The 137,044-nt window shown below is 40.5% G+C and overlaps 1 protein-coding gene across 3 annotated transcripts; it reads right to left on the reverse strand.

The window, feature by feature from the left end:
• Positions 1 to 13,495: 13,495 nt before the first annotated feature.
• On the reverse strand, positions 13,496 to 113,999 carry slc2a15a (solute carrier family 2 member 15a). 3 transcript variants are annotated; one of them, XM_061911024.1, is made up of 12 exons: positions 113,930 to 113,999; positions 74,941 to 75,039; positions 69,434 to 69,594; positions 59,150 to 59,274; positions 52,950 to 53,095; positions 52,629 to 52,761; positions 46,678 to 46,865; positions 43,321 to 43,431; positions 43,138 to 43,239; positions 33,449 to 33,524; positions 28,901 to 29,028; positions 13,496 to 13,992 (listed from the first exon to the last, which is right to left on the reverse strand). In XM_061911024.1, the coding sequence occupies exons 2-12, from the start codon at positions 74,983 to 74,985 to the stop codon at positions 13,750 to 13,752; spliced, it is 1,458 nt and encodes a 485-aa protein (XP_061767008.1). In that variant the 5' UTR covers positions 74,986 to 75,039; positions 113,930 to 113,999; the 3' UTR covers positions 13,496 to 13,749. The 3 variants fall into 3 exon arrangements, with proteins under 3 accessions (XP_061767008.1, XP_061767007.1, XP_061767009.1); XM_061911023.1 differs by lacking the exon at positions 113,930 to 113,999 and adding an exon at positions 88,594 to 88,812; XM_061911025.1 differs by lacking the exons at positions 74,941 to 75,039; positions 113,930 to 113,999 and adding an exon at positions 88,594 to 88,812.
• Positions 114,000 to 137,044: the final 23,045 nt, after the last annotated feature.

The raw sequence follows: 137,044 nt of genomic DNA on the forward strand, positions 1-137,044 counted from the left end.
TAAATCATTTGAAGGCCCTTTGGAAGGCCCTTTCCCTGAGCAAGTTGGAGCAAGACAGCAGCAGCATTAGGACTACTTTCACTGCCTCCACCCGCCGCATGTGTTCTTCCCAGCCGCTACTCTGGATGATGACAAGCTGCAGCGGGACGAACTCATTCTATTTTCTCTAAAGTCAGAGCCCACCTTCATCTCTTCTGGATTTTGAAATTGGAACAAAACTATCAAAAAATTTAAAGCACATGAAAATAGTCATACATGCTGTCTGTGACTGGAAATGCACACTTGTTAAAGTTAAAGTACCAATGATTGTCACACACACACACACAAGGTGTGGCAAAATTATTCTCTGCATTTGACCCATCTCTCTTGATCACCCCCTGGGAGGTGAGGGGAGCAGTGAGCAGCAGCAGGGTCCCTGTGCTTTGGCAAAACAACCAGCAAAATATGTAAATGTGTATGTGTGTGTGTGTGTGTGTGTGTGTGTATGTGTGTGTGAATGTCCCCCCCAATGTTGAACACGTTCCTACACCGCTGGGTATAAACAAAACTAGGATGTCAAAATAGGCCCTCCTGTGGGAATGTGAGTGTGAATGTTGTCTGTCTATCAGTGTTGGCCCCGCGATGAGATGGCGACTTGTCCAGGGTGTACCCGGCCTTCCGTCCGAATGCAGCTGGGATAGGCTCCAGCACCCCTGTGCCCCCGAATGGGACACGCGGCAGGAAATGGATGGATGGATGGTCCTCTGCCATTTTTACCATGCAAACCATTGTGACACAATATCAATGCAGACAAGACAAGCACTACAACCCGGTGAAAAATGGTTTCCCTTTATATACAGTGGGGCAAAAAAGTATTTAGTCAGCCACCGATTGTGCAAGTCCTCCCACTTAAAATGATGACAGAGGTCTGTAATTTTCATCACAGGTACACTTCAACTGTGAGAGACAGAATAAGAAAAAAAAATCCAGGAGTTCACATTGTAGGAATTTTAAAGAATTTATTTGTATATTATGGTGGAAAACAAGTATTTGGTCAACCATTCAAAGCTCTCACTGATGGAAGGAGGTTTTGGCTCAAAATCTCACGATACATGGCCCCATTCATTCTTTCCTTAACACGGATCAGTCGTCCTGTCCCCTTAGCAGAAAAAGAGCCCCAAATCATGATGTTTCCACCCCCATGCTTCACAGTAGGTTTGGTGTTCTTGGGATGCAACTCAGTATTCTTCTTCCTCCAAACACGAAGAGTTGAGTTTATACCAAAATGGATACATGGATGATACAGCAGAGGATTGGGAGAATGTCATGTGGTCAGATGAAACCAAAATAGAACTTTTTTTTCACATTTTCTCCCTCACAGTTTACCTATGCTGAAATTAAAGCCCTCTGTCATCCTTTTAAGTGGGAGAACTTGCACAATCGGTGGCTGACTAAATACTTTTTTGCCCCACTGTAGCTGTATATAAAGGCAGGAATAAACAGCATCCGGCTGATTGACACCAGGTGTGGCCATGCTGCCAATCAGCAGCAGGTGAGAAGAAACAGCGCTCAGGGGGACAAGCACGAATGTGACCTAATGTGACCTAAAATAAGAGCAATGACAGGAAAAATAACACCAACCCAGCAAACAACCCGACGTGAATGTGACTGATTGTCACAATCGGAGGTGGGTAGAGTAGCCAGAAATTGTACTCAAGTAAGAGTACTGTTACTTTAGAGATTTATTACTCAAGTAAAAGTAAGGAGTAGTCACCAAAATATTTATTTGAGTAAAAGTAAAAAGTATGTTGTGAAAAAACTACTAAATGGTAACACCCCAATAAGTTTTTCAACGTTTATCAATTACTTAATAAATGACCAACTCGAGGTGATCTACCTCATATATACATATAGATACACACACATCTCATTTATACACACATATCATATATATATATATATATATATACATACATTTTTATATACAGTATATAATTTATATTTATTTATTTTGCCGTTTTTGTTCACATGTTGAAGGTGTTTTAAAGAATATACATGCATGTTTAACATATAGATTCCTATCTTTCATGAAGACAAGAATATAAGTTGGTGTATTACCTGATTCTGATGACTTGCATTGATTGGAATCAGACGTCCACGTTTTCAAATGGAGGAGAAAAAAAGTTCCACTTTTCCGTCTAATACCACATGAAAGTCGTTGGTTTTAGGCATCTTATATGTCCAGCTTCCATATTCGTTTTTATACACTTTACAAGAAATACATTGGCGGCAAACTCCGTAGTTTGCTAGCTTGTTTGCGCTGGCTTTCGGAGACTCTTATTTTGTTAGCGCAGGCGCGATGGAGCGGCACTTTTATTGTGAAGACAGGAACTGTGCGATCAGTCTTTAGGCTTTTGACGGGAAGTACGGTTGAAATAAAAAGTGTCTTTTTTCCTTTACACTTTTGATTGATTGATTGAAAGTTTTATTATTAGATTGCACAGTATAGTACATATTCCGTACAATTGACCACTAAATGGTAAAACCCCAATACGTTTTTCAACTTGTTTAAGTCGGGTCATGTGACCGCCTGGCTCTGTTTGATTGGTCCAACGTCACCAGTGACTGCATGTGATTGGTGAAACGCAGGCATGCATGGATTCTACTTTGAAGCTCTGTCAATAACCAAAACAAACATTAATAGATCGATAAAAAAAAGTAGCGAGTAGCGAGTTGAATGTAGATAAATGGAGCGGAGTAAAAGGAGCGTTTCTTCTCTATAAATATACTCAAGTAAAAGTAAAAGTATGTTGCATAAAAACTACTCGTGGAACTACGATTTATCCCAAAAGTTACTCAAGTAAATGTAACGGAGAAAATCTAGCGCGTTACTACCCACCTCTGGTCATCATTGTCACCGACGTCCCACTGGTTGTGAGTTTTCCTTGCACTTATGTGGGCTCTACCGAGGATGTCGTTGTGGTTTGTGTTGTGGTTTGTGCAGCCCTTTGAGACCCTAGTGATTTAGGGCTATATAAATAATCCTTGATTGATTGATTGATTAATACATCAATTCATATTATTATCCATTATTATATCCATATGAGTTTGTCAATATATATATTATAATCCATTATAATATCTATATATACATATTATCCATCCATATACACAGATATGTTATTATTATGCATTATTAATATATACAAACCTGTTTCCATATGAGTTGGGAAATTGTGTTGGATGTAAATATAAACGGAATACAATGATTTGCAAATCCTTTTCAACCCATATTCAATTGAATGCACAACAAAGACAAGATATTTAATGTTCAAACTCCTAAACTTTTTTTTTTTTGCAAATAATAATTAACTTCGAATTTCATGGCTGGAATAATTGCCAAAGTAATTGGTGAATGGGCATTCTCACCACTGTGTTACATCACCTTTTCTTTTAACAACACTCAATAAATGTTTGGGAACTGAGGAAACTAATTGTTGAAGCTTTGAAAGTGGAATTCTTTCCCATTCTTGTTTTATGTTGAGCTTCAGTCATTCAACAGTCCGGGGTCTCCGCTGTCACATTTTACACTTCATAATGCGCCACACATTTTCGATGGGAGACAGGTCTGGACTGCAGGTGGGCCAGGAAAGTACCCGCACTCTTTTACTACGAAGCCACGCTGTTGTAACTCGTGGCTTGGCATTGTCTTGATGAAATAAGCAGGGACGTCCATGATAACGTTGCTTGGATGACAACATATGTTGCTCCAAAACCTGTATGGACCATTCAGCATTAATGGTGCCTTCACAGATGTGTAAGTTACCCATACCTTGGGCACTAACACACCCCCATACCATCACAGATGCTGGCTTTTGAACTTTGAGCCTATAACAATCCGGATGGTTATTTTCCTCTTTGTTCCGGACGACACCACGTCCACAGTTTCCAAATATTATTTGAAATGTGGACTCGTCAGACCAAAGAACACTTTACCAATTTGCATCAGTCCATCTTAGATGAGCTCGGGCCCAGCAAAGCTGGTTGTTGTTGATAAATGGCTTTCGCTTTGCATAGTAGAGTTTTAACTTGCACTTACTGATGTAGCGACCAACTGTAGTTACTCACACTGGTTTTATGAAGTGTTCCTGAACCCAGGTGGTGATATCCTTTAGACACTGATGTCGGTTTTTGATGCAAACACTTGACTTTAATATTTTTTCCTATTCAGCCACACAAACATTATCTTTAAACCACTCAAAATTGTACTATAAATAAGAGTACACTATAATATATAATAAGAGTATATATGTACACCATATGTACACCACATATATGTGTATATATGTACACCATAGTAATTTATTGATATGCCGCACAATGTCCTCCTTTTTGGTGTCATGGAAATGGTCACCCTACCTGTGGGATGTTCCAAATAAGTGTTTGATGAGCATTCCTCAACTTTATCAGTATTTATTGCCACCTTTCCCAACTTATTTGTCACGTGTTGCTGACATCAAATTCTAAAGTTAATGATTATTTGAAAAAAAAAAAAAATGTTTATCAGTTTTAACTTCAAATATGTTGTCTTTGCAGCATATTCAACTGAATATGGGTTGAAAATGATTTGCAAACCATTGTATTCCGTTTGTATTTACATCTAACACAATTTCCCAACTCATATGGAAACGGGGTTTGCATTATTATTAGTTATTGTAATATCAATATACAATTATTATCCATTATTACATAGAATGATACTGGACTGACATTCAGCGAGGGCTGGTGGGCAGCCTGGGACGAAGTCAACTTTCTGGGTTGCTTTGTTTGGTCTGACCCTGTCTCTGGCCATGCTGTCCTGCACACCTGCAGACTGCAGACAGAAGCCACCATGGTGTACTGTATAAGGGTGTTGAAATGTGTTTTTGTTTGTTTTGTTCTGTTTGTCGATGCATTGTGCAATTGTATGGGCGCAATATGTATTTTTATTGCTAATTTTTTGGATTTATAGTTTTTTTACTTTGCAGTTTTATGTAGAAAGATGGTTGCCTCAGTTTTGCGCTGTTTTCATGTATTCTTATGTCTTATATGTTTCTTAATGTTTTCCTCTCGTTTTTCTAACCAAGATGGCACCATCGCGGTACTGCAAAGGTGTTGCGTTATTTTTACTTCTTACATTGAATGGAGGAATCACACTTTTCTGTCTGGCTCTCAAAGAAGGCAGACACTTCACTTTCATCCCCGTTGTTTCTCCTGCTTTTGTATCTTTGTCTTGTCTTGTGTTCTCTTGGTGCCTCTTTTTGCACTGCTCTCCAAAATTTAAACAGTGGAATTGGTTAAATGGCCTCTCAACAAAATGGACAAGATCTTCTCAACGAGAAGTTCGGGTTTGAGGGACCCTGCCTGTCTTGACGAAATGTTTTTTTTGCTGGACACACAAACAAAATCTTGGGGGATGTGGAGTGTCATGTGCCTGGTAATTTTTCTAGTTGATGTCGTCAAAGACATCAACCTATTTGAAATCATGATCGCAAGTATTGACATGAAGCCACAGACAACTGCACTCTTGAGTGTCCCCAACACAGTGCAGGAATATAAAAAAGCAGACAAAAGGCTAATCAATTATCTTCCTTTCAATCACTTTTAAATCAGGGTTAAATTTGAGATCAGTCTCTTTTACATATTTTAAGAAACCAGTCCATGCTTCCTGAAACTTCACAAAACAACCATTCAATGTCAACCTAATTGTTAAGAATTCTCCATGTTATTTACGTTTCAAATATTTTATTTTGAAGCATTTCTTGACAGTGTCACTTCCACTTCCTTCCTGTAGGTGTCACTTCCGCTTCCCGTTTGACGTGTGTTAATGTGTGCTGACTTGTTTCTCTGTTATGTTTAATCGGTGCTCTAGTCCTTGACGGTGTGAGTATGTTAATTATTATATAAGAATCATTTAGTTTATTAATAGACATCACTGTGTTTGTGTTACATTTACTGGTGTTTTATTAATATTATTAGTGCTGTGTTGTCAGAATGCTACGAGCTAACATCTCCCTGTTTAGGATAGCATTGATGCTACTAATGTGGCTAGTTCATGTGCCATTGTGAAAATGCAATATATTATGTCTCTACTACTTTACTTAGAGCATATCTATAGGCATAATATATATAAATATTGTTGTTTAGTTAAATTATATAAATGTTGATGGGTGTTTGTTTGTGGTTTACAGATACTAACTGCACCTAATATAACTCAATATACACCATTAAAGTTGGAAGAGTCCAAATGATGACGGTGTGTTCTCTGACCGGAACCCCAACGTGGTCAATATCCCAAAAACCCAGTCGCAGAGTTTAATACTCAACACTAATTTTCTCCAATTTTACACTAGCTAAAAATCAGGTCCGTATTATTTTTGGCTATAAAAAAAAATAAAAAATCTGATTTAGTTTGCAGTGTAAAAGGGAACTGAGAGTTTTTGTCTTCACTGTAATATTAGTTGCAAATAGCTCTGCTCTAATTAGAAACATAGTCTACATTGACATGGCTTTGTGCAAACTGCCACTGACTTTTTAGTTTTAAGTTTTCATTTTATAGTGTTAATTTTGAATATGATTTTATTTTATTCATTTTCAGGCATGTGAGCACCCTTTTTAAAAAAAAAAAGAGGAAAACTTCTATCTGCACAAAGTGCTGCCACGGAATAACATTTTGAAAATCAACACTAAATGTCTAGCAGTCAATAGTTTGTAAATTTTCATTTAAATTGTAATGGAAAATTATACAACATGCATGCAAAGAACTCGTTTGCTAACTCTGTCCTGTAAACATGCGTCCTCGGTTTGTATCTGTCTCGTCAAAAATATACCTTCTCCCTGGCTACAAATAAATACAAACAGTGTTTGGACTGTAATCATTCAAATAAGTTTGACAGCAAAGTGGACAGCTGCCAACGTTGTGTCTCGGAGCGCAAACGAAGGCAACAACAAGTAAGCTAGCTAGATGATGCTAACAATGCTAACTAGCAGCTTGTTTTCGGTGCTTCTGATCGTCTCTCTGTCCTGCAATTCAGTGGTGCATTTAGGCAAGAGGAACAGCAAGTAAAGCTGAGGCAAACACTCAACAAATTTTGTTTGGATCGTCAATTTTTAATATTTCATTAAAAAAACGCGGACATGATATTTAGACGTAAAAAATATTTTGTGTGTGCATTCGTCTTCCGTAGAAACCACACAACACACTCTGTTTAGGTGAAAAATGAGATGGCAGCAGAGACAAAGTTAAGGATAAATATATAATACACACACTCTGTGGGGAGCAATTACCTCATTTACAGAACACCAGGTGACATGCTGGGCTGGACTTATCCAACCATTTGGCTCGCTCTTAAGGAAATGAAGAATATCTCCAATCCAACCTTCCAATTTAGCACAATGAGTCTTCATCGGTTCCCCCTTCAAAGGTGGGACAAAGGTTGTGCTGAGGGAAGGATGAGTAACAAAAAATGTATCTCAGACTGGGCTCCCATGGGGTAAAGGGCACTGACTAGGGCCGAGAAAAAAACTTGATAGCAGAAAATCATACAAACATTTTACACAGAAAACCAAATACTTGCAACAGGGGAGGAGGGGGCAGGCATTCGTTCCGAAGCTGCCAGTCACTAGGGCGCTGCTTTGTTGTCCATCATACCACGTGGGGTGAAGCAGTAGGAAACGGCTTGGAGTGGGGGTGGGATATTATATATATATATATATATATACATATATATCCATCCATCATCTTCCGCTTATCCGAGGTCGGGTCGCGGGGGCAGCAGCCTAAGCAGGGAAGCCCAGACTTCCCTCTCTCCAGCTAGTTCGTCTAGCTCTTCCCGGGGGATCCCGAGGCGTTCCCAGGCCAGCCGGGAGACATAGTCTTCCCAACGTGTCCTGGGTCTTCCCCGTGGCCTCCTACCAGCTGGACGGGCCCTAAACACCTCCCTAGGGAGGCGTTCGGGTGGCATCCTGACCAGATGCCCGAACCACCTCATCTGGCTCCTCTCGATGTGAAGGAGCAGCGGCTTTACGTTGAGCTCCTCCCAGATGGCAGAGCTTCTCACCCTATCTCTAAGGGAGAGCCCCGCCACCCGGCGGAGGAAACTCATTTCGGCCACTTGTACCCGTGATCTTATCCTTTCGGTCATGACCCAAAGCTCATGACCATAGGTGAGGATGGGAACGTAGATCGACCGGTAAATTGAGAGCTTTGCCTTCCGCTCAGCTCTTTCTTCACCACAACGGTTCGATTCAAAGGCCGCATTACTGAAGACGCCGCACCGATCCGCCTGTCGATCTCACGTTCCACTCTTCCCCCACTCGTGAACAAGAATCCTAGGTACTTGAACTCCTCCACTTGGGGCAGGGTCTCCTCCCCAATCCGGAGATGGCACTCCACCCTTTTCCGGGCGAGAACCATGGACTCGGACCTGGAGGTGCTGATTCTCATTCCGGTTGCTTCACACTCGGCTGCGAACCGATCCAGTGAGAGCTGAAGATCCCGGCCAGATGAAGCCATCAGGACTACATCATCTGCAAAAAGCAAAGACCTAATCCCGTGGCCACCAAACCGGATCCCCTCAAGGCCTTGGCTGTGCCTAGAAATTCTGTCCATAAAAGTTATGAACAGAATCGGTGACAAAGGACAGCCTTGGCGGAGTCCAACCCTCACTGGAAACGTGTCCGACTTACTGCTAGCAATGCGGACCAAGCTCTGACACTGGTCATACAGGGAGCGGACTGCCACAATAAGACAGTCCGGTACCCCATACTCTCTGAGCACTCCCCACAGGACTTCCCGAGGGACACGGTCGAATGCCTTCTCCAAGTCCACAAAGCACATGTAGACTGGTTGGGCAAACTCCCATGCACCCTCAAGAACCCTGCCGAGAGTATAGAGCTGGTCCACAGTTCCACGACCAGGACGAAAACCACACTGTTCCTCCTGAATCCGAGGTTCGACTATCCGGCGAAGCCTCCTCTCCAGTACACCTGAATAAACCTTACCGGGAAGGCTGAGGAGTGTGATCCCACGATAGTTGGAACACACCCTCCGGTCCCCCTTCTTAAAGAGAGGGACCACCACCCCGGTCTGCCAATCCAAAGGTACCGCCGCCGATGTCCACGCGATGCTGCAGAGTCTTGTCAACCAAGACAGCCCCACAGCATCCAGAGCCTTAAGGAACTCCGGGCGGATCTCATCCACCCCCGGGGCCTTGCCGCTGAGGAGCTTTTTAACTACCTTAGCAACCTCAGCCCCAGAAATAGGAGAGCCCACCACAGAATCCCCAGGCACCGCTTCCTCAAAGGAAGACGTGTTGGTGGGATTGAGGAGGTCTTCGAAGTCTTCCCTCCACCGATCCACAACATCCGCAGTCGAAGTCAGCAGAACACCATCTGCACCTTACACGGTGTTTATAGTGCACTGCTTCCCCTTCCTGAGGCGGCGTATGGTGGTCCAGAATCGCTTCGAAGCCGCCCGGAAGTCGCTTCCCCGAACTCTTCCCATGTCCGAGTTTTTGTCCCCGCGACCGCTAAAGCTGCACACCGCTTGGCCCGTCGCTACCCGTCCACTGCCTCCGGAGTCCTATGAGCCAAAAGAACCCGATAGGACTCCTTCAGCTTGACAGCATCCCTCACTGCTGGTGTCCACCAACGGGTTCTGGGATTACCGCCACGACAGGCACCAACAACCTTGCGGCCACAGCTCCAATCAGCCGCCTCGACAATAGAGGTTCAAAACATGGTCCACTCGGACTCAATGTCCCGCACCTCCCCCGTGACATGTTCAAAGTTCTCCCGGAGGTGTGAATTGAAACTCTCTCTGACAGGAGACTCTGCCAGACGTTCCCAGCAGACCCTCACAATGTGCTTGGGCCTGCCAGGTCTGTCCGGCATCCTCCCCCACCATCGCAGCCAACTCACCACCAGGTGGTGATCGGTAGAAAGCTCCGCCCCTCTCTTCACCCGAGTGTCCAGAACATGAGGCCGCAAATCCGATGACACAACTACAAAGTCGATCATGGAACTGCGGCCTAGGGTGTCCTGATGCCAAGTGCACATATGGACACCCTTATGCTTGAACATGGTGTTTGTTATGGACAATCCGTGACGAGCGCAAAAGTCCAATAACAAAACACCACTCGGGTTTAGATCCGGGCGACCATTCTTCCCGATCACGCCTCTCCAGGTTTCACTGTCATTGCCAACATGAGCGTTGAAGTCCCCCAGTAGGACAAGGGAATCACCCGGGGGAGCACTTTCCATTACTCCCTCGAGTGTACCCAAAAAGGGTGGGTATTCTGAACTGCTGTTTGGTGCGTAAGCACAAACAACAGTCAGAACCCGTCCCCCCACCCGAAGGCGAAGGGAAGCTACCCTCTCGTCCACTGGGTTGAACTCAAACGTGCAGGCTTTGAACCGGGGGACAACGAGAATTGCCACCCCAGCCCGTCGCCTCTCACTACCGGCGACGCCAGCATATATATATATATATATATATATATATATATATATATATATATACCGTATTTCCTTGAATTGCTAGCAGGGCATATAGTATTCGCCTTCCTTGACTTAATGCCGGGTCAAACTCGCTTCCCAAACTAATTAGCGCATGCTTAGTATTACCGCCTGGTCAAACTCGTAACGTCACGAGTGACACTTCCCCTGTCATCATTTTCAAAATGGAGGAGGCTGATTTCAATACCGGTAATTTCAAATCGCATAAAGGGAAGAAGATTAAGTGCTATTCAGTAGGATTTAAGGTCCAAGCTTACATCACACTCACATTTTTACTGCATACCTTCGATAATTGCCAGAGTGAAAAGAGGTTTTAAAATAATTAGCGCATGCTTGCTTTTACTGCATGCCTTTGGTAAGCGCAGGAGTGAGAAGAGGTTTTAAATTAATTAGCGCCCCGGCGGCAATTCAAGGAAATATCGTATATATATATATATATATATATATATATATATATATATATATATATATATATATATATATATATATATATATATATATACATATATATATATATGTATATATATATATGTATATATATATATATATATATATATATATATATATATATATATATATATATATATATATATATATATATATATATATATTGGGCTTCACGGTGGAAGAAGGGTTAGTGCGTCTGCCTCACAATACGAATGTCCTGCAGTCTTGGGTTCAATCCCAGCCTCGGGATCTTTCTGTGTGGAGTTTGCATGTTCTCCCCGTGAATGCATGGGTTCCCTCCGGGTACTCCGGCTTCCTCCCACTTCCAAAGACATGCACCTGGGGATAGGCTGATTGGCAACACTAAATTGGACTTAGTGTGTGAATGTGAGTGTTAATGTTGTCTGTCTATCTGTGTTGGCCCAGCGATGAGGTGGAGACTTGTCAAGGGTGTACCCTGCCATCCGCCCGATTGTAGCTGAGATAGGCGCCAGCGCCCCCCGTGACCCCAAAAGGGAATAAGCAGAAGAAAATGGATGGATGGATGGATGGATATATATATTGCCAAAAGTATTTTGCCACCTACCTCACATATGAACTTGAATAGCCATCCCATTCCTAACCCATAGGGTTCAATATGATGTCGGTCTACCTTTTGCCGCTGTTACAGCTTCAACTCTTCTGGGAAGGTGTCCACAAGGTTGCAGAGTGTATTTATAGGAATTTTCGACCATTCTTCCAAAAGCACATTGGTGAGGTCACACGCTGATGTTGTTCGAATAGGCCTGGCTTTCAGTCTCTATTGTAAATCATCCCAAAGGTGTTCTATCGGGTTCAGGTCAGGACTCTGTTTAGGCCAGTCAAGTTCATCCACACCAGACTCTGTCATACATGTCTTTATGGACCTTGCTTTGTGCACTTCTGCACAGTTATGTTGGAAGAGGAAGGGCCCCGCTCCAAACTGTTCCCACAAGGTTGGGAGCATGGAATTGTCCAAAATGTTTTGGTATCCTGGAGCATTCACTGGAACTAAGGGGCCAAGCCCAAATCCTGAAAAACAACCCCACACCATAATTCCTCCTTCACCAAATTTCACACTCTGCAGTCCGAAACATACCATTCTTCTGGCAACCTCCAAACTCAGACTCGCCCTTCAGATTGCCAGATTGAAAAGTGTGATTTATAACTCCAGAGAACGCGTCCCCACTGCGCTTGAGTCCTGTGTCATGTGCTTTACACCACTGCATACCACACTTTGCAATGGACTTGGTGATGTATGGCTTAGATGCAGCTGCTTGGCCATGGACACCCATTCCATGAAGCCCTCTGCGTACTGTACGGGGGCTAATTGGAAGGTCACATGAAGTTTGTAACCAGACCCATGTCCAAAATCTTGGGGAGAACTTAAGGTAGCCGGGATCGAGATAAAGATCTCCGATATATACAGATGGAGGTCATTTGAAAAGAGAGACTTTCATCTGCACATTGTGTCTAGATGTGCCCATGATAAGAGGATTGGTGCAAAGCGCTATTGGCAGAGGTTCATTGGCAAGAGCAAAAATCAATGGGCTCAGGGGAAAACCCTGCCCCGTTGAACGGTAAAGATGAAAACATTCAAATGGAATATATTTTGTCCTAATCAAGGCCTCAGGAGATTAATATAGGAGCTTAATCCATGAAATAAAACTATTACCAAAGCCAAAACTCTCTCGGACATAAAATAGATAATGCCATTCCACTTGGTCGAATGCCCTTTCCTCATCCATAGATATCGCTGCCTCTTCAGTGGTAAGAGCAGGCACATCATCAAATATATTGAAACAATGTTGACTATTAGAAAAGGAGTGCCTACTCTGAATGAACCCAGTTTAAGCTAATTGGACAATGCGAAGTTCACAATAAAGGGTCCTTGCCTTTTTTCAAGAGGAGAGAAATTGAAGCTTGGTTGAGCTTTTGCGGTAGACAGCCAGATTGAAACGAGTCATTGTACATGTCCAGTAATAAGGGGGCTAGTTTATCAGAACATTTTTGAAGAGAGGATGGTCCCAGGCATTTTCATTTTTGTAGTGATAAAGCTGCAACATTTAATCCCGCAGCAGTAATAGGTCTCTCTATTTCTACCGATCAACGGAGGAAATGTCCAGATTGCCCCCAAAAAATATTAAACTCAGGAGTATTATAATGAGCAGATGAGTAGAGGTATATATAGAAATGCTTGAATACATTATTGACCTTAAGATAATCCATAACTATACCTGAATCAAATTGAATCTACAAAATATAATGGGATGCTGATATCTTGCATAGTTGATAAGCTAATAGTTTACCAGCTTTACTACCGTGTTAATAGAACTGAGATCTTGAACGCAGCATTTGTTCAGTAGCACGGTCTCTCACAAAGACATCAAATTCTACGGAGAGCTGAAGTATTACATTTTAAACATGAATCATAATTAGCCTCGAGCAAATTATATGCGTACAAATATTAGTGTAAGAAAGACAAGATAAGGAATCACATTTGTATCTGTATTGGCAGCCATACAATACAAGAGTGCAGTATTCTGAAAAACATTAAAAAGTGGTTTCAAAAAAACTCATGTATTATCCTAAATTGGATGAAAAGGTCGCACATTTATATAGCAGAACTACATATCACAGAGTATTGTGAGCAGTGTTTTGAACCTGAGTGGATACAAATGAACCCTCCAGCTTGACACAAATACAGTATGCAGATATAGTAGTTTGGTAGCTTTGTTACGGTACTGATTAGGAGCTGTCAAACGTCAATGATGCCGGTTTTAGCACTCCGTAGCCGTTCATCTTATTCAGTTTCATCTGGTCCACAAGGAGAAGGCACTCCGTCTCCAGAACGGGTTCTTTCTTGGCGAACAATTGGCTGATCTCCATGAAAGTCTTGTTTTTGGTTTCAGGTATGACAGCGTAGACGTAGACGGCCACAGATAGACAAATGCTGGCAAACACCAAGTAGCAGTAGGACCCCGCTGACATCTGGTAGGATGAAAGAGAAAAGCATGATTACGTCAGTTTTTTTTATTTTTTAGCATGTCTTGTCGAGCTACTTAGACAAACAATACTCTTGATGTATAATCCCATATCTGCTGTACAGATTTACTCTACAAAAGAGAAGTGTTGGATACTTTTCTTGTTGCCTTATTTGTATTTGACTTTATTAAATAGATTTATTTAATGTTTGTCGCAGCTGGACCGAAACAGGAAGGGATAGAAAAGAGAGAAAGATAACCGAGGGGGACATTGCGGACACATGAGGGGAATAAAACATACAGAAAACAAAAAAAAACTAAATCAACAACAACAACAACAGAACAACCGTAGCAAATACGATATGTACAAATTTGATTAAAACAATGATAGCAAAGAACCACTTACTGAAGCAGATAACACAGAAAGACAATTAACAATGCACTACAAAAGGAACAATAAAATACCAACATAAATAACACAATTGATATTGTATAATAATGATGATTACCTTTATTATCAGAAATACAATTGCTTCAAATGCAACAATACATAAATGTAAAAAAAAACGTGAATTACAAAAGAAAGCAGATACATGGAGGAGAAAAAGAAAAGAGTGCTACATTATCCTTGTGAATTATTATAGTATAATAGGTTCAGCTTTATCAGAGTGCCTTTTTTACCCAGTTTCCCCGGGGCATGTTGATGAAACATAATTATATGCATGAATGTATGTATGCATAGATGCTTGTGTGTGTATAGTATGTGTAAATGTATGTTTGTACAAGGAATATGCGTGTGGATGTATATACCAAGTGTGTATGTATGTACTGTATTTGTATATGTATGTGGGAGCGTATGACCTATGGACCTATGGGCACAAAGGACGGCGCGACAGAGTGAGAGGGCATGCCTGGGCCGACACCTGAGAAGCCAAACAACATTACAACTAATGAAAACTAAGCCTTGACAACCATCATGTGCCATCACAAACCCCAATATCAGCCACCCCCTCAAACTAGACTAAGCAACCACAGGTGCCAGCACCACAAACAAACCACCAATCGCAGCAAAACCCCCGACCGCCAGCATCACTTGATGAAATTAAACGACCGAAAAATAGCGACTGAACAACACGCCAACAAAATCATGGACACTAACCAGCGCCAGACCGTTAGTCAGCGCAAATGCCACTATATAAACAAGAGACATCAACGCCACTCCCTAATCCAAACTTGCACAAACACACCGCCCAAACAACCAAGCCACAAAACCAACACCAAACAAAAAGGATGCGCTGGCCTCACACTAAGTCATTGATATAAACCCCATAGCGCGAAGCCGACAGACAGACACAGACTTGTGCGATGCCACAAACAACCTACAACCTAATCCACATCTATATAAAAAGAAAAGTCAAAAAGTTGACAACAACGTCCAAACACACAAATAAAAACACCATGAAGCTAGACCCCTCCACCACACTAAGTCATTGATATAAACCCCATAGCGCGAAGCCGACAGACAGACACAGACTTGTGCGATGCCACAAACAACCTACAACCTAATCCACATCTATATAAAAAGAAAAGTCAAAAAGTTGACAACAACGTCCAAACACACAAATAAAAACACCATGAAGCTAGACCCCTCCACCAAGAAAGCCTACGCGCAGGCACTCAATCCAGTAGTGATGGGTCAGCAGTTCCCTTGACTGTACTGAATCACTAGAATCAGTTCCTTAAATTGATTCGTCCAAAAAATTTGTTCACCGAATCACTTCTGCAGCAGCAGTTCTGTGTGCAGATCGGCGAATCATGAGTCAGTCAGTAACAGCTTCCCAGCGGCAGATCTCGGTGTGTGTCAGTTCGCGAACGACACAAGCCCTCAGCACCCAACGACGCGCACAGTTACTGAACGAGATCCTCAATATGACGTCCTCTGTGTCAGTAGGTTCGCGAGTCCTGTTTTTGAATGAGTGAGTGAGTACAGCGCCAACGTGATTCAAGTCCTCAGCGACAACCATTCAGTTCTTGTAGGTTCGTGAAGCGAGCCTGACTCACTCAGCTGCAGTTCTGTGGGCCAGAGTGCGACAGACGTGAATCGCTCTCTGCAAAAACAAATATTAAATTAAGAAACCCTTAACAAATGCTACAGAACTAAATGTTCTGTAGCAAAGAAAATGTAACCTTAAATATGCAAACAAAAAGAAAATAAATACCTTCAAAATAAAACATATTAAGAGCCAGAAATGCCAACATAAAAACTAAATGTTCTGTAGTCTACGTTTAAAAATATAACAAAGAAAATATCAACTTAAATGTGCAAATAAAAAGAAATTAAATAGGCTACCTGAAATAAAACAAAACAAATATTAAACCAAGTGCCAGAAATGCCAACATAAGAACTAAAATTTCTGTAGATTACATTTAAAAATATACAAATGGAAATATCAACTTACATATGCAATAAAAATATTATGCGTTGAGATAATGGGGACGGGGCGCGCGTGTGTGTGTTTGTTTTCATGTGGCTTGAGTAAACATTAGCCGTTAGCTTGGAGAATGAATGGAGAACGGATGCCAATGGCATGAAACATATATATATATCCCTGCATATATATATATCCCTGCAAAGGGATAAATAAAAGTGGGAAATAAAAAAAATAGTAATAGCCTACTAAAATGCTTGCAATCAACGGTTAAATAAATAGGCCTCGTTTGTTTAGTGCAAAAACAAATATTAAATTAAGAAACCCTTAACAAATGCCAACATAAAAACGTAATGTTCCGTAGCAAAGAAAAATTAAATTTAAAATAAATACCTTCAAAATAAAACAAATAAAGTAAGAGCCAGACATGCCAACAGAAAAACTAAATATTCTGTAGCCTACGTTTAAAAATATAACAAAGAAAATATCAAAATATCACGAGAGCATTGTCGTTCACTGAGTGATTCATGTTGTTAATCCACGGTGAACGAATCGTTCGCTCAGTCCCTCCCCCTGCCCCAATAATGACGCCGACGTCGAGGGTTCAGTGAGTCACAGAATGCGCCAGTTTCACTCATGGTCACGGCGGAGCTCAACTGAACTGAAAAAGGAACGAATAAATTCATGAAGTGATTCGGTTCAGTACGTTCATTCAAAAGATTCGTTCGTTTGAACGAATCGTTTGCGAACGACACAACACTACAATCCAGTCAGAAAAAAAAACAAAAAAACACACAGCCCGGTAAAAATACACCAACCTGTGCATAACCAGCCCCCGAATACACCAAACATCACCACAACCACAATCGCGGAAAATAAAACGACACGAAACAACTCTATCAGCCACTCCACTCATTGCCCCGGTCGCCCATACCTGAGGGTCCCCCACTCTCTCCCCAACAGAGATAGAACCCAGCCCACTGGCCTTGGATGTGATCTCAACCAAGCGCAAAACTCCGCCACGGACAGAAAACGTCTCACTCTCACACCATCAGCGAGGTCCCTGCACAAGATTGGTAGACCAGCAGACCGCAGTCCCCAGAGCCTGTGCCAGTTGTGAAGGCAGTGAGGGGCCCGGCGCACCCTTAGCCCCATTCCACTTGTGCATGTGATGTGGGAGTGTATAAGGCCCCCCAGAGTGTCTACTGTGGAGTTAAAATTAGCAGGTCAGCCATCACAGCTGACATCCAGTCCCTGAGGGAGATATGTATGCAGGTGGAGACTAATGAAACTACTAAAATTGGGTGACATCAGGGTCATGGTGGGTCTCTCTCATGTCGAGCCCCTCTAAATGTGCAGTCAAAATTGAGGAATGGATGAGCAGAAGACAAGTCAGGAGGACTGGAGCCCCAGAGAGGTATCCTCCTACCCCCACCTTCCTCCCCGCATTCTATTCTCTCAAAGTCTAAGTAGTAAGTTTTAAGCAAAGTCCAGGAAATGTTTGGAATGTGTTCGTCTTGTTGCTATTCTGACTCTGTCTTTTGTCTGCGGTTGCCCTTGTTTGTACTTACTGGGCATAGTTGCTGCAGCACACCTGTGGCCACTTCCAATTAGGCCAGCTCTTAAGCTTCATACTGCGGCATGCTCAACGCTGGCACCAAAGATCCGTTTACACTGGACACCAAATCTGATGTTTTTTGCCCTCAAGTGACACAGATCAGATATATTTTCTACCAGTTTAAACACTACAAAGTTCTTCAAAGCTGATATTTTCGCATCAGATTTGGGCCACTTCAGGAATTAGTACGAATCTGTTTATAATCTGATCTTTTCAAATGTGATTGCAGTTACAGAGCAAACAGCAATGTGACCAATGCAACTTTTTTTGTCATCTTTGGTCGATCTAAGTCATTTGTGTGTGCAGCACTATCACTTTCCTTTTTGCAATTCTTTACTTCCTCCTCCTGCAGCTGTTTTTCCATCATCTGCCTATTTCCTCTACACAACAGCCATGGCACAAACTCCTCCCATGTCCGAGGCAAAAATTCGGACATGAGAGGAGTTCGGGGAAGCCATGAAAAACGACTTTCAGGCGGCTTCAAAGAGATTCTGGACCACCATCCGCCGACTCATGAAAGGGAAACAGTGCAATGTCAACACCATGTATGGTGGGGATGGTGTTCTGCTGACCTCAATTGTGGATGTTGTGAATCTTCGAAGAACTCCTCAATCCTACCAACTCGTCTTTGTATGAGGAAGCAGTGCCTGGGGAATCTGTTGTGGGCTTTCTTATTTCTGGGGATGAGGTTGCCGAGGTAGTTAAAAAGCTCCTCGGTGCAAGTCTTCGGGGGTGGATGAGATCCGCCCGGAGTTCCTTAAGGCTCTGGATGCTGTGGGGCTGTCTTGGTTGACAAGACTCTGCACCATCGCGTGGACATCAGGGGCGGTACCGCTGGATTGGCAGACTGGGGTGGTGGTTCCTCTCTTTAAGAAGGGGAACCGCAGGATGTGCTTCAACTATCGTGGGATCACACTCCTCAGCCTTCCCTGTAAGGTCTATTCAGGTGTACTGGAGAGAAGACTACGTCGGATAGTCGAACCTCGGATTAAGGAGGAAGAGTGTGATTTTCGTCCTGGTCGTGGAACTGTGGACCAGCTCTATAGTCTCGGCAGGGTCCTTGAGGGTGCATGGGAGTTTGCTCAACCAGTCTAAATATGCTTTGTGGACTTGGAGAAGCCATTTGACCGTGTACCCCGGGAAGTCGTGTGGCGAGTGCTCAGAGAGTATGGGGTAACAAACTGTCGGATTGTGGCAGTACGCTCCCTGTACGATCAGTGTCAGAGCTTGGTCCGCATTGCCAGCAGTAAGTCGGACCCGTTTCCAGGGAGGGTTGGACTCCGCCAAGGCTGTCCTTTGTGACTGATTCTGTTCATCACTTTTATGGACAGAATTTCTAGGCGCAGTTAGAGCGTTGAGGGTATGTGGTCTGGTCCTGCAGGAATACGTTCCTGCTTTTTGAAGGTGATGTGGGCCTGATGGTTTCATCTGGCCAGGATCTTCAGCTCTCACTGTATCGGTTCGCAGCCGAGTGTGAAGCGACTGGGATGGGAATCAGCACCTCCAAGTCCGAGTCCATGGTTCTCGCCCAGAAAAGGGTGGAGTGCCATCTCCGGGTTGGGGAAGAGATTTTGCCCCAATTGGAGGAGTTCAAGTACCTCGGAGTCTTGTTTACGAGTGAGGGAAGCGTGGATCGTGAAGTCGACAGGCGGATTGGTGCGGGGTCTTCAGTAATGTGGACGCTGTATCGATTCGTTGTGGTGAAGAAGGAGCGGAAACAGAAGGCAAAGCTCTCAATTTACTGGTCGATCTACGTTCCAATCTTTACCTATTGTCATGAGCTTTGGGTTATGACCGAAAGGACAAGACCATGGGTGCAAGCAGTAGAAATGAGCTTCCTCCGCGGGGCTGCTCCTCCACACCGAGAGGAGCCAGATGTGGTGGTTCGGGCATCTGGTTAGGATGCCACCCAAACGCCTCCCTGGGGAAGTGTTTCGGGCACGTCCCACCGTTAGGAGGCCATGGGGAATACCCAGGACGCGTTGAGAAAACTATGTCTCGTGGCTGGCCTGGGACCAAGTGGCAAAGGAGAGGGAAGCCTGGGCTTCCCTGCTTTTGGCTGCTGCCCCTGCGACCTGACCTTGGATAAGCGGAAGAAGATGGATGGATGAATGTACGACGTGGGGAAGTTGGTAGAGTGGCCGTGCCATCAATCTGAGGGTTGCTGGTTCAATCCCCACCCTCTACCATCCTTGTCACGTCCGTTGTGTCCTTGGGCAAGGCACTTCACCCTTGCTCCTGATGGGTCCTGGTGAGCGCTTTGCATGGCAGCTCCTGCCATCAGTGTGTGAATGTGTCTGTGAATGGGCGAATGTGGAAATACTGTCAAAGCGCTTTGGGCTCCTTAAAAAGGGGTAGAAAAGCTCTATACAAGTACAACCCATTTACCATTTACCATGTATAGATATATAATATACTGTTGCTTCTGTGTGTGAACAGTGCTGTACATTCCTGTGAAACTTGAAATAATAATTTGCACTATTATCATTTTTGCCTATTCTTTAGTAAAGGGTGTCTGGTGTTAATTTAATTCGGGTCTTTATGTCTGGTAGATTTTAGACTATTGTGTCAAAGTTTAAAATATTTAGCCCTGTGATCCACATTAATAAAATAGCTTTAGATTGAAACTATTTAGTACATGAGTACACACTTGAAAGAACCCAAAGCCCACTCAAATAATTTAAGAGTAAACAAGGGCTACATATACACTATTATTCACGCACTATTGACTAGTGATGCAAGGAAAATTTGAGAACCAAAAAAAGACCACTAGAAAAGCGCTGCCAAAAAAGGGTGTTGTGATGACACAAGCGATATGCACCGGATTGTCTGCAGCGTAGTCAACATGTCTGCGATGTGGACTCACTTTTATACAACCCCAATATACCCGCGGGCAGCAATCCACGGAATGTGGAAATATTAAGACATTATACAAACTCCGTTTCCATATGAGTTGGGAAATTGTGTTAGATGTAAATATAAACGGAATACAATGATTTGCTAATCATTTTCAATCCATATTCAGTTGAATATGCTACAAAGACAACATATTCACAGTTCAAACAGATAAAAAAAAAATGTTTTTTTGCAAATTATCATTAACTTTAGAATTTGATGCCAGCAACACGTGACAAAGAAGTTGAGAAAGGTGGCAAAAAATACTGATAAAGTTGAGGAATGCTCATCAAAAATGTATTTGGAACATCCCACAGGTGTGCAGGCTAATTGGGAACAGGTGGGTGCCATGATTGGGTATAAAAGCAGCTTCCATTAAATGGTAAGTAATTCACAAACAAGGATGGGGCGAAGGTCACCAATTTGTAAGCAAATTGTCAAAAAGTTTTAGAACAAAATTTCTCAACGAGTTATTGCAAGAAATTCAGCGATTTTACCATCTACGGTCCGTAAACTCATCAAAAGAATCTGGAGAAATCACTGCACACAAGCGACGGTATTACGGACCTTTGGTCCCTCAGGCGGTACTGCATCAAAAACCGACATCAGTGTGTAAAGGATATCACCTCATGGGCTCAGGAACACTTCATAAAACCACTATCAGTAACTAAAAATGGTCGCTACATCTGTAAGTGCAAGTTAAAAGTCTACTATGCAAAGCAAAACCCATTTATCAACAACACCCAGAAACGCCGCTGGCTTCACTGGGCCCGAGGTCATCAAAGATGGACTGATGCAAAGTGGAAAAGTGTTCTGTGGTCTTACGAGTCCATATTTCAAATTATATCTGGAAACCGTGAACGTGGTGTCTGTCCTCCGTAACAGAGAGGAAAATAACCATCCGGATTGTTATAGGCGCAAAGTTCACAAGCCAGCATCTGTGATGGTATGGGGGTGTGTTAGTGCCCAAGGCATGGGTAACTTACACATCTGTGAAGACACCATTAAAGCTGAATTGTCCATACAGGTTTTGGAGCAACATATGTTGTCATCCAAGCAACGTTATCATGGACGCCCCTGCTTATTTCAGCAAGATAATGCTAAGCCACATGTTACAACAGCGTTGCTTCGTAGTAAAAGAGTGCGGGTACTTTCCTGGCCCACTTGCAGTTCATACCTGTTTCCCATCGAAAATGTGTAACGCATTATGAAGCGTCAAATACGACAGCGGAAACCGCGGACTGATGAACGACTGAAGCTCTACATAAATCAAAAATAGGAAAGGATTCCGCTTTCAAAGCTTCAACAATTAGTTTCCTCAGTTCCCAAATGTTTATCAGGTTCGTTGGACCAACAGTACCACACAGTTCCAGGATGCAGGTTTGACACAGTTTTTAGTTTCTTTACAAATCTTTTCGTTCAGTCTCTTTCCGCTTTTCAGCCGTCGTTTCCCTCGCTCGTTTGCTTAGCCTACTCTCATGGTCTCCGGCACTGCTAATAAAGGAACAAGTGATTAGATAACTCGTTCCAGCTGAGGTATCCACTCACCTGTTGGCTGCTTAACGGCCGGCCCCAGCACACACCCACGCGTTCCCTGTGGGAACGCGTGGAACACAGCCCTCTCCACAATATGTTTATGTTTAAGTATTTGGCAGATTATTTTATCCAAAGGGACATACATAAAAAATACATACAAAACAATCACTGTAAACGTTATCATTTATGGGAAGAATGTTATACAAAATATCAATACAAAGTGTCAAAACAGAATAAACTCTCTGCTGCTGCAGCAACAGAGATACAGTTTATAGGTCCCTAAGATATATAGATATGTAATGTATTCATACATATTTTATGTAGAATATACGCATGTTTATATAACCTAATCATATTGATTCTTCAACTTAAATATAGCTGACCGTTTTTTCCCCTCTTCTCTGGGAGTATATTCCCAGTTTTGATCTCGAACATTTGGTCACTTATAGCATATAACAATATTCTATTACTGTTATGCAAACTATGAATAATAAAACATGTTCTTTATCATAGCAACAATTATGACAAAAAAACTGCGTGAAAATCAGTGGTTGTCAAGTTATGTTTGTTTGTTTTTGTTCTCCCCTAACTTGAAAAGGGTTTTGACATTTTGAACAGCGGTTTCACTGGGACTTCACTCTTTGTTTTAATCCAATGATGAGACAAATCTTTGTTTCTCCTTTTATTTTGGACTTCATTGTCTCTTTTTTTTTCATAAAATAGCTGTAAGGTGAAAAACCTTTGGAAAAAGGTAGACAAATACAAAAGCAATTAGGGACCAATACAAACAAATGACAATAAACCCTTTTTAAAGTAAAAGTGTTTCCAAAAGTACATATAGTGACCTTTAACAGCTTGGATTTGGCATTTAAACATTTAACAACCAACCACTTGGCAATTAAAATAAATTCAACATATCAAATCCAAACATCAAAAAAATATAAAGTCATCTCACCTTTAGCCACCCTGGTCTCTGTAAACAGTTGTCACTTCTGCATTTGGTAAATCCTCCTCAAGCAGTGTTTGTTGGCCTGAAGTTTGAACTGGAGCTGTAATTCCAGTTGTGTCCTTTGGGGGAAATGGGAGCCAAACTCACATTTGGACATGAGGCCTTCTGTGTGGGTGAAGGCTTTGACCTTGTGTAAAGTTTGCCAAAACACCTCCCACTTGATCTTTCCATGGATACATCGGGAAGATCGCCGACTGTAGGCAAACTAAGTGCGCGTGGTTGGTTTAGGTGGTTGTGCCAAGATTTTCTATTCCTGTTCCTCAGCAGGTAGTTCATCCTTATCCTTATCAGTGTGCCATCCACTCCATCATGGCTCTCTTAGTGTGCCTCTCGGGCCAACAGTGTAGACACCCAGGCATCATAGGGTAGGAGTGGGACCAGAGTCCTGGTCTTTGAAGACCACCAGCCTGTCAGTAGTTGAGTTTGGGAAGATTGCGCCCTCTTGTGCTGCAACAAAAATGTCTCTCAGGGCATATTTTCTTTCTTCCACAGATATGGCTCCTCTGGAGGAGACTGCCTCCCACTTTGGACCATACAAGGCATGGACTCGTGAATGGAACATTTTTGCTGCCCTCCAGACTGACTATTGCAACGGTTTTGACTAGTCTGGTCAGGACACTGAACCGTTTGACATCCACAAGGCTTTGAACAAATGATCCTCCTGGTGGCCACCTCTGTTCTGTTTGGTTTTGGTTTAGATTATGTTCGGGCTCTTTTTCTAGGAACTGTTTCCGAGCTTGGACCCTTGTCAACACAGCAGCAAATGCTTTTCTCTAAAACTTGTTGATGCTCTCTCTGGCGGTGGTTGCTAGTTCCTTAGCAGATTTGGTTGGCCACTCACTTTCTGGCAGACTTAAGAACTCGGGTCCATTTTGCCACTCTGAATGTTCATCCAGATCTTGAGGGCCTTGTCCTCTGGTGATGACATCTGCAATGTTTTGTGACCCAGGGATCCACAACTAATCCTGTACTGCTGTGCTGCTTTGAATCTCTACGAACCGGTTGGCAAAGAATGTTTGAAAGCCATAGCTTTCTCGCTGTATTGCACCGAGGACTGTTTGACTGTCAACAAAGTGTAACCACTTTCTGACTTGGATTCGGCCGTGCAGCTTGAAGAACTTCATGAGTCGTGAGGCGAACACTGCTTCACACATTTCTGCTTTGACAGCATCACCTTTGTGGTCCAAGGGAATTAGTTTTGCTTTTGATTCAACCAGTCTGATGATGTGACCCAGGTCTCTGATCCATCTCAGGTACATCACCGCTCCATAATAATGCTCACTTCCATCAGAGAATGTGATCACTGAGGGTTGTTCAATAGTGAAGCATTTGGGGGTTAGACCCCTGATGAACATGATCTTGCTAAGTTGCTGGTACTCCTCGAACAGATCGATTGCATCACCTCTGAGTTCATCTGAGAGTGCAATGTCCCACGTGTCTTTGACTGGACGGCTTTCAGCCTTTGCCTCTTGAAACGCCCTCCGTACCAGAATAGCTCCTTTCTGCTTGGCAGGAGTTACAGGGCCAACTGGGTCGTACAGTCCTGACACTTGACTGAGAAGTTCTCTTCTTGTCAAAGGGTTGAGTGTCAAGGCTCTGATTTACTCTTGCGGAAGGTCTTCACTCAGCCGCATCTTTTGCTTCCTCTTTGAAAAGTTGATTCCGATTCTGACATGGAGCTCATCTTTTTCATTGTCCTTTCCTCTTCGGAGCGCACCTTCCTCCCACTTTGCCCAGTGAAGACCCATGGCTTCAACTCCAACCCCCTGGCCTTCAGGATCCTCTCCACGTTGGCTGTGATGATGTTTGGCTGGTCAAGGTTGTTGTGGGAAGTGAGGATGTCATCAACGTAGCTGTCGTTGTGAAGCACTCGACGCTCCTCTTCAAGATGGGCAAAGAGAGGGAGGTTTGCAGTTTCATGCATTGCCAGCTGCGCTATGCAACCTGCTGGTTTGTCTTCTATGTTCACTCTTGTGATTGCGTATTCTTCCAGGTCCTCATTTCAGCATCTCGCCAGAGGAACCTGTGAAGGTGCACTTCTTGGTCTTCCAGCCAGACTGAATTATACATCTTTTTTATGTCACCCAGCGCAGCATGTGGTCCACTTCTGAATCGGAGAAGCACAGCTCAAATCTGGTTGAGGACGTCAGGGCCTTTCATCAGCAGGTCATTCATGCTGACGCCTCTGCACTTCTGACTGCTGTTCCAGACAATTCTCACTGGAGTTGTGACTGAGTGTGAGTAAGGGGCAATGAGGTGACTGAGATACCAAACTGGTCCATCCCACTTGGTGATGGTGTCTTTGGGTGGTTTGATGGCTGCTTGTCGATCAATCATGTCATGCACTTGTGCAGCATATGCCACCTTCCACTCAGGTGTTTTGGCAAGTTGCTTTTCCCTTCTCAGGAATGTGGCCTCAACTGTTTTTCTATTATTTGGTAGTGACATGGGGTCCTCCACCCAAGGATACCTGGCATGCCAATGTGGCTCTTTGCTGTGGTTGTCCTCCGTGACATAGGTGAGGCCACCCTTTACCACTTCAAGCTATTGCTCCTCTGAAAGAGTCATTTCTTTTCCGCCTGGTTGACATTTTCCACAGCGGCATCCTCCAAACTTTGGGTCACATGCTGCACCAGTACTGTCCCATTTCCACCACTCTAGGAAGTCCTGGTTGGTGGTTGAAGTGTTTGATCTCTTGATTTTGGCGTGAACCTGAGTGTTGGGTTTTTTTTTACAAGCTGGGCCAGTGAGTTCTTCATACCTCAAAGCAGCAGTCCTCATTGATCTCGCGAAGTGTGTTTTGGACATGTGGGCGGAAACAGTGAGGTCTTCAAAGAGTTCAGGATGAGACCCTCCAACTGTCATTCCCAGTGGCCCGTCCCACAGTACAAGGTCTATGATACCTCTGATCTGTTGACGTGCTAGCTGGCCTTCTCTGTGACTTATGAGCAATCTGACTTCATCGGGTCTTGTCAGAGCTCCAAGTGGGACACCCGAAAATAATTTCTGCAGCTGTTTGGAATCCACACTTTTATGGATGTCTACAATGCTGTCCAGACCATAACAGACCAATTGATGCGATTTCATAGTGCCTCTTGTAGTCTTCACTCTTAACTTCAAGAGGTACCGCTTTGTTTCCACAATGGTCTTCTTTCCTCTGACACCATGTACAATGAGTGTGATGTCTTGGCTCCTGAGGTTCAGTTCATCTGCAGCCTTGTGGGTGATGTAATTGATGTCAGACGCCACGTCAATCAGTGTTCCAATCTTTTCTCCAGTGTTTAAACGGAGACCTCCAATAGCATCATCATTACTGGCAGTTCCTGCAATCCACTTTTTGCTAAAAGTCATGAATTGACTTTGGTGGTGTTGAATGTCTTGGATGCAGCATTGGAGAACACATCATGAAACTGCCTTGCCAGCTCTGGGGAAAGCTTCTTCACAAAGTCCTATTGTTCTTCTGTGCACGTTCTTCTGCTTTTGCCATTAATTGAGTTAGGTTTGCTCTTTTTTTGTGCTGAGCTGATTTTTTTGTTTGGACAGAGGTAGAAATGATGCTCAGGCACATGTTCATCCTTGCATGCATGGTTGGTGCAAGGGAAATCATCTGTGCAGTCTTAACTGTCATTATGGACTTCAAGACATCTCTTACATGCTCCCAACTTCTTAGCAGCAGCCTTCTTCTCTGCAAGCGGAAGTGCCTGGAACTGCATGCAATAGTACAGCTTCTTCCTGTGCTTCCCATCTCCACAGACAACACATCCAGTGCGGTCTTTACTTGCTTTGGTGGATTTTGTCCTAACATGTCTTTCACTGGGACTTCACTCTTTGTTTTAATACAATGATGAGACAAATCTTTGTTTCTCCTTTTATTTTGGACTTGTCTCTTTTTTTCATTAAATATCTGTAAGGTGAAAAACCTTTGAAAAAGGTAGACAAATACAAAAGCAATTAGGGACCAATAAAAACAAATTACAATAAACAATTTTTTTTTAAAGTAAAAGTGTTTCCAAAAGTACATATAGTGACCCTTAATAGCTTGGATTTGGCATTTAAACATTTAACAACCAACCACTTGGCAATTAAAATAAATTCAACATATCAAATTCAAACATCAAAATAATATATAGTCATCTCACCGTTAGCCACCCTGATCTCTGTAAACAGTTGTCACTTCTGCATTTGGTAAATTCTCCTCAAGCAGTGTTTGTTGGTCTGAAGTTTGAGCTGGAGCTGCAGACTTAAAAGGAGTGGATTTGATTGCTTCAGGTGAGAGCCTTCCTGATTACTGATGGTCTTCAGCTGTTGGGAAATTGTGTCAGTAATTCCAGTTGTGTCCTCTGGGGGAAATGGGAGCCAAACTCACATTTGGACATGAGGCCTTCAGTGTGGGTGAAGGCTTTGGCCTTGTGTAGAGTTTGCCAAAACAGTGGTATTCTGTGAGGTAAGATGAATTAAATGCACTGACAGTTCATTGCTCCTGCCAAATGAATTGCACTGAGTGGAGCGGATCACCACTCCAAGATGGCGCCCCCGCGTCTCGTCTGTGGCAGTAGGCAGTAGGGCTCGATGCTGCGTCTACTTATAAGATGTCTATGGTTATACCGTTAGCAGTGAGTTTACAGCCTCACTGATTTGACTACACAGCAAATAAAAGTTATGTTACTTAGCCAATTAACATTAGCTTACATTCAAAACTTACCGTTCTTTGTGCAACTTCAAATGTCTAATGAAGTTGGTAGTTGTTGCGTCTCCGTCTGCAATTTTCGAACTGCATGTTTTGCATACTCTAATTTGTTTTTTGTTGACCAACTTGTTGTTTTAATACTCGAACGATACTATATTTGGCATGATAATTTTTCCTCACAAGCTCTTCTTCGTTGGTTGTGCTGCAATTTGATTGGTTGAATGCTTTGGTGATGAAAACAATGTGGATCTAATTTGATTCAATGTTGAACTGACAGGCAGCACACACGCTGACAGACACACACGTAAACAATGAAAGATACGGAGCACTCCTGAATAACTTTTTAACATTTGGGTTTTGGGGAAAGTAGCAAGTCTTGTTAAGTCAAAAGGCTCAAGTCCAACTGAAGTCACAAGTCATTAATGGTAAAGTCTAAGTCGAGTTGCATGTCTCTACATTTTGTCAAGTCGAGTCTAAAGTCATCAAATTCATGATTCGAGTATGACTCGAGTCAAAGTCATGTGACTCGAGTCCACACCTCTGACAGATAATTTAGTACACAATACGTCATAACACATATCAAACTGTAAATGCAATAACAAAGATCTGAAATAGATTGGTATGTGTTCTTTGTTGGAACAATGTTGTATGTCATTTACAAACAAATTGCTGAGGTTAAATATCAAGTTATTTGTTCTCACTAATCTGACTTGTTAGTGCAGTTCATTTAAATGTTTTTACCTGTAAGAAGGGGAAAACAAATCCCACAGTGAAGTTGGACAGCCAGTTGAGGGATCCTCCAACAATGTAGGCTGCTGGACGGTGGGATTGTTTAAAGAGTTCTGCTGTGACCAGGAAGGGAACTCCAGCTAGAAAATGCAACAGACATGACATTTTCCTAACCATGAATATAATTACCTTTACTGTACTTGACAAAAATATCAAATAAAATATGGGCCTGTAAAATCATTTAGAACCATCAAAATCCAATAAAATAAGATCCATAGGGGTTACAGCATAGAACAAGTGGAACACATAAAAAAACAAAAACAGTAAAGAAATAAAAAAACAACACATTTTTTGGCGATTTCACAAAAAAAGGATGTATCATTCAGGACATACAACAGCGAGTGTTCCCTCTTTGAACCAGAAAACATTATATATTTATTAAAATATGAAGAGTTCATGCACAAAAAACACCATTCCACCGATTTTGAGCTGTGAGTTCCACTGAATAGTTAACATCATTCTGTAACGAGATGTAAAATCAAATTTTCCCCAAAAATGGCTGATCTTTTGCATTTCAGTGTTGAATATTCCATTTTAGAAACCGACAAGTGCCCTGATTTCTTTGCACCAACGTCAGCGCTCCTGTTTGCTTACTTAGAGTCTGTATGGTTGTGATTGTAACTAAATTAAAGCATCAATAGCAGCTGACCCCGAATTGGAAAAGTGGTAAAAATTGATGGATGGATGCATAATGAGTAACTTTGATGAAATCAGCGAGCGTGTGCCCTCACGTACTGGGCGCAAAAAGAGACGCTGTCCTGATAAATCTGAGCGGCCCATGAGAGCCAGAAAAGTCGACACAGTGCGGTGGGAAAAATACTGTACATTGCCTGTTTACATAATGTATAGGATACACGAGTAGCCACTCCTCTCTTGAATGATTAACCAAATTGTGTGTTTACTGAGCTGTTGTTGTCTTGTGATGCTGCTGTCAATGTTATGATATCACGATGCACCAGTTAATGAATCCCCTGGACCTCCATGTCCAGGGTTTACCGAAAAAGGTGTTTGTTTAGATTAAATGCATTCATTACAGTGATGGAATAAACATTCCTTTAAAAAAAATGATCCGTTTCACTCATTATTTACGCCAGGATGACACCATGTAGGATTTAGTCTGTTTTTGCAAAGAAATGTTGTTTGGAATTACATGATTTTGTTTCAAAAATTGTACAACATTATCAAAATTCATGTGCATTTTTTAAATTGAGACATGATTTTGTTTTTTATAAACCATTTATTTTCAAACCAAATCAGCAGGATGGCTGGTTCATGAAAAGTTTCAAAAAATACTTTCATTTACTCAAAACAAGGAAAATGGAGATAATCGTTTTTTTGCCTGACCTCTTCCTTTTATTGATCTTGGAAGTGAACATCACCAACCACTAATACAACATACAATGATAACAAACTGATCAAATTATCACCTTAGTATTATTATTATAATTATTATTATTCCTTCTTAAAAATGTATAACATTGGTCAATACCAGCATATTGCTTCCTGCAAGTCGTCACTATGGTTACCAACTCTACTGAAAAATAAATAAAGGACAACTTGCTTGATTGTCTTCACTCTTACAAGTGTGGTTATGTATTTCCCCTGTATATTTATGTAGAACAATATTAATACTATTTGACTTAAATGAGAACTGCACTTTTTTGGGGTTGAATTTTGGCTATTATTCACATCAGTTTTCGCTCTTACAATAACAATTGGTAATTACACAGGCACTGACTTATTTTAGTTTCCAACAGGAGGGTTGCAATCACGTGACTTCGAGACACATCTGGGCACTTCCGAGTTTCAGGCAATGGTCTAAGCCCCATTAGGCTACTGTTTATTTACTTGAATCAGTGCAGATTGAGGTATATTTTGAAATGTTTGGAGGCAAATTCAAAAACAATCATGAAAAACATATTGTAAATGGGATGGAGAGTATTTTTTAAACTCTTAAGAGAAATATATATTTTTAAAAGTCTTAACCAATTATCATGACCAAGAGGTTACTGGTACATCACTTCACTTGACACTCGTGGTATTTACAGAAGAAAGGATTGAAGGCACATCATGTCTTTACATCTGAGGGGTTCACAAATTAAACATGAATCCGTGAAATACAAAAATGGACTTGTTATTACATCAATAAGCAACATATTTGATTGACAAAAGAAGTACTATAGTGATCGTGACCCTAATGAGAAAAAGGGATGTTTGTTTGCAATTCATTTCCTGCAACAAATATTAGTCTCATCCACAATGTATGTCTGCAGTTGTTTCTATGATATGAAGTTCATATTTTGTGTCAATTGGAGCTTTAGATGTCTCTGTTGTTCAGTATGGATCTTTGCTAGCAATTAACAATATCAAGATATAGTTTATGCTGTTGAAACTGCACGAGATGTATTATTTTAGTTTACTAATACTATTAATGATATTTTCTTGATGCTAACAAATACCACCAAAGACGCTATAATGTGGGCATCCGTGTCGAATAAAGCACTTGGCTCTCCTGCACAACAACAACTAAGCTTTAGTTTCTGTTATGAAAATGCAAAACAAAAATATGGTGAATTGGACCAACATTCACAATATTTATTACTATGCCATAAGATGATGTTAGTTTATTTGCACAACCAGGTCTTTGTATTTATATTTAGGCATAGCAACCACAAAAGAACACAATTTAACTGGTGTCTTGTCCTTTCTTTACATTTAGTTCTGCTCTCAAACAATAGTAATATTGTAGAGAATAAACACAATTGCAACACAGAAAAATGTATTCCACAAGATGATGAGTAACATTTTTACAAGCCTTTTCTTTCCAAGCACTTTTGTTTCCCCCCTTACTTTACAACCTTTATTAACAACTTATTTCAGGACTCTATGAAAGCTCTTTCCTATCTCTCTATTTGAACTATTGGAACACCCAAGAACAGAACTTCAATTTCTGCTCAAACTCTATACTCGCTCTCACTTGTTTTAATGCTAAGCTCAAGCTGCTTGACCATCGTGTGAACTAAGTCGAGAAGAAGAAAAACGGATGTGATGTCATATGCAACTCTCCTATATCTGTACTTTGTGCATGTATGATTGGTGAAATACAATCAAACGTCACTACTGCTTACGTTGGATTGGCAAAACAGAGTCAAGTGACAATGCCTGCCGGAAGCATGGTCGCTGACATAAGAATATATCTTTGCAAGCCTAAATTGATAAGCTTAAATACTTTTCATATAAATAAATATAACGATCGGAAATAAACACAATTTAACAGAGTAAAAGTAGTGTTTATTTTTCGCAAAAACACGCAAGTAAAAGTAAAAAGTATGTTACATTAAAACTACACTGACAAATACAATCTATCCAAAAAGTAAGTGTAGCGCGTTACTATCCAACTCAGAATAAAGTATTGGTAAAGATTTTTGAATGTATGTTAAAAGTGATTTTGAGGTAGAATGGACTGTTCCCCTTAGCTGCATTGCCGGCCACCAAGAACGAGACGATATGTACATGTTTGAATGCAAAAAATAAAAAACTTTTGTCTTCTTGTCTCTCATAAGTAATATGAAAAAAAAGTGTAGAATTTATTTAAAGTATGCATGTTTTACATAGTTTATAATTAGTTTATTTTTAGTCCACAATACTAACAATTACAATTAAGAAAACAACTGTGGCATACCCCCATCTTAAAATATTTTCTACTTCAAAAGCCCTCTAACGGGTGGACCACCAGAAAACATCATGTATCAAGTGAAAGGTCAAATTAAAAAATGTAAAAAATTAAACAGTGATAGGTTAATTTGTAAGGTGATTAGGTGTGTTACAAATTTCACATATAAAACCCTGTCGTTTAAAACTCCTGATGGCTAATCTGTTCCTGCAACCCATCACAATGTAAACGAAACATGAGGAGAACAACGTGTATTATCTCACTTACCAGTCTAACAGCAACCAAGTTTATATAATTTCTATCACAAACATTTCTCTCTTTCCTGTAAATGATTGGGCAGACGCACGTCTGTTTACGAGCTCCATAACTCACTGGCCCCTGCGTTTTAACCCTGGTAACCCTGTACATTAAGTGCCACAGTACATTCATATTAAAATGTTTGAGTGAGCTAAATGTTTTCATAGTGAAAGCCTCAAATCAATTGAGCAATGTGGGCACTTAAAACAAAAAGTAAAATATTTCAATAGGTATAGTTATGTTGGAAATGTGGAATTCGGAATTGATGTGTCCATAATGTCCCTCATGTTGATTCTGATGTCGGAATGGTTTAAAAAATGTAGAATGAGTGGAGCATCATCGAATAGGTCAGAATAAGAATAATAGAGAGAAGAATGTTGGTGAACATACATATTTCATCTTTTATATTTCAGTCACCATGCATGTAATTAATATGAGTGCATTAGTTTGAACAGCCAAAGAAAAACAATGAAAAAAGCATTTTCTTTTCTGTGTACTACTACAACTGAGCATGCAGTGAAGTAACTTACCTGGGCCGATACAGAAGCCGGCGATGATACCAACCACACAGCCAACGCTGATATAGCGCATGAAAGGTAAATTAATCTGTAGAGATAGACAATAGTATGTCAGTTCTTATTATATACTACTATGTGACAAAGTCAGTCTATTTCATTTATATAATATCAATTATCAACACAGGTTATCTGAAGACTTTTTCCACGTAGAGCAAGACAACCAACCGAACTCCACATCAGCAAGACCTTGGCGATGACTCAGGGGCGGACTTACCATTAAGCAAACACAGGCAGCTGTCTGGGGCCTGAAATTTCCAGCAACCCCACAGCTTCTCATAAAACAAAAAGATTAATAAAGTTGTCTTAAACTTAAAATAATTCTTTATTTTTTGCGTTGATTTGTGTGCTTTAAAGTACATTAAAATGTTGAACCAGCTATGATCGCATTCGACGGGTGCTCTCTTCCTTTATAAATAAATGATAAATGGGTTGTACTTGTATAGCGCTTTTCTACCTTCAAGGTACTCAAAGCGCTTTGACACTACTTCCACATTTACCCATTCACACACACATTCACACACCGATGGAGGGAGCTGCCATGCAAGGCGCCAACCAGAACCCATCAGGAGCAATATCAATCATCTATCCATTCATCCATCCATGCTCTACCACCTGTCCCTTTACAGACAACATTCACACTCACATTCACACACTAGGGCCAATTTAGTGTTGCCAATCAACCTATCCCCAGGTGCATGTCTTTGGATGTTTACTGACCCTGCACCTTGAAAAAAGGCATGCAGCTTCCCAGCATGCCAGGCCGTTGGGCTGTTGTCCTTGTGCTGTGAGCTGAGCTGAAGCAGTAGAGATCATATTAATGAAGATGTATGTGTGTGCCGGTTCATCTTTGTTACACCACATACCCAAACATGGTGTCATAAGTGGACGTAGCCTAGTGTCTATGGCTGCATTGAGTCGTCAAGCTAAAGCCCAAGGAGTTCCAGAGTTTAGGAAGCAAAGTGTCGACGTATCAACAAATGTTGACATTAAAATTTGTCGCCGAAAATTATATTTGTCAACAATAGTCATGACGTCACACTTGTGTTTTCTTGGCGGAATCAGGTCTGCATCGCCACTTGCAAAAACATTGCCAGTGATAACATGTAAAGTGTGAAAATATTTCCTCTTATTCTTGTTAAAAACATCAATACAAATTGTGTTAAATGTAAATATAAACGGAATACAATGATTTGGAAATCCTTTTCAACCCATATTGAATTGAATGTACTACAAAGACAAGATAGGTGATGTTCAAACTCATAAACTTTTTTTTTTTCCGCAAATAATAATTAAGTTAGCATTTCATGGCTGCAACACGTGCCAAAGTAGTTGGGAAAGGGCATGTTCACCACTGTGTTACATCATCTTTTCTTTTAACAACACTCAATAAACGTTTGGCAACTGAAGAAACTAATTGTTGAAGCTTTGAAAGTGGATTTCTTTCCCATTCTTGTTTTATGTAGAACTTTAGTCGTTCAAAAGTCCGGGGCTCCGCTGTCGTATTTTACGCTTCATAATCTTCACTCTTTTTTCACGAAGCCACACTGTTGTAGCACGTGCTGAATGTGGCTTGGCATTGTCTTGCTGAAATAAGCAGGGACGTCCATGAAAAAGACGGCGCTTAGATGGCAGCATATGTTGTTCCAAAACCTGTATGTACCTTTCAGAATTAATGGTGCCTTCACAGATGTGTAAGTTACCCATGCCTTGGGCACTAATGCACCCCCATGCCATCACAGATGCTGGCTTTTGAACTTTGCGTTGATAACAGTCTGGATGGTTCGCTTCCCCGTTGGTCCAGATTACACGATGTCGAATATTTCCAAACACAATTTGAAATGTGGACTCGTCAGACCACAGAACACTTTTCCACTTTGCATCAGTCCATCTTAGATGATCTGGGGCCCAGAGAAGCCGGCGGCGTTTCTGGATGTTGTTGATAAATGGGTTTCGCTTTGCATAGTAGAGCTTTAACCTGGACTTACAGATGTAGCAACAAACTGTAAACAGTGGTTTTCTGAAGTGTTCCTGAGCCCATGTGGTGATATCCTTTAGAAATTGATGTCGGTTTTTGATACAGTTCTATATGAGGGATCGGAGGTCATGGTCATTTAATGTTGGTTTCCGGCCCTGCCGTTTACGTGGAGTGATTTCTCCAGATTCTCCGAACCTTTTGATGATATTATGGACCGTAGATGTTGAAATCCCTAATTTGTTTGCAATTGCACTTTGAGAAACGTTGTTCTTAAACTGTTTGACTATTTGCTCACACAGTTGTGGACAAAGGGGTGTACCTCGCCCCTTCCTTTCTTGTGAAAGACTGAGCATTTATTGGGAAGCTGTTTTTATACCCAATCATGGCACCCACCTGTTCCCAATTAGCCTGCACACCTGTGGGATGTTCCAAATAAGTGTTAGAAGAACATTCCTCAACTTCATCAGTATTTATTGCCACCTTTCCCAACTTCTTTGTCACGTGTTGCTGGCATCAAATTCTAAAGTTAATGATTATTTGCAAAAAAATGTTTATCAGTTTTGAACATCACATATGTTGTCTCTGTAGCATATTCCACTGAATATGGGTTGAAAAGGATCTGCAAATCATTGTACTCCGTTTATATTTACATCTAACACAATTTCCCAACTCATATGGAAACAGGGTTTGTACTTTCCTCATTTTGCAAAGCAGACCTTGTTTTCATGGCTGTATATCTGTTATACGCGAGCATTTAAATGGGAGGCATGATGTCGTACTTCTATAGGGAGGACGTGGTCTTAACCTCGGTAGGAGTGTTAGCTTATACCTTGCGACCTAGTTAGCACATTTGCGTTCATTTTAGTCAAAGTCAGCCAACTAAACTTTCCATCCATCCATCCATCTTCTTACGCTTATCCGAGGTCGAGTCGCGGGGGCAGCAGCCGATTCGTCCAGCTTCTCCGGGGGATCCCGAAGCGTTCCCAGGCCAGCCGGGAGACATAGTCTACCCCAGTGGTCCCCAACCTTTTTGTATCCGCGGACCGGTCAACGCTTAATAATTTGTCCCGCGGCCCGGGGGGGCGTCCTTTTTTTTTCTTTTTCTTCTTTGTCATGAAAAAGGAACGTTTTTGTCATGAACAAGGGAGTTTTTTGTGGTTGGTGCACTATTTGTAAGTGTATATTGTGTTTTTTATGTTGATTTAATAAAAAAAAATATATATATATTTTGTTTTTTTTATAAAAAAATCTTCTGCGGCCCGGTGGTTGGAGACCACTGGTCTACCCAACATGTTCTGGGTCTTCCCCATGGCCTCCTACCAATCGGACCTGCCCTAAACACCTCTCTAGGGAGGCACTCGGGTGGCATCCTGACCAGATGCCCGAACCACCTTGTGGACGACTTTTGCCGTTGTCGCTCGGGTTCCACTGACCACTAAGGAAGGACATCTGTTTCGCAGGTTTGACTTCTTTATTTTGCAATAAAGCTTTAGTGTAGGTCGGGTCGCTTTTCAGCTCCTTCCTCCACTGCTTGTTCACGGTCTGCTTTTCAGCCGCCGTCGTCGTTGTCCTTGTCTGCTCTTGGGTGCTCTTGCTTCTCAGTTGCTGCTGCCGGCTCTCCTACTCCTTCCGACCCGATCTCTCCTCCATCTCCCCTTTTATATACTGTGAAGAGATAAGTTGATTGTTTCCCAGTGTCGAGCCACGCACCTGATCTCGCTCGTAGCGTCGCTCCCGGCATGTCCCGCCTCTGCGCTCGGTCGTCGTCTCCGCCTCCTTGTCGCCATCTTGGGCCGGGTTACAGCGTGCCCTGCCCTGCTTCTCGTTCACCGGCTCCGCCTCTCCACATACCTCCATCGCCAGACGCTAGCTGGGCTTCCGTCCGGCTGAGCCTACTCTCCCCTCCCTTTTTTTAAGGGGCAGGAAATGAAGACTGCCACGGGCACCTGTCTTCTTTTCATTTTTTTCATCTTTGTCTTTTTCCTTGTCTTTTCCTTCTTTGTCCCTTTCTTCGTCCTCTTTGACCTTTTCTTTGTCTTTTTGTTCTTCATCGTCATCGTCATCATCATGTTCTTCTTCATCATCATCATCCTCAAGTTCTTCTTCATCATCATCATGTTCTGATTCATCATCATCATCATCATCATCATCATCATCATCATCATCATCATCATCTTCTTCTTCTTCTTCTTCTTCCTCATCATGTTATGATTCATCATCATCATTTTCTTCTTCTTCTTCTTCATCATCATGTTCTGATTCATCATCATCATCTTTCACTGAGGGGAGCTCGTCCTCCATCTCTTTAGCAGACCGCTCGCCCTGCTGGTTTGCAGACACCACTGCAGCTTCACCAGCACAGTTTTCCAGGTGTGACGCTTCAGCCAAGACCTAACTGCTGTCCCCTACTTCTGACACCTCTTTGTCTTGTGGTTGAACTTCAGCTGCGCGCTTCACCGGCTGTGCATCTGTCTCCTAAGCAGGGGGCGCCTCATCTGCACTGCCGTCTGCCTTTTTGTCTTCGGGGGGCCATTCGCCGCACCCCCGTCTGGTTCGCCAATGCCTACAGGAGCCGGCAATTCTGACGGCTGCCTGCTGCCAGCTGCGTGAACGCGTCGACGAAAGCCCACAGGAGATCGTCCTCCCCGCCTCCGGTGGTCCAGCCAGGTTGGGCGCCAAATGTGGACAACTTTTGCCGTCGTCGCTCGGGTTCCACTGACCACCAAGGAAGGACATCTCTTTAGCAGGTTTGACTTCTTTATTTTACAATAAAGCTTTAGTGTAGGTCGGGTCGCTCTTCACCTCCTTCTTCCACTGCTCGTTCACGGTCCGCTCTTCAGCCGCTGTCGTCGTTGTCCTCGTCTGCTCTTGGGCGCTCTTGCTTCTCAGTCTCTGCTGCCGACTCTCCTATTCCTTCCGCCACAATCTCTCCTCCTTCTCCTCTTTTATACACTGTGAGGAGATAAGTTGATTGTTTCTCGGTGTGCGAGCCACACACCTGATCTCTCTCGTAGCGTCGCTCCCGGCACGCCCCGCCTTTCCTATCGGTCTTCCTCTCCTCTCCTTGCCGCCATCTTGGGCCGAGCTCCAGCATGTCCTGCCCCACTGCTCGTCCGCCGGCTCCGCCTCTCCACACACCTCATCTAGCTCATTTCGATGTGGAAGAGCAGTGGCTTTACTTTGAGCTACCCCTGGATGGCAGAGTTTCTCACCTTATCTCTAAGGTAGAGCCCCGCCACCCGGCGGAAGAAACTCATTTCGGCCGTTTGTACCCGTGATCTTGTCCTTTCGGTCATAACATAAAGCTCATGACCATAGATGACGATGGGAACGTAAATGGACCAGTAAATATAGAGCTTCGCCTTCCGGCTCAGCTCATTTTTCACCACAACGTCCGCATTACTGAAGACGCCGCACCCATTCGCCTGTCAATCTCACGATCCAGTCTTCCCTCACTTTGTCTACATTAATTAAAGTACTTTTAATGCAGTGTCAAATTACAATGCCGTATCAAAGAGCACAATAACAAATGCAAGCCGCGTGCGCACGGGCGCAGACACACTCACATATAGACAGACGAGGCACCAATGGCACCTTGGCCCTGTACTCTTCAGCATCTACATGCTGCCGCTAGGTGACGTCATACGCAAATACGGTATTAGCTTTCACTGTTATGCTGATGACACCCAACTTTACATGCCCCTAAAGCTGACCAACACGCCGGACTGTAGTCAGTTGGAAGCGTGTCTTAATGAAATTAAACAATGGATGTCCGCTAACTTTTTGCAACTTAATGCCAAAAAAACGGAAATGCTGATTATCGGTCCTGCTAGACACCGACCTCTATTTAATAATACAACTTTAACATTTGACAACCAAATAATAAAACAAGGTGACTCTGTAAAAAATCTGGGTATTATCTTCGACCCAACTCTCTCCTTTGAGTCACACATTAAAAGCGTTACTAAAACGGCCTTCTTTCATCTCCGTAATATCGCTAAAATTCGCTCCATTTTGTCCACTAAAGACGCCGAGATCATTATCCATGCGTTTGTTACGTCTCGTCTCGATTACTGTAACGTATTATTTTCGGGTCTCCCAATGTCTAGCATTAAAAGATTACAGTTGGTACAAAATGCGGCTGCTAGACTTTTGACAAGAACAAGAAAGTTTGATCATATTACGCCTGTACTGGCTCACCTGCACTGGCTTCCTGTACACTTAAGATGTGACTTTAAGGTTTTACTACTTACGTATAAAATACTACACGGTCTAGCTCCAGCCTATCTTGCCGATTGTATTGTACCGTATGTCCCGGCAAGAAATCTGCGTTCAAAAGACTCCGGCTTATTAGTGATTCCTAGAGCTCAAAAAAAGTCTGCGGGCTATAGAGCGTTTTCCGTTCGGGCTCCAGTACTCTGGAATGCCCTCCCGGTAACAGTTCGAGATGCTACCTCAGTAGAAGCATTTAAGTCTCATCTTAAAACTCATCTGTATACTCTAGCCTTTAAATAGACCTCCTTTTTAGACCAGTTGATCTGCCGCTTCTTTTCTTTCTCCTATGTCCCCCCCTCCCTTGTGGAGGGGGTCCGGTCCGATGACCATGGATGAAGTACTGACTGTCCAGAGTCGAGACCCAGGATGGACCGCTCGTCGGGACCCAGGATGGACCGCTCGCCTGTATCGGTTGGGGACATCTCTACGCTGCTGATCCGCTTGAGATGGTTTCCTGTGGACGGGACTCTCACTGCTGTCTTGGAGCCACTATGGATTGAACTTTCACAGTATCATGTTAGACCCGCTCGACATCCATTGCTTTCGGTCCCCTAGAGGGGGGGGGTTGCCCACATCTGAGGTCCTCTCCAAGGTTTCTCATAGTCAGCATTGTCGCTGGCGTCCCACTGAATGTGAATTCTCCCTGCCCACTGGGTGTGAGTTTTCCTTGCCCTTTTGTGGGTTCTTCCGAGGATGTTGTAGTCGTAATGATTTGTGCAGTCCTTTGAGACATTTGTGATTTGGGGCTATATAAATAAACATTGATTGATTGAATGCGGAGGTATCATAAGATTGAAAATACAATTTATTGCATAGTCAACAATTCTACACATTGAGTCTATTACAGCAGTGGTTCTCAAATGGGAGTACGCCTACACCTGGGGGTATCTAAAGGTATGCCAAGGGGTACGTGAGATTTTTTTAAAATATTCTAAAAATAGTAACAATTCAAAAATCCTTTATAAATATATTTATTGAATAATACTTCAACAAAATATGAATGTAAGTTCATAAACTGTGAAAAGAAATGCAGCAATGCAATATTTTGTGTTGACAGCTAGATTTTTTGTGTACATGTTCCATAAATATTGATGTTAAAGATTTATTTTTTTGTGAAGACATGTTTAGAATTAACTTCATGAATCCATATGGATCTCTATTACAATCCCCAAAGAGGGCACTTTAAGTTAATGATTACTTCCATGTGTAGAAATATTTATTTATAATTGAATCACTTGTTTATTTTTCCAACATGTTTTTAGTTATTTGTATACCTTTTTTTCCAAATAATTCAAGATAGACCACTACAAATGAGCAATATTTTGCACTCTTATACAATTTAATAAATCAGAAACTGATGACATAGTGCTGTATTTTACTTCTTTATCTCTTTTTTTCAACCAAAAATGCTTTGCTCTGATTAGGGGGTACTTGAATTAAAAAAATGTTCACAGGGGGTACATCACTAAAAAAAGGTTGAGAACCACTGTATAAGAGTGCTAAAACTGCCAAGAGTTAATCAATTGTCAATATACTTGTGTGCAGCTTTTTAAACACATCATCACAGAGTGCTTTATTTATTTTTTCAAATAAGTTAGATTTTCTTGTTTTATTGTTTGTTTTTCATTGCTGCTATTTTACCTGTTTTTTTATACGTAGATAAGGTTGTTTTTTTTAATCAATTTGCCTTTCCTTCCTTTTAAATGGAAAACGTTTTAATAGTCATTTTACTTTTTGGAACAGCTTGTGACGGTTAGCTGGCATCGTGGTGCGGGTTTGTTCTCTCAAGGATGCAGTCGGATATGGACACAGAGTGAAGGTATAAAATTAAGATTTATTTACATTAACAAAACAAACTAAGAACAGAAACACTTGCACAAGGCACTAAAGACAAAACAAACAGAACTATAATGGGAGCTAGAAGGAACTAAAGGCACTAGCATGTGAGCTAGGGAATAAACAAAGGAATATGGTGGAAGCTAACAAGTACAAAAATAGTCTTTTACTACAATCGGGAATCAGCGCTGTCACCTGTTGCATGGAACCGAAACTAAAATGCGAGACCGAGTAAACGAAAAAGGCAGGCTTAGATACGGACAGTAATTAGGAGGCAGGTGCGCATCAAAAACAAAAGGCAGGTGACACAAATGCGTAGTTATGACAACAGGACAAAACAGGAAGTGCTACCAGAAACTACGGAAGACAAACGCTAACAAGATGTGAACTAAAATAGAACCAAAACCAGAATAAGACATGATCCGAGCAGCGGATCATGACACAGCTGAATAAGCAGCAGTTACGGTAAAAAATAAATATTTATGAATGAATTAGTTGGGCAGCACGGTGGGACACTTACTTGTTAGTACGTGTGCCTCACAATACAAATGTCCTGGAATCTTTCTGTGTGGCAACACTAAATTGGCCCTAGAGTCTGAATGGGAATTTTGTCTGTTTATCTGTGTTGGCCCTGTGACTAGGTGGATACTTGTCCAGGGTGTACAACACCTTCCGCCCGTATGCAGCTGGGATAGGCTCCAACACCCTCCGCAACCCCATAAGGGACAAGCAGTAGAAAATTAATGGATGGAATTAATTAATCATCTTTGTTGTTAGTAAGCACATGCCTAAAATAACTTAAGCTGCATTTAGTAGTCCATGGAAAAATTAGAGCCATTAATTTGAACTTGAGTATGGGGAACATTATCCGACTAATTGTAAAGATAATTGTTAACTATCGACTATCAAAATAATCGTTAGTTGCAGCCTTATTGATGAGGCAGGAGTTGAAGTGCATCAAAGAGTTGTTCTGCCAGAAGTTGGTGAACTTGATTGTCATGGTGAAGATAGCGCCATGATTACCCACTTTGGTGGTGTTAGCATTGTCACCCTGAGCCGAAAAGAGAAGTCCTACTTGGTGAATACCTTTTTTAATTGCCACAACATAATAATAGAATATACGACCAATACGACACTCTAATACATATAACACATATAAGATTTATACATTTTTTTAAATCCATATTGTATTAAAGCTGCAATATTTGAGGCACGTTGTAGCAAGGGATGGCTCTACTTTTTTTTAGACAAATCATCAGCAATTATCTGTGCTCATTCTCTCCAAATGAGTTTCAGTCAAGCATTTTCCATCGAAATAGCTGGGAAGAGGGAAGTCTGGGCTTCCCTGCTTAGGCTGCTGCCCCCGTGACCCGACCTCGGATAAGCGGAAGAAGATGGATGGATAGATGAATGGAACTGGAGACTTAGCATTATTTTACTTTTTGTTGTACAAACGTAATATAATAATTATAATACCATATATGGAAAAGGATGAAAAATGTATGTAAACCAATGACTTGGTCCTCAAAGAAAACACACAAAAACACACACTTACTTGTAAAATTAAGGAAAAGGTGATCCCAGCACTGCAGACACCCATCATGGTAAAACCGCCAATCATAAGAGGCTTCCTCCCCAGCTTCTCTATGGTGAAACACTGCAGAAGAAGGTCAGAGTGACACACTTTTTCATAATTTAATAATAATTATTATTATTATTATTAGTATTAAGCATCTACCCCAATGAGTCCAGCAATGATCTCTATTACTCCAGTTCCTGCTGTCGTATACGGTATTTCCAGCACAGGGATTCCTGCGTTCTCAAATATGTCATTGGTGTAGAACCAGATCTGCCATGGAAAACACAGTTTCTTTCAATGCATTTGTAAACATGGAATACTTACATCTAGTGCAGTGGTCTGCAACCTGTGGGCCTCAAGCCGCATGCAGCTCCTTTATCCCTGTGTTGTGGCTCCAGCTAATTTATGCTTCTGTGTACTGTAGTCGCTACGTCATCATGAGGCTTTCAAAGTTCTGCATCAGCCATTCAATTCTAAGGGCAGTGTTTTCTGGTGAGAAACCATGACACCCAACATGTCATGATTTAGCTTGTTAGCTTCCTTTGTTGCTATAAACAATGGTAACGAGAGAGGGATTGTGTGTTTTTGGAACTGTTGCTGTTCTACAATATCAGAATTGCAAACAAAACATTTTCCAACGGTGGGCAGTATGTCCATACTTGCCAACCCTCCCCGGATTTTCCGGGAGACTCCCGAAATTCAGAGCCTTTCCCGAAAACCTCCCGGAAGAAATTTTCTCCCGAAAATCTCCTGAAATTCGACCGGAGCTGGAGGCCACGCCCCTTCCAGCTCCATGCGGACATGAGTGGGGACAGCCTGTTTTCACGTCCGCTTTCCCACTATATAAACAGCTTGCCTGCCCAATCACGTTACAACATCTACGGATTTTAATACAAAAGTGCACACACTAGGAGACAAAGCAGAAGAACGAGGAAGTTACAGCCATGGCGACGCCGTCTGTAATAGAGTGATCTATGTTGTCTGTTGCCATCTCCTGGTAAATGTTGGCTATAGCGTTATGGGGCTGCTTTTTGATTGGCCAATGATTTACGTGGCGTTGCGCACCTGACAGCAAGTGAGGGAGTCTGTTCTGAAGCTCACAGTAAAGACGTAACTTCATCACGTCGCCTGGTTATTGACTCCAACCCAATATATTACACCATCGACGAGCAAAATTAAGAAATACGCTTGCAAGTTTCAAAATGAATGAAAACAAATAGTTTATCCTGGAGAATTCGAAGGGGAAAGGGTAAATTGCCTGTGTATTTTGTAGAACAGACTTCTCCATTGAACACGGTGGCCGAACGGATATACTCAGTCATGAGCGGTCAGCGAAGCACAAAGCGTCCGCAGCGCAGCATCGTTCACAACCCAGTAATATGGGCCACCTCGCAAAATGGAGACCCGATGGTATAACTTATGCTGAGACAAAGATGTCTATGCTGATAGCTGGAAGCAACATCCCGTTCTCGCTCGCCAGTACGCAAATGGCAGAACAAAGTTTACTCAAATAGTGAAAGGTAAGTGTTGTTGTTTTTTAGTAACCAGCAAACACAGTACACTTAGTAGAACAACTGTGTTTTTATTACTGTGTATTTGATAGGTGCCGTCTGAAATTCAACTATTTATTTTATTCATATATATAATAAAATAAATATATATAGCTAGAATTCACTGAAAGTCAAGTATTTCATACATATGTATGTATATATATATATATATATATATATATATATATATATATATATATATATATATGAAATATATATATATATATATATGAAATACTTGAGGGGCTTCACGGTGGCAGAGGGGTTAGTGCGTCTGCCTCACAATACGAAGGTCCTGCAGTCCTGGGTTCAAATCCAGGCTCGGGATCTTTCTGTGTGGAGTTTGCATGTTCTCCCCGTGAATGCGTGGGTTCCCTCCGGGTACTCCGGCTTCCTCCCACTTCCAAAGACATGCACCTGGGGATAGGTTGATTGGCAACACTAAATTGGCAATAGTGTGTGAATGTGAGTGTGAGTGTTGTCTGTCTATCTGTGTTGGCCCTGCGATGAGGTGGCGACTTGTCCAGGGTGTACCCCGCCTTCCGCCCGATTGTAGCTGAGATAGGCGCCAGCGCCCCCCGCGACCCCGAAAGGGAATAAGCGGTAGAAAATGGATGGATGGATGAAATACTTGAGTTGGTGAATTGGCTGTAAATATACTCCTCCCCTCTTAACCACGCCCCCCGCCCCAACCACGCCTCCGCCCCACTTTTGATAAGAACAAGAACGTTTGATCATATTACGCCTATACTGGCTCACCTGCACTGGCTTCCTGTGCACTTAAGATGTGACTTTAAGGTTTTACTACTTAGGTATAAAATACTACACGGTCTAGCTCCAGCCTATCTTGCCAATTGTATTGTACCATATGTCCCGGCAAGATATCTGCGTTCAAAGGACTCCAGCTTATTAGTGATTCCCAGACCCCAGAAAAAGTGTGCAGGCTATAGAGCGTTTTCCATTCAGGCTCCAGTACTCTAGAATGCCCTCCCGGTAACAGTTTGAGATGCTACCTCAGTAGAAGCATTTAAGTCTCATCTTAAAACTCATTTGTATACTTTGGCCTTTAAATAAACCCCCTTTTTAGACCAGTTGATCTGCCGTTTCTTTTCTTTTTCTCCTCTGTCCCCCTCTCCCTTGTGGAGGGGATCCGGTCCGGTGGCCATGGATGAAGTACTGGCTGTCCAGAGTCGGGACCCAGGATGGACCTCTCGTCCAGAGTCGGGACCCAGGATGGACCGCTCGCCTGTGTATCGGCTGGGGACATCTCTGCGCTGCGGATCCGCCTCCGCTTGGGATGGTTTCCTGCTGGCTCCACTTTGGACGGGACTCTCGCTACTATATTGAATCCACTTTGGACTGGACTCTCACGGTTCTGTTATATCAATGGTTCTTAACCTGGGTTCGATCGAATCCTAAGGGTTCGGTGAGTCAGGCTCAGAGGTTCGGCGGAGGTCAAAACACACCTGACTCATCGTGTCATTAAAAACTTCTCCCTATCGGCGTATTACGGATACGGCAGCAGCAGAAGTAACACTGATTTGCAGGTGTGAGTCTATGCACTGTGTTGGTTTTGTTCTTTGAACGAGGTGATGTTCATGCACGGTTCATTTTGTGCACCAGTAAAAAAACATGGTAACACTATATATATATATATATATATATATATATATATATATATATATATATATATATATATATATATATATATATATATATATGACCGGCCCCGGACAGATTTTATTTTATCCCAATGCGGACCCCTGGATTAGAGCATACCCGCATGAAGATAAGACATACCAAAACCCTTTACTTCGCTGAGGCGGAAAACATCCCTCTAACAATGTCGAAACACTTTTGGACATAATTGAAAGAGCGTGAATAACAAACATTTCCAAGACGTGAGGAAGATCTACAAGGTAAATGCTGGTGAAAAATTTAAATATATAAAATAAAACTTCCTTACAGCATCAATGCCAGACAGCTGCATCCCAATGTTGATGACCATCACAGTGAGGACCTGCCATCGAACGGTATGGTCATGAAGCAGATTCCACACTGACAGCGTTTTGGTGGATGACAAGGAACGCTGCTCTTCTTGCATCTCCTCAATCTCTGCCTGGATGTTACATTTGGCCCTGTACCACTTGAGAGCTATGGGAAGACATATCATAAATGCAGTATCAACCATATTCTTCTTAGCTGATTTGTTGGGACATCATTGAGTATTGCTTTCATATTCACCAAGCATGTCTATTGTCTAATGTGATGTGCTCAAGAAAAATAAAGCAAACTCCAGTCTTGTTAAGTCTGCTCTGCAGGTGGGTAGTGTTGTTGTATCAGATGTTAAGATAATGATTTAACACTGAAGTATTTATTTTACAATGGGCAGGCAGGAGAAACTAAAAGGAATATACGGAATTTCAAACAGTCACAGCTGGTCAGCTGAACACAAGAGGAGGAGGCTTTCCCACACAATGTGTCCAAGAATGACCACATAAGTACATTCACCTCACTGTGACATCACTGGATTCACACAGTAAAAAAAAAAAAAGTGTATGACACAGCGTTCAGAGGCTTCCCAAACTATGTGCAAACTCACGGCACAATGCATGACCCTTATGAATACATCCGTTTGAACTTTACTACTAACTCCTTACGACTGTGAGTTGCTTTCCTTCTCAGCCTGCATCAATCAAAATGAGCACTTTTAAGTGGTTATGCAAATGTTTCTGTGGTTTCCATAGAAACAGCTACAGACTTACAGTAGTTGGCTCATCAACCCGTACTTTTTTTAACAAATATTTCATTATAATGTTAAGGGATGTAACGATTCATCCACTATATCAATCTATCAATTTATATTCCAAAGATTCAACTTCATCAATCTGTGCTCTGCAAGTTGTCCTTCCGGAGAATACATATTGTGCAAACATTTTTTTTAAAAGGTAATCAATCGACTTAATCAATACCAGAAAAGATAACTTTGGATTTAAGAAAGCAGACTTTATCTTAAGTTGTTTTTAGCACATTTAATGAGATAAAGATGTTAAACATTACGCCAATTTGTCTGGCAGTCAGTGACATCATCAAAACAATTATGGTGGATACCAAAAGATAAGCAGACGACCAAGAAATGAATAAGTCACCATTGCAGTACGTGTCCTGTTTTGTTAATATTACTGCACTGCTGTTGATTAAAATGAGAGTAATATTCAGTCAGGTCAAACCAGTGCTCATTTAAACTGGAGAGATTTGGTCGGACTTAATTTTTTGTATTCATTTTAAAACAAAAGCGGAAGTAATAGGTAAATCTACTATTAAAAATGTTGGTTACTGTACTTTTATTATGTTGAAAATGAGAGCAGGAAATGTTTCCTTGTGTTAATTCAACCTAAAGTGTTGGTTGCATTTTATTCAAATAAGATGTGAATGAATTGACCGTTAATTGTTGTTTACTTGCTTATTTGTATCCATAATTAATTTATACATCATTCCTTTACAAGAAGTAACAACATTATAGGGAAACCCCACCTGCAGTGTTTAGTATCCAGTATTTTTCCACAGTCACACTGGTGGAACTTTTGACTAAAAAGTCACTGAATCAATTTAAACTCACTGAATCGTTCTCGATATAATCGTTCTAAATAAACAAATATCGTCCCTTAATCATATCAGCAACCAGGAATCCTGAATTTAATCGAATCATTGTTAAAACGAATCGTTGCACCTAAGGTTAATCGATTATATGATCGTGATTGTGATCGTTGATCGCGATTAATTTGAGTCCGATAATGGTGATCAACTGTTTTTTTTATCTTGATCAAAAATGGCCTATTAGAAGTTACTGCAGTAGTAAACAGTATGGCTGCAACAACACTTGGTATAATCCTACACAGAACAATTCACCTTTACTGACTGTGATCCTGTATGTGTCTGTGGATGTGTGTGTGTGTGTGTGTGTGTGTGTGTGTCTGTGTGCGTGTGTGCGTTCTTGTATTTCTACCCATCTTGAGACATCAACAAGGAAAAGTACCTTCCATATGAGGACCGGTAAAAAGTTAGGACCGAAATCATGGTACCAATACGGAAAACCATTGCATCTAATAGAGAATGTCTCATTTGCACCCCTGGTGGTGAAATCTATCAAAATTAGGGTGGTCCTAAAAAGAAGGGATTTTTCAAATTGACTGAGTGTCATTTTAAAAGTGCTCTCCTCTGGTCAACGTATGAAATAACAAGTGTTTGTAAATATTTGAAGTCCTCCCCCTCTGGCCAACATATGTAATAACATGTATGTGTAAGAAATTGGCCCCCTTTGGCCAAAATGTATAAAAAAATAAATACAGAAGTATGTATATATAGACATACTGTAATAACTTGGAGTAAATAATTAAGGTTAGAAACTGATTATAAACAATAAATAAATAAAAAATAATTAACTAAAAGCAGTCTCACAATGTGTGGACTTCTTTGTTATAAAATTGTGAACAATTTCTCATATTCTTACTGTTTCTGTAATATTGCAATATTTTCTCATAGATACATTACTTTTTTATAAAAAAATATTACTTTTTAATGCAAAACAGTGACAATGGTCATGTAAAATTACTTATTGGATCACAATATTGCCAATTTGTTTGTTGTTCTTGTAAAATAGTTACTTTTTTTAGTAAAGGTATGACTTGTCATAATTTGGCCAAGTAAAATTCAGATTTTTATTGTAACATTGCCAACATGTTTAAGGTTTCTTATAAAATTATGACTTTTGTCGAGTAAAATTACGACTCTTTTCATAACGTAGCGTGGTGGGAGTGGAGCAATACTCTCTGGCGGTGGTGTCAGAGAGGAGAAGTCTAGCAAAACTCCTAGCTATTATGGACAACACCTCCCACCCACTAAACTCAGACCTTGCAGAGAGAATGAGCACGTTTAGTGGAAGGCTCAGACTCCCAAAATGTAACACGGAACGACACAGGAGGTCCTTCATACCGACAGCCATCAGACTGTATAATGCATATGTTCCTTCTTGACAGCACTTAAATGAAGAATATATGTAGAATATATTTATATTATTCATATATTATACACATTAAATAAATAATATATGTTATATATTATTTATTATTATTATTGTTTATTGTGAGCGATCTGTGGTGCTGCATTTCCCCCAGGGATCAATAAAGTACTTTCTATTCTATTCTATTCTATTAAGTTCCCAACATTTTAAACTTTTCTTGTAAAATTGAGACTGTTATTGAGTAAAATTCTAAATGTTATCATAATGTTGCACTAATGTTCTGTTTTTCTTGTAAAATGTTGACTTGCGTTGAGTAAAATTACGACTTTTATTATAATGCTGCTAACGTACAAAGTTTTACTTGTGAAATTGTGACCTTTTTCTTGGAAATTCCAATTAATTTTTAACAACAAGCTTTTTTTTTTAGATTTGCATAGTATATATATGTTATAAATGTTGTAAATACAAATCTTTATATATCTAGAAAGGGTGGTCCGAAAGAGGTAGGCATTTTTCGGAGGTCTCAAGAAGGTGAGAAATACAAGCGTGTGTGTGTGTGTGTGTGTGTGTGTGTGTGTGTGTGTGTGTGTGTGTGTGTGTGTGCACGACCTCCCGTCCACCGTCGCAAAAGTAATTTGCCTCACGTCGTAATTATTATTCAATCAGTGTTGTGCCTCGTCCCCCTTACACAGCTGGAAGTGCAGCCAAGAAGAAGATATTAAAGAAATATGGCTCACACTAGCATGGAAGTTGAAACACAACATTGAGAAGGAGCAGACTTCAGTATCACTGACTACTAGCATTTACTGCACAGTAGTCCTGCCCTGCACTCACATGTCTTTGCGATTGAACTATACTGTATTGGTCCTGATTGGTAAAATTAACACAATCACTAATTGAATCAGAAAAACTAATTCTTTTATTTAAATATTTTAATCAGACTTTTTGTTTATGTGTCTCCAAAGATTCAACTCCTTTGATATTACATGTTCTAAAAACACTCTCTGTTCAAATCATCTTTGTATTTCTTTGGGTTAATTCATGCAAGTTTATGTTAACTTTATTTTTGTTACAAAACCCATGTAAATTGGAGGGGAACATATTTTTTGTTCCGTTCGGTCACATTGTTGGGGGGACAATTAATATGTGACGGAATTAAGGAAGCAGCATGAGACAACAAGTGTTTGATGTTGAACACGTTAATGGAGTCTCGGATTGAAAATAAACTTTATTCCATTGGAGTTTATGAGGCCAATAAGGTATGATAATTTCTGATATGTTTGTAAAATCAATGTGTTTTATTTTATTGGAAGTCAGACTAATTGTAAGTTCTGTTTGCTTATTTTATTAGTTCTGACTGCATTTTATTTGGCATCGCTGGTAACGTGAAGAAGGCGTGGCTAAAATAAATGTCTTTGAGCAAAAAGAACGACTTGAGCCCTGATTAAGACCTCGGAGGGAGTAACACTTTGTTTATGTGTTGGTACGCAATATTACACAGTACCTCAAATTCAAACTGCACTTTAATGTACTTTTATTTAATATCCATCCCATCCATCCATTTTCTACCGCTTGTCCTTATAAGCTAAAGAACTTAAGAGTTAGAATTTATAGAGTTTTACAACATTCCACGTTCTGGGTCACCATTTGCTGTTTGCCAAAACACTGGTGAGAAGCACTTATGTTTGCAAGTCATTTAATAAATGTTAACTTGGAATAAAATAATTGGAGTATTCACTTCACCAATGATACTTTGTTTACTGCAGAATGTTTGTGATGACAAGCAAAAAACTAAATAACTTTAAGAGGAGACAAGTTGTTCTCTTTACCACCACAAAACGTACAGAATAAGAAGCAAAACCATAGTCCTAAAACTGAGGCACGGTGCATAGCGTGGGTTATCTGTATTGTTACAGCCCTAGTAAACACAATTATAGATATGAACAAAATGACAGTTGTCAACTGTTAGCATATATTACCCCAATCAAACATGGCAGAAATGTCTGTTACAGGATAGGCCATAGTTACCAGTAGAAATGCAACGGTACTCAGTATAATCCTGCATGGTACAATCCAATTTAATTAAAAAAAAATAAAAGTGGAATATTAATCGAGATCGGTGAAATTAAAAAATTAACTGTAATAATTTTTTAGCCATATCGCCCAGCTCTTTTTACACTCCTGATACTGGCTGTTGCTCGTTTGACTGGTCAGACTGTTAAGACCACATTTTATTGGAATTTTTAAAAATGGCAACTGAAATTCTACTTTATTCTTACAATAGTTATTCTTACAGCATATATACCACATGAAATAAATGTAGTTTACACTACAGTGACATTACTATATAAGAACGTCCAACGATACTTTGTATTTGGCGGATTTAGTGCGACAAAAACTAATCACAAGTGCTAATAACGGATACAAAAGAAGCAGAGCAGCCATCTTTGAAACAAACTTGGGGGTGAAGAAAGTGCTCCGACTTTCTGAGTCGGAAAGCCGACCTCAAGGGGTGTTCCATTTAATATTCCGACTCGGAACTTGGAAATTCCTTCTTCCCAGTACAAATGGAACACATCATTATTAAAGTAAAAAAAAAAAGTTTGCTCCAGAGAAATCGGCAGTTCAAAACATCTGCAAACTCATGTAGTGAAGTGAAGTGAATTATATTTATATAGCGCTTTTTCTCTAGTGACTCAAAGCGCTTTACATACTGAAACCCAATATCTAAGTTGCATTTAAACCAGTGTGGGTGGCACTTCGAGCAGGTGGGTAAAGTGTCTTGCCCAAGGACACAACGGCAGTAACTAGGATGGCGTAAGCGGGGATCGAACCTGCAACCCTCAAGTTGCTGGCACGGCCACTCGACCAACCGAGCTATACCGCTCAGCACTGACCTGTGATGGTAGCGTGGACATTGTGCTTCTCAATCAGCAGGTATCTGGGGCTCTCTGGGAACCATGGCAACAGCATCAACTGGATAATTGTGGGTACCACTAGCACAGATAGGAACAAAGGCCAGTGTTCTTCCTGTGAGACATAAATTGCACGCAAAAGCCTAATTTAAGACAAAACCATTGGTTAATGTTATCATGTCACTTTCAGCCACTCAGCTTCACATTAATATGTGCCTGACAGAAATATTAATAAACATAGAAGAGTTAAGTCAAACACATGTCTTTCATGTTTGGGTGACATGTTAATGTACCATTGTGTACCTTTCCTAAAAGTTCATGTAATCCAAGGATTTGGGCAGTGAAGACACCAATTCCGATGAAGATGCTTGGCACCAACCCCAAAAAGCCCCGCAGGTTCTTGGGTGCAATCTCGCCCAGGTACATGGGAACTACACTTAAAGAGATACCTGCAATAAAAACAAAGAAAGATAATGTTTAAATTGTACCTGATCGCCCATCTATAAAACTCATAATTAAGAATGTTGAATACAACATAATTAAAATGCACACATCCTCATTGGTTAGTTGTACTGGTTCATATCTTTAAGAATTCATCAACATAAGATTTATTTGTCAAATAACAGCATGCAAAAACATCATTCTACATTTGTTTTTACATTTTACATATAGTTTATTAAAAGTACATCTAATACTGTTTATAAACTACACCAGTTGCAATGTAGTGTCAGCACGGCCAGTGTTTCTTTAGGTTACCCTCCTGTAATCATATGAACAGTCCATATTTTTATTTAAAATAACTCAAAACATTTATTTCAGGGTTATAACACATATGAACTGTATTTATGTATATATAGAAAGAAAGACAGGGAGAGAGAGAGAGAGGGATGTCAAATGATATTTTTTTAAATCAGATAAATAATTTTTGATATTTGCTTGCAACATTTTTAATATTTTAAAAATATATTCCAACATTTTAACAAGAATGCCATGTTATTGCCAGAATGTCAAAATGTAAAATGATTACCAAATATACTGCATATATTTAATTTAGCTCAAAACTTGGTAACAGTATTATTCAAGGTCTCATCGGGGTGTATTTTGAAGGGCGTGCACCAATCAATCTCCTAACTTATCCATGCACTGACCCAATCACTGACCGTTTAACAACCCACACCGCCTTTCAGGAACAGATCCAGGGTTAAAGTAAATAAAACATGTGAGGACAGCATTCAGTTGATTAATCTGTGTGTATACATATGATTATAGTGATCATGTTTTGTGATCAAACATATGAGTTAACGTGTAACATTTTGACTGCCTAATATATATATATATATATATATATATATATATATATATATATATATATATATATATATATATATATATATATATTTGATTTTTCTTTTATCAGATTGTGGAGAGGCGGAGCCAACGGGCCAACGGCAGGGCAGGGCACGCTGCCCTGTCAAAGATGACGGCAAGGAGGCGGAGGATGCGGCGGAGCAGAGAGGCGGGGCTTGCTGGGAGCGACGCCGCCACAATTTGAATCAGGTTCGTGGTACACACACCTGCACACAATTAACTCATCTCCTCCTGCTGTATAAAAGGGGAGAAGGAGGAGAGATCAAAAGAGGAGTTGGAGAGCCTGCAGGAGCAGATGAAGAGCGATTGGAGAGAGACGGAAAGGAGAGACTGGGCGCACGACAATGACGCGGCCGACTGAAGGAGAGCGAGGAGCGAGCAGCGAAAGGAAAGGCTGAAAAGTAACCCGGCAAGAGACGCGTTTTTTGAAAATTAAAAGAGTCAAACCTGCTCGAAAGCATGTCCTTCCTTGGTGGTCTGCTGAACCCAAGCGACGACGGCTTAAGACTGTCACGACTGGCACCCAACTTGGCCGGATCACCGAAGGCCGGGGAGGACGATCCCCTGTGGGCCCTGATATGCGCGCTCATATAGCTCGCAGAAGGCAGCCGTCAGAATTGCCGGCTCCTGCAAGCATTGGCGGACCAGACAGGGGGGGGCGACGAATGGCCCCCCCCTCGAAGACGAAAAGGCAGACTGTGGTGCAGAGGAGGCGCCCCCTGCTGAGGAGACCGATGCTTAGCTGGAGGAGCGTGCAACAGAAGAAGTGAAAGAAGAGGAGGAAGAGGAAGAAGAGGAGAAAAGAGTGGCGGAAATAGGAGACGAAGAAAAAGAGCACGATGAAGAAGAAGAAAAGGAGCATGATGATGATGAGGAAGACCATGGTGATGATGATGATGATGATGATGATGATGATGATGATGATGATGATGAGAAAGACCATGGTGATGATAAGGATGATGACGAAGAGGAGCATGGTGAGGATGAACTGGACAAGAAAATGACCGAAGAAGAAGTCAAGCAGGACAAAAAGGAAGAAGAAAAAGAAGACAAAGAAAAGGTTAAAGAGGACGAAGAAGAAGACAAAGGAAAGGTCAAAGAGGACGAAGAAAAGAACAACAAAGAAGAAAAAGACAAAGAAAAGGTCAAAGAGGAGGAAGCGACAGAAGAAAAGACAGGTGGCCGCGGCAGTTTGTTTTCCCCGCTCCCTCAAAAAAGGGGGGGGGGAGAGTAGCTCAGCCGGACTGAAGCCCGGCTTGAGTTTGGCGATGGAGGACTGTGGAGAGGTGGAGCCAACAGGCCGACGGCGGGGCAGGGCAGTGTGCCCTGCCCAAGATGACGGCAAGGAGGCGAGTATGCGGCGGAGAAGAGAGGCCGGGGTTGCTGGGAGCGACACCGCCAAATTTGAATCAGGTGCGTGGCACACACACCTGCACACAATTAACTCATCTCCTCCTGCTGTATAAAAAGGGAGAAGGAGGAGGGATCAAAAGAGGAGTTGGAGAGCCTGCAGGAGCGGATGAAGAGCGATCGGAGAGAGATGGAGAGGAGAGACTGACTGCACGACAACGACGCGGCCGACTGAAGGAGAGCGAGGAGCGAGCAGCGGATGGAAAGGCTGAAAAGCAACCCGGCAAGAGACGCGTTTATTGAAAAATAAAAGAGTCGAACCTGCTCGAAAGCATGTCCTTCCTTAGTGGTCTGCTGAACCCGAGCGACGACAGTTTAAGACTGTCACACAGATCAATAACACTCTTAAGCGTTGATTGATCATGTTTAATCACATGTAAACATGTATACTTGCTTGCATATTTAAAATGTGCTTAAGAAAATACCTCAATATTTGGACACAAATGCAATTTTGTTGACAGTGAGTAAAGAATTAAAAGCACATTTCAAATGTATTTGCAATAATATAGCAAACAAGGTACAGATAGTAAACACACCCATTAACAACTTGACATAGTGGACCATTTACATCTGCATTTACTCTTCCTTAAAACAAGGAAAAAACACATCATACATTGATATTTGCGTCCTTTAGATGCATTAAAATAAACTGAGTCAATTTAACATCCTGAATTGTGTTTTACACTCTCTTAATCATTAACAATGTCCAATTCCAACCCTTGATGCTGAGTGCCAAGCAGGGAGGTAATGGGTCCCGTTTTTATAGTCTTCGGAATGACTCGGTCAGGGTTTGAACTCACAACCTACCAATCTCAGGGCGGACCCTCTAACCACTAGGCCACTGAAGGCTCAGCTTCCTCAATAACATGCCATGGTGTCTCAGTTAAGGACGACATGCCTACAGTCATCAAAGTTTGGGCCCCCAGTACCGTTTTATTTGCCGTATGGAGGCAGCACTTTTCACACTTTCAAACGTCCTTTTGTATGCAGTTTGAAAGCCGCGGTAAAAGAAAAGAAACACACAGACAGACGTAGCAATGTATCTATGCCCGCAAAGTTACTGAGTTCATTTTCACTTACCAGTCGACTGATTGACTTCCTACTATCATTTAGTTTCTCAGGATATCAAATTCAATGCTTTTTAAAGTCATTTAAGGCGTTCATTTAAGCAAATTCATTTAATGAGTTTTAATGCCCTGCAAAAAACCTGTCTGTGCTTTGTTATAATATACTGTTTTAAACTTGTTGTGGCCAATAATGAGAAAGTTTGTCGCTACAATTACATCAGTTTTATCTGAAATTCCATTCAAGTGTGTTTTGAAGTGAAATTGGCCACCTCTCATCACTCATCTTTGCACCATGTAACAATAGGCACTGACTTTTGCGTTTATTTGATTCACCTATGATACCAAGGTAATTTCTTTTTATTAATCACATGCGTTGACGTTGACAGTACATGTACAAAACCCAGAACCAGTGAAGTTGGCTCGTTGTGAAAAACGTAAATAAAAACAGAATACAATGATTTGCAAATCCTTTCAACCTATATTCAATTGAATAGACTGCAAAAAACCAATTAATTAACGTTCCAATTGCAAAACGTTATTTTTTTGCAAATGTTAGCACATTTAGAATTTGATGCCTGCAACATGTTTCAAAAAAGCTGGCACAAGTGGCAAAAAGACAGAGAAAGTTGAGGAATGCTCATCAAACAGTTAACAGGTGAACAGGCTAATTGGGAACAGGTGGGTGCCAGGATTGGGTTTAAGAGCAGCTTCCATGAAATGCTCAGTCATTCACAAACAAGGATGGGGCGAGAGTCAAAACTTTGTGAACAAATGTGTGAGCAAATTGTCGAACAGTTTAAGAACAACATTTCTCAATGAGCTATTGCAAGGAATTTAGGGATTTCACCATCTATGGTCCGTAATATCATCAAAAGGTTCAGAGAATCTGGAGACATCACTGCATGGAAGCAGCAATGCCCTTGACCTTCGACCCCTTAGGCGGTACTGCATCAAAAAACAACTTCAGAGTGTAAAGGGTATCACCACATGGGCTCAGGAACACTTTAGAAAACCACTGTCAGTAACTACACTTGGTCCCTACATCTGTAAGTGCAAGTAAAACTCTACCATGCAAAGCAAAAACCATTTATCAACAACATAAATTGTGAAGCAAAATATACCATAATGGAGACCCCAGACTGTTGAACAACTTAAGCTGTACATCAAGCAAGAATGGGAACAAATTTCACCTGGAAAGCTTCAAAAATTGGTCTCCTCAGTTCCCAAACGTTTACTGAGTGCTGTTAAAAGGAAAAGCCAGGTAACACAGTGGTAAAAATGCCCCTGCGTCAGCTTTTTTGCAATGTGTTGCTGCCATTAAATTCTAAGTTAATGATTGTTTGGCTCTGCCAAATATTTGACCAGTATTTTCTTTGGGAAAGCAGAATTTAGTTTTTTTTAGCCCTGTACTTTCGAGACTTCTCGGTCACAAATTCTTCTCTGTGATGGAGCATGACAATGCTGAAACATTTAAAAAAAAAGTGCTTGCACTCTAGTGTATGATTTTTTTAGAGGAATAATTGTATTTTCATTGGCTGACCTAGACATGTTGGAAAGACTATTGCTCCAATATTTCATGCACATAGTCTACATGTATACCCTAAAAATGAGAAAAAAAAAATCATAATTGTTATTGATTTATGTATTCTTATTGATCATTTGTGTAACATTGACGAGCAAACAAGCTCAAACTGCCTTACTACAGAAGGTCAAATCATATACACAAGCCCATCAACCATGCACTTTAGAAACAGTTGTGCATGCACTGATAACATCCTGCTTAGACTACTGTAATTCTCTCTATTTTAGAGTGCCTCCACTTGCCATTTACAGCTAATGCAAAATGCAGCTTCACCCCTGCTCACAGGAACAAGAAAAAAGGACCACAAAACTGCCCAATTTCTTTCCAATGGCTGCCTGTTGTTATTAGCATTCGGTGTAAGATGTTTTTGTTCTTAATTCACTTCAATGGCTACTTCCACAGTATTTATCTGACTCATAGTACTTATTTTGCACACCCTCGTCAGAACTCTAAGCTCTCTGACCAGTGCTTTTTAAACTGTCCAAGGTCAAGACTGATGACCAGAGGTGACAGACCTTTTGCAGTAGCAGGCCCTAAACTCTGGAATGCTTTCCCTTTGAATTTCAAAGCTGCTGCCTCTCTAGGCATTTAAAACAAGCTGAGCTGGACATATTTATTGACATTTGTACGTTTTTATTAATAATTTTTGATTATTTTTATTAATATTATTTATTTTATTTGTAGTGTGTTTAGTCCTAATGATTTTTTTACTATATTATCTATTGGTTTGTTTAGCTGTTTTTTATAATGTTCTGTGTTTCGTATCTTATTTTTTTTAACCTGTTTTTGATCTTCACAGTCCTTAGGGGCAGTCGTGGCTGTTTTGAAGTTGTTATAAATAAACAAACCTTGACCTTCAAAGATTTGTGTGCTCAGTTTTTCAGGTGACCTTGTACTATATAAACTAAATAAAAGCATATTTCTAACATTTATTGATAGCCTTTGATATGTTGTCTGTTGACACACATTGCTGCAGGTTTAATATCTTTTTACGGCGGCAAAATTTAGAAAATCAGCAGTGGAACAAACATGTATTTCTCAATTGTCTGTGAAAAGGTGTGTGAAGGAGTGCTTACCTGAATGAATCCCTGTGATGAAACGACCCAGTATGACCATCTCAGGTGAACCACAACTTCTGCTAAAGCCCATGAGTGAACTAGCAATAAAAACTAACACTGTAGTGTTAACCACCGTGCCTTTCCTGAAACAACACCAAAAACATCAAGTACAGAAATAGTTATTAGGAAAATATCATTCAGAGCATGTGAATCGGAAATGTATGAAAAAAAAGGCAAGACACAGACAAATAACCCACAGACAAGAATAAACTGTGAAGCAGCATGTATAATGTTTGACTTCAGAATGTAGGAGACAGGAGGTGACATGCAGGTAATACAGTATTAGCACAAATATGTGCAGCAGGGCAAGCTGTGCAAGTTCAGCAAACCGAGTATAAATTACAACTGTAAAACTTGAAGTAACAAAACTTGCCTTTTCCAATGGTTAGCAACAATGACAATTCTCAAGAGACAATCCTCCAGCCCTGACTGCAGTACAGGCTCACATAATATACAGTAGCTCTCTGATTAGCGACCAGAAGCAGGTGCATCTCCTGATCGCCAAACAGAGGCAAGTGCGGGAGACAACGCTCATGGAGCCTGGCAGGAAGTGGTACAGAAATGAAAGCGCTCGATAGGGAATAACAGTAAGCTAATGATGCAAATACAAATCTGAACATTGTCAGACCTGACGTGCAAGACAGGTTGTGCCACAAAGTTGAGAAAAAATCTAACAATTCAACATTGAAAAGTCCAGACACAAATCAAAGACCTTGGGATGCTCTTATAATCTGACAAACTTAAAATGCTTTTGTAAGAAATGAGGGCAAATTTTATTATTGTGATACCCACTGACTGACCAACAAAATTAAAAGATGCTTTCTCAAAGTATGACATAAATGTTCTCACATAGTTACTTGGACTTGTTTCTTGAAAGTGTGTTAACCCCCAGAGAATCAAAGTCTTGGGATAATTAACCCATGTGATGTGAATGTTGTCTGTCTATCTGTGTTGGCCCTGTGATGAGGTGGCGACTTGTCCAGGGTTTACCCCGCCTTCTGCCCGATTGTAGCTGAGATAGGGAGTAAGCGGTAGAAATGGATAGATGGATAGTATATCACATAAAATACATGTTTTTTGTATAAATACTACTTGTTCATGTGTAAGCGTTTTATCCTAAATGACTTGCCTATTTGAATATAAGTAATTCTTCCTTAAGTCATCGCAGTGTCCCTGATAAATATTTCCTGTCTTCGCAAGCTCTTTCTTCTCTAAATATTTGGGAGCCTGGTCAAGAAACAACTTGCCAACAATCTCAAGACTCACAACATCGTTCGCCAGTTGGGTTTCACATCTGGACATGGTTAAATTAAGGCTTTTTTTAAGTTGTTGAGCTACTTGATAAGTGCCCATCATAACTGAAATTGTTGTGCTGATGTTTTCTATTGACTTGGTGGTAATGGCTTTTGACTGTGAGGACAGTGGTCTGGACAGGCTATGATAAATTGGTGACTCTAAGAGCTAGGTAAAAATCTGATAGGCTTGCTTACTATAAAAACCTCCATCATTCATCTCTGCTTAAAGGGTAACAGCACTTTTTTTGCAATCTTGTCTTTTGTTCACAATCCTTGTAAGAGACAAGAAGACAAAAGTTGTTTGGGTTTTTTCTTTTGCTTTCTAACATACAAAATTGTCTCATTCTTGGTAGCTTGCAATGCAGCTAATGGAGGCAATCTATTCTACCACAAAATCACTTTAAAAATGCATTCAAAAACCGTCAACAATACTTAACTTACATTCCATAATCCGTATAATAACCAAACTGTAGGGACATTGTTATTGTAAGAGAAATCACTGAGAAACTATTTTTCTAGCGTACTAATACATCGGCGTGCTCCGGTATCAGCCGTAGAAGCTAACTACGGCAAGACATAAACTAGCTTCTACGTCAGGACAAAACGTGTTTGAGTTTGTAATGCACAACACAATGTGATAATATAACAATCTGCACTGAATGAAAAACATTACCATTCATATAACAGTATCTGTGAATTATTAGCCCAATGTGGAGAGACACAGCCGACGGGCAGCCGACGGGCAGCCGACACAGCCGACGGGCAGCCGACGGGCAGCCGACGGGCAGCCGACGGGCAGCCGACGGGCGGAAAGCAGCAGCGCGGGCTCACCTGGAGGCATGCGGCGGCGAGAAGAGGCGTGAGACACGCGGAGCGACGCTGCAGCGGAAATCCAAGCCAGGTGCGTATACTACACACCTGCTCACAGTCTGTCTATCTGCTGGTAGAGTACAAAAAAGGCGAGGGAGGAACGAGCCAGTGGGGCAGCACGGAGGAGGAAACGCCGGCCAGCAGACAAGAAGCGCGACAACACACACCACGCGAGCAAGGACACACCCCCGCAGCGGACGCAAACCCCGGACGCCGAAAGGCGTGCAGCGGCAGCAGGCAAGCCGGAAGAGCGCACTGAAAAGTGACGCGACCAAAGGGCCAAGTGACAGCAGATTTATTGAAATAATAAATCAAGGTCAAAACTGTTACGATGCGTCTTATGTCAGGTGTCCCCGCAACCCACCCGAGGACGGCAGGAAGTCCGTCACATTGGCGCCCAACCGAGGAAGACCTGAAGAAGCGGAGGATGACGCCGTCATCTGGGCTCTCGTGGCCAGTTGCACCAAGCTACTCGAAGAGAAGCGCCGGGAGGCAAAAATGCTGGAAGAGCTGCTGGAGCAGACCGACCAACAGGGCGAGCTGGCGGCCAACACAAAAGAAGTTTACGGTGACAAAGACATTTATGTTGATGACGGTAAAGAAGATGAAGTTTACAAGGAAGAAATTTTTGTTGGAGATGAAATTTACGTTAATGGCGAAGTCTACGTTAGTGATAAAATTTAAGTTAATGAGGAAGATTACGATGACGATGAAGATGATAAAATTTATGTTAAAGAAGAAGTTAAAAAATAAGTTAATGATGATGAAAAAGAAGTTAAAGAAGGTGAAGTCCAAGAAAATGATAAAGAAAAATAAATAATCGAAGAAATTCTAGAAGATTATAAAGATGAAGATGATAAAAATGAAGAAGTAATTGAAGGTGAAGAAGGTAAAGATAAAGAACAAGTTAAAGATAAAGAAGAAGTTAAAGAAGAACAATTCGAAACACAAGAAATTGAGAAAGAAAAATAAATAATTAAAGAAATTCTGGAAGAAGATGAAGATGAAGAAATCGAAGATGAAGACGAAGTTGAAGAACCTCAAGAAATTGAGGAAAAGATTATTGTAGAAATGCAAGAAAAGGAAGAAGAGGACAGAGAAGACAAAGAAAAACTTAAACGGGAAGAAGTAACTCAAAAAATTGAAATAGACGAAATAATTGAAGAATTGCTGGGAAGTGATGAAGACGAACAAGAAAAGGAAGAAATTGAGAGAAAAATTCTTGGAGAAATGCAAGAAAAGGAAGAAGAAGACAAAGAAAAACTTAAACGAGAAGAAGTAACTCAAGAAATTGAAATAGAAGAAATAATTGAAGAACTGCTGGAGAGTGAAGACGAACAAGAAGAGGAAGAATTTGAGGAACAAATTCTTGGAGAAATGCAAGAAGAGGACAAGGAAAGACTCACAGAGGACAAGGAGAAAGACATGCTCGGAGAAATGCAAGAAAAGAAAAAAAGACAAAGAGGACAAGGAAAGACTCACAGAAGACAAAGAAAAGAAAGACAAAGGAATCAGAGGGCCGCAGCAATTTTTTCCTGCTCCTGGAGGAAAAGGTGGGGGGGGAGTACTCTCGGCCGGACTGGAGCCCGGCCTCGAACTGGCGGGGGAGGTCTGTGGAGAGACACAGCCGACAGGCAGACAACGGGCGGAAAGCAGCAGCGCGGGCTCACCTGGAGGCCAGGAGGCGGGGCATGCGGCGGCGAGAAGAGGCGCTAGACACGCGGAGCGACACTCCAGCGGCAATCTAAGCCAGGTGCGTATACTACACACCTGCTCACAGTCTGTTTATCTGCTGGTAGAGTACAAAAAAGGCGTGGGAGGAACGAGCCAGGGGGGCAGCACGGAGGAGGAAACGCCGGCCAGCAGACAAGAAGCGCGACAACCCACACCACGCGAGCAATGACACACCCCCGCAGCGGACGCAAGCCCCGGACGCCGAAATGCGTGCAGCGGCAGCAGACAAGCTGGAAGAGCCCACTGAAAAGTGACGCGACCAAAGGGTCAAGTGACAGCAGATTTATTGAAATAATAAATCAAGGTCAAAACTGTTACGATGCGTCTTGTGTCAGGTGTCCCCGCAACCCACCCGAGGACGGCAGGAAGTCCGTCACACCCAAGTTTCATGTTTTGTTTGTACACGGTGAGCCAGCCAGCGTACTGTGGTTGTAATAACACGCATGTCATGCTGCGTGGATTGTGATCCATATTACAGTGACTGTTATCTGTTTGGTCCAGCTGGCCAAGGACTTTTTTTCCCGTTAATTATGGGTGAGCAAAAATTCATATTCAAAAAGATAAGGCTATGAATCCTCATTTGTCCACAAATAGTTTTTTGTTGTTGTTTCTAACCGAATCTGCCATGATTGGGTGATTTCGATCACTTCCAGAAGTCAGATGTGCGTTGCTATGGAAACGTAAATAAATGCGTAGAATATGGGTGTCAAACTCTGGCCCGTGGGCCAAATTTGGCCAGCCGTGAAATTTCATTTGGCCCTTGAGGCAGTGTCAAATTAACATTAGAGCTGGCCCGCCGGTATTATACAGCGGCGGTGCCGCTGTAACACCGCATTCATCGCTAATACTCATACTTCCCAACCCTCCCAATTTTCCCGGGAGACTCCCGTTTTTTCAGTGCCCCTCTTGAAAATCTCCCGGGCAACCATTCTCCCGAATTTCTCCCGATTTCCACCCAGACAACAATATTGGGGGCGTGCTTTAAAGGCACTGCCTTTGGCGTCCTCTACAACCTGTCATCACGTCCACTTTTCCTCCTTACAAACAGCGTGTCGGCATAGTCTTGTAATATATGCGGCTTTTCACACACACAAGTGAATGCAAGGCATACTTGCTCAACAGCCATACAGGTCACACTGAGGGTGGCCGAATAAACAACTTTAACACTGTTACAAATATGTGCCACACTGTGAACCCACACCAAACAAGAATGACAAACACATTTCGGAAGAACATCTGCACCGTAACACAACATAAACACAACAGAACAAATACCCAGAAACCCTTGCAGCACTAACTTTTCCGGGACACTACAAAATACACCACCCACTACCAACAAAACAACAATTTTATTTTCAAATGTATTAGCCTATGGAAAAAGTTAATGTTGATATTTACCTCAGAAGGATGCAAATAGAAAAGAGGCATTCATTTTTTTATTTCAATTTTCTTTAATATGCCATTGATATGTTTTTGTTTGATTTTGAAAGTTAATTTTACACTATTAAGTTATATACGCGTTGCTTGTTCCATATTCAGTGTTAAAGCAAATCAGTGTAGCAAAATAAGCAATAATTAACGTCTTATTCATGCACTTTATTTTGCTACTTCTAGGCTTGAATGTTTGATTCAGTCATTATTATTTTATTTTCAAATTTATTATTAGCCTGTTAAAAAAGTTTATTTTGATCTTTACGTCAGAGGGCTGCAAATAGAAAAGAGGCATTCAATTTTTACTATAATTTTATTTGATATGCCATTGATATTTTTCAATTATTATTGTTATTATTTGAAACTCGATTTTGCATGTCACTATACAGTTATATAAGCCTTGCTTGTTCAATGTTCAATGCAAAACTTGTTTGGGTCCCTATTAAAAGGTTAATTGGTTCAACCTTGGCCTGTGGCTTCGTTCAGTTTTAAATTTTGGCCCACTCTGTATTTGAGTTTGACACCCCTGGCGTAGAAGAATTAGTTCCGGCAATGATTAAAATAGGGTAAATATTTAACATATTGTTATGAAGGTGTCTGTAACTACATTATATATGGATTTGCAGTTTGTATAAAAAAAGTTGGAGGGTTTTGAAGTTGTTTTAGAGGGCTTTGGAAGATGCGGCTATTGGTAGTCGCAATTGTAGCCTTTAAAAGCCATCCCAAAAAAGACAGGTGTGTTCTCATGATTGTGAACGGAAAAAACTACATTCACTACACTACTTTTTTAAAGAATATTGTTGTGGGCAATGGTTTCATGTTTTCATGGGTTTATGCATTCATAGGATTTATGCATTCATGTGTTCATAAGTTTATGTGTGCATGAGTTCATGTGCTAATGGTTTCATTTGTTCATGTGTTAAAGGCCTACTGAAATAAGATTTTCTTATTCAAACGGAGATAGCAGGTCCATTCTATGTGTCATATTTGATCATTTTGCGATATTGCCATTTTTTTGCTGAAAGGATTTAGTAGAGAAGATCCACGATAAAGTTCGCAACTGTCGGTGCTAAGAGAAATGCCCTGCCTCTACCGGATGTCGCACACGATGACGTCACATGTTGATGGCTCCTCACATATTTACATTGATTTTAATGGGAGCGCAGTCAAGGCGTTGAGGGGTTCCGGTTTTGTAATCGCAGGATTAGGTCTCTGCTTTTTGCAGATGATGTGGTCCTGATGGCTTCATCTGACCGGGATCTTCAGCTCTCGCTGGATCGGTTCGCAGCCGAGTGTGAAGCGACCGGAATGAGAATCAGCACCTCCAAGTCCGAGTCCATGGTTCTCGCCCGGAAAAGGGTGGAGTGCCATCTCCGGGTTGGGGAGGAGACCCTGCCCCAAGTGGAGGAGTTCAAGTACCTAGGAGTCTTGTTCACGAGTGAGGGAAGATTGGATCGTGAGATCGACAGGCGGATCGGTGCAGCGTCTTCAGTAATGCGGACGTTGTACCGATCCGTTGTGGTGAAGAAGGAGCTGAGCCGGAAGGCAAAGCTCTCAATTTACCGGTCGATCTACGTTCCCATCCTCACCTATGGTCATGAGCTTTGGGTCATGACCGAAAGGATAAGATCACGGGTACAAGCGGCCGAAATGAGTTTCCTCCGCCGTGTGGCGGGGCTCTCCCTTAGAGATAGGGTGAGAAGCTCTGCCATCCGGGAGGAACTCAAAGTAAAGCCGCTGCTCCTCCACATCAAGAGGAGCCAGATGAGGTGGTTCGGGCATCTGGTCAGGATGCCACCCGAACGCCTCCCTAGGGAGGTGTTTAGGGCACGTCCAACCGGTAGGAGGCCACGGGGAAGACCCAGGACACGTTGGGAAGACTATGTCTCCCGGCTGGCCTGGGAACGCCTCGGGATCGCCCGGGAAGAGCTAGACGAAGTGGCTGGGGAGAGGGAAGTCTGGGTTTCCCTGCTTAGGCTGTTGCCCCCGCGACCCGACCTCGGATAAGCGGAAGATGATGGATGGATGGATGGATTAATGGGAGCCTGCAACAAAAAGTGCTATTCGGACCAAGAAAACGAAATTTTCCCCATTAATTTGAGCGAGGATGAAAGATTCGTGTTTGAGGATATTGATAGCGACGGACTAGGAAAAAAAAAAAAAAAAAGTAAAAAAAAAAAAAACGCCATTGCATTGGGAAGGATTCCGATGTTTTTAAACACATTTACTAGGATAATTCTGGGAAATCCCTTATCTTTGTATTGTGTTGCTAGTGTTTTAGTGAGTTTAATATTACCTGATAGTCAGAGAAGTGTGTCCACTGTTGTGTTGACGCGCAGTGATGTCACGAAGCTGCAGCAGGACGGAAGCTCCGCTGATATCCGGTAAGAAGCGACTTTTAAACCACAATTTTCTCACCTAAACCTGCTGGTTGACATTTGGTCTGGATTCATGTCTGCTTGACTGCGCTGTGATCCATAGTAAATTTTCAACTCCGGGACTTTTAAACAAGTAATCACTGTGTGTTTGTGTGGCTAAAGGCTAAAGCTTCCCAACTCCATCTTTCTACTCCAATATTAATTGAACAAATTGCAAAAGAATCAGCAACACAGATGTTCAAAATACTGTGTAAATATGCCATTAAAGCAGACGACTTTTAGCTGAGTGTGTGCGTTAGAGATGCGCGGTTTGTGGTCTCATCAAGTCCGCGGGTAAACTGCAGGTCGGGCGGTTGACATGACGAAAAAATTGATTTTAATTAGATTCGGGCGGGTGGCAATTCAACCATCCGGAAACATTTGATTTACATGGTTCTGGGATCGGTATCCTTTGCCATGCAAAGAGCCATTTAAGACCTGTGTCATAAAGCGAAGAAGTCAATAGGAGACGCTATTATTCTCTTGAATGACTGCCGGCAGTCACCCAGGTATTAAATATTAGGGCGTGCTATGAAGCCATTGGCTTTGTCGCCTTCTACATCATACTCGATCTGCTTGTCAGTCCAGCATCATGTTGTGCGTGGCTTCCACGGCAACACGCACACGACTGCAAGGCATACTGGGTGACACAGAGTACCCCCACATGCGTTGGTAAGGTGGGCGGGGTTGAGGGTGTGGGGGTGTAAAATATATTCAGGAAGTGTCATTAATACAAAGGATTATGGGTATTAGTTGTGTTGCGTTTATGTTGTGTTACTGTGAGGATGTTCTCCCGAAATGTGTTTGTCAATCTTGTATTGTGTGGCTTCATAGCGTGGCGCATATTAGTAAGTGTTAAAGTTGTTTATATCACACCCATCAGTGTACTCTGTATAACCCAGTATGCCTTTCAATCTCATACGTGTTATCATGGAAGCTGCACGCACATGTTGCTGGACCAACAATCGGTTAGTACATGTTGTTGAAGGTGTCTAAGGCAAAGGCTTCACAGCACGCCTGCATTCTTGTCATCAGGATGAACGTTATTGAATAGCCGCGAGAACGTTAGCGGCTCCAATTGACGTTATTTTTGAATAGCTCTGTGAGTGGTAAAGGTGGCCAACCTCTGGTGTAATTCAGCTGGCGGTTGTCGGGCGGGTACAGTCCCGATAAAAAGTTGGTTCGGGTGTGGTTCGGGTGGATGACGAATAAATAGTTGGTTCGGGTTGATGACGATTTTGGTGACGTGGATGATATAATTGCCTATCCGCGCATCTCTAGTGTGCGTAGTGCTGTGACGTCTTTTGAGTATACGTCATCATTACACAACGTTTTGAAGACGAAACTCCCAGGAAATTTAAAATTGTAATTTAGTAAACTAAAAAGGCCGTATTGGCATGTTTTGCAATGTTAATATTTCATCATTGATGTATAAACTATCAGACTGCGTGGTGGGTAGTAGTGGGTTTCAGTAGGCCTTTAATGGGTTCATGTGTTTGTGAGCAGCTCCCTGGGCTCCACAGTGTGCCACTTCTTCACCCTCCTCCAGGCACACCTAGGCCAGCTCCAGCTCTGCCTTACTCTGCAGGCCATCTGCACGTCTCATAGGTTAGGAAGCTCCGCCGGAGAACCTCCTCTCAGGCGCCGCCGGCAACTCCGCCACTCCTGCCACTGCTAGCTCACATACACACGCCCCGATCCGCATGCTATTATCATCAAGCCCCTCCAAGCCGTCCCACAGCCAGTTGCGCCACACCGCCGCAAGGGAAAGGCCTGCTGGCGCCAGGAAGAGTGGGTTCATGTGTGCATGGGTTCATGTATTCATAGGTCCAAGTGTTAACATGTTCATGGGGTCATGAGGTTGTGTGTTCATATGTCATGGATGTATGTGTTCATATGGTCATGCGTTCATAAAATCCAGTGTCAATGTGTTTATGCACACATGGGTTCTGTTCATGTGTTCATAGGGGCATGTGTTCAAGGTTTCATGTGTTCATAAGGTCATGCGTTCATAGATTCATATTTCAGTGGATTAATGTTCTCATAGTGTCTTGCGGTCATGATTTTCTGTGTTCATGGAATCTTGTATTCATTAATTTATTGGTTCATGTGTTCATATAGTCATGCATTAATGGATTCATGTGTTCATAAGTTCATGCGTCTGTATGTCCATATATTTATGGATTAATGTGTTCATAGGGTCATACGCTCATGTTTTCCTGTGTTCACGGATTCATGGGTTTATTTTTTCATGTATCCATATGGTCATGCATTGATGGAATCATGTGTTCATAGGGTCATGCCTTGGTGGATTAATGTTTTAATGGATTTACGTGTTCATAGAGCCAAGCGTTTATGGAATTGTGTGTTCATGTATTGTAGTACAACTGTCTGATGTTTTATGTCATTGCAGGTGACTCTTAGTAAAACACAGTGCTTGACTTTTTGTTGGACATTGTATGAAGATTTCCTTATCAAAAAGAAGAAATCTTTACCTGCCAAAGCGAGTGACCAGCACACCCACAATGAGGGAACCAAGAAGACCACCGATGGCGAAAATGGACACTGTGAGTGAATACATGAGTGTCAGCGTCTCCCCACTGAGTCCTTTTCCATTGCGGCTCAAGGCGGTCTTGTTGTAGAAGCTCTTGATGTACTAAAGCAAGAGAGAGGTAGTGGTATGAGTATTAGTTTGAGATACTGACAAACAAATCAATTTTTGGATTTGGCCGGATATGTCCATGCCTCATCTGCATGAAGCAGAGTACCGTATGTCACTGAAAAGTGCAGATTCTAAGCATTGGAATAATTTCTATAGTTTGAAAATATCCAGCGGGCCGGATTGAAATGTTATTTATGTTGTATTACGTGCAGGTAGACAAGTTAACTGCCTTTTTTATACTGTTTTGCAGCAAATTTTTCAACACTGAATTTTTGAGCACTGAATTATTTAAACACATTTTTTTTCACACTAAATGTTTGACACTGAATTCTTCAGCACTGAATTACACTGAATTTTGACAATTCATTTTTGTACACTGCGATTTCGAACACATCCATTTTGCTATAATTTATTTTTAACAATAAAATGGTCAGCATAATTTAAAAATCAGTTCACAAAATTCAAATGCAAAAAATGCAGTTCCATCAATTCAGTGTTAAAAAATGTTTTCATAACAAAGACACAAATTAACCTCCATGTTGAGCTGTTTCTTGTTGAGCAGCGCCTTTATCACGGGCCCTCCCACTGCCCCATCCCTCCACCCCTGTTCTCCCTCTGTCTGCTGCTTTCTCGTCAGCTCGTTGTACACCGATGTAAATGTACTGTGTGTTGATTTTATTATATATACCTATATATACATACATATATACATATACACATAAACATATATGTGTGTATATATATGAATGTATCTATCTATATATATATATATATATATATATATATATATATATATATATATATGTATATATATATATATATATATATATATGTGTATGTGTATATATATATATATATATATATATATATATATGTGTGTATGTGTGTATATATATATATATATACACATACATACATATATATATATATATATATATATATATATATATATATATGTATATATATATATATATATATAATGGACACATATATTAAAAAAAACTAATCAATGAAGAATCATTCAAAAATCGCGATTTGTTCAAAAATCTATTTTTTTGACACTCCTACTGCACATAACTGGAAAACATAACTTAGTTAAAAGCTGTAACATTTGAAAAAGTTAACAGGCAAGCAGTCAGAGAGCAGCTTAAGTCATGAATCATTTCATAAAACAAAAAATATAGTAACAAAGTAATCAGTGTTATAAAGCTAATACTTTTAAAAGTATCAATCCTCCACCACTAAAACTCAATAAATAAGCCTAAATAAATCTTTTTTTTACTCTTAACCACTATGTAGTTTTTCATATCTACAATAACATTCAGAGTATTTACTTTCATACCAACATCATATATATATATTATATACCACATGCATGCACAATAAAGAATGTTTGTTTGACTTAGCTAACAAAATGACGTAGCGTTTAATAGGTTAATCAAAATATTCAGTTTCATCTTAAAATTTCAATATTTGTCAACAGAGTAATGTATTTTTTAAATACAAACCCTGTTTCCATATGAGTTGGGAAATTGTGTTTGATGTAAATATAGACGGAATACAATGATTTGCAAATCATTTTCAACCCATATACAGTGGAATGCACTACAAAGACAACATATTTGATGATATAACTGATAAACATTTTTTTTTTTGCACGTAATCATTAACTTTTGAATTTGATGTCAGCAAGACGTGAAAAAGAAGTTGGGAAAGGTGGCAATAAATATTGATTAAATTGAGGAATGCTCATCAAACACTTATTTGGAACATCCCACAGGTGTGCAGGCTAATTGGGAACATGTGGGTGCTATGATTGGGTATAAAAGCAGCTTCCATGAAATGTTAAATAATTTGCAAACAAAGATGGGGTAAGGGTCAAAAATTAGTAAGCAAATTGTCGAACAGTTTTAGAACAACATTTCTCAACGAGCTATTGCAAGGAATTTGGGGATTTTACCATCTACGGTCCGTAAAATCATCAAAAGGTTCAGAGAATCTGGAGAAATCACTGCACGCAAGCGATGATATTATGGACATTTGATCACTCAGGCGGTACTGCATCAAAAACCGACACCAGTGTGTAAAGGATATAACCACATGGACTCAGGAACACTTCATAAAACCACTGTCAGTAACTACAGTTGGTCGCTACATCTGTAAGTGCAAGTTAAAACTCTACTATGCAAAGCGAAAGCCATTTATCAACAACACCAAGGAACGCTGCCGGCTTCGCTGAGCCCGAGCTCATCTAAGATGGGTTCATGCAAAGTGGAAAAGTGTTCTGTGGTCTGACGAGTCCACATTTCAAATTATATTTGGAAACTGTGGACGTGCTGTCCTCCGGAACAAAGAGGAAAATAACCATCCGGATTGTTACAGGCGCAAAGTTTCAAAAGCCAGCATCTGTGATGGTATGGGGGTGTATTAGTGCCCAAGACATAGGTAACTTACACATCTGTGAAGGCACCGTTATTGCTGAAAGGTACATACAGGTTTTGGAGCAACATCTGTTGACATCCAAGCAATGTTATCATGGTTGCCCCTGCTTATTTCAGCAAAACAAAATGTGTTACAACAGCGTGGTTTTTTAGTAAAAGAGTGCGGGTAATTTCCTGGCCCGCCTGCAGTCCAGACATGTCTCCCAATGAAAATGTGTGGCGCATTATGAAGCGTAAAATACGACAACAAGACCCCGGACTGTTGAACAACTTAAGCTGTACATCAAGCAAGAATGGTAAATAATTCCACCTTCAAAGCTTTAACAATTAAGTTCCCCAGCTCCCAAATATTTATTGAGTGTTTTTAATAGAAAATTTGATGTAACACAGTGGTGAACATGCCCTTTCCCAACTACTTTAGCACGTGTTGCAGCCATGAAATTCAAAGTTAATTATTTTTTGCAGAAAAAAAAATTAAGTTTATGAGTTTGAACATCAAATATGTTGTCTTTGTAGTGCATTCAATTCAATATGGGTTGAAAAGAATTAGCAAATCATTGTGTTCCGTTTATATTTACATCCAACACAATTTCCCAACTCTAATGGAAATGGGGTTTGTACATCAAAATCAACATTTTCTTCATGGAGGTCACACATACAATCGTGGTCAAAAGTTTACATACACTTATGAAGGACATAATGTCATGGCTGTCTTGTGTTTCCAATAATTTCTACAACTCTTATTTTTTATGATAGAGTGATTGGAGCACATACTTGTTGATCACAAAAAACATTTATGAAGTTTGGTTCTTTTATGAATTTATTACGGGTTTACTGAAAATGTGACCAATTCTGCTGGGTCAAAAGTATACATACAGCAATGTTAATATTTGGTACATTTCTCTGGCAATTTTCACTTTAATAAGGTGCTTTTGATTAACCTGACTCTCGCCAGATCCTTGTAGTTCTCCACACAAGGATCTGGGCTCGAGGGCATTGCAAAACAGTCCCAGAGCATAATACTACCACCAGCATGCTTGACGGTAGGATGGTATTCCTAGGATTAAAGGCCTCACCTTTTCTCTTCCAAACATATTGCTGGGTATTGTGGCCAAACAGCTACATTTGTGTTGGGACAAAAAAAACACATGGACAAAGATTAGACATTCAGGAGGAAAGTTCTGTGGTCAGATGAAACAAAAATGGAGCTGTTTGGCGACAATACCCAGCAATATGTTTGGAGGAGAAAAGGTGAGGCCTTTAATCGCAGGAACAAGTATGGTGGTGGTAGTATTATGCTCCGGACCTGTTTTGCTGCCAATGGAACTGGTGCTCTACAGAAAGTAAATGAGACAACAAAAAAGGATTACCTCCAAATTCTTCAGGACAACCTAAAATCATCAGCTCGGAGGTTGGGTCTTGGGCGCAGTTGGGTGTTCTAACAGGACAATGACCCCAAACACATGTCAAAAGTCGTAAAGGAATGGCTAAATGAGGCTGGAATTAAGATTTTATAATGGCCTTCTCAAAGTCCTGAGTTAAACATGTGGACAATGCTGAAGAAACAAGTCCATGTCAGAAAACCAACAAATTTAGCTGAACTGCACCAATTTTGTCAAGAGGAGTGGTCAAAAATTCAACCAGAAGCTTGCCAGAAGTTTGTGGATGGCTACCAAAAGCGCCTTACTGCAGTGAAACTTGACAAAGGACATGTAACAAAATTTTAACATTGCTGTATGTATACTTTTGACCCTGCAGATTTGGTCACTGTGGAGGTCTTGCTACTCCAGGTTCTTCGGACCACCAATCACGGACATGACAGCTGCGTTCAGGGTTTTAACAATATTTTATTTTTCAATAAATTGTCCTTTTTGTGCTTTTCCGCCATGTCGAAGTCTTTCTCGCTCTCGCTCATGCTCGTTCATGTCTTACACCATCAACAACCCACAGTCACATTTTCAGTAGACCCATAATAAATTCATAAAAGAACCAAACTTCATGAATGTTTTGTAAAAAAGTACCGGATTTTTCAGATTATAAATCGCTCCGGAGTATACGTCGCTCCGGCCGAAAATGCATTATAAAGAAAGGAAAAATATATATATACGTCGCACTGTAGTACAAGTCACATTTTTGGGGGAAATTTATTTGATAAAATCCAACACCAAGATTTGACATTTGAAAGGCAATAAAATAAATAAAAAAAATTGTGAACGACAGGCTGAACATTATATGAGGCATAAATAACCAACTGAGCTGAGAACGTGCCTGGTATGTTAACGTAACATATTATGGTAAGAGTCATTCAAATAACTATAACATATAGAACATGCTATACGTTTACCAAACAATCTGTCACACCTAATCGATAAATCCGATGAAATCTTCTTCCTCGATGTCGCTTCTAAACAACTCTGCCAACTCCAAAGGTATGCGCCGCTTCCTCTTGTTGTTTTCTGCTGCATATTTCACTACATCCAGCTTGCAGTACATGATTTCCTTTCCGGTCCAATTTTTGTTCATCCCTTCTCAGTTTTTATAAGTTACCGCCAAAAATGAAATGATTCATTTTAATAGCTACGGCAGTAGCATGTAGCATATAGCAGTTAGCATCCCATGACCCACAATGCATTTCTGCCATGACCCTCCCACGCCAAATTCTTATTAATTGACGTGTGTGTGACGATTGCTGACGTGTGTGTGATGATTGCTGACATTTTCTTTGTCTCTTCCGCGAATGGAAGCTCTTTTTTAATAATTTTTTTTGTATTGGAAACTGAGGACAACCATGACATTATTTCTTTACAAGTGTATAAACACTTTTGACCACAACTGTAATTTGTTTGCAGCTCTATATTTCATGATAAGTTATAATAGAACATATCTCAGTATGTCTTACCATAGCTGGAGAGTTGACCACGGCCAGATTGTATCCATAAAGCATGGAACTCCCAAAGGAAGTTAGAAATGCCACGGCCAGCAGCGAGCCAGTCAGATGCTGCGTACACGTGGGAAAACAAATACACTGATTTAGAAAGGACCATTTCCAATTGCTAAATATGATTATAGTTAATGAAATACATGATCACTCGGGCTAATGCAAGACCAGACTATTAGCATTTTAGCCCCTAAACCCCCAAAACTAACACTTTACCAGTGGTTTATATAGCAGTGGCATGTACATACTTTTTTTTTAGGGGTGGCACGGGGGTTTGGGAGGGGAGAATTATCTGGACTGTAAGCTGCACCAACTACATTTTAGAAGAACAATCTATTTTTCTATGTATTAGCTATACATAAGCCACAGATATATACGTTTTGAAATGAGTTATTTCCACAGAAAAATTGTGTAAATGTTAATACCTTAATTGTTTCCAAACATGTTTGTAACACGGCAGTAAAAAGGCTGATCAAATAAAACAGAAGTTTTACGATTCTGTTTTTAGTTTTAAATATGCATTACGTATTTACCTAGGCGTAAGAAAAAGTAGTTCCCATCAATCACGTTTCATTGAGACAAGATGATATAAATGATCTCAAATACCAAAAGTTTGATTTGAATATTGATATTAGGGCATAAAGATCTGGTATTGGTGTTATCGATATTTAATGATCCACACTTCACTAGTGGACAAACAAATTTAGCACATTTTTGGTGTTACTCATGCTGCTCACAAAGCCTCAAACAGCATTACACGGTTTTATTATTTTATTGTATTGGCATTTAAAAAATATATTTTATCTTCTATCCAGATTCCAAACTGACCACAACTCCTCGCAGAATCTGAACCGGGCCCCGAAGCGAAGGCTTTATACGTCATCTTATCTAGCCCCTCCCCTAAATGAACTTAGCCGTGACGCACACAATGCTGAAACATTCCTTGCATTACTCCACACACATGCCTTGGAGCCTTGACACATCACATCACTCGATTAAGCAAACTACTGCCAACAGCACAATTTTTGCAATTTGACCGACTATGTTTGTATGCTTCAAATCCATCCGCCTCTGAGTGGCGTAGCCTATCTGATTCTGATTCTTGGGGTGCCACTCTAGTCCACCCCTTAGACACACTACTGCTAAACAGAACTTTTTAAGTTAAAAATTATTGAGGAAAAATTTAAGAGCCTCTGTCATTTCATCGGTGTAACAATTCGTAAAATATAAAATGCTAAACTTTGAAAATTCTATTCAGCTGTTTCATTTATAAAGTTCTTCATGGACTAGCCCCACCACCATTCTCCACATACATTAATTACACTGAGGACTGACAGAGGTTTTGGCACCAAAGCCTACTCCAGAAGAGACCTTGACATCCCCTACAGAAAAACAACCTTTGTAAAAACAGTTCTGTCAGTCCAAAAAAGTAATTTCTGGATTTCTGGAACACACTTCCCAGTAATATTATAGAATGTCCCACTTTTTAAACTTTTAAAAAACATCTTAAATTGTTTCTTACAAATTTACAGTCATGTTGTCACTTTAACTAATGTTTTTATTTGTTGTGTCTGTGTTTTTGACATTATAATGTTTTATTGCTCTTTGGTATTTGTGGTTTTATATCTGGGACTGCAGATGTAAATCAGCAACTATGCTATAATCTGGACCATTTTCAATCTGTAAATCAGATTGTTTACCAATGAGCATTGTCTTAAATAAAACAATTAAAAATTAAGGAGTTGTTGTCATTTGATGCTCCTGTGATGATCCCAGATATTTCCCAAAATGACCGCCTATCGGTTAAGCTATTTAATTTGAAAAATCATATATTTTTTTTAACCATTAAATATTATTTTTAATTTATGTAAAAATGGTAATGTTTTAATAGTGTGCAAAATATTGCAATTGAGAATAAGCGGTAGAAAATGGATGGATGGTTTGACAGGTCTCCAGCCGTCATCGTGTGGGTTGCCGTGACACTCGATACAGGACGCATCGTAACAGGTTTGACTCTGGTTTATTATATCAACAAACATGTCGTCTTCTTGCCAGTTGGTCGCGCCACTTTCTAGTGCACTGACTCTTCCTGCTTTCGGTGGCCGGTGGCTGCGTCTGCTGCGGGGGCTCATCTCCCTCAGGGTTGCTCTCATCGCTCTCATGGTCTTTCTTGCCGGTTGTTTCCTCTCCTACTTCTGCCACGATTGCTCCTCCCTCTCCCTTTTTATGCTGCAGCAGAAGAGGCAGGGATTGGGAGCTGGTGTGTTGTGTACGCACCTGACTCTGATGGCTGCAGTGTCGCTCCAGGCGTGCCCGGCCTCTCCGTTCTCCTGCATGCTCTGCCTCCTGGCCGCCATCTTGGTCAGGACCGCTGTTTGTCCTCGCCCGCTGTCGGCTCGTCGGCTCCGTCTCTCCACAGGTCTCCATCGCAAAACTCAAGCCGGGCTTCAGTCCGTCTGAGCTTACTCCCCCCCCCCTTTTTTTTTTAAGGAGCGGGAAAAAAAACTGCTGCGGACCCCTGTTTTCTCTACTTCTGACGCTTCCTCCACCACGGCGACCTTGTCGTCTTCCTCTGACACCTCTTCGTCTTGTGGTTGCACTACTGCTTCTTCATCCTCTTCGACTTTTTCTTTGTCTTTTCCTTCCTCCCTTTATTTGTCTATGTCTTCCTTGTCTTCTTCATCCTCCTTATCATCATCATGCTCTGGCTCATCCTCACCATGCTCCTCTTAATCATCATCATCATCATCATCTTCCTCTTCCGCATCAGATTCATCTTCTTCTTTCTCATTTTCTTGAGTTCCTTCCACTTCTTCTTGATTAACTTTTTCTTTGTCCTCATTAACTTCTTCTTCGTCCCTTTTTTGCATTTCTCCAAGTATTTCTTCTTCCTTCTCAATTTCTTGAGATTTTTTTACTTTTTCTTCATCTTTAGCTTCTTTATTTTCATAATTTTCTTTATCTTCAAGCTTTGTGTTGTCAGAAGGGGGCGCCTACGCTGCATTGCTGTTCTCACTCACTAGTCTGTCGCACTCGTTCTTCCTCTTCTTGGCCGACGGCTCGCCCTGGTGGTCTGCCGATGTCACTGCTGCCTGTTCAGGTCCGCTTTCCAAGTGGGCGGTCTTGGCGCCGGCTTTCCCGGTGTCTTCCTCTGCTTTTTCTTCGGGGGTGCACTCGCCGCTTCCACCCATCTGATCCATCAGCGCTTGCAGCATCTGGGTCTCCTGATGCTTCTCTTCGAACAGCTTGGTGTAACTGGAGACGAGCGCCCAGATGACGTCATCCGATGGTCTTCCTTCCACGTTGGGTGCCACTGTGACGGGTCTCTAGCTGTCATCGTGTGGGTTGCTGTGACACTCGATACAGGACGCATCGTAACAGGTTTGACTCGGGTTTATTATTTCAATAAACATGTCGTCTTCTTGCCAGTCGGCCGCGGCACTTTCTAGCGCGCTGGCTCTTCCTGCTCGTCACGGCGCACCTTTCGGTGGCCGGTGGCTGCGTGCGTCTGCTGCGGGGGCTCAGCTCACTCAGGGTCGATCTCGTCGCTCTCGTGGTCTTTTTTGCCGGTTGTTTCCTCTCCTACTTCAGCCACGATTGCTCCTCCCTCTCCCTTTTTATGCTGCAGCAGAAGATGCAGGGATTGGGAGCTGGTGTGTTGTGTACGCACCTGACTCTGATGGCTGCCGTGTCGCTCCAGGCATGCCCGGCCTCTCCGTTCTCCTGCATGCTCTGCCTCCTGGCCGCCATCTTGGTCAGGACCGCTGTTTGTCCTTGCCCGCTGTTGGCTCGTTGGCTCCGTCTCTCCACAGATGGATGTTCTTATTATTTTTCTTCAATAAATTCATAGAATCAAATCTAGCAAAATATCACAATTAATAAAATGGCAGTGCACAGGTAAATTGGCCCTTTTCCAAATGATTTAAAAGTCCATTTAAATCAATCCATCCATCCGTCCATTTTCAACCGCTTTTTCCCTTTGGGATTGCGGGGGGCGCTGGAGCCTATCTCAGCTCCAATCAGGCGGAAGGATTGGTACACCCTTGACAAGTTTTCACCTCATCGCAGGGCCAACACAGAGAGACATACAACATTCACACTCACATTCACACACTAGGGACCATTTAGTGTTGCCAATCAACCTATCCCCAGGTACATGTCTTTTGCGGTGGGAGGAAGCTGGAGTACCCGGAGGGAACCCACACAGACACAGGGAGAACGTGCAAACTCCACACAGAAAGATCCCGAGCGCAGGATCAAACCCAGGACCTTTGTACTGTGAACCACCGTGCTGCCCATTTAAATCCATGTAACAATATTCAAATAATTAGAAATGTTTCATTAATATTTATAAATACTTAATACTGACAAAAAGTACAATATAAATGTTATAATATTTCTTCAATAGATTCATAAATAAAACAATTTAGTAAAATATCACTATTAGTATTAAAATTGTTTTAAAAAGCCTGACGTGACGTTTTTGTGACGATAGAAACAATTATGATAAATACTCAATAAATTTTACTATTTAAATGAGTTTACTCGATATAAAACATATTTTCTGTACATATAAAGTACATTTGCACTACATTGATAAGAGTAAATAATATGTTTCATATGAAACTCCACTGTAACTTGACTGTGTTGGGTTCAACATTATTGAAGATCTATTAAGTGTAAATATTGTACATTACAAAAATGAAATACAGAATGAATGCAAATTAAACTTGTACGGTAGGAAAATACTACACTGAATCTGTGTATAAGGATTAAATCCCACCTAGTACCAACCTCGTCACATCCGTTGTGTCCTGAGCAAGACACTTCACTCTTGCTCCTGATGGGTGCTGGTTGGCGCCTTGCATGGCAGCTCCCTCCATCAGTGTGTGAATGTGTGTGTGAATGGGTAAATGTGGAAGTAGTGTCAAAGCGCTTTGAATACCTTGAAGGTAGAAAAGCGCTATACAAGTACAACCCATTTATCATTTATCATTTAATAATCCTCAAAACCACTCTGTAATGCGTTAATGCCACTGGATATATAAACACACAAAATACTAACATTTGTACTTAGATCAAATCAGAGGTGGATAGTAACACACTAAGTAACTGTTTGGATAAAGTATACTTGTCAAAGTAGTTATAATGCTACATACGTTTTACTTTTACCTGAGTATTTTTGATTGAATGATATTGTAAGTTTTGAATAATTTATTGTTTCTGCTTGCAAAGACGTAATCATTCTTTCAGCGAGCACTGTCACATGACTGTTTCACCGATGCAACACTAATGTCGTTTGAAACCATTTTCGCCTATCAATGCAGACTACATTTGCAGATGAAGAACAACAAGCTTGGGGTGGGAGGGACAGTCACTGTTTACCCCAACTTGCAACTCTATAAGTATATAAGTACAAATAAAAGTAAAATAAAAATAAAAACTTGTTTAATAAGTGTCAGAATGTTCTCAAAGCACATTTTGGCTGGTGGAAAAATTCGTCGAACAGAAATTTCTAAACAGACATTTATTGACACTAAACCTTTTTTACTGCACACACAATGAAATTAATACAGGATTAAAAATAAGTATGTTTCGTCAGTGGGTAGACAAAAATAGTAAATAGCAGATCTCATGACTTCAAGACAGCATTGATCTTTTTCAATTAAATCCTCCACAATATATTTTTTCATAATTTACTTAGCGATGTATAAATTACATTTGGACAACGTCATCTACATGTAAACCTATCCATCCATCCATTTTCTACCGCATGACCTTCTCAGGGTCGCGCGGGTGCTGGAGTCTACAGTGATCGTGGTATGGACAACAACTTTAAGTTAAAGCTGGGTGTATTTGCTGCTTCAGGTGTTCTGTTGAAATGACCTGTCTGTTGCTATTCCTGTTTAAATGATGATGAAAACAAATATGTAGGCTACCATTATTTGTGTTTAAGTAAACTTCACCACGCTGTAATTGTCTACATGCTTTGCTTTCTGTCTGTTAATATACAATGAGAACCTCCTCACGCTGCAAGTGTCTACACACGTACTTATCAGACAACACAATGAAATAAATGCAATTTAAAAGAACAGGAGAACTGTTGACTGCCAGTTAGTTGGTACAGTAAAACGCAACTTGGAAAACAAAACATTACTATGTCTAGAGCAGTGGTTCTTAACCTGGGTTCGATCGAACCCTAGTGGTTCGGTGAGTTGGGCTCAGGAGTTTGGCGGAGATCAAGACACACCCGACTCCTCGTGTAAATAGAAACTTCTCCCTATCGGCGTATTACGGATACGGCAACAGCAGAAGTCACACTGATTAAAAGGTGTGTAATTTGTTGTGAGTTCATGCACTGTCTTGGTTTTGTTCTTTGAACGAGGTGATGTTCATGCACGGTTCATTTTGTGCACCAGTAAAAAAACATGGTAACACTTTAGTATAGGGAACATTCACCATTAATTAGTTGCTTATTAACATGAAAATTAGTAATATATTGGCTCTTAACTAGTCATTATTAAGTACTTAGTAATGCTTTATTCGGCATGGACTTATTATCACCCTAACCTTCTAACCCTGGCCCTAACTCTAACCCTAACCAAATAACTCTAAATTAAGTGTTTTTTACTTGGAATATGTTCCCCTAGTGTCCAAAAAACTCCAACTTAAGTCTTTGTTACTTAGAATATGTTCCCCATACTTAAGTGTTACCGAAAACATACAACTTTGGCTTGAATTGGAAAAAAAAAACATCATTTTATTTTTCACTAAAGAAGGGTTCGGTGAATGCGCATATGAAACTGGTGGGGTTCGGTACCTCCAACAAGGTTAAGAACCACTGGTCTAGAGTGTAGGCAGTGTTGTTAAGTTTTTTCTGTTTAAATGAGTGGAGAATGCAGAAACTTTGAACCGTGAGTCAGCTGACCGGATCATAGACTAGTTTGAGAATAATTATTTTTGTTTTATTCATAAGACTACTGTACTTTTCAGTTTTTTAAATATTGACGATTGTGTGTAAAGTCCTACTTAAGGTTAAATTAAGCTTAAGAATTAGGCCATCAAGTTAAAATAAATGGTTGATAAAAATGTGAAAATTACCTAATTGTATTCATTTTACTTTTATTTTTATTAGTTTCCCTTCTTTAAGATTGCCACCTGATTGTAGTTAAGAGCTACCAGCAGGAGTTTAGCCTTCAGGTGCAATCCTCTTCTCCAGGTTAGAGTTTGACACATGGGTCCCCAAAAACATGCACCTGGGGATAGGTTGATTGGCAACACTAAATGGTCCCTAATGTGTGAATGTGAGTGTGAATTTTGTCTGCCTATCTGTGTTGGCCTTGCGATGAGGTGGCGACTTGTCCAGGGTGTACCCCGCCTTCTGCCCGAATGCAGCTGAGATAGGCTCTAAAGCCCCCCGCGACCCTAAAAGGGACAAGCGGTAGAAAATAGATGGATGGATGTACAAAAACGTGCATACTTGATAGTACATGCAAAGCTGAACCACTAAATGAGTGCAAAGTGGATTGTGTCGGTTAAGCGAGCAGAATAAGGCAATCAATACAACAGGCGAGGTCCCTGCAGAAAACACCTGCTGCGTGCGTTAAGAGGTGGGTGGTGCTTCACTTCCATGTTCAGATTATGGTAAAGGTGCAGTGATAACATAACATTTAGATTGTTACTGTGAGTGCTTTAGTAAGTCCATCCATCCATCCATCCATATTCTACCGCTTATTCCCTTTGGGGTCGCTGGTGCCTAGTAAGTAGGATTACATAAATGCTCAACAGAAGCGAAAGACGGTCGGCAGGATAATTTTTTTAATTGCGAACTGTCGATCTGACATCAAAACATGTCAAGACACATTCTCAAACCAATCACACACTTTTACGGCTTCAGAATACAAGCACTATGGTAAAAGTCCGGTTTAACTACATTTAAGGTTTGTCCTTAATGTAAATAAATGCTAGATTTGTTTTCAATCTTTTTTATTAAAGACAGGAGTGAAAAAAAGGATTAGAAAAATCTCTAAAAAAACAAAGAAAAAAAAAGAACAATGTACGTTGTAAAGCGCTTTTTCGAGTCGTTCTTGCTGGTTCCTGGTCCTAGGTGGTTGTCAAAGTGTCCCATCTTGTCGGATTATATCACCAGCCACCTTTTGTCCAGGTGAGATGCATGATTTATGATCTGCAATAAACTTACTGGGAGTAGAGACGTGAGAAAGCAGCAGACCTCTCGATGATTTAAACATCGGCATACAGGAAGTGATCGCGGTGCCACTATAAATAGTTTTTTCAGTGTTATTGCTCATAATAACAATATCACTAATATTTGGTCAATTTTCAAACCACAAAATGTAAATTGAGTTTGGTTGGAACTTTTTGAATGGTTATTTATCCGATTTTATGGGTGAAATAGTGGAGCTCCCGTTGGCTCCGCTGTAAACAGACGTTTATTTAATATTTACAATGCATTAAAAAAATAATCTATCCGTCGTCACGTCCTTCATAATGATTGTGAATGATAAACAAAATTACAAAAAAAGTGCAGTTCCCCTTTAAGGCGGGTATGGGGGGTTCAAATGTAAACAATTACAACAATAAATACAATAGCTAAATAAAGTTTATAAAAAACAAAGTTGCACTTCAACATTGAACATGTAGGCTGAGGTAGAGTTGTACATGACTTAACTGACAATCAAGTTAGGACCTTGTTAAACAAAAGTAACAGAATAAACACTAAAGCTTAAACAGATGTATCAGATCATATGCAAAACAAAATTAAGTTTGGCAGATTCCGAGTGAGAAGTCATAACAGCACTTTTGAAAAACGATAGTTTTATAACAGTACTGAATGGCAGCATGTCTTTGTCTGTGTTTTGTTTACACTGACCCTTCACCTGGCTTCTTCACCAAACGCAATATGAGTTTGGACTGTCGAGCGGTTGTATTTAAAGTGGCCGTTGTTGCAGTAGTGCACATTCTGCGAACTGGCTTCTCTGTCTCTATCGGCTCATCTTGTTCTAAAGGTTTGAACTGAAATGTTCCCACACTGGTGAGGTGGAATTTGGTTTTGTGTTCATTTTGTCCATGTTGGCTGCTACATGCTAACTGGTTGCACTTTGTACGAACACGCGTAGCTGGTACAAACACACGGAGCTGCTAAAAGCGATGAGAAGCTCTTGAAGAATGCACATGGCGATTTAACCATGTAGGAAAACCTACAGACTTTAAGTTTCATATATCGTCGGTTAGTTGACTTATCAAATATCGGCCCAGGGCTAAATGCAAATATTATTATCGCAGGCGGTGTGATTTATCAACACATCACCGTTTTGCGAGCAGTATTTTGTGTTTTATTTAGTAACTGTGCAAACTGACAGTTCCACACACGGCTGTGAGATCAGAGCTCGCTGCACAGACAGATGAGAATCCTCCGACATACGTGTGTACGTCAGCATTTTTGGATGGCCAGAAATAAAACATATCAGCCTTATTGTCTATTCAGCAATATACTTGTATAGCTACTAGAGAACTTAAGGGGCTGATTAAAACAAATTCTGATGCGTTTTGGTGTTCTTTAGTATTTTTTGATTGGCGTTCATTTTGTTCATCCATCCATCCATTTTCTACCGCTTATTCCCTTTTGGGGTTGCGGGGGGCGCTGGCGCCTATCTCAACTACAATCGGGCGGGAGGCGGGGTACATCCTGGACAAGTCGCCACCTCATCGCAGGGCCAACACAGATAGACAGACAACATTCACACTCACATTCACACACTAGGGCCAATTTTTTGTGTTGCCAATCAACCTATCCCCAGGTGCATGTCTTTGGAAGTGGGAGGAAGCCGGAGTACCCGGAGGGAACCCACGCATTCACGGGGAGAACATGCAAACTCCACACAGAAAGATCCCGAGCCTGGATTTGAACCCAGGACTGCAGGAACTTCGTATTGTGAGTCAGACGCACTGAGCCCTCTGCCCCCGTGAAGCCTTTTGTTCATATACAATATATATCATTGGAATATTTTTTGTTTAAAAAAAACTTCATGAAATATGCCTTTTTGCGTATTGAACGGAGTAAGTCCAGCTTCTCTCCCATGCACCTTTAGCAATAAAGAAATAAAAGAAAATGGTCTCAATTTAGGTGCACTGCACAACTACTTCTAAAAATGCCCTTAAAAAGTGGTAAATGTCTCCCGCATTTAAAAAAAAAAAGCAAAATGTCACATGTTAGGGGCATGATAACATGAATGTGCAATGAGAGTGTCTCCAAGGTGATGTCCCATATAGTGCACACACATTCTCATTTAAATAAAGCGGTCTGCAGCACTTTATAATTGTACACAGTCTAAATAAATCGCACGCAAGACCACTAATAGTACACGCTATTTTATAGATTGCTCAGGGTGTTTAGTGCATGGTATTTAGATCTTAGTAAACAAGCCCATATTGTAGCTAACAACCAAATTCTATGAAGTAAGGCAATGTTATTACTGTATTAGCACAAACAATTGTGCTGTAGCATGATTGAGTAATGTGTACACATGATGCCCCTTTCACATTTCTGACTGCCCCCTCATATATGCCTGCCTAGAACTCACCTGGTTTTAGTCCAAAGGAACCATGAATAATAGCTACTAAATAAATTAGAAGTTATTCACACGTAGGGGTGTATACCGAGGACCGGTATTTTTTGGTACAGGTTCCTAATTAGTTCGGTCTATTAGGGCCGTGAAGATTCTCGACTAACTATACTGCTGTCGGTATTTTTTGTTCCAGCTGACTGACGTAATTATAACACGTTGTCACATTCAGTTGACCTGCCACTGCTACACATTAACATCAGCTATGAATATTGACAAATAGGGAAGCAACACCACACAAATGTTTTTGAGACAACAATATTTCCTCCTCAAAAGTACTTCAAAGTCCTCAGATGTACTGTAATGAAACAACTGGAAATATGGGATGAATGACATTGTATTGTATGCATGTTAGAAATAAACTGAAACTGAACTAAAAGTCACGCACGCTATGTCAGTTTGAAGTGAAGGCACTTTACTCATGACCGCGTTTTATCAACCGTTGTTGTCCTAGCGATCCAATAATCCACAGGCCAAAATTAATCCACTCAAAAAAGTGACAAATGTAGGTCATATAATAATCCATAAAGTTGATTTAAAACATTCACTGTGACTCAGGTTTCTAGCTCACTACTTGCGCTGCATTTGAGTGTCATCAAAACACCCATCCATCCATCCATCCATCCATCCATCCATCCATCCATTTTCTACTGCATATTCCCTTTACTTAAATGTGTTTCAGTTTGTTCTGTCTCTTGATTACAAACAATCGAGCATTACACTTGATCACTGAATTCTTTTATTTACATAATACTACACACTACACACACACACACACACACACACACACATCAGTATGTTAACACTTAATATGGTTTCCGGTCCGTCACTCAAAAACATCAAAAACACAAATAACTTTATTGATGTATCTAATATAGTTGATTTATGATGTAAAAAGTATGTGCTCTGCACATGCGAGCTATATATAAATCTTATTTCCAGCTGAGTGTTATGGTAATTGTAAATAAATGGATCTGTGTGTTCTTCCCAAGAAGATGACATAACGACATTTCTCCTTGCACTGCACACATAACTGACTTTAGTAAGACCTACAAAAAAATGTGTGTTATGGATATGGTTTAATTTGTGCCAATATAAATGCTAATTAAAATGCAGTTTTTCTCATCTTTATTCCCACAAATTACATATAGTCCCCGATAAAAGTATCGATAAATACTGGTATCTATAAGGAATATCGATAAGAGTATTGCATCAAAAAAATCTTAACTATATACATTCCTACTCATAAGGGATTCAGTATTTGAGTAGTTTTTTCACGTAATACTCAGGCTCCTTCAGCGTTGTTCCCACACTGTGTGATTCAGGAACTCCTTAATTTCGCACTCCATCCAGCTGTATAATCACTCGCCATACAGCAATAGATGATATCTGTCTATTAACTGACCGCTTGTATATTAGCTACCTCTCTTTGTTTATAATGTATATTTTCTGCTGGCTCAATTTTTGTTTCATCTGACCACATAACTTTCCTCCAGAAGATTTTATCTTTGTCCATGTGATGTTTGATGAAACAAACATTGAGCTCTTTGGCCACAATACACAGCAATATGTTTGGAGGAGAAAGGTGAGGCCATTAATCCCAGGAACACCATTTCTACCATCAAGTATGGTGGTGGTAGTATTATGCTCTGGGTCTGTTTTGCTGCCAATAGAACTGGTGCATTAAATGGGACAATGAAAAAGTAGGATTATGTCCAAATTCTTCAGGACAACCTAAAATCATCAGCCAGGAGGTTGGGTCTTGGGTGCAGATGGGTGTTCCAACAAGACAATGACCCCAAATACATGTCAAAAGTGGTAAAATAATGGCTAAATCAAGCTAGAATTAAGGTTTTAGAATTACCTTCCCAAAATCTTTACTTAAACACGTGGACAATGCTGAAGAAACAAGTCCATGTAGGAATACCAACAAATTTAGCAAACTGCACCAATTCAGTCAAGAGGAGTGGTCAAAAATTCAACCAGAAGCTTACCAGAAGTTTGTGGGTGGCTACCCAAAGTGCCTTATTGCAGTGAAACTTGCCAAGGGACATGTAACAAAATATTATCATTGCTGTATGTATACATTTTACCCAGCAGATTTGGTCTCATTTTCAGTAGACCCATAATAAATTCATAAAAGAACTAAACTTCATGAATGTTTTTTTGTGACCAGCAAGTATGTGCTCCAATCACTCTATCACAAAAAAATAAGAGTTGTAGAAATTATTGGAAACTCAAAACAGCCATTATGTTTTTCACAAGTGTATGTAAACTTTTGATCGTGACTGTATATTATATACTGTGTATATGATATGTAAATATTACATATATGTTATATTATATATTGCTACTATGGTACATTTTTAGTCTACTTTGTTCCTTTTGTTTTCACCCGCTTTTTGTACTCATGTGAGCATTAACCTTTCCATCCTTTGTTACCAAGCTACTGTGTGCAACCATTTCCCTTGTGGATCAATAAAGTTAGTCAAAGTCTAAGTCTAATTTATAAAAATATGAACACATTTTTAAAACATTGTAAAAGCAGAACGATCAGCTGTAAATGAAGCTTTGATGTTTGGCCCATAGCTTGTTATTTTAATTGAATACAAAAAAACTGCAGCAAAAATGTCAATGTCAAAAGTAAAGAAAAAATGTTGTTACTAAATGAAAAACTGCTGTTTGTGTCCTGACAACTTCTGGTTTAATGTGTGAAATGAGCTTCAAATGAAATAGAATTTGAATATCAGTACATGTAAATACTTTTAATTCCTTAAAATTTTAGTGGGCTTTAGAAGGATTTCTACCCCTCCCCACTCTGCTTTTGTTCAACATGGTTGCAATAAGGAGTGAATAACGGGATTAGTAAAGTATTATCTAATGTGCTTAGCAGGAGATTAGAAAGTTGGTAGTAAAATGTGGCGTCTAAAGACATCAGGGATTAATCATTCAGCTGATATATGCTACTTACCGCTGTTATTTTCCCAGCCGGTGGAATCAAAACCTCCTCTGCCATTTAAGAAATGTGTCATGAAGTCCAAAACGCTGAAGAGCAGAGTTGTTTCGGTCTGAATTTCAAGATGGCATGGCTCAACAAGTCACACTGGACTACAAGTGCAAAGATTGTGTCCATGCAGGCAACCCTGCACTCGGCCAAAGCACAGCGTCCCATTTACAAGTTTGTAATCACATGACGGGCGGCAACGTGATGGAGCGAGAGGAAGGCCTGCTGGAAGCAATTATGTCTAAGTCAATTTTAAGCAGGCAAGAATGAAGAAGAGGAGCTGGAAAAAAGCCAAGCAGTTATGAAAAAATTCTCAGAGAAAAGTAAGAGAAAGAAAAAAGTCTCGCTGATGCGAAATGTGTTGTAAAGTAAAGCAACAGAAAGGGTTGGGAAAAAGAAAGCTGGAGGAGAACAAAGATTAAAGAGGAAGGTGGTTGTACTCAGCAACTGACATCCATTTGACTTTACAGCCGTCCTTTGTTTATTGCAGCTATTTGGTCACAGCCTGACCTGACGTAGGAGTGTTATTAAATAAAATATTTTTGTACAAACCCCGTTTCCATATGAGTTGGGAAATTGTGTTGGATGTAAATACAAACGGAATAGAATGATTTGCAAATCCTTTTCAACCCTTTTTCAATTGAATGCACTACAAAGACAAGATATTTGATGTTCAAACTCATAAACTTTATTTTTTATTTGCAAATAATAGATCACTTAGAATTTCATGGCTTCAACACGTGCCAAAGTAGTTGGGAACAGGCATGTTCACCACTGTGTTACATCACATTTTCTTTTAACAACACTCAATAAACGTTTGGGAACTGAAGAAACTAATTTTTGAAGCTTTGAAAGTGGAATTCTTTCCCATTCTTGTTTTATGTAGAGCTTCAGTCATTCAACAGTCCGGAGTCTCCTCTGTCGTATTTTACGTTTCATAATGCGCCACACATTTTCCATGGGAGACATGTCTGGACTGCAGGAGGGCCAGGAAAGTACCCGCACTCTTTTACTACTTAAGCCACGATGTTGTAACACGTGGCTTGGCATTGTTTTGCTGAAATAAGCAGGGACGTCCATGATAACGTTGCTTGGATGACAACATATGTTGCTCCAAAACCTGTATGGACCATTCAGCATTAATGGTGCCTTCACAGATGTGTAAGTTACCCATGCCTTGGGCACTAATGCACCCCCATTTCATCACAGATGCTGGCTTTTGAACTTTGCACCCGTAACAATCTGGATGGTTATTTTCCTCTTTGTTCCGGAGGACACCACTTCCACAGTTTCTAAATATAATTTGAAATGTGGACTTGTCAGACCACAGAACACTTTACCACTTTGCATCAGTCCATCTTAGATGGCGGCGTTCCTGGGTGTTATTGATAAATGGCTTTCGCTTTGCATAGTAGAGTTTTAACGTGCACTTACAAATGTAGCGACCAACTGTAGTTACTGACAGTGGTTTTATGAAGTGTTCTTGAGCCCATGTGGTGATATCCTTTACACACTGATGTCGGTATTTGTTACAGTATCGCCTGAGGGATCAAAGGTCCGTAATATCATCGCTTACGTGCAGTGATTTCTCCAGATTCTCTGAACCTTTTAATGATTTTACGGACCGTAGACGGTAAAATCCCCAAATTCCTTGCAATAACTCGTTGAGAAATGTTGTTCTAAAACTGTTCGACAATTTCCTTACACCCCATCCTTGTTTGTGAATTACTTAGCATTTCATGGAAGCTGCTTTCATACCAAATCATGGCACCCACCTGTTGCACCCGTCGGGTGCATCAGGGACGGCAGAGAGGAGGAGTTTCGGAACCTGGTGAGGGACTTTGTTGTCTGGTGCCACACAAACGTCTTGCAGCTCAATCCGTCAAAGACCAAGGAGCTGGTCATTGACTTTGGGAGGTCGAGTCCACGGTCACAACCTATTGTGATCGAGGGAGTTGAGGTACAGACCGTGGACTCATTCAAGTACCTCGGGGTTTGGGTGGACAATAAGCTGGACTGGACTGTTAACACGGACCACCAGTACAAGAAAGGACAGAGCAGGCTGTACTTCCTCAGTACATCTAAGAAGGACAGCTCCAGACTTGAGAAACTGATCAGGCGGGCCGGTTCTACAATCGGAATGAAACTGGACTCACTGGTGACGGTGGCAGAGAAGAGGACTGTTGACAAACTAATGAGCATCCTGGATGATGCCAGTCACCCTCTGCATTGCGTTATCAGTAGCCAGAGGAGCCTGTTCAGTGCTAGACTGCTTCATCCCAAGTGCAGGACTAATAGACTCAAGAACTCCTTTGTCCCACACGCCATTAGACTGTACAACTCCTCTCTGGGACGGGGGATGGGGGGGGGGGGGGTATTAGGATGACAGGGGATGCAAAACAATAACAGTGCAATACGTTTTCATAACATGGTCACTACTGCCTACTTTGTCTTGTTATATTCTTATTTTACTGTTATATTGTTATTCCCATTGTTTTTATTATTTTTGTAATATTTCTCTATTTTGTTTCCTTTTATACCCCTATTATTTACTTTTTACTTTTTTTAAAAATTGATCTCAACTCTGTACACTGCTGCTGGAATTTTAATTTTCCTGAAGGAACTCTCCTGAAGGAATCAATAAAGTACTATCTATCCATCTATCTATCTATCTATCTGTTCCCGTTTAGCCTGCACACCTGTGGGATGTTCCAAATAAGTGTTTGATGAGCATTCCTCAACTTTATCAGTATGTATTGCCACATTTCCCAACTTCTTTGTCACGTGTTGCTGGCATCAAATTCTAAAGTTAATGATTATTTGCAAAAAAAACATGTTTATCAGTTTTAACTTCAAATATGTTGTCTTTGTAGCAAATTCAATTGAATATGGAGCCTATCCCTTTTTTTTTTTTTGTCCTGTCTAGCTTCTCAGGCAAATCATATAGTTGATGTAGATGCCCATATCCGCTGTTCAGATTTACTTTACAAAAGACAAGTGTAGGATACTTCTCTTGTCGCCTTATTTGAATTTTACTTTATTAAATGTATTTATATTATCATTTGGTGCAGCCGGGCCGGAGCAGGAGGGGATAGAAAGAGAAAAAAAGGAAGACAGAGGGGGAAATTGTGGGGATAAGACAGAGAGACAAAAACAACAACAGCAAATACAACAATAACAACAACAACAATAGAACAACACCAGCACATACAATATTTACATATATGATCGTAAAAGTGATAGCAAATAAGCAGTTAATGAAATAAATAATATAGAAATGACAATGAGTATTTTTACACTAAAACTGGAGCAATACAAATACCAATAGAAAAAGCCCTATTGATCATGAACAAAACCAATAGTTTACCTCTATTATCAACAATACAGTTGTTCAAATGCAACAATATGTATACATAATGATAGCTACAAAGATAATAAAAAAAACAAATAAATGAAAAAAAAAAAAAAAAAGAAGGAATACCGAAAAATGAAAGGGAAGAGAGAGAGGCAACCTATATTAATCTTGTATATTGTTATAGTAACAATAGGTTAAAATCTGTCAATATGCCATGTGTTACCCAGTTTACCCTAGGACAACAACGTTGATATATGTTTGATGAAACATGATTTTGTGCATGAGTGTATGTATGTATATGTACTTGTATATGAACAGAATGTGTATATGAATGTTTGTACAGTAAATGTATATGTACAGTATATTTATGTTTGTTTGTACAGTGAATGCATATGTACAGTATGTGTATGTTTGTACCGTGAATGTGCGCGTGGATGGACGGACTTGGAGTATGTAGGTATGTAAAGTATTTGTGTACGTATGTGGGAGCGTAGGTACCAATGTATGGAGGTTTGTACGTATGAATAACGGTGTGTGTGTGTGTGAGTATATGTGTGTTTGTCTGTAGAATATATTTGACTCCCAGTGTGCGTGGGAGCCAGAGTGCGGCCCCAGCCGCCCAGAGGGCCCAACCCAAACAGCAGGTGTGGCGCCCAGGGAACCAGGGACCACCGGCCCCATGCAGCCAGGCTGGAGCCTATCTCAGCTGCATTCGGGCGGTAGTCGGAGTACACCCAGGAGAAGTCGCCACCTTATCGCAGGATATTGGATATTATTAATAAATATTAAAATAATAATTAATCAAACATCTCTCTGGGACACAGCAAGTTTTCATACATGAACTTCATAAAGGGGGTAACTTGAGGAATTTAAAAGATAGTCAGGGTCTTTGCAGGTTTCATCAAGTCAGTTTTATGACGTTTTAAAGACTAAAATTATTAATATTTAAAAGAGTCATTTAAATTGAGCTTTTTAGAAACTCCATCTTCAAACCACTTTTTGTCTCTTGAAAACAAGCTTTTTTGGGGGTCGGTCACTTCGCCCCAGTCCCTCATGCTGACTAAAACTGCTTCCTTGCTCTGTCAGCCATTCTTACAGTGATTGCGCTTCTCACGAGGGACTAGGATAGTACGGTATACTGGTACTACTAACACACCGCGGTGTTAGGAACTCGCATGGCTGCCGTTTTGTGACCCTAAGATGCAAAAAACAGGAGAGCTGAGAGCAGGTATGATGAGTTTTTAATCTCATGCAAAAACAGAAAATAAAGCAGTGTAGCATAAATGTTCCAAACATAGAGTGTCATCATCAAGCACTGAGGAGTGCTCAAGACAAAGTATAAATAGGATACATTTTGATTGGCAGCTGGTGTGGACCGGTTGCCAATCAACGGCAGGTGAGGAAAAAACAGTGCTCAGCGGAATGTGGTGGATTGTCCGAAGCTTAAACTGCAACAAAGTGGTTTTAGTACAAAAGTTGTATTTACCCATTAATCAAAAAGTACAGGTTGGATTAAATTGCCCATGCAGACAGACATCGTCCTCCAGAGGATCCAGAATCAAACGAAAATAATGCAAATCATATCAAATGTTGATCCACTGGCTTTTTTATATGATTCCCTCATGTGTCAAGGTATCTTTGTTTTGCAACTGCTTGTGTCAAAACAACCGTGACCTCCTTAGTCATAACAAGCAGTCATCACATTTTGTAGACTGGTTGGCACGACCCCACATTCAGCAGGTTTTACCCATGTCTCCGATAGACAAAGGTACCCCGGATTAGAGTCTGACAGTAACTGCTGGTTTTGTTCAGTATGGTTCCTATTGTAGAAAGTTGAATGATGTGGACACATTTTTTACTGAATACTTTCTATCAGACTTCTTTCTCTAAGCGACTTTGTATATGTAATAAGCAACTATAATTATTTGATATGCTTCAATGTGTTGTTTTAGCTCATTTTAGCTCAACTGTCGTGTAGCTGCTAGCTCCTCGTAGCCTACAGCAGGAGTGTCCAAATTGCAACCCATAGCTATGTGTTTAACAGACAACCGAAACAACTGAAAATGTGGTATTTGGGTTTTTGTTCAATCAGCGGCAGCTACGCCCTGTTTTATCATTGGACCTAAGTCTTTGGTTTCGTAGGCAGGACAGAGAGCAAGGGACCAATGTGGGACAGCATTTGTGTCCATCTTATATCATGTTAGTTTTTGCAAAGATATGTCAACTTGAGCAGCCACACCCTGAGTTCTAACATATATATATATATATATATATATATATATGTATGTATATATATATATATATATATATATATATATATATATATATATATGTATAAGGAGTCAAAGGCCTCCTGGTACGAGCCGTCTAACTGATTATTATAACATATGGCGGGTCCGGTGTTGGTACACACGGAAACAGCTCAGCCAGCCAGGGTTTTCACTGATAGAACAGTTGCAGCAGGATATTCAGCAGGGTACTCAGCAGGTGTCAGCCATTTCGGTGGTATGACCTAATGCTCATGGAGGAGCCTTGGTGGTGATGTCGCAGCTTGGTGGCCGTACTGTCAGGTAACACCAGGAAGGTCCCTTCTGTGCGATATTGAATGTCAGGGTACAGTTTGTAAAGCAGGTCATTACCAAGCAGGCGCGGTGTGTGCAGGTAAATGAGTGGGTGGCACCAGTGTCAATCACGAACATTGTCCGTTGACACTTATGTCCAGCATGGGTCTGTTTGTATCCCATTCTGGGCGCCCAGCTGTGGGCGCCCTTTGCCATACCTTCGTGGTTATCTGTCGGCATGACGGGACTTTTCCCGTTCGGAAATGTTAGGACAGTCCTGAACCCAGTGACCAGGTTGGTCACAGGCGAAACAGTTTCCACCCCGGACTGAACTGGAAGCACCGCATTGTCCACCACCCGAGTCCATCTGTCTGGTCTCACATCTGTTGCGGATTCTTTTCTTCACCTGCTGGAACTCAAAAAGAAGGTCACCCACTGCTGAATATACTTTAGTTGATTTTTGACTTTTCGGTTCTTTTGACATTTTGCTCCAGAATTTGTAAATCAAGGAGTTGTTTGCTTGTTAGAACCTTTATTTAACCAGATAAGAAACCCATTGAGATCAAGATCTCTTTCACAAGGGTGACCTGGCCAAGAGGTCAACAGCACATGTCACAGAGCAGTTTCAAAAAAAGTAGTCCATTAAGACATACATTTTAAAATACATGAAAGATAACTGTAAAACAATAAAGATTTACACCTTTTAAAAACACAGGCACTGTTTAAAAGTCTCTTGCTTTCTGTCCCTCAGGACAGAACGTAAGTCTCCAAATGGAAGTAGTTCAGTGAGTTTCAGTTAAGTCTGCAATGCATTCCATGCCATAGGGGCAGCAATGCCAGAAGCTATTTTGCCAAATTCAGTCCGTACATGGGAAACAGTTAAAACATAAATTGTTAGAACGTAACGCATAAGAGCTGTTTTTTCTTTGTAACAAAGTACACAAGTATTGAGGAATTAAACCTAAAAGAGCGTTATAAATGATGGTCAGCCAATGTGTGTATCTGCGTGCACTCAATGAAGATAAGTCTGACTTCATATACAGTTGACAGGGGCGGGTGAGACTACGACAGCCAGTAACAAATCTTAGTGCTGAGTGAAAAACAGTGTCCAAGGACTGGAGGCATTTAGATGAAGCACTAAAATAAAACACGTCTCCATAATCAATTACGTGCAAGATAGTCGCTGTCACCAATTTCTTTCTGACTTTAAGAGAGAAGCAGTTTTTATTTCTAAAAAGGAAACCAAGCTTTACCCTAAGCTTAGAAACCAAAATGTTAATATGGGCTTTAAATGAAAGCTCCTGATCAAGAATAAAACCCAAGTACTTGTAATTTAAGACCTGCTCTATAGGGTTTCCATTTGATGTTACAATATTTGGAATATTTTCCAGTAGCACCCTTGAATGAGAGAAAACCAATACCTTGCTTTTATCTGTATTTAAAACCAATTTAAGATCAAATAAGCGAGCCTGGATTACCTCAAAAGCAGCTTGTAAAAACTCAAAAGCCTGAGTAATGGAGGTTGAACAGCAGTAATAATGTTGTCGTCTGCGTAAAATGGTACATTGCATTTGACAAATTATTGCAAATATTATTTAAGTAGATAGAAAATAAAATGGGCCCCAGCACTGAGCCTTGTGGAACTCCTTTGGTAATGTCCAGTAATCAAGAGGTCGCCCCAGCCACCTGTACACGTTGTGTTCTGCTGGAAAGATAGTCTGTGAACCAAGCAGCTGCATTTTTAGATAATCCAATGTGATGGAGAGTTTGAATGAGCATACTGTGGTCTACTGTGTCAGATGCTTTTGACAAATCAATAAATAGGGTGACACAGTATTTCTCGCCGTCTACAGCCTTGATTAAATCATTGAGGACCTTAAGAGCAGCTGTAATAGTGCTATGCTGTTTTCTAAAACCAGATTGAAATGGAGATAAAATATTGTGTGATTCTAAAAAAATCATTTAGCTGGTAACTGATGATCTTCTCAAACAAATTTGCTAAAATGCATAATTTACAAATAGGTCTGTAATTATTTATATTTTATGGGTTCACCCCCTTTTAGCGGGGGTAGAACAAAGGCTGGATTTCCAGATTTTTGGAATGCTTTTACTTGTTATACTGAGGTTAAAAATATGCGAGAGAGGCTCAGCAATAAAATCAGCAGCCAATTTTAAGAAAAAGGGTTCAATTTGGTCAGGTCCTGCTGCTTTAGTTGTGTCCAGGCTCTTTAGTGCATTGTTTACCTCAGATACTGATACAGGTGTGAAGTCAAAAGTGCAGGTGCTGTGTCTATTCATAGCCTTTGGTGTTTTTGGTATATTAACATTAGTTAAACCAACATTTGATGGTTGAGGATTCAACGACTCAAACAAAAATCCGGCAAAAACAAAATACTCATTAAAACAATTTGATATAGTTGTCTTATCAGACAAAGTACCAGATTGAGTAATCAAAGGACATGGAAAGTAATTTGTTGTCGCATGATTTAAAGAAGCTTTTATGGTTTGCCAAAACGTTTTGGGGTCATTTATATGTTTTTTGCATTCATGCAGGTAAAAATCAGTCTTTGCTCTCTTAACAAGCGAAATACATTTATTTCTAAGATGGCGAAAGCTAATCCAGTCAACCTCTGTCTTTGTTTTTCGAGCCCTCGCCCAAGCAACATCTCTCTCTTTAAGAAGGTTTCCAATTGCAGAGGTAAACCAGGGATTATTTCGACCTTTAATTCTAAATTTTAGAAAGGGAGCATTTGTTACTCTATCTCAGTCTTTGTCGTTGTCCTCTTTTTTGTCCATCTCTGCATATCACGTTTAAAATCACCGCATTAATTGTCCCAATAAATGTCAAATAAATGTTTAATCAACTAAAGATTATTTTATAATTTAATGAGACTGTCGTTTGTGTCTATCAGTTAGTTAGTTGTGCACTCTGGCTTCCTGTCGTGCGTGATATTAAACAAAACAAAAGCATGCATTTATTCTCGTCTCTCTAGATTCCATTCCACCATTATTTTGATAGCGCGGTCCGCACACACACAAGGTCGTGTGCTAAAATAAGCCGACCAACACTTCTGTACTTTGTAACACTTTTACATTTCGATTCTTATTATAGTTATTAATCTAGCTTTTATTTGTAATTATCATTCAACACTGTTCAAAGAAACTGTTTTAAAGGTTGTAATTATTCACATTATACCATCAAAAGTCTATAGCTAACTGAAAGCTTTTGAGATTTTAGTGTGCTTGCTTATTTATCCTATCTTAGCTCACCACCCAGATGCATGGTGTAATGCAATGTCTAAACAAAAAAAAATTACTCCAACCTTAAAATGTTAGTCTACACTTTAAAGTTAAACGACTTAAAACTTACTTTTATTATATTCATTTTCAAAACCAACTCCACCACAGCAGACATTTTCCTCACAATTCCATCTCAATACCCCATAAATTGTAAAACTATGGCATTAGAGGTGTTTCACAACGGTGGTTAAATAGTTATTTAAGTAATAGATCTCAATATGTGGAAATTAATAAGACTAAATCACAGCCAAAAAGTGTTACTCCTGGGGTTCCACAAGCCTTGTTATTTGGCCCACATTTGTTTATACTTAATTGAAATGATATTTGTTCAGTATCTGATAATTAAAAATGTATTACGTTTGCAGATGATACAAATGTATATTGTTCAGGAGAAGACTTGAAACCGAGTATTGAATATGTAAGAAGAAAAATATCCAAATCCATTGCTATTCTTTATAAAGTGAGACACATGCTCAATAAGAAATGTCGGCATATGTTATTTTATTCTTTTATTTTTCCATATTTAACATATTGTTTTTTGGGGAAATGTTTATGGAACAAATATAGACCCAATACTTATACTTAAAAACAAATAATTAGAATTATACAAAAAGCGTGCTACTATGAACATACCAATCCATTATTTATAAGTTGTAATATGCTAAAATGGTCAGATATTTTGTTTCTTTAAAAACAATGGAGATTATGTATCGAGGAAAGAGCAACAGCCCTTCCACCTTGTATTCTTAGCGTATTTTACATTAAAAAGATTAAACTATAATTTACGGGGGATATTGATTTCTGAAATAGGTAAAGTAAGAACAACTATAAAATACAAATGTATTTCAGCTTAAGGAGTCAACAACCAGGGTGTACCCCGCCTTCCGCCCGATTGTAGCTGAGATAGGCGCCAGCGCCCCCCGCGACCCCACAAGGGAATAAGCGGTAGAACATGGATGGATGGATGGAGTCAACAACCGACCATTAAATGTTGGTTGTTGTTAACGAACAAACAAACAAACAAACTTGCAGCGAACCACCATCAACTGCATCCACTGACACCTGAATACCATCCACGAGTACCTTCATTTGTCACCTTCGTATCTTTTCTTCGACTTACTTTTTCCTTTATAAGCCACATCCTGTATCCATCTCTTCCTTACACTTCCCAAAATGTTTCTATTTCTATTCTCCTCTCCTAGAAACCATTCACGTAAGGTTATAGCCATCCTTTTTCTCTTCCTTTTTCCAAACCATTCTCTTCACCTTCCCTTCAAACCTCTCCGGCTCTCTCTTTCTTTTACTCTCTCTCTCACAATAAAAACTCGCTAATACAAATACTTCCATTTTTCTATTTATCTCTTTAAAAACACATCAGTTCAAAATCAATCAGTCTTATAAAACACAACAGGGTCATCAACAATCCAAAACCAAATAATCTCATGTGTCTTTCTTTATCTCTTAACAGTTATTCCTCCTTCATAAACTGATGCTATTGCTAATCTGATTACAGTTCATAACGTCTCCTCCTTGTAACCACTGGACAGACTCCTTATCTTGTAGACATTTATTTCCATTTGGTTTTACGTGCTTCAGTGTCACATAGAAATTTTGTTTCATTTATCATTTATTTAAATTATTACTTGTTATATCGAATATTTATAACACAGAGATCTGAAGAGGCAGAAAATAAGTATAAGAAATATAAAAACAAGCTAATTGGTATACTACGAACATCTAAGAGGGAATACTACAGTCAATTACCAAACAAGAACAGAAACAACATGAGAGCAACATGGGGCATCCTAAACAGCATCATTAAAAAATGGTGCTAAGAAAGATTACACCCAGTACTTTCTAGATGGAAAAGCAAAAAATTACAATATTAACCAAATAGTTAAATGTTTTGATGATTACTTTATTAATATCGGAAAAAATCTGGACCAAGGAATTCCAAACGCAAATGATGGGTCAATTTCATTACTTCCACAATTCTCCAAAATCATGGAAAAAAGTATTCAATAGCCGATAAGATTAATTTATCAACAAAAGCGTGACGCTCGTGGAGAGAACCAATTGGGATTCAGAGCAAATGTCTCAACATCGATAGCATTAATCAAAATAACGGAGGAAATTACCAATGCAATAGACGGTAAAGAATGTGCGGCCGCTTTGTTCATGGATTTAACAAAAACATTTGACACAATTAATCATGATATTTTAATACAAAAACTAGGTCCTGAACTGGGTATGAAGCTATTTAACCAACAGGAAGCAAAATGTGAAGATGGGTGAAAACATGTCAACACGGCTAGATATATCTTGCGGTGTACCCCATGGATCAATACTGGGACCAAGACTGTTTAATCTTTATACAAACAACATTTGTAAAATTACAAAGGACTTGAAGTTAGTTCTATTTGCAGATGACACAATCGCTCTCTGTTCAGGAGAGAACACACAGAAGATAATACAAACAATAACGGAAGAAATGGACAAACCAAAAATGGTTCGACAAAAACAGACTATCTTTGAATCTCAGCAAAACTAAAATAATGCTATCTGGTAACAGTAGAAAAGAGCATCAGACACTAACACAAATAGACGGAGTAGATACCAAAAGGGCAAAAGAAACCAGACTCTTGGGCGTACCAATGGATAACAAAATGAACAGGAAATTCCATATACAAAACATATAACACAAGGTGGACAAAAAACATTTCAACAATGAATAAAGCAGAACACGTCCTGGGCCAAAAATCACTTTATATTCTCTACTGCTCGCTAGTGTTACCATATCTGAGTTATTGTGCAGAAATATCGGGAAACAACTACAAATGTGCGCTAGATTCGTTAACTGTGCCACAAAAAAGATAAATTCGAATAATACATAATGTTTAGTATAGAGAGAATACAAACCCTTTAATTTTTTAGTCAAAATGATTAAAGTTCGCTGATTTGATAAAATTGCAAACAACTAAAACGATGTACAAAGTAAATTATAACCTGCTACCAAAGAATGTACAAAAATTATTCTCAGCTAAAGAGGAGAAATATAACCTCAAAGGAAAATCTAATTTAAAACATTTGAATGCCCGTACAACAACCAAAAACTTTAGCATATCAGCATGTGGAATTAAATTATGGAATGGATTAAGTAAAGAAGTTAAACATTGTACTGATATGATCCACTTTAAGAGGCCATTCAAATTAATAGTGCTTCCAAAGTACAAAGAAGAAAGATTATTAGAAACACTCCCAACCCTATTGAAAATAAGATATTCTTAATAATACTACTAATATCAATAATGGATTATATTTATATGGAAGCAAGATGGCGGCGCCCGGACGGGCTGCGCTCTCGAGGAGCTCCTGCTAAAGATGGAACATTTGGCAGAAATACCGGACAATTCCACAAAATTTATGGCTGGCTCACATCGTGGTCACTCCGTGATCACGTACGACCGCCAGACACTTCTGGATGTGGACATATCGGGCCGTTTTGGACTGATAGACACTTGCGTGCTAGACTTGCTAACTAGCATGGGAATACATCGGCGGCTACATCCAGCGGCCTGTGAAGCAGGGGAGTCTAGTAGCAGCGGGGGCCGTCTACGGAGCAGACGCCAGCGGTGTGATCGGAAACGCGGATGCCGAGCGGGGCTAAAAACAAAGCAGAAGGCTAATCCCCACAGAACACCACTTTCCTCCATCCCGAAGACGGATTTAGATGGAAAATGCGAGACTACTGGTCTGGGTAAGGAGTCAGTTAAATTAGAACAAGTTTTTTCTGCTTTGAGTGTTTCAGAGTTGGACATGTGTTTTACTGAGGTGGCTAACTATGATGCGTGCAGTTTATCAAAGCAACAAACAAACAATCGGAAAATCCCTGTTACTGAGGTGGCTAACCATGATGTGTGCAGTTTATCAAAGCAACAAACAAACAATCGGAAAATCCCCGTTACTGAGGTGGCTAACCATGATGCGTGCAGTTTATCAAAGCAACAATCAAACAATCGGAAAATTCCTGTCGTATCAATTCCTAGATATGGTCGTAACTATACTAAATGCACTGGGCATAATAAACACATCATTATTAATATTGCTACTACGGATAATTTGATCAAAAACTCCCTAAAACAGCCCACTACCTATAATATAGGTTTTTTAAACATAAGATCATTGTCTCCTAAAACGTTGTTAGTTAATGATATTATCAGAGACAACAATCTTAACGTCATCGGTCTCAGCGAAACCTGGCTTAAACCAAACGACTTTTTTGCGCTAAATGAGGCATGTCCTCCTAACTTTACACATGCGCATATTGCCCGTCCGCTCAAAAGGGGTGGGGGGGTCGCACTAATATACAACGAAAACTTTAACCTTAGTCCTAACATAAATAATAAATATAAATCGTTTGAGGTGCTTACTATGAGGTCTGTCACACCGCTGCCTCTACACCTGGCTGTTATCTACCGCCCCCGAGGGCCCTATTCGGACTTTATTAATGAATTCTCAGAGTTCGTTGCTGATCTAGTGACACACGCCGATAATATAATCATAATGGGGGACTTTAATATCCATATGAATACCCCATCGGACCCACCGTGCGTAGCGCTCCAGACTGTAATTGATAGCTGTGGTCTCACACAAATAATAAATGAACCCACGCATCGCAACGGTAATACGATAGACCTAGTGCTTGTCAGGGGCATCACCGTTTCCAAAGTTACGATACTCCCGTTTACTAAAGTATTGTCCGATCATTACCTTATAAAATTCGAGGTTCAGACGCATGTTCGTCAAACTAATAATAATAATAACTGCTATAGCAGCCGCAACATTAATACAGCCACAACGACAACTCTTGCTGACCTACTGCCCTCGGTAATGGCACCATTCCCAAAGTATGTGGGCTCTATTGATAACCTCACTAACAACTTTAACGACACCCTGCGCGAAACCATTGATAACATAGCACCGCTAAAGTTAAAAAAGGCTCCAAAAAAGCGCACCCCGTGGTTTACAGAAGAAACTAGAGCTCAGAAATTATTATGTAGAAAGCTGGAACGCAAATGGCGCACGACTAAACTTGAGGTGCACCATCAAGCATGGAGTGATGGTTTAATAACTTATAAACGCATGCTTACCTTAGCTAAAGCTAAATATTACTCAAATCTCATCCACCGTAATAAAAACGATCCTAAATTTTTGTTTAGTACGGTAGCATCGCTAACCCAACAAGGGACTCCTTCCAGTAGCTCAACCCACTCAGCTGATGACTTTATGCAATTCTTTAGTAAGAAAATTGAAGTCATTAGAAAGGAGATTAAAGACAATGCGTCCCAGCTACAACGGGGTTCTATTAACACTGACACGATTGTATATACGGCGGATACTGCCCTCCAAAATAGTTTCTCTCGTTTTGAGGAAATAACATTAGAGGAATTGTTACAACGTGTAAATGGAATAAAACAGACAACATGTTTACTTGACCCTCTTCCTGGGAAACTGATCAAGGAGCTCTTTGTATTATTAGGTGCTAAATATCAGTGCTAAATATTATAAACTTATCACTCTCCTCGGGCACTGTTCCCCTAGCATTCAAAAAAGCGGTTATTCATCCTCTTCTTAAAAGACCTAACCTCGACCCTGACCTCATGGTAAATTACCGACCGGTGTCTCACCTTCCCTTTATTTCAAAAATCCTTGAAAAAATTGTTGCGGAGCAGTTAAATGAACACTTAGCGTCTAACAATCTATGTGAAACCTTTTAATCCGGTTTCAGGGCAAATCACTCCACGGAGACAGCCCTCGCAAAAATGACTAATGATCTATTGCTAACGATGGATTCTGATGCGTCATCTATGTTGCTGCTCCTCGATCTTAGTGCTGCTTTCGATACCGTCGATCATAATATTTTATTAGAACGTATCAAAACACGAATTGGTATGTCAGACTTAGCCCTGTCTTGGTTTAACTCTTATCTTACTGATAGGATGCAGTGTGTCTCCCATAACAATGTGACCTCGGACTACGTTAAGGTAGCGTGTGGAGTTCCCCAGGGTTCGGTCCTTGGCCCTGCACTCTTCAGCATCTACATGCTGCCGCTAGGTGACATCATACGCAAATACGGTATTAGCTTTCACTGTTATGCTGATGACACCCAACTCTACATGCCCCTAAAGCTGACCAACACGCCGGATTGTAGTCAGCTGGAGGCGTGTCTTAATGAAATTAAACAATGGATGTCCGCTAACTTTTTGCAACTCAACGCCAAAAAAACGGAAATGCTGATTATCGGTCCTGCTAGACACCGAACTCTATTTAATAATACAACTCTAACATTTGACAACCAAACAATTAAACAAGGCGACACGGTAAAGAATCTGGGTATTATCTTCGACCCAACTCTCTCCTTTGAGGCACACATTAAAAGCGTTACTAAAACGGCCTTCTTTCATCTCCGTAACATCGCTAAAATTCGCTCCATTCTGTCCACTAAAGACGCTGAGATCATTATCCATGCGTTTGTTACGTCTCGCCTCGACTACTGTAACGTATTATTTTCGGGTCTCCCCATGTCTAGCATTAAAAGATTACAGTTGGTACAAAATGCGGCTGCTAGACTTTTGACAAGAACAAGAAAGTTTGATCACATTACGCCTGTACTGGCTCACCTGCACTGGCTTCCTGTGCACTTAAGATGTGACTTTAAGGTTTTACTACTTACGTATAAAATACTACACGGTCTAGCTCCATCTTATCTTGCCGATTGTATTGTACCATATGTCCCGGCAAGAAATCTGCGTTCAAAGGACTCCGGCTTATTAGTGATTCCCAAAGCCCAAAAAAAGTCTGCGGGCTATAGAGCATTTTCCGTTCGGGCTCCAGTACTCTGGAATACCCTCCCGGTAACAGTTCGCGATGCCACCTCAGTAGAAGCATTTAAGTCTCACCTTAAAACTCATTTGTATACTCTAGCCTTTAAATAGACTCCCTTTTTAGACCAGTTGATCTGCCGTTTCTTTTCTTTTTCTTCTATGTCCCACTCTCCCGTGTGGAGGGGGTCCGGTCCGATCCGGTGGCCATGTACTGCTCGCCTGTGTATCGGCTGGGGACATCTCTGCGCTGCTGGTCCGCCTACGCTTGGGATGGTTTCCTGCTGGCTCCGCTGTGAACGGGACTCTCGCTGCTGTGTCTTGGATCCTCTTTGGACTGGACTCTCGCGACTGTGTTGTATCCATTGTGGATTGAACTTTCACAGTATCATGTTAGATCCGCTCGACATCCATTGCTTTCCTCCTCTCTAAGGTTCTCATAGTCATCATTGTCACCGACGTCCCACTGGGTCATTATTGTCACCAATGTCCCACTGGGTGTGAGTTTTCCTTGCCCTTATGTGGGCCTACCGAGGATGTCGTGGTGGTTTGTGCAGCCCTTTGAGACACTAGTGATTTAGGGCTATATAAGTAAACATTGATTGATTGATTTTCTATTATTAGATACTCAAAGCGCTCACATTTCAGTATGTTAATAATGACTGAATTAATAAATTTTATATTACAAAACTGCTGTATTACTCATTCACGGATGCCATTCTACTATAATACTATATAAAAGGTCAGTGAATGAATGTATATATTTATAAACGCTCTGACCTGGGAAAGGGTTAGGATTAAATAAGCTTTGCTTCTTCCTACTCCTTTTCGGACATAATGTAATGTGAAATGATATGAAATTATCTGATGTATTATGTTGTAAGTATGTTCATGACCAAACCTGTGACTCAGACTCCATGATTCACGCAGCTGTGACTATAAACGTCGACATTATTCTGATTAAACCGGTTTACACAGATAAAGGTTTAAAAATATTTTAGAATATAAATGTAAATTTTCTTTTACTGTGATTATTCTTTTACTGTGATTATTTTTAAATAATAAATATTTAAATAATCAATTTATCTTCATCATATTTAAATTAATATGTTATTAATTTATTTTTTATATAGCTATTAATTCAAAGCTACAACGTGTTCTAATCTATGATGTGTATGCGTGTGTGCGTGTGTATCTTAACTGGATCAGCAGAGCCTCAAGGCTGTGCAAACATAATACTAAACACATAAAATAAATGGATGATGAATCTACCTGTGCTTCAATATCCCACAATCCAAATGTATTTATTGATATTTAAATGTTTATTTATTCATATATACTTTATTTTACTGGAATTAGCAAGCACAAACTACCAGTACACTCTACAGACTGAGAACAGCTGTCCAAACACACCTAGTAATGCCAAGCTAAATGCTAACTTAGCCTTACTAGGCCTCAGTAAGCTAATTTTTGCTAACCTAGCTCAATGATAAACGAATCCTTTGCTAATCCAAGCTATGCTATGCTATGCTAACAGTGACACACCTCTCCGGCCCACGTCTAACATGCAGCACGTCACACAGCCTCGTCACACGCCTTTATTTCCAAGACACATCGCTTATCTCAAAATGTCTCCTAACAGGCTCATTTGTTATTTTCATTCACACCGTGTACTATTTCAAACTTTCAACAAAAATATATTCGGAAAGAAATGGAGGGTAATCGTTAAAAAGCTATGTCTTATCTCTCACAACACCTCTTTTTATTACTGCATCACACGCGCAAAACAAAAAATGTTAACCAAGACAGAGAGCCTTTTTCTGTAGTCAAAATCTCAGACCCTTCTTACAAAACTACAATATCGTACACAATCACACCCACACAGTTAACTGGGCGGAATCACCAACACAATTAAAAACAACCTCAACAGTCAACTATTTTTTTCACCCAGTAGCACAGCTATGCTATATCAGACCTTAATAATAATAAACAACATTTATCATTCACTTTTAGCTGGACGAAATGGCTCGGAGGAAGAAGTCCGGGCATCTCTGCTTAGGCTGCTGCCCCCGCGACCTGACCTCAGATAAGCGGAAAATGATAAATGGATGGGTGGATCATTCACTCATGTGCTTTCTGAAAATAAACTTTGTCTATCTTCTCATAAACACACACATTTTGGACAATTTCCCAACTTTTACAAATTAGCAGGGATGTGGGGGAAAAAAAAAATCGTGAAGCTCGCAGCACAACAAGGGGGAGGATGAGGGAGTGTGGGAGCAATGATTATCTTTCAAGCGAGGGAAATAAAGCAGATCAGACCCGTAGGTGAATGGATAATTGTTATTAAAATACGCATATATACAATTTTACCAACAAAAATTGAATCACTCCACATCCAACACACTTCTCAACATTCACCAATTTTCACACACATTAACAAAATACTACCTACCCATTGTCCAGACAAATATATACAATTATGCAAGCGTGCTTTTTGTGGACCGGCCGTCTCTTCTAAACGCAGCTATTTTGCTCATAATGCGGGGATGATCCCGCCTAGCGGAGCAAACTCTACGTTACCTCCCTGACCAACTCGGCACAAAGCTTAAAGCATCCATAGAATCACTGGTCATCACCCGCCGACTCTACGGTCACGTGTATGGTCAGTTTCACCAAGTTTCACCAAAGCTTTACCGTATGGAGCCCGATCACCATCTGTCTAACTGCAGCACCATGGGAGGAGTTTTCGATGGCGGCACCATGCAGAGTGCCGCCAGTGACGCGGAAGATGTCTGCGCCGTGCATAGTCGCGCCAGAGAAAATGTCATCGCGGGCGGAGTCGTTGACGATGATGACGACAATGAAGATTGCGTCATAGGTGGAGTCGTCGACGATGTTGACGACACTGAAGATGGCGGCGCCCTGCGAAAGCCCGCCAGAGATGATGTTGTCGTAAGAGGAGCCGATGACAACGGTAAAGAAAGCAGTGTGTTGAGATGCCGGTAGTAGCCCCCCCTCCACCAGGCGGCTGCCAGATGCCGTCCATTATTGGGAGAAGACTCACCTGGTTGTCGGTGTCCCCTGGTGCAAAAACCAGGGACGGGCAGAAGGGGGTCAGGAGGAGGGACAAAGACACGTCCTGCGCCGAGTTCCAACAGGAGGCCAGGAGGGACATCATGTAGGGCTCCACTGGAGCCTCGCCGGACTGGCAGGACGAGCAGCCGTGGTGCAGCTACTGGAAGCTGCCCAGGAGCACGAACAGGTGCTGGGGGCCCAGCCGGTGTTGGGCATCGTGGCTCCGCGACCAGCGTAAGATTGCCGTGGAGCCGGGACAAGATGAACAGCAGGCGACGGGGAAGATGGCGGCGGTGGCCGCGCCGGTCGGAGATCCGGGACCGGCGGCCGAGCCGGGAGGAGGGAAGGCGGCGGTCGAGGCGGAGGGAGAAGGTCCGTGCCTGCTGTGGGCTGGGACTGCAAAAACCTGGCTTTCAAGTCCTCTATGAATTGTGCGGCCCAGAACGTCGGCTGTGGATCGCCGAGAGGGGTTCTCGCGAGGTAACAATATTCTGGCTTGATGATGCTGTTAGGAACTCGCATGGCTGCCGTTTTGTGACCCCAAGATGCAAGAACCGGGAGAGCTGAGAGCAGGTATGATGAGTTTTTAATCTCAATCAAAAACAGAAAATAAAGCAGTCTAGCATAAATGTTCCAAACATAGAGTGTTATCATCGAGCACTGAGGAGTGCTCAAGGCAAAGTATAAACAGGATACATATTGATTGGCAGCAGGTGTGGGGGCTGCCAATCAACAGCAGGTGAGGAAAAAACAGTGCTCAGCGGAACAAACGGGAGATATAACAAAGTAAGAGCACTGACAGGAAGTCAATACAAAAACAAGGAAACAAACAGAAATGAAGTGACAGATCGTCACACCGCAGTACTAATAAAGTACCACGGTACTAACGATTTAAAAAAGAAACTTACTATACTTCCTAGGGTTGTACGGTATACCGGTTCTAAAGAACAGCGGTACTGTAATGATGCCAAGTAAAAGAGTGTATCTCGTCGATATGACAATGATTACATCGATATTGTTTATCATCACAAAATCTTTTTTAATTTAAAAAAAAATGTATATCATGGGTATAAGCTCAGGAAATATGTCCATGGACACATGAGAACTTTAAATATGACCAATGTATGACCCTGGAAATAGTTGGGTAGAGTATTGATACCCGAATGTGTAGTATCACCCAAAATGTATGTAAGTATCCAAACCACAGAAGAATAAGTGCTTATTACATTTTAACATAAGTGTAGATGGAACAACATGTTAATACAGAAAACAACCAGATATTAACAGTAAATTAACAAATATATTAATAATCCATCCATTTTCTAGCGCTTGTCACTCATAGTTTTAACAACACAACCAAATGGGAAATGAGTATGTTACTGCATTTGTCAGCAGGAAAATTAGGAGCCTTTTTGGCACCCTTTGTGGCAAATGGGTGCAAGCGTTTGACCACCAATTTAGTCACCACTCGGTGTCATTTGTAGTCAGAATGTCTCTCGTCATGCTCATCTAAATGATAAAGCGTTTACTTCAGTGTAATAGCAGCTTAGACATGATAGGCGGTGTAAGTACCTGATGTTAAACAATAAAGGCTTTTCTCCGTGTTTGTCATTGGTCTCTTTTTTGTGGCCTCAGGTGCTGCCTGGCTCCTCAACCCCACTATTTTCCGACGGCATGGTCGCATATTTGTGATGTCATGAGACTGCGCGTGTGACCTGTTATGTACGGAGAAAAACATAATGATGCAGCATTCATCAGTCTTTCTATACCGTGTCAGAAAAAGACATTTCACTCGTCGTTTGCAAAACATGTTCTGCAGAATGTTGACGGGGAACAGCGTCAATACAAAAACGATTTAAACTTCACTAAGGTGAAGAATTTTTTAAAGTAGTACGCAGCTGCCTGTACTGCTAAGTCAGAGGTCTGCAACCCAAAATGTTGAAAGAGTCATATTGGGCCAAAAATAAAAATAGTAAATTTGCCTAAAGCCGCAAAAACATTAACAGCCTTATATAAGTCTCATAATGAAGGCAACACATGATGTAAGTGTCTGTATTGACTATAATAGCCTACTATCAAAATGACTGTCACAGGCTGACACATCTTTGTTGACAGAAATATTGAAATTTAATATTTATTCTACACATTTTTACAACATTTGAAAACATTAGTTAAACAGAGGGTGAGAAAACTCCTGGAAATTACTGACTTAGAACAGCCAAAGGTTTTATGCATGTTTTTAAGTTAAAGGAACTGGTTTATTATCATATTTGGCAAGTTTGGTAATGTATACTGTGGTCTATAACGGGACAACTATCAGAAATGCAGCCAATATCATATAAAGATAATGTGTCATGAGACTTGCAAATATGAATTAAATACACACAGGACATCAGTAAAGGAAATTAATTGAGCTTAAAAATGCCTACAAATGAGGCATAATGATGCTTTTGATACATACAGATAGCCTAGATACCGAGTTAGCATCGATTAGCTTGCAGTGATGCACTTACAAAATATGTCTGATTAGCACTCCAACAAGTCAAATAACATCCACAAAGCTTACCTTTGTGCATTCACGCACAGCATAAAAAGTTTGGTGGACAAAATGACACAAAGAAGGAGTTACATAAAAAATGCAGGGTCAGAGAAAGTTGTGCATGTAAACAAATTATGGTGAGTTCAAAAACCGTCAAAATTAGTAGGACAAAACGGCACTCGCCAAATACTCTCATCAGTGATTTCTAACAATTATGAAAGTTTGCGTCATGTTTGTCCTCCTACAGAAACAATATTGAAAGAAAAAAAATATTTTTTTCCTGCATCTTTTACTATTTTCATAGGTTTTTGAAAAAGCTCCGGGGAACCACTAGGTCCACCCTAAAGAGCCGCATGTGGCTCTAGAGCCGCGGGTTGTCGACACCGTGCTAATACAAGACCTGCCGTTAATAGCAGTGACCAGTGCAAAGCCACAACAGATGAGAAAGAGTTTGATAAGAGGCAACAGTTCAGAAATAAACAACATAGGGCGAAATAATTGGACGACAAAATTAGTTGTTGTTTATGCTTAACATTCTGGTTCATCTGGAGGCAAAGGCTTCATTTAAATACTTACAGTACCTTTCATGATTTATTTGTTCGAAAACATGCACTTTCTCATTTGACCTCCATTTCTCTTCCGTTCCACAATTGAATGTTACACTATTTTATTACTTAATTGCATTTCCATTTATATTTATTTGTCAATCAACGGGAGCGGTGACTCCACTTGTTTCGGTGTTGTTGCTAAGGGCCATGTGGACTCAATTATTGGCAGGATTTTTTTTTCCTTTTACGAAATCATATTCAGACAGTTTGAATTGTTTTTATCAATAATAAAATAGTTGAAAAGTTGAAATAATAATAAATTCTAACTTTTTTGCTGTACAGAATGATTGTAATTGTTTGCAAGGGTTTTAGAAGTAGGAAGTGAATTTGTACTCAGATTATAGTCAAGTTTAAAAATGATCAGTTGACATTGGGGCGGCGTGGCTCGGTTGGTAGAGCGGTCGTGCCAGCAACTTGAGTGTTCCAGGTTCGAAATCCACTTCTGTCATCCTTCTTCCAGTTTAAATGCAAATGCAATATTGGGTTTCACTTTGGAATGCCCTTTGAGTCACTAGAGAAAAGCGTAATGTAAATGTAACTCACTTTACTTAACTTCCTTATCCCTCCAATAGATTTGAATATATGTGAATACGGCTTCACGGTGGCAGAGGGGTTAGTGCGTTTGCCTCACAATACGAAGTTCCTGCAGACCTGGGTTCAAATCCAGGCTCGGGATCTTTCTGTGTGGAGTTTGCATGTTCTCCCCGTGAATGCGTGGGTTCCCTCCGGGTACTCCGGCTTCCTCCCACTTCCAAAGACATGCACCTGGGGATAGGTTGATTGGCAACACTAAAATTGGCCCTAGTGTGTGAATGTGAGTGTGAATGTTGTCTGTCTATCTGTGTTGGCCCTGCGATGAGGTGGCGACTTGTCCAGGGTGTACCCTGCCTTCCGCCCGATTGTAGCTGAGATAGGCGCCAGCGCCCCCCGCGACCCCGAAAGGGAATAAGCGGTAGAAAATGGATGGGATGGATGGATATGTGAATACATTCAGGGAAAAAGTGTGAACTGTTAAATTAATTTCTTCTTACAAAATCTTTTCTAAAAATAGAAACATAAACATTGGTTATCAGTTCAAATTACTATTATTGTGCATCCCTAGAAATAACCAACAAAAAAGGGTATCCAAACTAAAACTGTTTCTTGTTCAATTTTGTATTAATTACCACAGAAGAAATCAATCTTTGTGCCCCTTTAAGAAGTGTTACAAAAAAGATTCTGGATTTGCATCTTGAAATAAAAGTATTGTGAGAAAAATAAAAACTCTCATGCAGCTTTGGACATAATTATTTTCTAATCATAGCAGTCATGTGTAAAACATTGAGCACTGCTGAGAAGCAGGCCAGTGTGTTTTTTAATCATTGAGTCCAAATCACCTGCCTTGAATTACGCTGTTTTTAATCCTGTGACTTGAACTCTGCTGCTGCACAATCAAAGCTTTGTTCTCTTCACAAAATCCTCCCGGCTGAAACAAATCTCTCCCAAATAGGCCACGATTAATTGCCTTTATGAATCAAAGAATGTAAGTCACACGATTCTTATTGCGCATGAAGAGAGGAAACATGATAAAAAAAATTAAAAAATTCCGATTATGTACAAATTATTTTTGGACAATGGATTATGTACAAACCCTGTTTCCATATGAGTTGGGAAAATTGTGTTAGATGTAAACATAAACGGAATACAATGATTTGCAAATCATTTTCAACCCATATTCAGTTGAATATGCTACAAAGACAACTTATTTGATGTTCAAATTGATAATGATTATTTGCAACAAAAAAAAAATGTGTGGCGCATTATGAAGTTGGTTTTGCATAATAGGACCCATTTTCTTAAACCACTCACGCCTGACACACGTAAATCTGTTCATAATTGCATAAAATAGACTGTCTTTAAATACCATCAAATTACAGTATGCTATTGCCCCATAATGAACTTAAACCGAATTTATGACAAGTATACAGTAAGTTTTTGGTATAAAACACAATTGCACCTGTTCTGATCATGCATTGCATCCTCAGGCAATGAGACCATTCTCATACCTCACCCTGCCTGGCAAAACCTGAGCTTCTCATTTGATTTTGGAGTCGTAATTGCAGGACAGGGAAGTTTATAAGATTAAAATGCATGAAATTTGCGAGCGCCTCTTGGTTGCAAACCTCCCTTTTTACCACGCCAAGGCCTGTAAATGATTTTTCACAAAAATATTAAACCAATAGAGTATTTTCTGGTGCACTAAGATCATGTGGCATACATATTTTTACATATCACCCAGTTCTATTTATTGATACACTTGTGTGTGTGCAGAACTGGTACTTTTAACTATTGAACTACCTTTGCATTTCTGATGACACAGAAGTTTGCATTACTGTGGTCCTGGATGAAGGGTTAAAACGACAGCTGCCCTGGATGGGCCGATGTGTGTATCTGCTCTTCCTTCACTGCTCTCACAATGTTTCTTAATGAGCATGATGAGGTGTCTGGCTAGAATCCTGACGTCCTTTCCTGGGGCGGGACTCTGATCATTCAGACTCGAGACAATTTACAGCCAAGGCACATTTATTTTAAAATTATGTTACAATGGTTACCTTTGCAGCCTGCTTACAACTTTAGGATATTAATATTAATATCTAACTATATAACATTCGACATGCCGTATATGAGCTCATGTCTGCATGGGCAGCCTTTGATTGATTGATTGATACTTTTATTAGTAGATTGTACAGTATAGTACAAATTCCGTACAATTGACCACTAAATGGTAACATCCGAATAAGTTTTTCAATTTTTTTAAGTCGGGGTCCACGTAAATCAATTCATGGTAACTATCTATAATGCTAACGTTACATGCATGTATTTGCTCAGTGACACACACGCTGAGAAAACCTAACTTGCTTACAGACAGAACTACTGATAACTGATTTGAAGAAGACAAAAATGTAAATCAAGTTACTGCTAAAACATTAACTTTTACTCACAGCGAATGTTGGAGCGTGGTCGATGGTTGTTCACTTCAAGGCATAATAACATGTTCAGTGGATGCAAGGCGCTGACTAGGGCTGAGTATGAGGAAAGGCAAGGGGAGTTTGCATATTTTGTACGTTCACAAATCTGGCTGTGCGCGCTCAAATGTTAGACGGCAGGAGTGTCGCAAAAGTCACGTTTAAGTAGACGGCCTATTGAGGGCTTCTTTCTGATTTGGGACACACAGACAACTTAAACACACGTACGTGGATCTAAAACACGTACGTGGTTCTGGTTACACACACTCGGATTGATATACAGACACAAATTAGTGCACACGCACAGATTGAGATACATGTTTGCAAATAATTTTGCGCCAATAATACTTCCATAATTCTCTTCCTGTTTTGTATTTGGAAGTGATATATAACGACAGCAATAATATATATATATATATATATATATATAAAAAACAATATTCCAGAGAACAGTGATATTAAAATGAAGCAATGTCAGTATGAACAAAGTGAGGTGCAGTACATGTAAAATGAAAATGTTTGTTCAGTAACAGCACCATCATGTGGTTATTATCACAAACAAGCAATATAATGTTGGTGAATATAACTATTTTCTCTCCATGTCAATCTGGATATATTTGTCATTACATTGCCAAGGTAGGTCATTTTTCGATATTGTGTGTGGACATGTTTGGAATTAAAACAATTTGGATGTTTTTCAAAGCAAAATAAAATCAATAAGAGACAGGCCACAGCCTGGCATGAGAACACAATCAAGCATGTTGTGTCTTTTTTTATTTTTCAAAAACAGACACACCACTTTGAACACGAGGACCAGGCTACTTGGTACGAGGCCTGTAACGTAGGCACATATAATCACATTCTGTTTTTTTAGCTGATATCTGATCGGGACATCCTAGTTGTCATGATGTCAACTTGCATAAGACACTGGGAAAATAAAAACACAATCAGGTAACCTACAGGCCCAGTTGAACCTGTCAAACAAGCTATGTACCCAGTTTGGAACCATTCGGTGTTTTTTATATGCACACGCACGCACACACACACACACACACACACACACACACACACACACACAGCTCACTCTTAGACTCCAGCAGAACGGTTCGACACACCTATTAGGCTCTGAACACATACTTTATGTAACCTATAACATTATTCACATGGTTACCGAGTATTACACACAACACCCAAAACTAAAATATTACTGGGTTGCATATGACGTAACATCCAGCTCACGTCAGACTCATTCTATACGCGTAGTGGTCAAGCCAGCGTCTTCTAAATGGGTACTGGGCGCATTTTACCTGTTCTCAAAGAAACATGCCATATGATTGCATTGTTTTTGGCTGTACGAACCGTTCAAATTGAGAAAAGGATAAACATTTCTTCGGAGATGCTCGAGAGGTACTCGAGTACGGCGAAAGACTGAAAGATTTTTCGAAACGACAACAAGAAAACTAGCATGCACTCGAGTCCAATAATGCAGAAGTTTTCAGTGATCCCTTTGTTAAAGGTTTGTTTGATGCACTTTTAACATTTAGGATGAACATTTTTTCAGAGATGCTCGAGAGGTACTCGAGTACAGCGGAAGGCTGAAAGATTTTTTGAAACGACAACAAGAAAACTAGCATGCACTCGAGTCCAATAATGCACAAGTTTGCAGTGATCCCTTTGTTAAAGGTTTGTTTGATGCACTTTTAACATTTAGAGTTTCCAATTTAAGTATTATCTTGATAGTATTTGTATTTCTTAAAACACATTTTTTTCTACTAGCATTTCGTAAAGCACCAACTCGGCGAGTCTAAACAAAAGAAAGCAAATGTGCGCAAAACCTAAAAGAGTTAGGCTTTTACTAAAGGCAGCAGTCATAAATGAAGCCTTCAGCACATACACAATGTCAAGACCAAATTTTGATATTTTAATAAAGACGAGAAAAAATGTGTACTCTTAAAAGGCGCGTGCAACTAACATGGCTGTAGACCCGAAGTCAAATCATGAAATGCAACCTTACAAAAACTGTGCATGATTTGTCCGAGATAGTCTTGATACCAATTTCCTTAACCCAACCACACACAAAGAAGTTGTAGACATTCATGCTTTTCCAAGTTTTCCTCCGTTTTGTCGTGTAGAATGATGTCTGGAGCATTTGATAGCTCGACATGTCTAAATACGAGACCAACGAATACTTCTTGATGTCAGTCAACAAATTTTTATTTGATAAAGTATTGGAATCTACGATTACTGTTTTTTACTTGCAGGAAGAAGTCACATCATGGAATACAAGGAATATCTCTTTTTTTTTGTGCCATTGTCTCAAGGGTACAATGAGTACCAAAACAAATATGTGATCAACATGATCATTAAACTATCATTGTTAATTACCGGTTTACTTATGACGCAGGAGAGTATGTTTAGAGAACAAAATTGTGTAAAAGGTGTGCGTGTCTTCATAGGGTGGGGCCAACATTAACATCAACATCCTGCATCACTTACCAGGACACAATTATTGTTAAGGTATTACTGTCATTGTTTTTTTTGCTGATATCTGATCGGGATACTCCTAGTTGTTATGGTGGCAACCTGCATACAAAACTGGGAAAATACAAACAAAATCAAGCAACCTTCAGGCCAGTTGAATATATTACAAGCTATGTACTACTTTATACACACACACATGCACACAATCACACATCATACGTGCCAACAGGACTACTGGCCCTGGTGATGGCCCTCGTGAACATTGAACTGTGGAACTTTCTCATCTTTTGAACTGTTGATTTCCAAAGTGTGTCGTCATAATCTTTTTTATTTTACAAGAGGCTGTAAGAGGCTCTTCTTTAGCAGATTTTAGTGACTTTTTAGCTTCCCTTACTAAATTTGAGTGATTTTTAATATTGGGATATTTTAATGTGCTTGTCTGTCATTATAGATAGTTCAACAATTATGCTAACAAAACTCTCCAGTATGTCAAACAATGTATCTGCACAGAAATTATTTACTGCATTTGTGTGACCATCTGTCACTTCATTTCTGTTTCTGCTTCATTGTTTTGTGTCATCATATTATTATTATATTTTGTTACACTTATGTAATTATCCTGAGTGTTAATGTTGTCTGTCTATCTGTGTTGGTCCTGTGATAAGGTGGCGACTTGTCCAGGGTGTACCCCGCCTTCCGCCCGATTGTAGCTGAGATAGGCGCCACCACCCCCCGCGACCCCGAAAGGGAATAAGCGGTAGGAAATGGATGGATGGATGGATGTTTCTATTTCCTGCTTGCCCTGCTGAGCGCTGTTTTCCCGTCACCTGCTGTTGATTGTCAGCCGGTCCACACCTGGTGCCATTCAACATGTTTCTATTTATGTCTGTCTCGCGTGCTCCTCAGTGCTGGAGGATTGACTTTATGTTTGGACTTTATACGAACGACTGCTTCATTTTCTGTGTAAATACATTAAAATCCTCTTACCTGATCATCGTCCTCCTCGTTCCTGCATCTTGGGGTCACTACTACTGCAGCCATGCGAGCTCCTGACAATTTGACAGTGTTGTGCAGCCTTACAACATTGATGTTGATATTGATACTCAAGTTGTATCTTTTAATTCTCAATGCTCTGACATTCGAAAGGGAATTGCTCCTTAAAAACCTTGTAAAATTGTAACTGTGAATCTCACTGCCCGGTAAAACAACATGTTTTGCCTTTGTCGCAAATAATATAGAGTTGGGCACTTGTGGAAGTTATCAAAACTTCATGTCCATCGTCTACAGCTAAAAGATAATTAAGTCAACTCTATGGTTAAAGTAGTCAGAGCCTACTAATTTGTATATCTTATTACCTACAATAGAATACATCCAAGGGCCATTTTTGACACCATATATTGTGTACCAGTTCCCCCTCTGTCTTCTGATAAGGACTGCAGTTATATGTTGATGTTTTTTGTCAACAAAATTTGCATGTTCAAATCCAATATTACTACTCCTACTCCACCCCAACCATGGCCGTAACTACCATTGAGGACACCAAGGTCATGTCCTTGGGATTTTACTCGGTGACAAAAGAAGATGATTTAACTGACCGTAAATGTGCTTTGTGTAGGACATCATGTGTGCTGTATATAACCATACGTAGATCATCCTCTCTAAATCTACGATCATTGGTCATGCACAGCCCGCTACAACTCCAACAACATAACGCAAAGAAGTCCACTTTTAGGCAATTTCCACACGAACACGGAGCATTTCAAGAACACATATTTGCTGTTAAAACGATCTCCATCCACACAAGTGCAGTTTCAAAACTGTCTATGTCTACACACAAAGGCATCCACTAGCTGTCATGCACATGTTATCCAATCAGAAACCTGAAAAAAGCACCAACCGCTGACTTGTTGGCCATACCCGTCTATTATGTTTGTTTTAATATACTAGACGTACAATGACATGTACATCATCTTTAAAACCAGCCTGCACATACACAGAGCCCTGGAAATATGCTGTATCTTTTGTTGTTTAGTGTTTAAAGCATGCATGCACACCTGTGCTGCTGAAACCCAACACTCACAGTCGCTCCATCTATAAAAATGGAAGCAACACGCCTAAGTTAAGTTCATGATAAGTCGTTAAATAATAATTACAAACATAAGATAATGTTGCAGCTTTCTTATGACACGGAGCAATAAGTCCCGCTTGTCAAAGTTGTTCCATCAGGTGGAGGTCTGACAGAAATTGTATCTAAAACAGCTGTCTGTCATTAGGGCTGGCGAGAGTGTCACATCGCCCATTGTGATGTGTCTTTTTTAATAATGTTGAGTGAAAATAGCAGCATGTTTATGTTCAAACATACAGTTAGTCATCTTTAAAGGTGTTTAAAGCCAGAAAGGCAGTGTTGTTGAGCTTTGAAAATGACAGCGCACAACAGTGACTTCATCACAAGTCTCCGTTTATGCCGTGTACACGCATACGCTAAGTGGAGAGTTTTGGAACTCTACACTTTGACCTGCGTTTGCAAACATCTGCGTTTTTAAAGACAGAAGTACGCGTTTCCATGTGTAGAAGACGCCTAAACGCAGAGATAAGTATGTGTTTATTAAGGATCTGTGTTTGTGTGAACATGGCCTACCGTTAAACATTATTCGATCCGAAATGTGCTGTTAACAACAAACCATACTGATGTAACTAATGTTGCTTTCACCTCTCTTCAACATGGCGTGGAAGTCTGGGGCGGTACCTCTGGATTGGCAGACCGGGGTGGTGGTCCTCCGTTTCAAGGAGGGTGTGTTCCAATTATAGAGGGACCACAGTTCTCCGCCTCCCGGGGAAAGTCTATTCAAGGGTGCTGTGGAGGAGAGTCCAGCTATTAGTCGAGCTTCGGATTCAGGAGGACCATTGTGGTTTTCATCCTGGTCGTATAAGACAGGACCAGATTTATACCCTTCCTTGGGTATTGGAGTGGGCATGGGAGTGGAGGTTTTCCAGTTTTATGGTCACTTGATCGCATCTCTGATGATGTGGTCTAGTTGGCTTCATCCGGCTGGGACCTTCAGCATTTACTGGGGCGGTTTGCAGCCGAGTTTGAAGCTGCTGGGATAAGGTTCAGCACATCCAAGTCTGAGGCCATGGTTCTCAGTCAAGTAGAGGAGTGCAAGTATCTCGGGGTCTTGTTCACGAGTGAGGGAAGAATAGAATGCGACAGATTGGTGCAGTTTCCGCAGTGATGCAGTCACTGCACCAGTCTGTTGTTCTGACGAAAGAACTGAGCCAGCAGGCGAAGCTCTCGATTTACTGGTCAGTCTACGTTCCTCCCCTCACCTAGGGTCACAAGATTTGAGTAATGACAAGCGGCAGAAATAACTTTTTTCTCCTCAGGATGTCTGGGATCACCCTCAGAGATAGGGTGAGGAACTTGGTCATTCGGGAGGTACTTAGGTAGAGCCGCTGCTCCTTCACGTTGAGAGGAGCCAGCTGTGCTGGTTCGGGAATCTACTACGGATGCCTCCCTGCTGAGGTGTTTCGGGCATGTCGAGCCGGGAAGAGACCTCGGGGCAGACTTTGGACACGTTGGAGGGACTATGTCTCACAGCTGGCCTGGGAATGCCTCGTTGTCCCCTCTGTGGAACGAGAGGAGGTGGCCAGGGACAAGGAATTCTGGGCATCTCTGCTTAGACTGCTGCTCCCGCAACCCAGACTCGGAAACGGCCGTAAAAATGGATGGATTATCAGTTGAATTCACAGATTTTTTTCTTTCAAATGAGTGTTTGCAGTGTCGCGGTGTTATTACTTACGGTCTTGTTTGTCTTACTTAGGTTCTGTTGTTTTGTTTAAGTCGGGCTTTGACTGTGAAATTCAGCCTCTTTTAACAAATCTCTTCAGGCAAGATATTTTGCAATTTAAAGAGTAATTCATCAGATTTCACACTGAGGCTTTTAATGGTAAAATTCAACAGTTGTTTTTTCTGCTTTGAACAATATTGTGTCTATCTTGTGGCTTTTCATGGTGAAATGAAGGCGTAGGCTTGTGGGTATGAGGCCGTTTTGTCCACATCTCCATACAGCTCCATCCATCCATCCATCCATCCATTTTCTACCGCTTGTCCCATTCAGGGTCGCGGTGGGGTGCTGGAGCCTAAATCTCAGCTGCATTTGGGCGGAAGGCGGGGTTCACCCTGGACAAGTCACCATCTCATCACAGGGCCAACACAGATAGACAGACAACATTTACACTCACATTCACACACTGGGGCCAATATAATGTTGCAAATCAACTAATTCTGAACTAGAAATGGTCATTGATGCTTTTGTTTCTTTATGTCTTGACTATTGCATGTTACTCTTAACAAAACATCCATTGCTAGCCGGCAATTAGCGCAGAATGCTCCCGCTAGGCTCTGGTCAAGATGTCATAAATTCAGTCTTACTATTCCTGTTTTAGCATCCTTGCACTGACTACCTGTTTATTGCAGGATACAGTAAAGTAGTATATCTAATACTTACAGCAGGGGTGTCCAAAGTGCGGCCCGCAGCTAATCGTTTGCCGGCCCGCCACACATTCTGCAAAAATTAAAAATTGATAGTATTGTAAAAATTAAAAAAAACATTTAAAAAAAAGTGTAATGAGGTGAAATCTAATGAGAAAAAGTGGCAATGTTGACACAAAGCTGCCATGCAGGCAGTTTTTTTTCCCTTTTGTCTTTATTTTATTTTTTTTCCCATTGCTCAAAGAAAAAAAGGACAAAAAATCTATGTTATAATGAATTATTACTTAAAAATTATCACTTTAAAATGTTTTATGTGGAAAAAATATTGCATATGTTGTGTGGTTGCCATATAAAAACATCAACGTTTTGACAAAAGAGCATAAAACAAACAAAATAATAGTTCAAACTTAAAATCGACAGATATATCGGAAGTTCCATCCATCCATCCATCCATTTTCTACCGCGTATTCCCTTTTTGGGGTCGCGGGGGGCGCTGGCGCCTATCTCAGCTACAATCGGGCAGAAAGCGACGTACACCCTGGACAAGTCGCCACCTCATCGCAGGGCCAGCACAGATAGACAGACAACATTCACACTCACATTCACACAATAGGGCCAATTTAGTGTTGCCAATCAACCTATATCGGAAGTTGATCTTGAAATTTAAGTGTTAAAAGTAAAAAAAAATAAAAATAAAAATGTATCACTTTATGAGTGGGGAACCTTTCGCATCTCAAATATATTTAGTAGGACTTTATTTAACTTTTCACTGTGAATACTCAGAAATATTAAATAATTAAAATCAATGATGTCCTGCATTATTGATTTTTAAGGCCTTACATTGCTAAATAAAGAAACTTCCTGAAGGAATCAATAAAGTACTATCTATCTATCTATCTATCTATCTATCTATCTATCTATCTATCTATCTATCTATCTATCTATCTATCTATCTATCTATCTATCTATCTATCTATCTATCTATCCATCTATCTATCTATCTATCTATCTATCTATCTATCCATCTATCTATATCTATCTATCTATCTATCTATCTATCTATCTATTTATCTATCTATCTATCTATCTATCTATCTATCTATCTATCTATCTATCTATCTATCTATCTATCTATCTATCTATCTATCTATCTATCCATCCATCTATCTATCTATCTATCTATCTATCTATTTATCTATCATCTATCTATCTATCTATCCATCTATCTATCTATCTATCTATCTATCTATCTATCTATCCATCTAAATACTGCATATTTCAGTTTTACTATAAAAAATGAAGTTGTCTTTGACAGAAAAGCATACAACCTTATTTGTTTTACTATATATGGTAAATGGGTTGTACTTGTATGGTGCTCTTCTACCCCTTTTTAAGGAGCCCAAAGCACTTTGACAGTATTTCCACATTTACACACTGATCTCTATATCAACCTCAAGTTGATATAGGGCAGGGGTCACCAACGCGGTGCCCGCGGGCACCAGGTAGCCCGTAAGGACCAGATGAGTAGCCCGCTGGCCTGTTCTAAAAATAGCTCAAATAGCAGCACTTACCAGTGAGCTGCCTCTATTTTTTGAATTGTATTTATTTACTCCCAAGCTGGTCTCGCTTTGCTCAACATTTTTAATTCTAAGAGAGACAAAAGTCAAATAGAATTTGAAAATCCAAGAAAATATTTTAAAGACTTGGTCTTCACTTGTTTAAATAAATTCATTGTTTTACTTTGCTTCTTATTACTTTCAGAAAGACAATTTTAGAGAAAAAATACAACCTTAAAAATGATTATAGGATTTTTAAACACATATACCTTTTTACCTTTTAAATTCCTTCCTCTTCTTTCCTGACAATTTAAATCAATGTTGAAGTATTTTTTATTTTTTATTGTAAAGAATAATAAATACATTTCAATTTAAATCTTCAATTTAGCTTCTGTTTTTTTGATGAACAATATTTGTGAAATATTTCTTCAAACTTATTATGATTAAAATTACAAAAAAATATTCCGGCAAATCTAGAAAATCTGTAGAATCAAATTTAAATCTTATTTCCAATTCTTTTGATTTTCTTTTAAAATTTTTGTTCTGGAAAATCTAGAAGAAATCATGATTTGTCTTTGTTAGAAATATAGCTTGGTCCAATTTGTTATATATTATAACAAAGTGCAAATTGGATTTTAACCTATTTAAAACATGTCATCAAAATTCAAAAATTAATCTTAATTGGGAAAAATTACTAATGATGTTCCATAAATTATTATTTTTTATTTTTTTCAGAAAGATTCAAATTAGTTAGTTTTTCTCTTCTCTTTTTTGGTTGATATTCGAATTTTACAGAGTCGAAATTGAAGATAAACTATGTTTCAAAATTTAATTTTCTTTTTTTTTCGTGTTTACTCCTCTTATAAACCATTAAATTAAGTGTTTTTTCATCATTCATTCTCTACAAAAAACTTTCCGTAAAAGGAAAAAAAATGTATGACAGAATGACAGACAGAAATACCCATTTTTATTTACATTTAGATTTTTTTATTAAAGGTAAATTGAGCAAATTGGCTATTTCTGGCAATTTATTTAAGTGTGTATCAAACTGGTAGCCCTTCGCATTAATCAGTACCCAATAAGTAGCTATTGGTTTCAAAAAGGTTGGTGACCCCGGATATAGAGATGTACTGATTTACTGGAACATAAAAATCCCTGCTTCACTCCATTGCTGACTGGGAAGTCCTTCGAGACACAGCCACCCAGAGCCACATTTGCCTGCATGTCTGTATGAAGCGCCTCAATAAGCTCAACAAACTTGTCTGTACATCCGTACTTCTTGAGAACTTGCCACAATCCTTGCTTTGAAACCATGTCAAAAGGTTTACTGAAGTTAATGAAGACCACATAGAGTGAAATGTTCTGCTCAATACACTTTTTATGCACTTGTTTCAGACAAAAGATCATGTCCATTGTGCTTTTTTCTCATCAGAAGCCACATTGACTTTCTGGAAGTACCTCTGGTGAGATCTGTTCATTCAAACTGTTCAGAAGCTTTCTTGAGAAGATTTTACTGACAATAGCTAAGAGTGAGATGCCTCGATAATTCCCACGTTGTGGTGGGCCTGATCTCCAGAAACGATGAGACGGCCTACCTGAGTGAAGTGAAGAACCTGGCACTGTGGTGTCAGGAGAACCACCTCGCCCTGAACGTCAGCAAGACCAAAGAGATCATAGTGGTTTTTTGGAGACGGGAGGCAAGGAACTACAGTCCCCTTAGCATAGAGGGGATGCCGGTCGAGAGAGTGACCAACTTCAAATACCTTGGAGTGACAATAACAGAAGACCTGTCCGGGACCACACACACAGACAAAGGGGTGAAAAAGGCATTACAGCATCTGTTTCCTCAGGAGACTGAGGAAGTTTAAGCTAAACCACAAGATCCTCAGAAACTTCTACTCATGCACAACAGAGAGTGTTATGACTGGAAACATCACCTCCTGGTATGGGAATAGCACCGCACACGATCGCAACAGACTGCAGAGAGTGACCAGATCAGCCGAGCGCACCATCGGATGTGTGCTCCCAACCATCTGCAACATTTACACCGGGCGGTGCAAATCCAAGGCCAAGAGGATTGTGAGGGACTCTAGCCAGCCAAGCAACTGCCTCTTCTCACTGCTGCAGTCAGGCAAGCGCTACCGGAGTCTCAAGGCCAACACGGAGAGACTCAGGAGGAGCTTCTATCCCCAAGCCATCAGACTGCTCATCTGCACCGCTGATTAACACTCATCACAATTGCACAAAACCGCACGCACAAGATCACTTTATTTACCACTGCAATTACCGGACTATAATACTCTTCATTCAATGACTGTAAATAATGTAAAAACACTTTACTTACCACTGTAATTAACAGACTACAATACTTTTCATTCAATGATTGTAAATAATGTAAAAATAATGTACGAACAAGAGTATAAAGAAGTCATACTGTTCCATTACTTTTGTTCATACTACTGTCATTACTCAACTGCCAAAGAACTGTCGACACCTTCATATTTGTTCCTTCCTATACTGTATATACTGTTACACTATTTGATCTTGCACTGGTACTGCATTTGACTACTGTACTTCTACTTGTACTGATACTTCTACCAAAACTTATGTGAGTTATTGTGCAACTTAACTGTCTTGTAATTAATGTACATTAGAGCTATTCAATTGTTGTATTTCTTTGTGTTTAGTGTATTAGATTCTGCAACTAGTGTTTGGAACCCACTGTACGCAATATCTGAAGAGCATGGAAAAAAGCATTTCACTGTGGTGTAGTTTGCAAGTGACAAATAAAACTTGAACCTTGAACCTTGAACCTCTTCTGTCTCGTTTCTTGAACAGTGGTACAATGCTGGCATCCTTCCACTCCTGGAGTGTCTGATGAGTTGCCAATCTTATACAGACAGGTCGACAACTGGGCACCCCCAGACTTCCACACCTCAGTTGGAATGCCGTCACGACCTGGAGCTTTATATTCCTGCATTGTGTTGATTGCTCTTGTTAATTCCGAGATATCAGGCGGCTCATCCAGGCTCTCAACTACCGGGCGCTGTGCTATAGCATACGTGGCTTCCTCTGCTAAATCTCCAGGGTGGTTCAGCAGTTCCTTAAAATAATATGCACCTCTGTCCAAGATCTTATCCTTTTCCTGCAGGAATGTCTCGCTGTCTTGTGCTTTCAGCTGGATCAACCTTCTGGATGTTGGGCCATAGATTTCTCTCAGGACTGTGAAGAAGGTTTTCATAACATTCTTATTGGCGGCAAACTGCAGCTCTTCTGCCTGTCTTTCCCACCAGTCAGATTTCATTTCTCTGTTGTATCTCTGTAGTTCACTTTCGGCTCTGCTGTAAAAAAGCTTTTAATATCTTGTGTTGCTCTGCATCCTCTCCTCCTTAGCTTTGTTCCTGGTTACCAGCAACTCCTGCAGATGTTTATCCCGAACATTGAACCAATCCTGATGTTTCCTTTTCGGGTGGCCCAACATATTGCAGGCTGTGTTGTACACAGTTTCCCCCATTGCAACCCATTTCTCATTCAAGTCTAACCCTACTGTCATCCCGTTTTATTCTCGCAAACTACAATTTATTTCCTCAGCCAGCTCTACTATCTTCCCATGAACTCTCAGTGCACCAGAATCCAGCTTGCGTGAAGTTTTGTCCCTGTCTTGTGACAATACTTCGGCCTGTAAAGCTTCAGTTTTGTTCTCAACATATCGCTCTGGTGTCCAGCACTTCTCTCAGGTCCCGTTGTCTCACTATAATGTAGTCCAGCAGATACCAGTGTTAGGATCTTGGATGCATCGTGGTCTTTTTGTGTGATTCTTTGTGCTTGAATACGGTGTTAGTTATAACAAGGCTATGTTCTGAACATAGTGCGAGCAAGAATTCACCATTTGTGTTGCACCTGCCGACCCCATGGCTACCGAGGACGCCTTTCAATTTCTCGCTGTCCGAGCCGACTCAGGCGTTGAAATCACCCACTAAGATCTGTCTGTCATCTGTTGGGACAGATTTTATAGTCTCACATAGATCACTGTAGGACCTCTCTTTTGCCACTACTGGATTTGTCATTGAAGGGACATACACACTGATGAAAGTTGCATACAGCTTCTTCTGTAGTGGGAGCCTCATTGTGATAATCCTGTCGCGAATCGATATGGGATATTGGTCCAGCATGTTGGCTATTTCCTTCTTGACTGCAAATCCAACTCCTGCCTCTCGTCTGTCGTCAGCAGCCTTCCCACTCCAGAAGAATATTTATCCCTGATCTTCCAGAGAGTTGTAACTAGGTAATCTAGTCTCACTGAGTGCGGCGATGTCTATATTATACTTAGCCAGCTCTAAGGCTACGAGTGCAGTCTCACGTTCCGGGCGCTCAGCTGATATTCTGTCCATCAGAGTGCGTACATTCCACTTTGCTAAGCACAATGTTGTCGATATACTCTTACCGGTTTCTCTTCGTATTGTTCTTCATCTTCATCTTTCTCTTGTCGTACTTTCTAATGTCTGTCGAAGTGTGAACAGATCAGCGTGGACCTTGCTAACCTGGGCAACATCCGAGCTGGTATGGAATATATTTCTCCTGACCATTTTCATGAAACTGCTTGCAAGAGGTTTCAAGTACTGCTAGCTTTTGTGGGAATAACAGCACATACTTGGCAAATCGAGGTTTCTCAGGAGCAAGGCCAGGCCGAGACAGACTGATTCCACGACTCTTTGCAGCGACTGACAAGATTATAGGTTTGTCTATCTCTGCTCTTGTGTAGAGTATTTCACTATGTTCTGACTGGCATGGTCCACCAAAGATTGGAACTGCCATGGTGTCCAGCCTCACCCAGAAGCCGGGATTTGTCTTCAGGGTTTATTCCCTTGGCCTTTGGTCAACCAAGACCTTAACCACAAGGCAGCGGTAAACACGTCATAACCCTGAGGAGGGGGATACCAGGTGCTACACCTTGCCAAAGGGTGACCTGGGGTTTTCTGTTGGCGTTGTCCATCCCCTACCCTTTGGTCAACCAAGACCTGCCCGCTAGGCAGCGATGACTCATGGATGGCGGGGTTGTCAGAGCCCGTGCAGTAACCAAACTGCCCACTGCCCATGCATTTGAGTCAATTGCCCTTAAATGGTGTAAAGCACTCCCTCATGAGCTGAAATCTGCACCATCTGTTGACAATTTTAAAACTTAGTAAAAAAATACAATTATGTGTGGACTCCTATAATTTTGATGTATTTTTTGATATTATATTTAATTTTATTTTGCAATGTTTCTGTTGTTGTATAAAGTGTATTCTTGTTTTTATTGTAACTATTTGGATTTTAAAGATGTGAAGCACTTTTTGAGCTCTCTATGTGAAAAGTGCTATACAAATTAAATGTACATTCTTACACAAACTGCTTGCTCTCAGATTACAGCAGATCGGTTTGACAATGTGTCACACCTATTACACCTTGAAGCTATACTGAATACAATCGCTAACGTCATTCACATGCTTATAAAGTACAAAAACGTATGACACAAAACGCCCAACACTGAACTCATTGTGCAATACTTGTTCTCCTTGTAACAATGAGCATGAAAAAATATGTACTCAACCTGATCATTAAACAAATTGGTGGTAATTACAGGCACATGCATGACACTTGCCGAGAGAACAAAGTGTGCATGTCTTCATAGGGTTGGGAGGTGAGATCAGTCATCCTGCATGAATATATATACATATATATATATATATATATATATATATATATATATATATATATATATATATATATATATATATATATATATATATATATATATATATATATGTATATATATGTATATATATATATATGTATATATATATATATATGTATATATATATATATATATATATATGTATATATATATATATATATATATATATATATATATATATATATATATATATATATATATATCACACTGCACAGGTCAAAAAAAGTAAGTCTTGCTGTCCCCCTTGATCCAGTCTATTTCAAGTCAGCCATATGTTCTAAGACACTTGTCAGTCACTGTTGTCGGGAAGGAAGGACTGAGGCACAAGGACATTAGAACAAGCCCAAGTACCAGTCTGTCAGGGAATACTGCTGGGTGTAACATCCTGCCTTCCGTCTATCAAAATCAGGGTAATTTAGGTAACGAAACGGGGATCAACATCAAACTTTTCACTTATTCTAACGACACCAATAGTAATGCTGAAAACAAGTAGGAGAAGTTGTATAACATCGAGTACATAGGTTGGTCTCAAGTAAGGATATATTATAGCTTTGGAATATGATACAGCAGTTGAGCAGGTATGGTAGATCTACACGACGGTAGACGGCAGCTCAACCGGGGGAGATCTCTCTCGGCGTCGTCCTCTGGGCTGTGAGACTATGTGTGTAAGTTCTGCTGAGGGGGGTCGAGTGGGGCAGGTGATGTGGCGATGTCGGCAGTGGCATTTGTTGGAGATCAGCCAGTCGAAGGACGTGAGACATCCGTTCCACGACCTTGAAGGGACCGGTCCACCTGGGCTCCGTCCACTTGTGCTTGATGACCTTGATCTTGACCCATCTCAGCGGGCGGAAGGGAATTTGGAGTGACGGTCTGTCATCGTTGAATCTACACAGAGGAACTGGCACATAATTATGCATTTTGTAAACATATCATTTTGGTCTCATGCTGATTCCTCCTTCCAGGGGAGGTGCTGGTCCTAGGAAGGGTTGATCTGTATGCAGTTCATAAAAATACAAAGGCCGTAAAAACAGTTTTATTTAGGGACATTCGAATGATCATTAAGGATAATGGCACCATGTCAATCAAATTCAATCTGGTCTGTGCACAGATTTTAGCCAATTTGTTTGATTCTTGTTCATTCTCTCGACCATACCTTGGGACTGAGGATGGTACACCGAACCGAACCTGTGTTCTAGTCCGAGAGCCTTTTCGACCAAGGCTAAGTGAGTATTTTTTAAAGGGGTGCCGTTGTCTGACCTAATCTTTTTGGGGAAATAATGTTGGGTATTTGGTCATTAACAAGCCATTTAATTACTGATTTTACATCCTCTCTTGAGGTTGGGGATGCTTCCGGCCAAAAAACAAGTCAGCAAGTACCTTTTCCCTTGTACAGGATTGATCATAACAATGAAATCAAAAACTGTACACGGATGTGCCCTCACCTCCTCCATATTCCAAATTAATCTACTAAACCACTATCGATGTGCAAAATCGTTATTTTCAAATTAAATTTAGTTATAACGTTTTACCCGCTGAAAAATGTGTGTCCATCTTTTACCATACTTACGGCAAACCCCGCCTCGCCCTGACAACAGTCATGCCTACATCAAATCATGGCACCTTCTACAATCCTGTGGTGACTACCAAGAGAGTAACTATTGGGAAACTTAGCCACCCTGCTAACCTAAACAATCTCATTCCTATTCTCTCCAAATCAAAGCCAACATCGAAGCCTGTCAATAACACCATCAGGATGGGTCTGTTGAATGTCAGGTCTCTGAATAACAAATCATTTTTAGTCAATGATTTTATTAACACCTCTAAACTTGACTTTATGTTTTTTTAACAAAAAAATGTTAAAACTATGGAATGTGTCGAAGTCGGATCATTGTAGATTTTGTTCTAAGGAGTCTGAATCCACCCTCATCTCCTCCCCCTTCTGTTTTTGAAAAAGGGTCTGTGTTTGTAGTACTATCACTTTCAGAAACATCTAAGAAAAATGTCAGCTGATAATCAGGTACAGCAAGATCAGAGGCGGAGGACAGGTCATGTTTGAGGTCAATGATAGTCTTTTCAGCCTCTGTGGACCACTGTGGCGGGTGGTATTACACTGTAAACCCGAATAAGTTCAGAATACTCAGAACTTTTATGGAAACCGATTACCTCAAAGTTTTTGAGTAAGTAAATTAGAATATTTAAGTAAGTTTGTACTTACATATTTTTACATCATTTACACTCAAATATTACTTATTATTAAAAAAAGATTGTGAGTTTACTGTACTTAAAACATTTGTTTTAATTTGTATGTACGTTTTAATCTTTTTGTAATCACTTGTTATGATGAAATTGTACTTAATTGATCAACATCTTTAAACTCAAAAAATATACTGGTTAGTAACCAAAAAGATAATTTTACAAAGCTCATAAACTACTATTTTTTTAAGTTCAGAATACTCAAACTTCTTCACACAAAAATGTAGAATATTTCAATGTTTTTATTCAGATTTTATTATTTTTCTCCAAACCACTTTGGTCACAGCAACAGAGCTGTAAGTATACAAACACCACATACACACATCTGTATGTTAACCATGGACATCCAACTTGTAAAACCAGGCCAGTAAAACCAGGCCAACAAATGCACAATCTGAAAATGTAAACACAAACCGTCAACATATACATCCACACATACATTATATAAAAACAGATTTGTATGGTTATGTATATATCACTGCGAATGTTTAAATGTTTGTATAAAAGCATTGGGAACTTGTGCTCAGTGTAAACGTATGGCCTTTCAAAACAGCATCTTCAAGTTTTTGTTTTTTTTTACATCTATGGCCATTCAAGGAAATAAATGATTTGAAATGAATAAAAAATAAATTAAATAAATAACCAAAAAGTAAATATCAGGATATCAGATATTAAGTCATTGCACATGAATAAAAAATAAATCAAATAAATAACCAAAAAGGAAATTTATAGATTTAAAATATATGCCTTTTGAAAAGAGAGGCCAACAAAAACTCATCTTCCACCACAATGGCTGTGGATATGGGACTGAAGTGAACGGGAGATGCACTTCTTTCTCTGATCATCGTGATAATACCAATGGGTGTGTCCCCGATGTCTAGCTCCTCTGATTCCTCAGTCTGGAAAATGCAAAAGTACACTGGTAACTATTTCTGAATACTTATACAGCTGCCCATTCAAAAATTAAGTACACAACTAAGTACTACACAATAACAACAAAGATAAGTTAACCCCCTCCACTACTCCTCTCCCCCCCAATTAAGGTTAAGTGGCTCAACTAGAAAATTTCCTCTCAGATATTTTGAGAAATCCCTTGGACCTCTGCTGGGGGTGCCATCTTAACCTGTGTGTGAGTGAGTGAGTGAGTGAGTGAGTGAGTGAGTAAGTGAGTGAGTGAGTGAGTGAGTATGTGATGGTGAGAAAAAGAAGCCTTAGGGACCTACTTACAACACCAAGGCAGTTCAAAAGAGCTCCAATGGTAAAAGGTGATTAGTGATGAGATCTGTTATATAAATATATTAAGACTTACGTTCCAAGTCTTGAAAAACTGTGTGTCCTCTTTCCGTAGGTATACTGAGAGAGCAAGAAGGGCCACATTACGTTTCATGTTGATATCCTGCACATCCTGTGTGGATAAACAAAGACACATGAGAAAAAAAACAGGGGCCCTTTGCTGCCGACAAAGTATGACTTACTGTACTAAATATGTACATATTACAGGATAACTAATTGATTTAAAGTTAAAAGTGAAGGACTGTCCCTTGTATAGTAGTAGTATATAGTAATGAAGTGGTAGTAAATGCTGACAATCCTGGGAGCCAGCTGTTCCATGTGGATAAAATTTAGACAAAGTCCATTTTAGCTTTTTTTCAACTCACCTCAGTTTCATAATACTGTAGGATGTCTCGCAGTGCTCCTGCCACCCTTCCAGTACGAGCTGCCTTCTGTCTGTAGAGTTCTATGAGCTGTGGAATGTGCCGATCTAGTTCAGAATAAAACTGGTTCCGTAAATTTACATTGGTGATCCTGTGGAATCCAGCACAGACGTACAAAATAACATGGACACACAAAGTATGTGAAAGACAGTAAAATACCAAAGGGAAAGACATCATAGTCACATTTGATGGGTGCACTATCTTTTTAAAATGAATAGCCAGTACAATAAAAATAGTTGAAGATGAGCAGAAACACGTTGAGTCCGTGTATTATTGTTTTTATTATTATTTTTTACCTGTGATTGGACCTGAAGGGCAGGCCATCTCTCCAGAAATTCCTTCACCAATGGGTCTCCCTGAACAATTTCCTGACGACGAAGTGCAAAGGTTGTCTGCATGAGTTTCTCTGTTGATTGTAGGTTCCTGTCGGCTCTACCAACTTCAGCTTTCATCTCTATTCTCATTTCCTCCAAACTGTCCTCGTTTTGTCCTCTTGGGAAGTTTGGGAGAAAGTTTACTTCAGCCCTTCTGGCTTTTTTAATGTTCGAGTGGGGATGTGCTTTCTCGGGATTATTCCTGCTTCTTTTCCCTGTATTTACGGACACCTCCTTGCATCCAGCTCTTGCCAGCCTAGTACGGTAATTTCCCATTTTAAATTCCAGGCTAATTTTCCATCCGTACCACCCACACGCAGACCTCGGCTCTTTCAGACATGGGTGAGCGTTAATCAGCGCTTCAGCTGCCATGCCTACATCCCTGTCGCTTGGGTAAGGTTTAAAAGAGTACATTAAGGAGGCCATGTTCTCTAGAATGTTGTGTTTTTGTGCTCTGCTTGATTTTAGAGTCTTTCCAGAGCTCTCAAAAACACTGTTCCCCTCTTGCAAGACATGTTTAACTTCATACGAAAAAGTTGGGACAGGGAAAACATCAGGCCATGTTCTTTGCCATTGGCTTACAGGCACGTGAAGCAGGATATCTGTGTCTGAACTACCACATGAACTTACGTCACTTTCTGATCTAACAACTCTAAGCGTGCCCTTCTCTGGCAGATCTTCTACATCAACCAAACAGCAGAGCTCTCCTCCGAAGTCCGGATCTTCATACTGTAACGTGAATTCAAAGTCCAGCCTTGGCTTGACTTTGTCTTTCAAGATGCCGATGAGTTCATCAACTGATGTTGGTCTCTCATTCAAAATCACTTTCACAGTCACATCAGTAGCTATGTAGACACGAAGAAGGTACTTTGGGGGCATGGCCATCAGCTGAAAATCAAGAGAGAGAACATTTATCAAATTTTGTAGGGAATGAAACAACAAAACTTAGTCTAAAAAATCATATTTACACATTCATTTACACAGTCAAAAACTTAGAATGAAAGAATTTAGACGTTTCCTTTCATCTCAAAATCAACTCACTGTTCAGCTGCTGTGTAGTTATTTTGAGCACAAGGTATGAATTACTTTCTGTTCAGCTGTATGAAGCGCTTGGGTGTCAACAGAAGTTGTCCTTCAACATGGTACGCTGAGAGCGGTAAGCTGTCATTAAGCTCTAAGAAGTTGTTGACTGTTAAATTTCCAGGGTAAAGTTTGTACGATCTCAAGTGTTCAATGTAACACGACTTGTGTTCCCTGCATAGAAACATTACATCACTGTTAACAAGTAGGATCTGCTCAAACCTGCCAAACTGAGGCAGTCCTCCCTCTTGTCCCACAGATACAAACCTCCCAACATCATACATGGTGCCATCCAAAGTGATGTTTGATGTGCTGTATATGACACCGCTGTCTGTTTTTTGTCTAATGTACTGTTGAGCAACATCTGGAAGGACTGAGACCAAGACTGAAGAGACCTTTGATGCCTGCTGGTGTGGATTAAAGAATGAGGGTGCACTGAGGTAGTATGCTACCATGTGCTGATGCCGTGTTGCTAGGGTTTTCACCACATTCTTAAAGTTTTGTGTATCGTGTATTACACGCTTGAAAAACCTATGCTTTCCTTCAAATCTCATAGTCCACAAATGGACAAGGGGTCCAAAACAACGTATGAGATCTGGGTAGTGCTCTAAATAGTGATGCTTAGGAAGCAGTCTGAACTCAGGGAAAACCTCCTGAAGCATCCGTCTGTGATCCTGAATCTTGGTCTTCAAATAGTCAATAGATTCATCATCAAATGTTGGGTACCGGACTAGTTCGACAATATCTTTTAAATCCATCAATATAGTCCAAGCCCCATCTCCATCAGGAACTGTATGGCCTATCATCAATGGCAGTAGTCGCAACAATGTGCTGTTCTCATGACCATTACCACCAATTGACCGCTTTCTGGCAAAGGTCTTTGAAATTGGCCGTGGTCTGTTAACTTTATCCGAGTTTTCGTGTTGGAATGACATGATTTTTCTGTTTAGTCCCTCCAGAGTTAAGTATTAAAGCCTTATCATCTCCTGAATGCAGAGGGCCAACTCTACCGGCACAATGTCCTCAAAAAAGTCATGTAAAATATCAGGTGGGAAGCCAGTGGTTGTGTGAAAATGCTGTAAACTCTCATTCAAGACACAATCCCCTTTGACACCAACTGCACTGTGACTCTGATCCCCTTGCATAACAGCCAGCAAATTACGGTCATGACTGGCTTTGGTCCTCAGACAAAATTCACCATCTCCAACTTCATGAGACAGAATCTGGTCTCGTGTGGCATTGCAAAAACGACAAATGTGTCCTGCACGGAAGGATTGCATGAAGCCTGCCAATGCGTGTGCTGCCAGGTTGTCAGACACAACACAAAGAACAGTACCTTGAACTGACTTGCCAAGAGACTCGATGAACACACCGTCTTGTTCAAGAGTGCAAAGGTCTTGTAACAAAGGACGGAGAACTGTTTTGTATCCATACTTCTGGACATCAGGGACCTTACAAATGGCTGCTAGCTGAATAACATGCAGCGCTGATATGTATTTAAGTGGAAGATCTGCAAGCACCCAGTAAACTGGGCACAGTTTGTGAATTTTTCTTGAAGTGCCTAAAGGATTAGCAATTGCAATATCATCAATGTACAATAAAATTGGCAGTGAGGGTTCTAAGGAAGACAACAAATTATTATTTTGAAAATATAAACCATCTTGGTGGCTCGTGTAATGGCCTTTTTGTGAAACCTTTTTTCCTTTATTCTTTCCAGGATGTCTGTGTGTTTAAACATTTCCTGGATCACCTGGAGAATAGGGACATAGGCTACCCTGCATGCAGGCTCCAACTCATACTGCACTGGCTTCACAACAAATGTTTTTTTTTGTTTTTTGGTTGACATCTCCTCCCCTTTAGTTGTGGCACTGACACAAATATTTGTGTTCATAACCTCATTTACTAAATCATTCAGGGTAGCTTCAGTAATAGAGATATCATGCCTCTGTAGTGTCTCCTTTACAGTATCCCCGATGAGAGGCTGAGACAAGGAAAATATCTGACTGAGATGATCAACTATTTCCTGAGTTGCCATGTCAGAAACGTGGAGAACAGTTTGCATCTTAAGGAATAATGAGGAGAGATTATGGTGCAACTGGGCTCTCAACTGACTGGAGTCACATACACTGTCATCCTCAGGATTATCAAATGAGTCTGCATGCTGGGATAGGGAATTATCTTCATAATCAAGGTCAGCAGCATTTACAGTAGCATTTTCTGTTGAAACTATCTCATCACTAAAGTTTGAACTATTTGCATGTATCCTACTTTTGTGTGTATGAAAAGAAAAGTAAACACATTAGTGCTGTAGTTACAGTTTTTAAATAGGCATGTTATCGTCTCACGTTTTTTTAAATGGCCCCTTAAATGAGTGAACAATGTTTCTTGTGAGAAGGGCTGTTTCAAGTTACACACAGAACAGGTAAAAGCTGCCCTCTCTGCTTGTGCTGTGTGACTTGCACTGGGTCTACACACATCTCTGTCAAACCGTGACAAATGAATTTTCAAGGCATTAAAGGACATAAATGTACAAATACAAGAGTCATGGAGACATGGTAGAGGGCTAACTCTAGAGTAATGGCTGTGTTTCAAGCGATAGTGCCGGAATAACTGTGCCCGGGTGTCTGCAGACACAATACACAATTTGCACTTCCACTCCATTACTCAAACAAAAGTCTTCTTCAGTGTCTTTCAAGATACATGTTTACCAGAAGTTCTGTGCCATTCACTGCTCTCAGTGCTCTTCTCTGGTCTCAGGTGTTTGATCCTGTGGGATGACATAAAAAATTAGCACTCTGAAACCACTCAAACAATGCAGTTCAAATTTCTAATTAGAATATTTTAGCTAGAAATGAATAAAGTAATTTATACATTTAAAAACACAGATTGTGAACCCTTTCCAGTCAGTTCATGCAACAAGTCCTCACCAAAGACCGATGGTAATTTAATGTTAACTGTGACCGCGTGTTACGCTTAATTTGTAAACAAGTGCAAAAACTGCTCACTGAGCAGCACCGGACTTGTCTGTATCATGCTACAACTACTACCACTACTGCCGTTACTTATACTAACACCGGACTCGTCCCCACCCCCCTACACACACATACACACACACACACACACACGCACACACACACACACACACACACACACACACACACACACACACACACACACACACACACACACACACACACACACACACACACACACACACATAAACAAACAAACAAACAAACAAACAAACAAACAAACACTTCAAGGGGGAGGCGGATTTACCGGACCATACCGGCTTATTTTCAACCAAATGTTAACTTTACCAGCAGAAACCCAATTATAAAGAATAAAAATAGCGTCGACTGAAAGTATTTATCGTCATTATCGCACTCAGTTCGCAACACGTCCT

The sequence above is a fragment of the Nerophis ophidion genome, linkage group LG09 (genome assembly GCF_033978795.1).
Source record: "Nerophis ophidion isolate RoL-2023_Sa linkage group LG09, RoL_Noph_v1.0, whole genome shotgun sequence".
In the NCBI taxonomy this organism is placed as follows: Eukaryota; Metazoa; Chordata; class Actinopteri; order Syngnathiformes; family Syngnathidae; genus Nerophis; species Nerophis ophidion.

What these genes read in the sequence shown, in the direction of transcription:
- slc2a15a (XM_061911023.1), bottom strand. Translation starts at nt 88,638, where the DNA reads ATGGCAGAGGAGGTTTTGATTCCACCGGCTGGGAAAATAACAGCG. An exon ending in TGGTCAACTCTCCAGCTATG is followed by an intron (nt 69,595 to 74,940) that starts GTAAGACATACT and finishes CTCTTGCTTTAG; the next exon opens with TACATCAAGAGCTTCTACAA. An exon ending in CGGCTTCTGTATCGGCCCAG is followed by an intron (nt 29,029 to 33,448) that starts GTAAGTTACTTC and finishes TGCATTTTCTAG; the next exon opens with CTGGAGTTCCCTTCCTGGTC.